This window comes from Lissotriton helveticus, chromosome 6, assembly GCF_964261635.1.
Source record: "Lissotriton helveticus chromosome 6, aLisHel1.1, whole genome shotgun sequence".
Classification (NCBI taxonomy): domain Eukaryota; kingdom Metazoa; phylum Chordata; class Amphibia; order Caudata; family Salamandridae; genus Lissotriton; species Lissotriton helveticus.
In genome coordinates, this window is record NC_136067.1 from 664339063 (window position 1) to 664483241 (window position 144179).

Below are 144179 nucleotides of genomic sequence, written 5' to 3' on the forward strand. Positions count from 1 at the left end.
CTGGCAGCTTGTGTTGATTTATGCAGATCCACATGGTACTTAGATGCTGCACTATCTCTGTTTTTGCTGGCAAAAAGCGTCAGTACCTCGGTTACAAATTAAGAAAGATGATTGTTCTCTGTGATCGTTCTCTCCAGCAAAGACAAGGTGGAGTTTAAAATTATGTGTATTACATGCATGGTCTCTCAGGCCATTTTGGCCTTGCCGCCATTTGAAATAGTAGATAAATAAAATAATGCAGAATTGGAGTAATGGAAATATCCGACTCGACATTTAGAGCAAGAGGGGACACGCTCATTGCTAATGAAGGAAACTCCTTCATGATGCAGGGGTCACCAGAACAGTTTTTCTCTTCTGAGAATATTGAAGAAGGCTGTACTGTACCGGGAGCTTTTGCAAGACTGAAAATTAAGAAACTACGTTAGTAAGTGTATAGTCAAATGACTCTGGGTAACTGGCCAATGAGGTGCTAGATACATTCTTGTTCTTAAAAACATTGAATTCCCCAGCCCCTTGATGGGTTGATGATTAAATTACATTTATCATGTCAAATTTCGGTGTAGCCATTGGAATTACTCTATTATTAATGTGTATGGCCCCATGAAGTAAGGAATGAAAGAGACTTTTCTTTTCAGACTCCAAGACTGATGGACTCAGGGCCGGCTTTAAGGCAGTGCGGCCCACTGGGCGCTGACCTGTGGAGGGGGGCGCTGTGACCTCAGGGGGGCACTGTGTTTAGCAATATCTTATGATGGGAGAGATATGGGGCACTTTTGCAGGGGGTAGAGGGAGAATCCGAAGAGGTGGTCATGCGATGTGGGGGCGACAAAAGTGATTGTCGTACAGGGCGCCATCAGCGCCCTGGCATGGGCTAGCAGGATGACTGTTGTTTACAGTGTGAATTTCACCCCGTGTCTCGAGTACTCCCTGACCGCATTTTCTTCCCTGAATTAGGGAAGGTCATTTTGATTAGCCAATGCCTGCTGAAAATACGAGGCCTGATTTGACACTTTGGGGCATATTATCAAAACCTGCGATAAAATTATCACCTCTTTAGCGCCAGGAAACTGCTGCTAAAACGGCGAAAATGGGCTTGATAATATGCCCTTGTGAATTCCCATAGCAGCCCAGGTTAACACCCGAACCTGGGCTGCTATGGGAATTCACAAGGACATATTTTCAAGCCCATTATCGTCGCTTTAGTGGCAGTTTCCTGGCGCTAAAGCGGCAATAATTTTATCGCAGGTCTTGATAATATGCCCCTTAGTTCTACATTCGTAATTGAAATTCTCAAACTTTCCTCATTTCCCCTCAGGCAGTTAGCTTCGAGGTGCTTCAGCAAGACGTTTCAAGCCATGGGCAAAGTGGGCTCTGACCCAGGGCCCCAGCCTTTCATTGGGCCCCATGCCAGCTCTGTTCTGCAGAGAGTCTTGCCCTGAAGACCTTGAATAGTTCCAAATTGTTTTAAATTACATTTTACTTTAATTTATTTTTAATGCAGGAGTATATTACCGACATTTTGAAGAGAAATGTGTTTAGGTAAAAATGCAACACCCATAAAAAAAGCTTCTTTTAGATCAAAAGAGGAACTCACATATATGAGAAATGGGAGGCTGTCTCAGAGATTATTTGCAGTAATTTTAGTGAGCTGCTGCTGTGTTACAACATTTAAAACACACCTCTCTATCCCTGACTATTAGACCTAAACTCATTTAGAATTTAGAGGAGTGTGCCTGTACACTGTCAGTGACCTGGCCAAAGAGGGCAAGAAAGAGGTGAAACTGTTTCATAAATTGAAAGCTGTTCTGAACAGGGGCCCCCAAGATACGTTTGGCCCAGGGCCCCCAAAATCCTTAAGATGTCCCTGCTGAAGGCTCATAAATAGGCAGTGATCCTGGAAGGATGTCTTAACATAGAAGGAGAAATGTCTCTCTCCGTAGCTGTAGGGATCTGTGTTTATGCTTTGGACGCTGGTCCACAGGATACGGTAATTAGCTTCTTAAATACTCTTGCTAAGTACCTTATTGACAGCAGCCAGGGCCGTCCTTTTATAATGGTCATACTGTTGAATGACCTAATAGAGCAGCTTTATAATAATACACTTCTCTAACAGTAAAACTAAATTGAGGTATTTTACAGTAATTTGCCCTGCAAAATGGAAAACAAATCAGAATGAGTGCTGAAGTAAACAGTGTTTACGCAATAAACCCAAGCAAAGTACAAAATTGTACAAATCAGTTTCAGCCGACCTAATTGGCCTATTGCTGTCTAGTGACCTTCAGTTAAAAAACACCACGAAACAGTAAAAAGGAGACATTAATATGAGGCATTTGTAGCTAGTACAAACAGACTGCTGCCAAGTAAGTTTCACTGTATAAACTACAAAACGTTCTTATAGGCACCTTTGTGATGTCTACATTTCACTAGCATTGTTGTTGATCTTAGCTTCTGCGGTCTTGCTGTTCTATGACTTAATACCTGGCTTTTACTTGACTCCTGTCAGGCCACAAGCCACACCAGACATTTCCATTCTGCCTGTCTTCCACACTGGCCCATATACACCCTCGCAGAAAAGCGAGCCACCCTGCCTGCTCACCTTTACCTGGTCCTCTTATGCGGCCTACCCAAGCACCATGGTCACCATGAATGGAGACTACTGACAGCAGTGGTGGTGATCTCCTGGGCAGTGTTCCATTGTCCACAAGAGTGAACTGATGGGGTCAGCAGGGATGGCCAAAAAGGTCAGAACAGCAATGGTAGTGTAGTATCCAATTACTCTCCTAAATGCAACTTGTGGTTGAAGTATTTATTGAAGATCAGCAGACAACTTCTCTGTAGTACAACAGGGCACAGGGGAGTCCAACAACTGACTTACATACAAATGAATGCACATCTAATTTGTAAGAGAGAATGAACACACAACCAATCATATGACAGAGAAACTATACATTATTGTGGTGTATCATTAACCAATAGAAAGGAAGACCACATGCCAACATGCTGGATGCCACAGGTAGCCCATCTTCCTAACAGCTTGGGCCCTGAGAACGGGCTTTCAGCTTTGCGGCCCGACAGCACAGTAGAGAGTTGGGAGTGCAGAGCAAGGTGGTAGGGAGAGGCACGACCATGCCAGACGATTTTGAGAACTCAGAACTAGGAAAATGTGCCTTTTTCAGAACATGGTAATGGATCCACGTTAAGAGGGAGTCTAAGAGGTTGAGAACATGGTCAGGCATCCACCTTAAGGGGGAGTCTAAGAGGTTGAGCACACCATCCACAGAAATCTGAATCTTAAAAGAGTGCATCATCAGAAGCAGACAAAGGAGGTGTAGACGCAGTATGAGAATCCTCGGGTTGTCTGAGAAAGTTTGAAGGATACTTTCTACTTTCAAATAAAAGGGAGATCTCAAAAGTCTTTGCTTTTTTGGTTTCAACTATTTAAATCCCTTAAAAATCAAGAGGCCACAATCTTAAAAGGGAAAAAAGAATTTGAAGAGGAAGGTAAATAGCAAGCTTTAAAAGCTTGTGAAATTGTAACTTAAAATGTGAAAAAAGATAACCCTTTATCAGAACTCTCCTGTAGAATTAGCCAATCTTGAGGACAGACACTTTGCATTATTACCAGTGGCACTTTGTTGCAGATGTGCTACTGGGTGCAGTGTTTTGTGCCAACATTAGGATGGCCATAATGAAACACTTTGATATAGGCGCAGATTCTGTAGTTTAAGATGCCACTGCATGGGAAGCTTTCATTCTGTGTATCCACTAGTTAATTCTAACTAGTGGTTGCCTGTAGGGGCAACCCCCCCCCCCCCACTCAATTATGGGGACTGGCCGTTATTTATCCTCAGCAGAGATTTCCCAAGAGCAAGAATGGGAAAAACAAACAAATAGGAAAAAAGGAGGAAGAGAATAACTGAAAAACTGTCATAAAGGGACCAAGCGCGGGAGCAGCAGCAATGGGATAAAGGGGTATAGAGTGTCTAACAGTAGATTTGTAAGACTTTCCAGCATTAAGGTGGCCTTTAACAAAACATTTTGCCTTATTCCTCCTATTTTTGCTGAATATGTTTTTGTTGCCTTTAGGACTCTATCCACTTTACCCCTGCTAACCAGTACCAAGGTGCTTGTGCTATTTTTTTTAAACATGGTAAAATTGGCTTATACCCAATTGGCACATTTAATGTACATGTAAGTCCCTAATAAAGTGGTACTCCCTGTACACAGAGCATTTAAATTCAATACTACTGGTAGCTCTGCAAAAGGAACAAATGATGGGCGGACTGCCGAACAGTCACAAAGATCTGGGTTTATTCCATTGTTCTTTTGCTCACCATGTCCCCTTAGTTATGATCCAGCCATATGCAAATTAGTCTTGACCCTGTTCCTCATATGAAGAGTCCAGCGCAAAACTGCCAAGGTAGGTCCTACTTGGACCGGAGACAAGCATCCTTGGACCGGTTTTGGGTCATTTTGCTGAACAATGCAAACATTCACACACAGTCACAAAGATCTAGGTTTAATCCATTGTTCTTATGTTTACCACGCCATCCCAGTTTGGACTCAGCCATATGAAAATCAGTCTTGGCCCTGTTCCACATGGGAACAGTCCAGCCCGAACTGCCATGGCTGTTTCCACAGTGGGGTGCCATGGTGAGAAAAAGAACGATGGATTAAACCCAGATCTTTGTGACTGTGGTGAATGTTTGCATTGTTCAGTATTCTGTCCATCAATTGTTCCTTTTGCTTTTGTCATTCTAAATTGGAAGTGTATGCCCAGATGTGGGTCCCATGCTCATGGTGCCAATGGATTCAAGCTAGCCTGACTGATGAGGGGTGATGCCCCGAAACCGAACCCAGGATGCTTGTTTCTGGTCCAGGGAGGATCTGGCTTGGTAGTCGAACTGGACTGTACCCATGAGGAAAAGGGTTAAGACTGATTTGCATATGTCTGGGTCCAAACTGGGGTTGCTTGGTGAGCAAAAGAACAATGGATTAATCCCAGATCTTTGTGACTGAGGGTGAATGTTTGCATTGTTCAGCATTCCGTCCATCAATCGTTCCTTTTGCTAGTGGATTTGCAGCACTGATTGTGCCACCCACATTCGTAGTCCTTTAAAAATGTCTCAGGCCTGCAGTTACAGCCAGTGTGTGCAGTTTTAATGTGTCATTTATACCTTAAGAAATAAACCTCTTGCCCGGCCTAAAACATTATTTTTCATAGATATAAGTCACACCTCGGGCAGGCCCTAAACAGCCATTGGGCACGGTACAGTTTATTTAAAAAGTTGGACATATACTTCTAACATTTACATATCCTGGTAGTGAAACACTCTTTGTTTTTCACTACTGCAAGGCCTACGGCTCCCAAATAATAATGTTGGGTTGCCTTATTATATTAAATAAGTGATAATTTGAAATTGGGATCAGGTGGGACGAGTTTGGTGTCTAAAGAATTGTAATTTTAAACTGTCTTTAACACCTTGCGTGCGGCGCCGATTTCCCCCCGGTGCTGGACATTCCATAACTGGGTGTGGTCGTGACGGAACCATTCCGTCATCGGCACAGCTCAATCGTGAGGCATGACTGAATGGTTCCGTCACAAGCATCGAAGGGGTTAATGGTAAAGTCTGATTTTAAGTCTGAATTCTGAAAAGTCCACTTTTTGAAAGTTTGCATTTTCTTGTCCCAATCATTTGGAGCCTGCAGTCTGCATCCTGGGTGTTTGGCCTGGCCCTCTCTGCAAGGTCCCTTTCCACACCTATTGCCTTTCACCCTCCACTGTTTGCTGAATTTGTTTTTGTTGGCCCTAGGACTCTGTGCACTTTGACACTTCTAACCAGTGCTAAATTGCCTATTGTCTTTCCTTTAAACATAGTTTAATTGGCTTACACCCAATTGACATGTTTAATTTACTTACAAGTCTCTCGTAGAGTGGTATACCATATACCTAGGGCCTGTGGACCTGCAGCATTATTGTGCCACCCACTTAAGCCTCGCTTCAAAACATGCCCCAGTCCTGCCATTGCACCCTGTATGCAGTATTAAACTACCACTTTGACTTGGCATTAAAAAGCCCCTTACCAAGCTTTATACTCCCCTTGTATTACATGTAAGTCATCCCTTAGGTAGGCCCTAGGAAGTCTATAGAACAGAGTGCAGTGTAAATAAAAATCTGGACATGTACTTTCAAGTTTTACATGTCCTGGTAGTGAAAAACGCCTACCTTAATTTTTCACTACTGTGAGGCCTACCCCTCCCATAGGATAACATTTGGAACTCCTTATTACATTTTATAAGTTGTAATTTCCAAACGGGAGCTGATGGATATATCATGTTTGATGGCTATGACATTGTAATGATAAGCCCTCTTTAATGGTAAAGTCACACTTTTCATTACAATTTTGAAAATGGCACTGTGAGAAAGTTCCTTAGTTTTGGCACCAAACTGCTGCACTGCTTGTAAAAGAGGAATATCAAAGTGAACCGTATCATCCGTTGTAAACCAATTTAATCCGCGGTAAACCATCCAGTGAACTATATTTTCATCCATCTCTGCATGTCTTTATAGAATCACTCCGGAGACAGCAATATTGACCAGAATGCTTTATTTACGCATATTCAAATGCCTTCTGAAGCCCATCCAGGTTTATACATTGGCACGTGCTGTCAATCAAATTTTGATGCGGACATCTATAATACCCCAAAGCATTTCGAACAACTATGTTCTTTGTCAGGGGTTTGCTGTAAAGAAATCAGAAACAGCTCTTTAACTGACCGATCAAATGTGAACTCTCTAAATCTCAAAAGATTTCATCGACACTTGCATTAATCCAAACTTAGCCTCCTTAAATCTCCCCATTGCCATTAATACAAACAAAATATAAAAAAAATAACACCAACCCTTCCAAGTTTACCCACTACATAAAAATAGCAGTTCCCCTTTACCTTAAACGTGCCGAGTCCGGCATACTCGACCTTTCCATGCCACGCTGTTAACTAAAAGATCAAATGCCATTCTCTCTCCCCAATTGGCTCCGCTTATAACTGGCTCTCGCACATGTGCCAAATCCCATTTCTGAATTAAAAAAAGACCCTTGCTCCAAACTCACTTACGTGTGCACATTTACTAAAACAAATTCCTACAGATCCCATAATGCATTTTACCCACTAGCAGAAGCAAAAAAATCCCCCTAACTCATGACCCCATACTTAGAAAACGCTCTCTGCACATGACTGTGAACATAAAAATTTTGTAGGACATAAATCAAAAATTACATGCCGTGACCTACACAATATTAAAAAACATCAACATGCTAATAATACAGAAGAATTGTCCCAAGAAAACAAACGTCATGTTGTTAGTCCAAATACAAGTTCATACGATCAGAGGCTTCCCCCATGTTCTTAGATCTGTTAACAATCAGTATACAATCAGTATCCTCTGTAAAACACTCAAAATTTTAGCTGTTTCACTGTCTCTGAGATTATGCTTTTTAAGTGGTCTAGTAAGTTTTTTATCATCCTTGTAAACCTTTGGGGTGCATGCTCGCATAGGTATGATTAATGAAATTGCAAAGCAAGGGAAGTAATAGCGGCTGCACACCTTACTTTGTGCTCTTTAAGTTTTTGCTGGAATCACCCAAAAAGTTTGCGTGCAAAACAGTGCTGTGTATCATCCCACCACAGCATATCGTAGATACTGCCAAAAAGTGCTTTTATTCGTGCACCAAGCTGCTGCACTGCTTGTACAAGAGGTATATCAAAGTGAACCATGTCATCCGTTGTAAACCAATTTTATCTGCGGTAAACCATCCAGTAAACTATATTTTCATCTATCTCTGCATGTCTTTATAGAATCACTCCAAAGACAGCAATATTGACCAGAATGCTTTATTTACACATATTCAAATGCCTTCTGATGCCCATCCAGGCATATACATTGGCACGTGCTGTCAATCAATTTTCGATGCGGACATATATAATAACCCAATGCATTTCGAACAACTATATTCTTCGTCAGGGGTTTGCTGTTAAGAAATCAGAAACAACTCTTTAACTGACCGATCAAATGTGAACACTCTAAATCTCAAAAGATTTTGACACTTGACTGAATCCAAACTTAACCTCTTTAAATCTACCATACTTTGTGTCACCTCTCAATTGCCATTAATATAAACAAAATATAAAGAAAATAACACCAACCCTCCCTAGTTTACCCACTACATAAAAATAGCAGTTCCCCTTTACCTTAAACGCGCCGAGTCTGGCATACTAGACCTTTCCACGCCACGCTGTTAACTAAAAGGTCTAACACCATTCTCTCTCCCCAAATGGCTCCGCTTATAACCAGCTTAATCCCACTTCTGCTCGTGGGTAAAATGCATTATGGGATCTGTAGGATTTTTTTTTAGTAAATGTGCACGAGTAAGTGAGTTTGGAGCAAGTGTCTTTTTTAAATTTAGAAATGGGATTAGGCACAGGTGCGAGAGCCAGTTATAAAATATTTTTTTTATTAAACCCTCCGCGTGACTCCTCTCTGCGTGTCTCCACGCCCTCCCACCCACGTGTCATGCCGGCCACAACTGCTCTTTGCACTATGCTGACAACCTCCTTCGTTGCACTTCCTGATTCAATGCAAATAGAATTCTCGGCACGGACTTGAGAAGGTAAACTTCAGCGGGTCTGACCTGGTGACTGTATCTGACCTGCGCTCCATAGCGGCTGCCCTGAAAGTTTGACTTTGCCATGGTCCAGTGCAACCGAATAGCCTGAGTTAGTGCTTTTTGGTGCTATACTCACAAACATTCTTTAAAAACTCTGATCTCCAGTTCCACTGATTGGAGTTTTGTTGTATTTGTCTTGTTTTATTTATTCATCCTGCTCTATTTCTCTAACCTGGTGTGGGATCCTTTTTGTTTGGTGTTGTCACTGCATTACTCTTTGAAGTGTTATACAAATGCTTTACACATTGCCTCTAAGTTAAGCCTGACTGGTCTGTGCCAAACTACCAGGGGGATGAGCACAAGTTTATTTAGGATTTGCTTGTGCCTTACTCTGACAAGGATTGTGGATGCTGCTTGACCATGGCTCACACCCTAGTCAACCAACAACCCAATCATTCACACTGGGTCACATGCTTAGGTGTAGCTGGCAGTTGGTCTTTCTGCATTACTCCCAGACAGTAAGACAAAGGGGGAATAGGTGTTGCAGGATGGGCCATCTATGACTTGATAGGGAGGCAGAGCTGCCACCTAGCACACTTGCACATCAGAAAGAGTCAGCACTCTCAAAATAGGTTTCACACTATTCTTTTATGCTCACAGACATGCTGGTGCAAGGGCAGGGAGGCAGGACATTCTAGACACCTTTGTAGGAGGATATCTCTAGAAACGTATTCTACTTTAAAGCTGGCACCAAGGATAAACAGTTGGCCCTCACACCTAACTCTTCAGATCACCTGTGGACCTGTGGACTCTGCCAGGAAGAAGGGCTGCCTAGCTGGGAATTCAGTCCTGCAGACCTACTTGCTGACCCAGGATTACTTTGCTGTCGCAAGGCCTGCTACTTCTGCACCATGACTCCTCTGCTGCTGTGAGCTGCCATGCTGAATCTAGTCTGCCTATTTGGACCCCAATTCCCAGTAATTCTCCAAGGGTCAGTTGGCTGGTCCCCTGATCAAAGCCACATAGATGTAACAGGCTTCTTCAACATTTATACATCTCCCTATAGCACAACACTGCTCACCATCAAATCCAGCTCAGCATGACACAGCTCACCCACAATGCTGACACATCTCAGCACAAGACCTCACAACCACTGATGGCTTCTTTTATGCCTACACAGGCAGACACAGACAGTGCGCAACGTATCCTGTCCACCTGCGCTGATGCATTGCACGTCAACTCTACTCCAGCCCTACCAGGTTCCTCGATGATGATGCAGGACCTCTCATCACAGCTACTTGTCAATTGTCATCGACTTCGCCGCTGCGCAATGCATCTACACACTGGACCTCGCACCGCAGCTCCTTGGAGACGGCTCCTCAACACCATAAAATGCACCTCGATGAAAGGACTTAACATATCTATGATACATTCTTAGTGAAGTGAACTCAGTCCTGTATCCTGCCAGCATTCCATCAAGGCGAGCCTGAACTTGTGACTTGAACCCAGTCTACAGTGACCAGATAACTACGGTTGATACTTTCTGCTTGTTAGGTCTTGATTTTCACAAAATGACTAAAATTGCATATTTCCGGTTCTACTCATTGGATTTTTGTCATTTTGTTGGCAAATCATTTATTACATTTTACTCTATTTTCTATTTTTCTAAATTAGTGTGGGATTGTTCTTGTGTTGTGTTTTCACTTCATTACTGTTTGTGTACTGCATAAATGCTTTACACATTGCCTCTAAGTTAAATCTGACAGCTTTTGTGCCAATCTACCAGAGGGTTCAGCAGGTTAATTTGGGGTTTACTTGTGTTTCACCCTGAACAGAATTGTGGCCTCTGCTTGAGTAGGGTTTGATCCCCCTCAACCAGTAACCCAAGTTCTCACAGAATTATAGAGGCCTGAGGTGGATTCCAGACTGTGAAACCTTGGTTTTCAGAGTACTGCATTTAAAAACAGTGGCTGTGGCTCCTGAGAAGAGTTTTGGGTACTGCCCTTCATTCTATTACAAATGAAGCACTTTGTACATCCATGGGATTTTGATCTCCAAGCAATCTGGCATGTTGCTGTCGATCCAGATACAACTATATCAGACTGAAAGTACAATCAAGTGCCTCTATGACTAGCATACTGAGGAAAACTCCAAGACAATACTAAAATACATAAATAAGTAATTTCTTCTCTTTCCTGAGGCAGCAGCCTGTAATGTTACATTTCTGCGGAAAAAATACACAAGCATGGAAATATTGGGAGAGGGAAAGGCCTGGCAGAACTTTGTCCTGGGTCCTGAGGCAAAAAAACAAAAGGCACAAATGCCTCATCAACCTAAACTCCAAATGGGAGGCTGGCCCTTTCCGGCATCGATATGCATATTGAAAACATTACTTGATCACTTTGGTAGACTTAACTTCACATGCCCCACTACAGACAGCACAAGCATGGCCTCTTATTTGAAATAGGTGGCACTTGTCTGGATAGAGGACTGTATGCCCCCCTACTTGAACCTTTGAGCAAGGAGGACATAATCGAAACCATTGATTGCCTGGCTGGTGGTAAAGCCTGTGCCGTGATGGCCTACTGTTAAATTTTACATGCCGTGAAAATACATTATGACCCCACTTCTACTGACCGTGTATGAAGAAGTTTTGGAAAGTGGAGCCCTGCATGTGTTCACTGGCGAAGCTGTCATCACTCTTTTACTTAAGCCTAGTAGAGACCCAATACCTTGTGTTTCCTACCTACCTTTGTCCCAATTAAACCTCAGCAAGAAAATCCAGGTCAAAATAGATACTAAACTTATGGCTCTCATAGATAAGCGTGTCCTCACAGATCAGTATGGCTTTAAACCTGAGATACCCTCTGCACATTCTGGACGTTGAAAAGGAAGTTGATTCACTAGAATGGTTGTTTGCATTCACCATAATTCAGAGGATGGGCGTTGGCTCCCATGTCTTCTACATTTAACATCTACACACTGCACTTTTGGACAGGTGTGGTATTAGCAAATGCCCTTACGGTAGATTTCATATTAGCAGAGGCACTCAAAATGGGTGACATCTGACTTTACTTTCTTGCCATTTCTATAGAACCCCTTGCAAACCACCCCAAGAAGCTTCATTAAAAAAAAAGTATTGCTTTTCTTGCTGGGAAATTTCACTTTTTTTTGTAGATGATATTATGCTGTAGTCAACAAGCCAGCACCAATCTGCTTGGGCTACCAGACAAGATCCGCCAATCTGGATCTCTTTCAGGCATTAAAATAAATTGGAGCATATCAGAGTTGCTCCCACTTACCCCTGCTGCTAGGCAGCTCCAACTGGGCTTCCTGATGAGTCATTAGTGAACTGATTCATTGCGCTACCTTGGCATCTATATTGATCAAGATAAAGACGCGGTTTTGCTAAACAACTGTAGCCCTGTAATTAAATCAACAGCAGTACGGGTGGGGTGCTGGATTAAGAGATCCCTGCCCTTTGGAAGATAGAAATGCAATTGTTAAAATGGACATACTGCCCAAATTCCTTTACATTTTCATTATTATCCTGTTCCCCTGCATCGAACATTCTTTTCCAAGTTACGCCCATTTATTTCCAGAATAATCTGGGTTGGGGGCCAATCACATGTGTGCTTCTATTGGAGAATGGAAGGTTTCTATCCCAGGGTTTGTAAAATAATATTCTGAGGGCATTGATATCACCCACCCACACATCTACCCCATCAACTCATTGAAGAGGACCAACTAGAATCAGTTGTTGTAAAAACGGCTCTGGCAAGCTCAATGCACACCGCTCTAATATGAACTGATCAATGCACATTATGTGAGTGGTATGTTATGGAAAAAGAAGTCTCACTTCCTGGATTGTATTTCACGGATATGCCAATCTTGGATAACCCTGTAGTCCCTCTGTCATAGGAAAGATTTGTCACGAAGACTCTGTAAGAGAGACCTCTTCCCTAAATCCAATTATTTTTACTTTAGATCAGTTCAATGAGGGTCATCCTGCTACATCACTGATGATACTTGTCTATTTCACACTGAGGCACATGCTGCAGGAGCTACCTATCCAATTTTCTCTAGTGAATCTTTGGAATTCACACCGCTCACCACCAAAATTCGTACACCCTTGAATCGCAGATAGGTATCGAATCTCTATTTGTCCTAAACCTCTGTTGCAACAAACATGTCCCATCCGTTGCTTTGGGGCTAAATACGATGTCAGTCGGAAAGGATTTGAATCGGATTCAGGTCTGCCTAATCCGATTTGGAACCCGTCTTTCCGATCAATTCGGAAAGCTTTCTGAATGACCTATTAAGATGTTTGGACTTTTTGAGTCAGTTCCAACTAGGTTCCTAATGACATTTGGAGGTACCAAGTTGTACGTAGCCGACTTGTACAGGTCACCGGTCCAGGTTTCCGACCGAGTGGTTACAATGTTAGATTCGGACAGGCTTTCTGAATCGGTTGTTCCGAGAAGGATTGACTGTCAGAATCTGACTTTGGGAGCCCGTGCAGGACCCCTAGAGCCAGAGCATTCCGAATGGGGCCCGTGGGGGTACCCAAGGGACCACATTTCAGACCATGCATAGTGTGACAGGCACCATTGAGTGCCCGCCACAGGGTGCATTATTTTCCCCACCCACACCTTTCTTCAAAGGGAGGCTGTATATTCGGTCGGAACACAGGCTTCCATTGAAGTCAATGGGCGTCCAACCGAATTTTATTAGGAACAATTGTAATCGGTCAGCCGGACTCCCCAAATCCGATTTGGAGACTAATTTGGTTGGATTGCTTTCCGACTGACATTGTAATTGACCCCTAAGTAATATATTTTGAGACTTCTGGTTTGCTCAAACTTCAACCATCTTATTAAATCATAGATCCAAATTAATAGATTTTTGACATGTATGTATTACATACCCACTCTCCTATACACAAACTTAATCCTGACTGTGACCCTATGTGCCACAGATGTTTACACACCCAGCTAATTTTAACTGTCTGCACAGAGGTTCTATCAATGATCTCTCAAATCACATCAGTTCTCCTCAATCTGCTCCCTCTGTTGTGCTTCCCCAAAGCATTATTGAATATTGACAGCCCTGAGACTTCTCTTGGCCAAAAGTCAAATAGTATTAACATGGCAGAAGGGTCCACTGCCAAGGAGAGTGATTGCCTAAGAGGCGCTATATTTTATAATGAAACTAAAATGTACACCTCAGTGCTGCCCCGTACATCACGGGCGTCTACTGCTTACTTGTTTTTCTAGTCTGCAATCAGTGCTGGTGCTGAACCACGTCTGCCTGAATTTGATTAAAGTGGAAGTGCTAATAAACTTTCCTCCCAGTTGGGATAAGGCTTGCATGTCTATGGTTTCCCTGCCATGCTCTTGCAACACATATTTAGATGTACGGGCCAATTTCACCACCTTACCTTATTTTGCAGACCTCCTTACCGCTGCAGTCTTAAGATTCACTTGAATGTCTGTATTGCCTTGACTTCAGTAGCCACTGCTCTTGCTGATTGGAACTCAATCACAGTGGCATTAAGTGGTTCATGCCTCAGCATCATTATCATCAGTGTTAGACCTGACATCATTGGCGTGAGTCTCCCTTCCATTTTTGACGGATTGCCTCCTCTGTTTTAATATAGTTTTGCTGGATTTCTGCTTTGGGCACTGTGCCACTGCTAATCAGTGCCACAGTGCAAGTGCTTCCCATGTTAAATTGATTCCATGATTGAGTTATTGATTTATCTGTCAGCCCCTAGTACAGTGCACCATGTATGCCCAGGGCTTGTAAAACAAATGCTGCTGGTGGGCTTGCAGCACTGGTTGTGCCACCCACAGAAGCAGCTTGTAAAGTGTGTCTCAGGCCTGCCATTGCAAGGCCTGTGTGCAGTCTAGCAGTGCCATGTCGACTTGGCCAAGTGCACCCACTTGCCAGTGCCTAAACCTTCCCTTTGCCTTTGTCCTCCTACAAATAGAGCGAGTATTGATCCCCTGGCATCATTTTTTTGCTATAGTTCTGCGAGGCGAAGCGACAGCTCCAGTGGCTACACCCTTCTTCAGTGATGCGACGACTGCGGCTGCGACACGCTTCTCCGTGAGTCGTGCTTCCAGCTCCTTGCTACATGCAGTCCCTCAGAAAGCCCAACACAACTGTAGGCACTTCCAAAGAACTCTTGGGGAGCTGGTGGGTGAAGTCTGTTGTCCCTGAGACTTCAGCAGGAGGCAAGCTCTATCTCAAGCCCTTGGAGATCTTTCACGAGTTGAATGAAAGTAGCACAAAGTCCTTTCTCCTTTCTTTGGCCGTCACGCAACCACTGCAGGCCAATCCTCCAGACAGCACTCAGTTTAGGGATAGTCTCTTCCTCAGTTCCTCTGGTTCCTCTCCTCAGCAAAGGTTTCTTCCTGTGTCCCAAAAGGGATCTGGGCCCCCCTTTTTATACACATTTTCTCTTTGTTCTCTGAAGGCAGAGATGCCTTTGCCTAGTCCAAACCAGTTCTGGTCAGACCTGAGGCACTCTGTTTACATAACTCCTTCTTTCGTTTCACAGGGCAGGGCAGGGACATCAGATGCACCACAGGACATGGAGCCTGTATTGTGGATGGAAGGCACAGCCCTATTCAGGTCCCAGATGCAACTCCTCCCACCCATCTGCATGCAGATCTCTATATTCAGCCCTGTGCTGACCCACCTTGCCTCCTTGGATCTCCCAGACCCTGTCACTCAAACTCCAGACAAGGAATACACAACTTTGCAGGGGCAGGCTTGGATAGTTAGGAATGAAAGTACCTACTTTCTAAAAGTGGTATTTTCAAACACAGACTGATAAAACCAACTTCACTAAAATATGTATTTCATGATTCTGAGTGCGGGCATACTAAACTCAAATTTCTACCTAGTTCCCTGAGTCAGTTAGGATTATAAGATGTAATAATCAAACTGCCCATTCTGGCCTATGGGGAACAGGTGGGCTTGTAATAGTGAAAAACGAAAATGGCTGTAATTCACTATTAGGACATGCAACACACACCAGGGCATGTCCTACCTTTGACCTACAATGCACCCTGCCATTGGGCCTACCATAGGGGTGACTAATATGCAGAAAAGGGAAGGTTTAGGGACTGGCAAGTGGGTGTACTTGCCCAGTCAGCATGGCAGTACCAGACTGCACACAGGCTCTGCAATGGCAGACCTGAGACACCCTTTTACCGGCTGCTTCTGTGAGTGGCACAACCAGTGCTGCAAGCCCACCAGCAGCATTTGGTTTACAAGCCCTGGGCACACTCAGTGCACTGTACCAGGGTCTGACAAGTACACCAAACCAGCCAATCATGAAGTCACTAATCCATACATCAATTTTCAATAGGGAGCACTTGCACTGTGGCACTGGACAGCAGTGGCACAGTGCCCAAAGCATCTATAACCAGCAAAAACACACAAGGCAACAGCAAAAAAATTAAAGGGAGACCCACACCAAGGTGCCAGGTCTAACAGTCATGTATTGAAGTTATTGCAGTACTATGATAACCATTCAAACTAACAATAGACAAGGGGCCTCATTTATGAAAGGCTTGTGTCACGTTTGCACCACGCAATATGGTACATATGCGACACAACCGTCTAAGTCAGATTCATTAAGCCACACAAAGACACTTTGCATGGCTCATTTGGACTCATAAATCTGGAGTAGCTCAACGCAGTGCAAATCTCTGCATTGCACTACTCTGCCCTGAGTAGGCAATCCATGAGCTTTGCAGTCAGTGTTCCGTCGCAACTCCCATGGATTTTGACGCATTCTCAGATTTACAAGGACTTGTAAACCTCCAACTTCTTACGCCTTCCCAGGAGAGACTTAACAAGAAAAAATATCTTCATTCTGCATCGTTTTTTCCTCTTTCTATGTGTGCTGTCTCAGGATTGTTTTTGTGCTGGAAGGTTACCCTTCCTGCACAAAAACAATCCTGCCTACAACACAGGTACCCTTGCACCATGGTGCGAGGGAGCCTGCATTGGTACTAGGCTGTCAAAACAACTCCAGCGCAATTGAAAAGGACAATATTCCACTGTATTGGATAAATACAGCATATTTCTGCCCTTTCCCTGAGATGCAGGTCAGTGCAGCAAGGTGACTTGCTGTGCTGCTCTGTGCCACAAAAGTTATAAATATGCCCCCATGTTTCTGGAAGGCACCAATAGCTCTCTGTTTGCTAACTTGGTTAACTTAAATAGACAGAGAATATCTTAATGCTGGAAGTTTCACTGAAGAACCATTTTGAGCATGTGCATATATATATATATATATATATATATATATATATATATATATATATATATATATAGTGTAACATTCAAACCAAAAAAGTTTCAGAAATAATAAATGATTACTAAACACTACACTTTTACGCAAAATAAAGCACACATATTCCAAACAGGATCAAACATATTGTCCTAGAATAAGGGGTTATTAATGGCTGTTAACGGCTATTGGTAGTGAAATAATGACTCAAAGAAATCTTTTTAGGTTTGTAAGTTGAGTGAGTTATCTAGGTTGAATTAGTCAAGGATTTGACTTAAATGACCAGTGGTAGAGTTTGTCCAGTGAACAAATTCACCTTTCAGTGATTGTTTGCAGTTTCCTGAAGTCGGAACTGGTGCCGAAAAGGTTGCTGTGTCTTTCCAGTCGACAGCAGCTACTTTAAGTCAACTTTTTTAGTGATTCCGTGTAAATGATGAGTCTGCAGTGAACATTTTTCATACTTAAGACCTCATAGAAAAGTATGTAGACAGGTTGTGTGAATGTGTACCTATGTTCTTGAGTTTATTGTTCACTGACACCTGCAAGATACAAAGACTAGGAGCCGAGACCTTTACGTACTCCAGGACTTTTAGGTTGAAGTAGTAGATCAAAGCAGAGCTGGCTTCTGTCCTACACACAGCACAGCTCCTTCACCCAGGAGAAGCCTTTCTGATCAGGATAGTAGTATCCTGGAATGGTGGAGGAGTGGTGGTTTTAGAGCAAAATAGTCTCACTGAAAAGATGGCAAGCTTGTGCTGAAAATTGCACAACTAACTTATCTACACTTTTGGGCCAACTTCTACCAACTCTATCCTGTTTAGATTAAAACAGACATGCATTCTTCACTAACTGGGAAGAAACTGACATGTGCTGATTAAATCAACAAAGAAGAGTGCTTATTTGGAAATACATCCTGAATATAGTTGATCAGAATCATAGTTTAAGACAAATGAATGAATGAAAGAATTACATTCCGTGGCAACATCACAATTTTTTCATCATAATAGCACAGAATTATAGCAGATCTAATGGATTTAGGGACATATGTACCAAACCTTTTTTGAGGTCGTAAATGACCTGATTCACAGAATCGGGTCATTTACGACAGCAAAAAAGATTTTTTAAATGTACACAAGCCACATTATGATTTGGTACTCTTTTACCAAATCGCAATTTGGGTCTGCAAATCGATATTTGGAATGGGCATGTTTACGGCATCCTTTCCTAATACCGATTCGCATAGGTATGTATGAATGTTTTGCAACCAAATTACTGTCGCAAATATTTATTTTTTACTGGCACCTCAAGGGTGGTGGTAACCATTCACAAACGAGAAGGGGGTCACCACGGGACCCATTCCTCTTTGTGAATGTTGCAAGAAATATTTTTTAAGAGTAAGACGTTGGTTCAACAGGCCACTGTCTATTTGTAAAAAATGAAACTTAAACAATTAATTTTTTTCTCTTTAAATATATCCGGCTTTCCTTTAACGAAAGTGGGCTACATTTAAAAATAATAAAGATGCTCACAGACATGGTGGGCTACTGACCTCAGCAGGCCACCATTCATGTGATGGCTACTATTCCTTATGGGTCGGAAACTGTGACCTACCTCATTGATATTCATTATTTTTTTTAAATTCAGTTTTTTAACAGCTTACATCAAATCATAAACAGATCCCAAAGCCTCAGGAGCAGCATTACCACAGCAGTATAAAACAGTATAAGCATTGTTTTCGGTTTACATCACATAAATCGCAGCAAGAACAACCCCCACAGTAACAGACCCCCAACCCCCCACCCCTTGCGCTGTATACAAAATCCCGAACCCCAAGCAACGGAACATCATATTTAAGATGTTTCCGACAGTGAAGTCCAGCCGCCACAGCTGTGGCAACCCATCCATTATTGCTACAAATTCACTGCAGTTCACAGTTTAGGGTGGCTCAGTAAGTAAATCCTTGGGTTGTGAAGCCTCTGATATCTCCTCTGCATAGATACCAAGATGTTCTCTGCAATAGACCATATCTTGGACCCACTTCTTCTCCGTAGTGGTAGTTTTAGCTCCCTAGCATTGTGCCACAGCTCTTTTTGCCAACAATGTCAAGACTGCAACTAGACTCCGATTACAGGGCTTCAAAGCCAACACCCAGCCCAGCAGACAAACGTCAGGCGCACATGCCGCCTCCTCCAGCACTACATCAGTGAGCACTTTTACGACATTGGTCCAGAATGCAAGTATTCCTGCACAATGCCACGCCAAATGCACAAAGTCTGCATCGTCTTGTCCACACCTCGCACAACATGCATGCTCCCGCAACCCAAACCTCCGCAATTGCACTGGCGTATAATGCATAATATAATGGTCTCTTGTAATAATGCTTTCTGGACCTCCAACCAGTCCAGTTATGCCATTATGGGCCGAATTTTCTTAGGAGTGTTCAATCCCGGCAAATTCCAGGACACTGACCGCACTTTACCACTCATTCAAACTGCACTGGAGGAACATAGATGATTGGAAAAACGCCATCACACGTATATAGTATACGAGACTCAGCAACCATGTCAAAATACAGTGCAATCCCCCACCCACAGCAGCAGGCCCATCTTTACAAAAGCCATCCCTTCCCTGTCTCAACCATCCGCAACAGTAAACAATATCAAAGCTATGCATTCGGGGTTCACCCTTCTGGAGGGCGTCAGAGTGCTACTGGCCTCCTAACTAGTAAGAAGTGGCTGATCAATTACGGTACCATGCCTGGAGAACTGAAGCATCGGCTCAGAGCGAGCAACCCAGATAAAACACAGGGAAAGATATCAGAGTTACCCAGCAGTTCCATACAGCAATTGAAGCAGACAACCTCATCTAGCATCTAGAGTACATGTCCCTCAGGAGATAAATGGCACGAGTCTATGCGAGACCGCCTGACCACCTCACTGCTCGTCATCATCCAACGTAGACGGGGGCCCCCGCCACCTCCGCTTCAGTTGTTTGGTATGTTCCAACGACGCTTTTGGATTAGTGAACAGCTTGGAGTCTCCATTATGTCCAATGCGCAGGCGAGCCGGATATAAAATAGCATATAGGACACCCTCTGACTGCAGAAACTTCTTCACTGGGCTGAACTTCCTACTCACCGCCTGCACAGCCACCGTGAAATCAGGGAAGAATGGCTGATGTTCAATGGTGCTCTTGTCTCTTGTCATCCTCAAAATTGAATTCCGGTCCTTATAGCTTAAGAGTCTCATGATTATAGAGCGAGGAGGAGACCATCCTCCGCAGCAGAGACCCATTGTTTTGCCTCCCCCATTCTGGTATTCTGCTTCTCCAGCTGCACTGCCATGTGATCCAGTCAGTGTTTCACTGCTGCTATAGTACCTTCAATAGATTGCAGGCTTTGCTGCATCGCCAATAGTGTCGACTCAAGAGTGGACGGGGCCTATCCCTGAGTGTCTGCCTCACAGTCCGATGCTGCTTTTTGGTGTGTCTTGCTAGACTTTTGTGCCTCAAATGTGAGGCAGGGCTGGGATTTATTTGTTTTGCCTATTTTGTATATAGTGTAATAGCGAGTCCAACCCCTGCAAATGAGCTGTATTGTATGGGCTCGTGCAGGAAGAGGCGTCGTGATCCAGCACCCCGCGAGTGCAGAGAGCAGACTACCCCTCACCCAGATAGCCGCCCGGCACCCTAATCCCAAGCTGGCCCGCACCGCGTGTTGCTACTTTATAGGGGGTAGCCCCCTCCACAGCCTTGTAGCGTGTGATTGCCTGAGTACTATAGTTCATGGGCCACCATACCACAGTTAATGTCCATCTCGGCTTTCCGCTAGCATGTGGTCAGCAATTAGAGTCCCAGTAACTCCCTGGTTATCACTGCACTTTGTCAGGCAAAATTTTGCGGGTGCACACCCCAGGCCATCTCACAAAGCCCCAAATGTCAGCAGCCCCCCAATGCTGAGAGACTTGTCTTCATTTAGGCCGCCAGTCCCAGCTTACACGCTCTTCACTCGCGGCTTGTAGGCTGCAGCCCAGCACCTAGGCATGCATCTGCCGCCACAGGCCTAGACCAGACCGTGCCCTACTCACCGCACCAAGTTCCACATGTCGCTCTTTCACTGAGGGGACGGTGGGCCTTAAAGTTGAAGCAGCTCTCCTTCTGATGGCTGCCTCCAGCTCTTCTGATTCAGCGCACACATCGCGCGTCGTTTGCGGCTGCACTGACCTTCATCTGCGCATTGTCTGGGGTCCTCCTCCAACACAGGACCAGCAAGGGGTCGAGCAGCTGCCGATCTCAGACGAATAACTCCCTCCACACGTCAGCGGGACACAAGGGCACAGCCTCACTCTCTGTCCGCACCGCTCACCAAGCCTGCCGCCGGTCCTTGGTAGCCGCCATGTCGCTCTGAGGACTTCCGGATTCCAGCTCTGATTGCTGCCACAGTCCGCGGTTCTGACAACCCACAGAAAGCAGCCGTCGATCACAGGTGAGGCACTCCCTTCACACTCCAGCTGCCACACAGGGCACGATCTCGCTCTACGACCGCACCGCTCACTGAATGCGCTGCAGTACAATGACATTCGCCATTTTCCCCTTTAGGTGCCGTCCAAGTTCTAGCTCGGATTACTGCCCCGATCGGATGTTCCGACAGTTCCCAGCTCCCCTACCGCACTCCTGAATAATTCAGCAGTCAGATCAGCAGCATTTCAGACTTCGATGCAGCAATTTATGGGCAAATATTAGGCGGATTGTAGATCAGCTGGGCAGAGCCGCAGTATGGTGCAGCCATCTTGCCATGCGCCCTCTAGCGCCCCCTTATTGATATTCATGAGGCAGGTTTTTTGGAACCCTATTAGGAATCGCTATTTCCAACTTCTATATTTTTGGACATTAGGAATTGTGATTTCCTGGTTGCAATTAGCAAAGAATCACAATTAGGAAATTGTAATCACTTGGGGCCAGATGTAGGTAGGCAAATACTGGTCGGTAACGGCCGAAAATACCGAATTTCGGCCATTACTGACCAGTATTGGGCTTTTGTGATGTAGGAGCCCGAAAAAGACCGATTCGGTAAATACGAGTCAGTAATTTACCGAATCGGAATTTACCGATTCAGAATTTACCGAATCGGAAAATACCGATTCGGTAAATAAGAAATGGTAAAAAATGAGTCTTGAGATGTAGGTAACTTCTAAAATACTGAATTTCATGAAATTCAGTATTTAAGAGTCGGTAATTACCATGGATTGAAAGAAGGTGGTAACCAGGTGCAGGCTATAAAAAAGCCCCCAATATGCAACAGTGTGACCAGAATGGCAGCATTCTATGTGATAGCAAGGCGGCTACGGCTACAGGCAGCAGGAGAGAGGGTCTGGAGAAGGGAGGAGCAAGTCTACAGATAGAGGATAACGCTCTTTCAACTCACTGAGCCAGAGATATTGCAAAGATACAGGCTACACCCCCAAACCATCCTGGACTTGATTAGGGACCTTCACCCAGTTTTGGAGCACTCAACTCCAAGGGCGCATGCCATCCCACCCCATATGCAGGTGCTCTGTAGCCTACACCTGCTTGCATCTGGGAGTTACCAGGGGGTGATTGCTGCGGTAGGTGGGGTGTCCCAGAGCTGCCTGTCCTGTTTCTTCAGGAAGTTCTTAGAGGCCATGATGCAGAGGATGCATCATTATCTCTGCTTCCCTAACACACTTGTGGAACTGCTCAAGACCAAGACCGACTTTTATCAAATTGCACAGTTCCCACACGTCATCGGCTGTATTGATGGCACCCACATCCCAATATGCCCACCTGCTGCCACAGAGTACATTTACAGAAACAGGAAGTCAACCCACTCTATTAATGTACAGGTAATCTGTGATGCCAACAACATTATCACAGACATAGTGGCCAAGTTACCAGGAAGTACCCACGACTCCTACATCTTTCAGAACAGTGGGATCTACACACGCCTGACAGCGGGGGAATTTGGAGAAGGATACCTGCTAGGTAAAACACTGTGGCACACCCTGATAGATATTGCAGATATATGTGTTTGTGTGCATGTGATTAATGGCTCTCTCATTTACAAATAGGGGATAGCGCATTTGCTGTCCGCTCGTTCATCAAGACACCCTACCTCACCCCTTCAACCCCGAAGCAGAGATGATACAACGTGGCACACAAATCCACTAGGAACGTTTTGGAGCGCACCTTTGGGCTGTTAAAAAGCATGTTGCGCTGCCTTCACAAAAGCGGAGGGACACGGCAGTACTCACCACTCATCTGCTGTAAGATGATTACAAGTTGCGCAATCTTGCACAACCTTGCTACAAAGAAGGGCACAGAGGTGGAATTGAGCTACTATGAGGACCACGATGATGAACATGCACTGCCTGAACCCAACACAGCAGCAGTTGTGCCAGCAACAGATGGCAGACAGAGACGGGCAGAGATCACATGAAACTACTTTTGAGTAAGTAAAGAGACACAGGCAGGTGGAGTATGTACCCAACGTAGTTTAATCATTGGCACTACGCAGGTACTCAAGGGCACAAATGTGCAACACAAATGTTATCCATGTAATAATGGTAGTCCTGGCTCACTTCCACATTAAAGGTCATGGAGTGTGGGCAGCGTAAGTCATTTACTACCGGTGCCAGATGAAAGTGGCTGGCTGTCCTCACTGCGTGTGTGGGTTGTTGGATCACCATGGCACCTGCTGCTCCTCCGTGTCTCAACAACAGGGGGGCTTGTCATGGTGCTCCTACTGGTGCATTCCTCACTTTCAGGTATGTCCAGAGCAGCAGTATGTGCTGACTGTGCATTAAGCAGCACCTCTACAGCACTCGTCACCCTCGCAAGGCCCCTGGACACCTCATTGCCACTTTGGTGGGTCCGGGCTCAGGGGATCTTTCTCGGCGCCATTTTGGGTTGGGGGACTTCATCCTGCGGCGGCCGCCATCTTAGAGCGGACTCCGCGCGCGCAGGGTGACGTGAGAGCCTATTTAAAGTCGCTCTCATACGCGCAGCGTGACGCGCAGGTTGACGCCCTCGCTGTGCCTGAGTCATGCCGGAGTCCTGCCCGTCTGCGCCCGTCAGCGTCCCGGAGGCGGCGGGGCGGCGGGGGACTTTGACCGGCACGACTCTGGCTGCGATGATCTGCTATTCCTCTGCGTCACTGCGGGACATGCGGGGCTATTCTAGCTCCTGCCGCTCCGTTTTCCCGGGGCGGTTTAGGGGTAGACGTTGCTGCCCGTCCTGCGGCTGGACGCCTGCCTTGTCTTGTGTTTCAGTTTCCCGCCAGGCAATTGCTGATGCGCGGCATCTTTGTATGCTGCTGAACACAAGGTCGGTAGGTCGTCATGCCCTGCACATCCATGACCTTTTGGTCAGGGAAAATCCCCTGTGCCTGTTACTGACGGAAACTTGGCTCGGAGAGGCTTCCCATCCGGACGTCTTCTCTGCTATCCCGCCGGAATATAACATCTTCCGTCAGGACAGAGCGAAGGGTAGGGGAGGGGGAGTAGCGGTCGTGGTGAAAAAGAGCGTCTCCTGCTCTGTGCTTCCCTTGAATCCTATTGGGAATGCCGAGTCGATTGCCTTTATGATCAGATTGTCCCCGGGCCAGGCCCTGAAGGGGCTGCTGGTCTATAGACCACCAGGTCCTGTGGGTTCCTTTTTGGAGGATCTACAGACTGTCGTCTCAGAGTTGGCGTTGTCTACCCAGCACTGCATTGTGGCCGGTGATTTTAATTTCCACCTGGATGTGGCGGATGACCCTGATGCGGCCAAATTGCTGGATGTTACATCTCCGCTTGGTCTTATTCCATGCGTGACAGGGCCTACACATGAGAAGGGGCACACCCTGGATCAGGTGTTTTCATCGGTTCCACTTATGGAGGTTGCTACTCTGCAGATGCTCTGGACTGATCACTGGTTGATTAGTTTTTTGGTGCTGGAACGTGCGCGTCCGGATCACAGAGCGCCTACCTCGCTTAGACCGGCCTCGAGAGCGCTTTATAGAATAACTCCCGTCTTGCTCGAGCAGGCGCTGCTGGAGCACCCTTGTCCTCTCTCGGGTGACTTGGATAGCGACACGGAGACTCTGCAGCGTTGGCTTACCGATCGGCTGGATGATCTTGCCCCCAAGGTTGTCCCCCGGTCCACGGTGGTTCGGTATTCGGCCCCGTGGTTTACGGAGGCGCTCCGTGTGGCTCGTAGGCAGTGCAAGGTGGCCGAGAGGGCCTGGCGCCTGGTGTACGATGGGGAGGCTAAACTTGCCTACAAGGCGGTGTTGAAGACTTACCATCGGGACATTCTCGGTGCCAAGAGGGAGTATCTGGCTAGGAGGATAGAGGCATCTGCGAACTCCTGTAAGGAGATCTTTAATATTGTGAGGGAGTTTACGATCCCCAGCTCCCATCCGCCCCAACCAGCTTCGGCGGATGCCTGGGCATGTGATCTCGCTGGTTTCTTCACAAATAAGATCAAGGCCATTCAGGCCACCTTCGCGGAGGAACCGGACGGAGGTAGCGGTGTGAGGGTGGACTGTGGACTGCCGCAGATTTCGGCGGCAGTGCTGTCCGACTTCCCCACTGTTTCCAGCGAGGCCTCTCATACGCTGTTGGCCAACCTCAAATCTGATTCGCCACTTGACCCCTGCCCTGCCAAATTTTTGGCCGGGATGGCGGCAGTGGTGAACCCTTTGGTCAACTTTATCCTTAATGCCTCCCTGAGGGAGGGACGGGTCCCCAGCTCTTGGAAAAGAGCGATGGTGATCCCCCTCCTAAAAAAACCGGGCCTTGACACCGAAGTTTTGGCGAACTACAGGCCAATCTCGCTGTTACCAGCACTGGCGAAGCTGACGGAAAAACATGCCCATGGGGTGCTTTCTAGTTTTTTGGAAGCCAATAATCTGCTCCATCCATCTCAATCGGGCTTCCGTCCTAATTTTAGTACGGAAACAGCCTTGATAGAGGTGACTGAGATCATCAGGGAGACTCTGGATGTCGGCGGAAGGGCCATGTTGGTCATGTTAGATCTTTCGGCGGCTTTCGACACCGTCCCCCATAAGGCGCTTCTAACCAGGCTTTATGACATCGGCCTGAGGGGGACGGTGCTCAGGTGGTTTACTTCTTTCCTGGAAGGCCGCCGCCAGACGGTCTGGGTTTCCCAGAGCTCCGCCGAGATGCCGCCATTGGGAGTAGGGGTTCCACAGGGTTCTGTGTTGAGCCCCACATTATTTAACATCTTTATGTCCCCTCTGGCGGCCTTGGTGGAGGCGTATGGGGCCCAGATCGTCTCCTATGCCGACGACACGCAACTCCTCTTCACATGCGGGAAAGATCAAGAGTTTGTGGGAGAGAGAATCCGGGACTGCCTGGCGCTGGTCTTCGACTGGTTCCAGCGGAACGGTCTGAGGGCCAACTCAGGCAAGTCCGAGATTTTATTTTTTGGTTGCGTTGCCGATCCGGAGTGGCAGCATTGGTGGCCGTCCGACATGAGTCCTCCCTCACAGTCCTCCGTGGTGGCCAAAAATTTGGGCGTCAAGCTAGACAATCAGCTGTCGCTCCGAACTCACATTCTTGGCCTGGCCGGCACTTGCTACGGACTACTGAAAATGCTCCGCAAATTTTTGCCTTTGTTATCTGAGGAGCACAGGAGGATTACTGTGCAGGCTCTGGTCGGTTCGAGGCTAGATTATGCCAACGCTCTTTTTCTCGGCCTTCCTGACTATCTGGTCCAGCGCCTGCAGGTGGTGCAGAACTCTGCTGCCCGGGCGATCTTTGGCTTAGGGAGACGAGCTCGAGTTTCCGGCCTGCTCCAGACGCTTCATTGGCTCCCCATCAGGAAGAGGATCCAGTTTAAATCCTTGACCCTGATGCATAAAGCTCTGCATGGATCAGGAGCGGGCTATCTGCAGCAGAGACTAACTTTCTATCGTCCAGCTCGTTCCCTCCGTTCGGAAGCTCTTTGTAAAGCGGTGGTTCCACGGGTGAGGAAGGCCCGTGCGGGAGGGCGGTCCTTTGGCTGCAGAGCCCCCCAGCTTTGGAATCTGCTTCCATTTTCTCTTCGGAGTACTGCCAATCTGCTCCAGTTTAGGAGGGGCCTGAAGACCTGGCTTTTTAACTCCTAGTCTGTTTTTAACTTCCCACTGTTTCTGCATTGTTTTGTTGTCTGTTTTTTAGCTGTGTTGTGTTATTTCCTATGAGTTGAGGGTGGAAAGCGTCGGGACACTCCTTGTGAGTAGCTGTACGCTATACAAAAACTGAATAACATAACATAACATTGCTGCTGTGTGTAAGTCCCTCTTGCATGTTGATGCATCGTCTGCATAGAAGGGAAGTGGATGTGGCCAGGCGGTTCACTGCCTTAGTGTGTTGCTGCGCTTGCTGCCTGTCCTTGCGCCTTGGTGACCTGTCCTGGTCCAGTTTTGTGCACAGAAGCTGCAATGATTGTGTCATGTCCCACACCCCTGTGGCCATCTCCTGCTTCCCTGCAGCCATCTCTCTTATGTTTGATACCATCTCTTTGTTCTCATCAACCAGTGCACTGATGCCCTTCCCTATGTTTTCCATTTTTGCATTCAGGTGCCTCATCTGGCTTTGCACAGACTGGATGGCCTTCCCCTGTATTCTTTGAATCTTTACCGTGCTACGCTCCAGCCCACGGAAGACACTGGGACCCTCCGCATGTTGTGCAGCACTGCTATCTCTAGGCCTGTGGCGTCTGATACCTGTGCGGGCACCCTCTGCGCTGCACTGCTGTGTGGCAGTGCTTCCTTCCCCTGCCAAGGTTGCAGTGTCATCCCCCTCCATGTCACCTGCTGATGTTTCCATTTCAACCAGTAGGGCAACTGTATGCCTCCTACTCTTTTGAGCTGCAGGTGTTGTTTGCAGCAGTGACGCAGGCAGTTCAGATGAGGACAGTAGCTGAGGGGATCCTGAACGCTCTGGGGAGGACTGCAGCTGTGGAGACATTTCAAGCTCTTGGGATGGTGGCTGTGTTGTTGGTGCACCAGTGTCCTCTGTGACATTCCCTGCACTGGGAGTGGGATGGGTATGCTCAGACGTGAGCCCCATGCTTTCCACACCACTGGAGTCAAGCTATCCTGGCTGAAGACGGCAGATAGCCAGAAACCAGTCCTAGGATGCTTGATTCCGGTCCAGGAAAGACATGGCTTGGCAGTTCGGGCTGGACTGTTCCCATGAGGCACAGGGTCAAGGCTGATTTCCATATGGCCATGTCCGAACTGGGGTGGTGTGGAGTGCAAAAAAACAATGGATTTGGGCCCATATCTCTGTACTGGGGTGAATGTATGACATTGTTCTGCATTCTGTCCATCAACTGTTGTTTTGCATTTGTCACCCCGAGTGGGATGGGTATGCTCAGACGTGAGTCCCATGCTCTCCACACCACTGGAGTCAAGCTATCCTGGCTGAAGACGGCTGATAGCCAGAAACCGGTCCTAGGATGCTTGATTCCGGTCCAGGAAAGACATGGCTTGGCAGTTCGGGCTGGACTGTTCCCATGAGGCACAGGGTCAAGGCTGATTTGCATATGGCCATGTCTGAACTGGGGTGGTGTGGAGTGCAAAAAAACAATGGATTTAGGCCCAGATCTCTGTACTGGGGTGAATGTATGACATTGTTCTGCATTCTGTCCATCAACTGTTGTTTTGCATTTGTCACCCCGAGTGGGATGGGTATGCTCAGACGTGAGTCCCATGCTCTCTACACCACTGGAGTCAAGATATCCTGGCTGAAGACGGCTGATAGCCAGAAACCGGTCCTAGGATGCTTGATTCCGGTCCAGGAAAGACATGGCTTGGCAGTTCGGGCCGGACTGTTCCCATGAGGCACAGGGTCAAGGCTGATTTTCATATGGCCATGTCTGAACTGGGGTGGTGTGAAGTGCAAAAAAACAATGGATTTAGGCCCAGATCTCTGTACTGGGGTGAATGTATGACATTGTTCTGCATTCTGTCCATCAAATGTTTTTGCATTTGTCACCCCGAGTGGGATGGGTATGCTCAGACGTGAGTCGCATGCTCTCCACACCACTGGAGTCAAGCTATCCTGGCTGAAGACGGCTGATAGCCAGAAACCGGTCCTAGGATGCTTGATTCCGATCCAGGAAAGACATGGCTTGGCAGTTCGGGCTGGACTGTTCCCATGAGGCACAGGGTCAAGGCTGATTTGCATATGGCCATGTCTGAACTGGGGTAGTGTGGAGTGCAAAAAAATGATGGATTTCGGCCCAGATCTCTGTACTGGGGTGAATGTATGACATTGTTCTGCATTCTGTCCATCAACTGTTGTTTTGCATTTGTCACCCTGAGTGGGATGGGTATGCGCAGACGTGAGTCCCATGCTCTCCACACCACTGGAGTCAAGCTATCCTGGCTGAAGACGGCTGACAGCCAGAAACCGGTCCTAGGATGCTTGATTCCGATCCAGGAAAGACATGGCTTGGCAGTTCGGGCTGGACTGTTCCCATGAGGCACAGGGTCAAGGCTGATTTGCATATGGCCATGTCTGAACTGGGGTGGTGTGAAGTGCAAAAAAACGATGGATTTAGGCCCAGATCTCTGTACTGGGGTGAATGTATGACATTGTTCTGCATTCTGTCCATTAACTGTTGTTTTGCATTCCCTGCACTTGTGCCTGCCTCCTGGCTGTCATCCCTCTGTGGTGCAGTACCTTCCTTCTCCGTGGTACGCCTGCGAGATGTCTCGCCAGTGGACATAAAAGCGTACATTAGGTCTGTGCTCCTGCCTCACTGCTTATACAATTAAATTCTTCTCACTGAAACACTGTACATATTGCCTCAGCTTGATTATGACCGATATGTTTTGCATAACTTGTTGCTTGGTGTGCTGTATGACATGGTAGGTCTTTCAATGACTACATCTCCCATAATGCATTGCTCATGTATACTGCTACCTCTACTGGAGTGGGGTTAGCACTGCCACATAGGGGAAAGGGAAGGTGATGGGGTGGGTTTGATTGCTGTGCATGCTTCTTACCTTTTCTGGTGGCAGCTCTGACTGTACTGTCTGCATCTCCTAGTCCACAGACGCTCTCTGGTTCTATGGTGGACTCCACCAGCTCCTCCAGCTCAGTCAGGGGAGGTGCACGGTTCTTCCCTCCTCCAGTTCGGTTTGCTTCTTTGTGGAGCTCTGCAATTTTCTTCTTAGTCAAGCTCCTGAGGTCGTACCACCTCTTTTTCAGGTCATCTATGTCCCGTTGAGTCATTCCTACTGCATTCACCTTGGACTGTATTTCCAGCCAAATCTTTTTTTTGGCAGATTCAGCCACAGCCAGGGACTGCTTTCCAAACAATTTATGGTGTTCTTGCACCACCTCCTCCACGAGTACCTGCAGCTCCATGGTGCTGAATTTTATTTTTCTCTTCCTCTCTGGAAGTTGCTTTTCACTGCTGCTTGCCATTTTCCAAATTTAAAAGCACAAACGTTTTCCTGTGGCCCAGGGACTCAGCTCTGCTCTCACACCCTCTCCAAAACCTTCTAATTGCTTCCAGCTGCCTGGGTGTAGCCACTTCCTGGTTGGGAGGGGGGTGGTTGCACCTGATTGGCTGACTGCTGAGTTTCACTTTTCTTTCCTAGGCGATTCGTTGTTTACCGATTCGGTATTTACAGAATCGGTATTTCCCATTCATTTCTATGGGCCAAAAGGACCATAGGATTGAATGGGAATTACCGATTCGGTAAATACCGATTTGGTAAATACCGAATTGGTAAATTCCGAAAGGCTAATGCAGAATTTTCCAGAATCTGTAAAAATTAACGAATTTTTACCTACATCCCAGGATCTACTTAACCTTATAAGTTGAAAGCTGCAATAGATACTAATTCTCACTTAATTTTAAAGCACATTGTTCTGACAAGTAGAAAAAGCCTACAATTTCATACACATATGTACTATGTGGGTTGCTTGTACCACCTACATCCCGTTCTACCTGTATTTCCAATTGACTCCATCTGGCCGGTCTGCTTCACTCAAAGCAAATCGATTTCTTGCCAGAATCTATCTTGAACAGGCATTTTATCCCAAAGCTAACCCTTTCTTTGTGCTTGGCTTTAAGTTTTATAAACCTCTTTACTTAATGAGTTAGCTGTTTATGACTATCACTGTGAATGCCAATGCATTATGGGCCAGACATACAAAAGGCAGGAATTGTGATTTACTATTTACGATTCTTACTACGTTCCAATTAGGAAATCCCTTTCTTTTTTCAGTTTTTTTTTTGGCTAGGGTTTCGGTTGTAGCCTCTCTGCTGCTGCTTCTCAGAGCTGCCTATCTAGCGGCAGCAAGGTTAGTGGGGTGTTCTCCCCAATTGTACTAGGGAGGGCGGGTGAGGGGTTGGTTTGGGTGGAGCTAAAAAGGGAAAAAACAATCATTGCTCGAGATCCAGTTTGGAAGCAAGGACAAAATACAATCATTACTTTATATAATGATTTAAAACAGAGGGATATATATCATTATGCTATTGGTCTCTTTTTAGAAAATGTTTTTCCTTAATTGTTTAAGTTGGAATGTAGCCGGCCTCAATAGCAAAAATAAACGTAGATTGGTTCAGGAAGAGCTTAATATGTACAAACCCCATCTTGCGTTGCTTACAGAAACTCATATTGGTGTAAAAGATAAAAAATTGCTTGGTCAATTGGGGTATGATCTTATTATTTGTTCAACTTTGGGCGCTTCCATACGGAGGGTCGCAATAATGAATTGTAAACATTTGAATTTAGAAATTACACGGACAATGGCTGATTCAAAGGGTAGATGGGATATTATTCAGGCAGAACTGGAGCATTCTTAATATGTATTCTGTGTGGTTTTCGGCCCTAATATTGATGAACCAATTATGTATGATAGATTAACTATTGAATTATTAAATTGGGAAGGCAAACTACTCATTAAGGGCGATTTTAACTGTGTGATGAATTATCATTTAGATACTACTCGACGCCATGCTCTAACACTGATGTGTAAAGTCAGAGCGGCGATATTAGAACTAAGTTGTATACATAATTTGAAAGATGCTTAGCGTACCATACATCCCAATGCTGCCGAGTTTACATATTATTCAGCACCTCACAAACTATGCTCCCGAATTGATATGGTTTGGGCCGCAGATAGAATCACGAATAACTGTACAATAGAATTATGTCCCAGAGTGACGTCTGATCATAATGCTAAACTGATGGAAATTAATATACCGACTAAAAAACAAGAGTTCAGACAATTCACTTTCCCGAGATATCTCTTTTCAGACACAACTTGTACTGCCCAGCTTAAGCTACACATTACTGAATTTGTACAGACTAATTTAAACTCTGTGGCAGTAATACACGTTTGGGATGCTTGTAAAGCTAGCATTAGGGGCTTCGCACAACAATATGTCTTACGGATAAATTCAGAAAGACAGAAAGAGGTTAAAACATTGACTTCAAAACTTATATCTTTGGAAAACCAGCTAATACAAGCACTGCTGCAAGATACACCTAATGTTGATCAGATAGCGATGGATTTGATTAATTTGAAGCTTGTTACTATAAATAACTTGACAGAGAGACATAGCCAGAAACTGCATCAGTATCATCTTTCGCAGTACGAAAGTGGGGACAAAATAGGAAAATTATTAGCATACAAAGTCGCTGACAAGAAAGCCAAGACTATGATCAAAGTTATTAAAGATGTCAATGCGGTCTGTTACACTCAATCGGAAGATATATTAAATCAATTTGTTAATTACTACACTAGGCTATATACACCTGAGAACTCCCCTTCCAGTGATCATATCTTATCCTACATTAATAAAAATCTGGTCAATCAAAATGACGGTGAAAGGTTCAATCAATTGGAGGATGATATCTCCATTATGGAGATAAGATCAGCAATAGCATCTCTTCCGTCCGGTAAAGCGGCTGGGGAAGATTCAATCCCAATCGAACATTATAAAATATGTATACAGGAACTAGCTCCCCTTTTTTGTTTAGTTATCAATTCCATTAAGGAAACAGGGAAAACTCCAGCTACATGGAACATGGCTAAAATTGTATTTAAAAAAAAACCCAGAAACCAGCCAACGAGCGCGGGTCCTACAGGCTCATTTCTTTGATAAACACCGATGCCAAGGCTTTTGCCAAGATACTGGCCACTCGGTTAACCCCCCATATGTCAGAGCTGGTTAACATCCAACAGCATGAGTTTGTCACAGGGAGAGACACAACGGCCCATGTCAACATGGCTATTACAGCCTTCGATGTAGCTTCTACTGAGCTCGCCCCACTCTGTATGATAATGCTTGATGCGGAAAAAGCGTTCGACCGAGTGGGGTGGGAATATCTGTGGGCTGTTCTTAGGGCATTCGGTTTTCAAAGTAACTACATTGGCTGGATCAGATCCCTGTACGACCAACACACAGCTAAGATGAGTTATGCAGGTATGGACTCTACCAAATTTCAAATAGCAAGAGGAACCCGGCAAGGGTGTCCTCTCTCACCCCTGCTGTTTGCTCTTTCTTTAGAACCATTTTTAAATGCACTCTTGAATCAAGCAAACATTATTCCTTTCAATTTGGCAGACATGTTTTAAAAATAACCGCATATGCGGACGACATAGCCATCTTCACAACTGATGTTGCTAAATCACTACCCTTGATTACTAGCGAATCAGAAGAATTTTTGGAAGGTCTCGGGGTATAAATTGAGTTTAAATAAGACGCAAATTATAGTCAATTATAAAACACTGACCCCAGTCCTTGGCATTTGTAACAGCACCACGTACCTTGGAATAAAAATGTCAGCTTATCTTGGGAATCTAATCGCTCTTAATTACAGTCCACTCCTGAAAGAAGTCGCTTTATCTTTTAAAAAGTGGCACAAGATCCTACTGAGCCTTGCTGGTCGGATTACCCTAATTAAAATGAAAATTGTCCCCAAATTTCTTTACTTATTTAGATGCATCCCCCTTCGACTTTGCAGTGTTTTTTTTTTCAAAAGACTTGATGGGTTATGTAGTAGCTACATATGGGGCTATAAGAAAGCTCGTAGATCAATCCAATCATTGAAACTCTCTACTGAGAAAAGTGGATTGAAGTTCCCTGATTTTAAATTATATTTTTTTGCTACTTTTTTTTCTCGTCTTCGAAGTTTTGTCACCACTAAACTGCCTCAATTTTTTTTTATGAATTCATGTTAGGCTCTGATAGCAACTACTTTTTATTAAGGGTCCATGATCCCAATTTTTTCAAACGGGTTAAATTTAAGACTGCTAGAGAAACTATCGCCATCTGGAATACCATTATGAATTATGGGACATTCTCCTTCTTTCACTCAGACTAACCTCTATGGGATAACCCAGGTCTTCCTGGAATTTTTTCAGATGGTGCAGGGACTTCCTGGGCTAGACGTGGGGTTCGTAAATTAGGAACCCTTTTCGGACATGAGGGCCTCTTAGATTTTACAATATTAAAAACTATATATAAACTGAATGATGGCATGTACTTTAAATACATGCAAATTAGAGACTAACTAGTGCGTAAAATGAAAATTAAAGAAGTTAGCCAATCAGAGATTTTAAATTGTTTATACTCTGACAAAACAAAATCGATTATTAGTGAGGGGTACGCATATCCAATAAATTTAAAAATGAACGACTGTGGCAAACTTGCTATTAAATGGACCAATAGGATGGGTATAAATATAACACCAAACCAAATTTCGGGCTCTTTACATCAAATCAATTATGTGGTCCAGTCCTCTAGCCTAAGATTACAGCACTATAGAACTATTTGCCAACTTTACTATACTCCGCAAAGAATATCTAGCTGGGCAGGCAACAATGATGTTAGCAGCCGCATGAAGTGTCCTAAATGCGATTTACATGCCGTCGATCTAGTGCACATGTTTTCCTCATGCCCCTCTTTGACCAAATTTTGGAAAAAAATAGAAAACATACTTTCCCATAAACAAATAACCTGCCTGAAATCCACTGCACCGCGGATTCTACTCGACTTGCAGAACACATTCAAAGACCTCATTACTGTCGTAATTGCTTGTGCACGACTGGTCATAGCTAGTGCATGGATCTCTCCTAGCCCCCCGCAAATCTCGGAATGGTGGGCTTTAAGCAAGGAGCCAGCACCCTCCTGCCAGCTCAGCAGACCCCAGCCAGGCCGCCGACAACCTCACGAAGTGGATCAGCATCTGCGCGGACGAGCTCGCCCCTCTGAGGACCCCGCCTAGCAGACCCGGCAGCAAGAAGGCCCCATGGTTCACCGACGAACTCAAGAGCTCCAAGAAGAACTGCCGAGCCCTCGAGAAAGTCTGGAAAAGGGAACCGACACCGGACAACAGGACCTCCTTCAAACTCGCCACCCGGAAACACCACCAGCTGATCCGCGCCGCCAAGAAAACAGCATTCAAGGACCGGCTGGACAACAACGCACACAACTGCAAGGAACTCTTCAACATCGTGAAAGAGCTTTCCAACCCCAGCGCAGGAAACAACGACATCACCCCATCGCAAGACCTCTGCAACTCCCTCGCTTCATACTTCCACAACAAGATCACGGACATACACAACAGCTTCAACATCCAACCAACGCACACCATGACCGAACAACCACCCCCCACCACCACCCTCCACGCCTGGACCCCGATCAGCACCGAAGACACCATCCGCACGATGAACTCCATCCACTCCGGATCACCAACCGACCCCTGCCCTCACCACGTCTTCAACCAGGCCGACGCAGTCATCGCACCCCACCTGCGAGACATCATCAACACATCCTTCGACACCGCCACCTTCCCGGAGAGCTGGAAGCACGCCGAACTAAGCGCTCTACTCAAGAAACCAACAGCGGACCCCACCGACCTCAAGAACTACCGCCCCATCTCGCTCCTCCCGTTTCCAGCCAAAGTCATTGAGAAGAACGTCAACAAGCAGATGGCCGCCTTCCTCGAGACGAACGGATCCCTCGACCCCTCACAGTCCGGCTTCCGAGCCAATCACAGCACCGAGACCGCCCTCATCGCCGCCACCGATGACATCCGAGCCCTGATGGACAATGGAGAAACAGCGGCCCTCATCCTCCTTGACCTCTCCGCGGCCTTCGACACGGTCTGCCACCGCACCCTAGTGCAGCGCCTCGACAACGCCGGAGTCCAGGGGAAGGCACTGGAATGGATCATCTCCTTCCTCGACGGAAGAACACAGAGAGTCCGCCTACCACCGTACAAGTCAGAGGCCACCGAAGTCATCTGCGGCGTCCCCCAAGGATCCTCTCTGAGCCCAACCCTCTTCAACGTCTACATGAGCCCCCTCGCGGCCATCGTACGCAAACACAACCTCAGCATTATCTCCTACGCCGACGACACCCAGCTGATCCTCTCCCTGACCAACAACCCCGCCGCCGCCAGAGCCAACCTGCACGAAGGGATGAAAGAGGTAGCCGAGTGGATGACGACCAGCCGCCTGAAACTAAACTCGGACAAGACGGAGGTCCTCATCCTGGGCTCCTCGCCCTCCGCCTGGGACGACTCCTGGTGGCCCCCCGCCCTGGGTACCGCACCCAAACCGACGGACCACGCACGCAACCTGGGCTTCATCCTGGACTCCTCCCTCTCCATGACCAGGCAAGTCAACAACGTCTCCTCGGCGCGCTTCAACATCCTGCGCATGCTACGGAAGATCTTCTGGTGGATCCCCACCGAGACCAGGAAGACCGTCACCCAGGCCCTCGTCACCAGCCGGCTGGACTACGGCAACGCCCTCTACGCCGGGACCACCGCCAAACTCCAGAAGAGACTCCAGCGGATCCAGAACGCCTCAGCCAGACTCATCCTCGACCTCCCACGAACCAGCCACATCTCCGGACATCTGAGAGACCTTCACTGGCTCCCCGTCAACAAAAGAATCACGTTCCGCCTCCTCACCCACGCACACAAAGCCCTACACAACCAAGGCCCGAGCTACCTCAACAGCCGAATCAACTTCCACGCTCCCAAACGCCACCTCCGATCAGCCAACCTCGCCCTCGCCGCTGTCCCCCGCATCCGAAGAGCGACATCAGGAGGAAGGTCCTTCTCCTACCTGGCCGCCAAGACCTGGAACTCCCTCCCGACCGACCTGCGCCTGACCCAAGACCACCTCTCCTTCAGGAAGAAGCTGAAGACCTGGCTATTCGAGCAGTAGCGGCACCCCCCCCCCCAGCGCCTTGAGACCCTTCGGGTAGGTAGCGCGCTCTATAAGTGTCATTGATTGATTGATTGATTGATTGATTGATTGATTGATTGATTGATTGATTGATTGAAGGAGATACAGTCGATGGAACTTTCATTAGCAAAACTAAGGGGACCTCAATCTCTAAGGAAAAGAGAGAACATTTGGAGACCTTTCATGTAATATTATTGTTTGGGTAATGCTGGCTACAATCATTATTTATTTATTTTTGAATTTTGAAAAAATAAATTGCTTTTCAAGTGTTCCTCTGTATCATTAACTACTGTATAAGGTGCTAACGCTTTATGAATTTCTTATGTATTTTTTTCTTATGTATGTTTATCTTGCAATGATAAATAAAAATATTCAAAATAAAAAAAGAGGAAGTTCCTTTTCACTGCTGCTTGATATTTTCCACATTTAAAAGCACAAACGTTTTCCTGTGGCCCAGGGACTCAGCTCTGCTCTCACACCCTCTCCAGAACCTTCTAATTGCTTCCAGCTGCCTGGGTGTAGCCACTTCCTGGTTGGGAGGGGGGTGGTTGCACCTGATTGGCTGACTGCTGAGTTTCACTTTTCTTTCCTAGCCGATTCGTTATTTACCGATTCGGTATTTAAAGAATCGGTATTTCCCATTCATTCCTATGGGCCAAAAGACCCATAGGATTGAATGGGAATTACCGATTCGGTAAATACCGATTTGGTAAATACCGAATCGGTAAATTCCGAAAGGCTAATACAGAATTTTCCCGAATCGGTAAAAATTACCTAATTTTTACCTACATCCCATTTACCCGATTCTAAAATACAGAATCGGTAAAATTCGGTATTTTAGAGTCGGTAAAATGGGATTACCTACATCTGGCCCTAAATTCTGTACATAAGGTCCTTAGTGTGCCTTGGGCATGTGCAGCGTATTACACACAAAAGACCTGAGGTTTCGACTTAACCTTATAAGTTGAAAGCTGCAATAGATACTAATTCTAACTTAATTTTAAAGCACATTGTTCTGACAAGTAGAAAAAGCCTACAATTTCATACACATATGTACTATGTGGGTTGCTTGTACCACCTACATCCCGTTCTACCTGTATTTCAAATTGACTCCATCTGGCCGGTCTGCTTCACTCAAAGCAAATTGATTTCTTGCCAGAATCTATCTTGAACAGGCATTTTATCCCAAAGCTAACCTCTCTTTGTGCTTGGCTTTACGTTTTAAAAACCTCTTTACTTAATGAGTTAGCTGTTAATGACCATCACTGTGAATGCCAATGCATTATGGGCCAGACATACAAAAGGCAGGAATTGTGATTTACTATTTACGATTATTACTAAGTTCCAATTAGGAAATCACAATTCCTAATGTAAGAAAACTTTCAACTATTAAATAATGATTCTGAGTGGATCGCAATTAAACCTATCGCATGAATATTAATAAGTGAGGGCCCATTAGAAATGATGGCCATCACAGGGATGATGGTTGCTGGGGTCAGCCGCCCACCCTGTCTGTGACTGCTTTTCAATGAAGCAATCCTTTTTGTTTTAATTAAATGCAGGCCATTCTCCTTTTCAAACTTTTTTTTAAAAGCAGCCCATTTTCCTTAAAGGAAAATGAGACGTGTTTCGAGAAAGAAAGTAAAATGTTTAACTACTGCCTGCTCTTACAAAATATTTATTTTAACATTCTCAATGGGAAAGAGTCTCATGAGGACCCCTTCCCATTTGTGAATGGATTGCCACCTCCTTCGAGGTTTTGGCAAAATATTAATGTTTTCAACTGCAATTCAGTAACAAAACATTAATAAATCCTTGTGGGGGAGGCCATACCACGCTCCCTGAAAACACTCTATCATCCCTAGAGGACCCAGACCCAACCTCCATAATCACCCCTAACTTACCTCTTTCATCACAGCACAGCGAGCGGATCCAACAGCTCCTTTCCTGCAAAACAGAAGAGGACAATGTTAAAGTTGTCGACGTGTATTCACTGACTGAAGGAGAAGGCCGGTCTTCCCAAGTGAGCAGCCTATTACGGAGGGGAGCGGAGAGTTGAGCGAGGACAAATGGAGTGGAGCAGAGTGGGCGGGGCCGGAAGACACTGGAGAGCAGAGCGTTAGAAGAAGTCATGGTCAGGAGGAGGAGAACGGGACCCGCTCCACCGAGTTCGAGGCTGTTGGAGGCATCGCACAGGGAACCGGCAAAGGCAGCCCACCACCAGCTGCACAGGGACAGGAGGCAGAACGCATGGACGACGGGGCTCCAGAGACCTAGAGCGAAGAGTATGGGTTGCCCTGGGAAGCATGACTCCCCTGCCGCAACTCAGGAGAGTTACGGCTTTCCTGGTACGTGTTCGGGCAGGGTGGGGAGGTGTGCGGGACAGTATAAGAAAAGGGGGGCGTGAAACGTGACACGTGAGGATTGGGAAATCAAAAAGAAAGTTTTGGTGCTCTAATCACGAGGGTGCCAGTCTCTAGAGGTTGCAACCCAACCCATTGAGTGTTTTCATTTAATGTTTTTTTTTAGGCAGAAATTTGTTTACGCCACTTGGGGCAGAGGGCATACCCTAGTGGTAAAGAGGCCCGAGTCTGGGTTCAAAAGAGTGGTCAAGAGGAATGTCTTAAGCAGAGAGAACAAGAGGAGCACAGCTAATCCTGTACTGTTTAAATTGAATTAATTATGGCATGGACAGAGACACTATTGCACATGTTTACTTTCCCTTACACACTATCCCATCACACACTCTCCCTTCCCAAAATCCTAGTACTGAAAGGAGGAGACCTAACACGTAAAGAAGCATATAACCACTGAAAAGGTGGAGGACTTCCTGCTTTACCATCTTCACTAAAAAGAAGTACTCCCCAACACCACTGGGTGAGGTAATGGTCCCTATCCCTTAAAAAAAGGAAAACAACATCTCCTAGACTGACTTACTTATCGTACTCTTCTTGTCTTCCTTCCAGGCGAACCAGGGACAACCCACCATGGAAGCATGAGCCTAAAAGAAAGAGAAGAAGGAGAAGATTACCAGTGAAAGAATAGAGAGACTCAAAGAGTTTACAACAGCCTCAATTATTTTCTGTCCCTCCTGCTTTTTCCTTCAATATAATTTGTTTTGCAGCTGTTTCTCCAGACTTTCCTTCAAATAAACACCAAAATTGAGAAACACATCCTGCCTCCAAGATTCATCTTTCGCCCATCCCTATCAAACCCATTTGTATTTGGCATTTGAAAGGGACTCCCTAAACACTCCCCTTCCAAATACCGAATCGTTATGCATTTGCAATTCTGAGAATCAGCCGGTTTTGTGACCATAAAATAGTTTTCTACATCTTGCCTTATGTTCTTATTAGTAATGTTTTATTTTGTCATAAGGTCATTGGGATGTGAACCTGACCCACCTGAGATTTTTTGCAGCCTCATCCTAAGATTTGATTTCATGTCAGCATCCTCACTACAGAAGAGTGCTCTGACACATGTTAGTCCACGATATGTGGGATTGGATTTTGGCAACCAGACAGCAAATTCCTCTTAGTGCTCCAGGGAGAAGAGAAGCTTACCAAATCTGAGTGGCATTGATATGAAAAGGATCCTGCAAAAGGCATTTAGAAGGATGAAAAAAGAAGGATATGATGTAGAACCTGCCCAGGTAGTTTTTCTCTGTGACCACTCAAGCGGTCCCTCAGTGTACAGCAAACAGTGAGCACCAGTGACCTGTGTTGGCACCAAGGGTCATAAGTGTTGAGAACCCTGACATGGCATGCATTGTTTAGAAACAGCATTATACCTGGGGGGTCATGTTTTTCAACACAGCTAAATCCAAAGGACACAATTTAATTGTAATCACAAACAACTGCTTGCATACCACTACAAATATGCAGTATCCTTGATCACTGCTCCTGTGCTTATCAGCAGGCCTAATAACTTTTCTTAGAATCCTAACGTCACAGTGCATATTTCCAAAAATCTCAAACTATTCTGTGATGAATTTTACATCTTTTTAATATTCTAACTTTTACTGGCAGTTTAAGTGGCAGTTGAAAATAAATCAGACTGGACCTGAGCAAGATACATACTGGGAACGAGAATGGTTAAAGGTTGGCAGTGGGTTCACTTCTCTCTCAATGTGTTGTGTTTAAACGGAGAGACACATGTCATGCCTGTTCCTAGGTCTCGCCGTGTAATAGTCCGTTATCAGTTTTTGAGAGAAGGTGGCAGACTGAGAATCTACAGGACGATGGTGGAGTAGGTCACCGAGCTCCTTGTCGTACTTGCCGCACCTCAATAGGGTTCTTTTATAATTGTGGGAGAAGCAAATCGAGAAGGCCTCCAGGCAAGAACGAACTTCGGGGCATATTATCAAGCAGGGCGATAGGCAATTATCGCCGCTTTAGCGGCCGTTTTCGGCCGCTAAGCAGTTATAATTCTATCGCCCTATTAGCAAGCTGTCGCTAACTGATGTTAGCGACAGCTTTTAGGTGATAGCGAGCAGTTTGGGACCCGCTTTGCATGTCAGCGATGTTTATCGCTAATGACATGCAAAGTGGGCGTACCCAACCAGTTAGCAACTGAAAGCAGTCGCTAACGTCGCTATCGCCTATTAGCAAGGCAGGCGTAGCGATGGAAATATTCGCACTAAGCGCGAATATCTCAAATAGTAACACCTTCCCAGACCAGTTCTTAGCCATGTCATACAATGGGAGGTGGATAACATGGCTAAGAGCATTTCGTCGCTAATGCGTGAATATCGCTGTATTCTCAGCGATATTCACGCATTTCGCCGCTATCGCTGGATACTTCAGCACAATGGAGAAAACGTTGCTAATAGCATGTTTTCTCCGCTAACATATCCAGCGATAGGCAGCGATAAAAAAAATGTGCTAAGCGCATTATGCGATAAATATCGCTATTCCTTGGTAATATGCCCCACCCTTCTTTAGATAAATTGATTTCAGGAGAAACCTCCGGGGGGCATCAAGTGTAGGACAGCAGCACAGAAGGTGTAACGATGATTCTTTCTTATAATTGCAGCCTGCAGGTCCTCGCCTTGCCTGGGTGGGCCCATGAGTTGAAGTTGGCCAGTGGTAGGCCTAACAGGCGCATGAATAAGAGGTCTCTACCGGCTGGTCTGTTTATGGCTTCTGAGAAGTAAAGTTGTAGCTTCACTGATAGTTAGGAATTGTTCTGGGGAGACAGCATGCTGGAGGGCTTTAAGGAGCGAATGTCCAGCAGGTGCCAGTTGGCCTTCCTATATGCTATCCACTCCAATTGCTGTTCCTGGTTTCACTCCATGTTTCTGTACTCCTGTCCTTGGACTCGTTACCCTCATGCTTCATACGTATTGATTACCATATTCTTTCTTACTACTCTGTGTTACTTTGACTTCACATGATCCTGTCCTTCTCTCCTTTTCCATTTTTACCCCTATCTTTTCTCATCCCACTTTTTAAGTCTTTAGAATTTTTCTGTTTCTCTACCCCCACACTATTTTTCGTCTATTTTTACCTACACTTAGGGGCATATTACCAACGATTAGCGATATTTATTGCTAACTAGACTTGGCAACAATTTTTTTATCGCTAAGCATCGCCGGAAATTATCGCTGAGATAACGTGCTATTAGCAACGTTTATCTCCAAAGCGATACATTTTCCGGCGATAGCGTGAATATCGCTGAGAATACAGCGATATTCACGCATTAGCGACAAAATGCTCTTAGCCATGTTATCCACCTTCCATTGAATAACATGGCTAAGAACTGGTCAGAGCAGGCGTTAGTTTTTGGCAATAGCGGGAATATTTCCATTGCTACGCCTGCCTTGCTAATAGGCGATAGCGACGTTAGCGACTGCTTTCAGTCGCTAACAGGTTGGGTACGCCCACTTTGCATGTCATTAGCGAAAAATATCGCTGAAATGCAAAGCGGGACCCAAACCGATCACCTAAAGCTGTCGCTAACTGCTGTTAGCGACAGCTTGCTAACAGAGCAATAGAATTATCGCCGCTTAGCGGCCGAAAACGGCCGCTAAAGCGGCGATAATTACCTATCACCCTGCTTGGTAATATGCCCCTTAATTTCCGTAATTTTCAACCTCCACATCTGGAACCATATGCCCTTTTTCGAATTTTATTTTGTTCTTCTATCACCAGCAGGCGTTAAGTGTCCTCTGTTAACTGTCCTCCGTTAACTGTCCTCCGTGATTTTGATTCAGCCTGTCAAGTGTTTAATTGTTCATTGAAAGAGATATTGTTCTCAACTATTGGCCAGGCTTCTAAAACGCCGTATAGTGCATGTCAATCAAAAGAATTGGGTCCTGGCAAGAAATATGGGTGATATTCAAGTAGGCACCCATCAGATCAGAGGGATCAATCATCAATGCGCATTAGACTCGTCTAGTCTAACATAAATAGTAGATTAGATTCAGGATATAATGGCAACGCCTTTCTTCTGAGTATGGAGTGCAATTTGAGACGTCAATGCTGGGATGACATTGATTCAATTCCGTATTCCAAATTATAACCGAAGGCTTTTTTATCCCGCCTACAGCTAAGAAATCTGAAAAGCGATCAGCTTTGTTAATGCTTTTGCATGGAAATAGTTTGAATTATAACCCACGCTGATTCATTATCACTTAATTCACACAGAGGACACAAGACCTACACCATTAGAATAACCATTAGAATATGCCATACCCTTCTTCTCTAGCATGAACAATTATTATGGAGAGAAAGTTCTGCTTTTTAAATATTCCCATCACTGAAGAGAAACACAAAACCCAGCTTATACATGAGAAACTAAATGTCATCTTTTATCCATTGCTTGAAATAGATATGAGAGTTATAACTCCTGAGAATCTCTGATTAGGGATGCATGAGTAGAGTGGCATTCTAATGAAGTTCTAGGAAAATGTAATTCCCTTTCTTCTTCTTTGAATTACTTATTCACATGTATCTGTCCTCAGAAATGGCTCTACGTTGGCTTAACGGTATGCGCACACATAATGTTGCTCTTTCGTTATCTTCTTATTTGGTAAATGCTGTGATCTTCTACAATAAAATTATTAAAGATAATGCAATTAATTAGTCATGTTTTAATGATGCTATCTTAGCTCGAGAAACTTTGAATAATAGATAATGCAGTCCCCCACGCAGTCCCCTGCAGGTATTCCATTTTAAATGTTGGGTATTTTTTGTTAGCAATACTTTGTAATCATTGTGTGATAAAGTATTTCCCAATGGTTTGCGGTATCAAACATTTTTTGTTATCTGTGGGCATTTGAGGATGAATCTCTTTCTGCTGTGAAATGGACCCTTCTAGTCTAGAAAACAAACAGCCCTTTGTACTCAGGCCCGAATTGCTAACAATCATCAGCGAGGTTCTAGAGTATTGTTTTGTTTAGACGTCTGCTGGGGGTTTCAGATGCATTGAGGCATCGGTCACCAGATGGCCTCTTGTACAAACGTAGATATTTCATTATAAGGCTCAATCCGCACTAAAGACAGAAACACAAAAACATGAAATACTATATAAATCTAGATTACGAACCCAATCTAGCACACCATCTCATAACTGTGAAGTCTGGCAGTGCCAGAAGGGCTGGTCCTACAGGACAACGTTTGGGCTAATCTGTGGCTGTTTGTGGGCCTGTTTTATGGTATCCTGGGGAACTTTTACCCTAAACATTACCTGCAACAAGCTCAAATGCAAGTTGTGTTCCATACCTTGCAAAACACCTATACTGCAAAACTGCCCTTATTTTTAAATGTGGGCGATTTTTTGTGGTCTGGCGTGACAGTGCCGCTGTCTCCAGACAATTATGTGGGACTAACCATGAGAGGGGCTTTGCCTCTGCCCACATGTTGGGAGGGAGGAGTGCAGGATTTGATTGGGCAGACGTGTGTGCTTCTTCTAAAAGACTGAGGGCCAGATGTAGGTAAATGGCATTTACCGATTTGTAAATACCGAATTTTACCGATTCGGTATTTACAAATCGGTAAATGCCATGTAGGTAAATATTCGGTAACAATTACCGAATCGTTAAGATTCGGTAATTATCGAATCTGTATTTACCGATTCGGTAATTGCCATTGATTCCTATGGGCCTTGAGGCCCATAGGAATCAATGGCAATTACCCAATCGGTAAATACCGATTCAGTAAAATTACCGAATTGTCAAGGGGGACAGGGTGTCACTTTGACACCTTGTTGCACCCCTGATTCTGGCTTGTGTGCCATGTGACAGACATACATGCCCTTAGGCACAGGTGTACATGCACAGATGTGCATGTATACAGGAATTCGTTATTTACCATGAAATAGTATTTCATGGTAAATAACGAATTCTTAAGGGCCTGTGGCACTGTTTTCAGTGCCACCTACATCTAGATTTACCGATTCGGTAAATTTACCAAATCGGTAACATTTGGGCCCCCTACATCTCAAAAACCAAATACCAGTCGGTAACGGCCGAAATCGGCCGTTACCGACCGGTATTTGGTTACCTACATCGGGCCCTAGGAGAGATCATCACACCATACTAAGATGAGGTAATTTCTCATTGAATTATATTGATCAAGTTCCTGCCCATAATTTATTTTCACATGTCTTTATTCCACCCACCAATATTATTTCATTTTAATATACAAAGTTTAATAAAGTAGCAATTCTTCTTCCTTTTCCAGGTTTATAGGTTGTGGTTCCCAGGGCGCATTGCCGGAAAGACAGTTCATTGGCAGCAGTTCAATGCCATTGCTTGAGGTCTCTCACAGTTCTTGGCACATGCACAGAGTGGATTCAATATGGCAATTCAAGTCACCCTTCAGGCAAAAATACAAGCTAGTAACAAAGTCAAAGAAAACATATTAGAATACAAAAATAAATGAAAGCAATGTATACCACTTATCTCTACTCTAGTCCCATTACTTTATTTATACTATAGCATTAATAGTTAAGCAGAACGAACAAAAGGTTGGTACAAGCAGCAGCATGTGCTTTCGTATGAGTAAGCATGCAGCGGCCATCTTGGCACTAGTGCGCAGAATCAAGAATTTCCCACCAACGCGACAGATACTTCACAACACGTAGATGTGGCGGACGCATGCGCAGAAAATTTCAGCGTTTTGGTGGCCATTTTAGGACACTCGGGTTACTGTTAGTAAAAGCACATAGGCAAGCTTCCCCTAGATACTAAATATGTTGTATAATGCAAATATTAGTAAACAAAACATGTTGATTAATTAGTTACAAGTTATACATATGAAACCTTGCTCCATCAAAGGCGAGATATTGGTACATAACACTGTGTCATTAATGTTTTCCACCTCTTGTCTCCCATGGCTGCAGCTCAAAGTACACCAGGATAAGGCCTTGTGGAGGGCTATTGCATGCAAGGTGTGTGCTCTGGGTGTTTCCAACCAACGCCGCACCCACTGTCACAAGAGGTGGGATGACATCTGCCGGCTCAGGAAGAACGTGGCGGAGATGATGCTGGGGCTGCTACTGCGGACTGGCAGATTGGCGCGGCGGAGTATGACACCACTAATAGCCTGCATCCTGGCCGAGACATAGCCTGAGCTGGATGCACGTTTGAAGGTGCATCAGCAGCAAGCTAGGGGTGAGTATTCTTGGAAGGGTAAATTTGGCTGTGTGCGTTTGCATGTGTTCACATCCTGTGCCAGTGCTGGGCAATATGATGTTGGTAGTGTGATGCAGGGTCTTGTAAGTGGCCTCTGTGTTGGGTGCAGCTGTCATGCATTTGCACTACCTGTACTTCCTAATGTCCTTTGAGTAATGGGCATTGACATTGCATTGATAGTCCTGGTCTTCAGGTCTCATCAGCATTGGGAAATCCCATGTAAGAACACGGCAGTGTGCAGATTCTGAGTGTGCTTTCATCAATGCATGCATTGCCTGACCTCAGTATCTTAATGTTTAGACATCTGACACCAATGTACAACAGTAGCTGTTCCCCACAGTACAACATGGTGTATGGCATGAGCTTATGGCAAGTGTGGACTGTTATGTTGTCATCTGTATCTGTGTTGTCCCCTTCTGCTCCACCCAGATATGGCAGTGGCAACATGTGGTGGGGTACATCTCAGGGCCCTAAGTGTGCTCAGTGCTATTTATGTGTCTGGTTGAACGCAGCCATAGAAAGGATGTTGAGCTGTGTGGGCATCACAGGGCGGACTTGTGCCCAGTTAGCTTGTTGATAGGCAAAGGATCAAGGCAAAAATTGAGGTTGCATAATGTTTTTGTACAGGGTGGTGTGTAACAGGGAAATATCATCATCTTTAGTGATGCTTTGCTTGCATATGAATGTTCTGTTGAAGCCAACATCTCTCTATCTCATACAGCATCTCCTGTGGGCACGGAAGGACAGGGGATGGACACCAGTGGTGAGGCATCACGCACAACTGCTGCACACAAGCAAAAGTGACACAGATGTGACCAGCTCCTCGGAGGGGGGCCGGAGTCTGCTTGAGGAATCACAGCCAGAGACGCAGACCTCAACGTCATTGGATGCCAGCGGTAATGCATCTATGTTGGTGGGCACAGGGAACGGGGGACTCTGCCTCCTCTTCCACCACACAGAGTACAGTGGCCATTTGACATGTCATATTTTTTCATTTTACCCGCATTCCCCAATATACTGTTCCTGATATCTTAAAATTGCCTGGAAGAGGCTATGATACCAATGGCGTAGCTACCCCTTTCGCCACCCATGGTGGTGTCCATGATTGCCACCCCGTGATGGCTGCATCAAAGAGCGGGGTGAGGGTGCTGGTGGGATTCTTCTATTTGCCGCCCCGCTGCAGCCAATTGAAGGGGTCAAGGGGGTGCTGGCGAGAGTGGGAACAGGACGCTGCCCCCAAAACTTGTGCTGACTGGGGCAGTCCGCACCCCTGCACCCCTTTGTTACGCCACTTTATGGTACAAAATGGTCCCTTGATCTTTGGTGTCCCTTCACCTCTTAATGGGTAGATGCACCCTTGTGTAATGTGATCAATATCTCCGCTCTTGCCAAATGCTTCTGTGTTATTGCATGAGGGTGCACCCCAGCTCCCTCTGTACTTTGTGTGTTGTTCTAGATGATATTCTCTTTTGCAAGATTTTGCTGTGCGTGGGGGAGCCATGAATATGCCCCTTCCAAATAACTTCAGTTTATTCTTTGCTGGGCCTCTGACTTTTGCTAAGGTTATTGTTACCATTCATGTGGTGTGTACATACTGTGAACAGACATTGTGGGTACACCATCCACGGTCGGTAGGGGAGTACCTGCTTGGGTGGTGACGTGGGGAGAGGGAGGGGCAGGGTGGGGCTTAGTAATGTATGGATAATGGATGTCTGCAGGTAAGTAAACATATAAATAAATCAAACAAATTTTATTGCATGCACTGCATTGCATTTGGGGATGCAGTGCATGCAAAGAAATTCGTTTGATTTATTTATATGTTTACTTACCTGCAAACATCCATTATCCATACATTACTAACCCCCACCTTGCCCCTCCCCCTCCCCACATCACCGCCCCGGCAGGTACTCCCCTACAGACCACGGCTGGGGTACACGAGTGAAATTTTGAATTTGTATACAGGCGAGTGAAGGTTTCTGGGATCATGTTATTGTGTATGTAACTGTGTGTGTGTATTTATATGTGACTGGACCTGACTGAGTGTTTCAAGGGCTGCCTAAATATATCCCTTTGGCTGCATACAGATGTGTATATCTGGGAAGGGGTTTCTAACTATGGGCCTGATTATGATTTCAGTTGAAAACTAAACCGCCCAACTCCTTGTTTAATTTGATTCCGATCGACATGCGGTCGGCAGTTCCGCCTGACCGAATATGATGCTCTGAACACCGTTCAGAAGGACTCCCATTGACTTCAATGGGAGCCTGTGTTCCGACCGACAACACATGCTCCTATGGGGAGAATGGGTGTCTGCAGAAAATCTTGCTCCCTGTGGTCGACTCCCCAAGCCTTGTGTACCCCCTTGACCACAAACCGGAGGCCACAAAATGATGGAGGGCCTGCTAGGGGCACCCAAAGTCTGTTTTGACAGCCTTTTTGTGCCGGACAAACCGAGTGGGAAAGGCTATCAGAAACCGACATCTTAATCGGTCCATTGGAAAACCTGTTTTGAGCTGTACGAATTGGCTTAGACCGACTCAGATTCTCCAAATGCTGGTCAGAACGAATTCAGAATGACCAAACGGTTCCCCTTCTGACCGCGAGCATCGTAATTGGTCGCGACTGAGTCGGGATGATGGGTTCCGACAAGGTTTATGAGAATATGACTGTCGGCCCTGTCTGTGTATTTGGGCATGTGTGGGTATGCCTGCATATTTGTGTGAATATGTCAGTGTTTATGTATGTGTTTGTAGAGCTGAAAGTTCGACCTGGCTCGAGTCAGAAGTCTGACTCTGGCTGAGCTCAAGGTCCTCCTGGAACCTCAAGCCCAAAACAAGCTGAGCTTTTACAGAAGATGATGTTGCCTAGTGGCTACAGCTGCTGTCTGGACACAATGGGGAGCCAGATTTAAATCTCCTCCTTGACTCAGCATCCTGTTAACTGCCATGTGCTGATACAGAAATAAAGTAAACTAGTCCGTGTGTTGTGAATCATTTTTATCTCCTTGGGCAAGGTTTGCACTGATATAAGCTCCAAAAATAAGATGTGAAGTCTTGCTGTCACCCACACTGTAATCACACCCTCTAAGCATTAATGACAAAGCATTAATCTTTGACGTCAGAAAAAGATACCCATCTAGTGGCTAGATTGCAAAGTATGACACTGGAGTATCTGGAATCAATCCCAGCTTCATTGCCTGGCCAAACTGTGTGACTCCAGCCAAATACTTGATTTCAATGGGCCCTTCTGAATTCATTATCACATATGAGAACACCTTCAAATACATGAGTGCAGCATGTGTGTTGTACAAAAATCTCTCTTGTGTTTGATTTAACATCCTAAAATATTGCCCCAACCATAATAAGAATCTAGGCCACATGCAGGGTGAACATGACAACTGACTTTCTTTTTACCTCACTGTTGAACTTGGTCCTTTCTGCAAGATCACCCCCCAACTTTTTGCCTTCCCCCCTCCTGTTTCCTGAATTTCGTTCTTGTTGGCACTAGAACTCTGTACACTTTACCACTGCTAACCAGTGCTAAAGAGCTTATGCTCTCTCCCTTAAGATTGTATGACTTAACAACTACTGCCTAAACCACGACTTCCTGAACAACAAAAGCTAAACAACAAACAATACTTACCAACTACTTTTTTTACAACGACTTCCTAAACCACGAAAAAAAGTTGATATTACCCATTACTAATTGACGCCAGTATGCTATTTTAAATAAACGTGTACAAGCTGTGTCCATCAGGGAGCACAATCAAGCAGAGTGAGATGAAAGGCTGTGCTTATCTGCTTACACACCTAACAAGTGACGAACAAAAACACATCAAGCTGTGCCCCTCTGCACAAGCACAATTAAACTTGTAAGGCTGAAATAAAATAGCTGTGGACTTTTGTTCCTACACGCAGTCTGCAGGGTGAGCTCAGAAGTTGACTTCAACTGGCTTATTCCAAGTGTAGTTATTTTAAGTCCAAGTGGGTGACATGAAAGGGGTGGGCAGAACAAGCTTTGCATGACACTGGGATCTGAGCCCAGCTGCAGGCTTCACATGGGATTCGTGACACCTCTGCTTTATTCATCCGTGTGGAAAACATGTTAAAGCTGAGCTGGCTATAGAGCTTTTCTAAGGGAAATCTATCACCATAATTCAAAAATTTGAATAACATTTTAAAGAACAGTCCCACATGACAGTTCAAAGGGCCCTGTCCATTTGACCGCTGCAAGTAGTATGTTTTGAAAACAATAAATTAATTCCTTAAGTTCTTACAGTTCCTGTTTTATGAATTGTTTGAACCAGAAGCTTAAAAACATACTATGATTGTTTTTCAAAAGAAAAAAACTCCGCTTGACGGAAAAAAACCAAAAAACCTGAGCTGGCTGCTGATTAAATCGCGGAGCCAGGGGTCACGGCTTTTGGCCTTCAGACCGAAAACTTCAAAGGCGACGGCCCAAATACTTCAAGATGGATTTCCACAGGCATAGTGTAGTGAAATAAGTTCCTGCTGCACCATAATCCTAAAGAAAGGAAACAGGAACTCCAAAGATTGCAAGGCGTCTTTTAATACATCCATTCAAGTCACAGGTACAGTTGAGAATAATCTCAACCACCATCCGCCATGCCTATATGCTCCACTCACATTTTAAAAATTGCCATCCCACACATGGTGAGATTTGAAGTAGACACGAGCACGGCAGCACTCGTACCAACTACAAATGACAACAATAACAACATAACATACCTCCCCCTTTTATTAACCCCTTGGATGCTGAGGACGGAACCACTCCATCACCAGCCACGAGTGGGCTGTGCTAATGACAGAGTGGTTCCATCATGGCCCGGCCGCCACGCATGCGCGGCATGAATTCCGCGCCTGCGCTGAGCGTTCTATTAGGCGGGTGGGGCCGTGACGGAACCACTCTGTCACAAGCACAGCACGCCTGTGGCTGGTGAAGGAGTGGTTCCATCACCAGCATGGCAGCGCCGCGCGGTCCCCCTCACCCCCAGCGCCGCGGCGGGATTACCCCCACGGCCAAGGGGTTAAACAAGAAAATTAAGAAAGAACATAATCTTTGAATTTAGTAGGTAATTTACAAATTCTTGGATTCCTAGTCGAACATGGTGGAGCAGGTACACATTGTTCTTCAACAGGTAATTCTGTGCACGAGTTGCTCACATGATTTTCATTCACATCCAAAAATACATTAGAGGCAATGCTATCACTAAGAGCCACCTTACCTTTATAAATTGAAACTCTATTTAATTCCAAACACTCCCATCCTCGACCCGTACAGCATTCCTAAACACTTCCACCACTCGCACAGGATCCGACCAGTTATACAAACCCTTATGTATAAGACCACCTTTCTTCAACCGTACTAAGTCTCTAACTTGGACAGAAAAGTTCCTAACAATTCTGGTTTTCAGCAAGTTAGCTTTCATTTTGCTTTTGTAAGCATCCATTTTAGGATGAATTTCTTTGAAATCTATCTCAGCAATTTCTTCTTGTGCTTTGTTCTTGTTTTTTAACCACCATGGAACCAGTTTTGTGCTGTGTTTACGGCCTCTTAATAATACAAATGGTCTATTCAAAGTTGCAGCATTGGGTGATGTTCTGTAAGATGCCAACATGGATTGTAAAGCTTTGTTCCAACACAGTCCACCCTTGACTGCTAACTGGATAGCCTATTTGACAACCCTATTAAAGCTCTCAATTTGACCATTATCTTCTGGATGGAAGAAAGCAATCCTTTTGTGAGTAATACCACATCTAGTCAAATAATTTTCCATCTGTTTGCTAACAAACTGTGGCCCATTGTCTGTAACCAACTCTTGAGGGATGCCTTCCCTACAGAAAATATCATCTAGAAATTGTATAATGGCTTCTGAATTAACTTCTCTGACCATCTTAATCTCAGGCCACATTGGTAAATAATCCATTAGCACCATCCCAAAAGAGTGTTGATGTAGTAAAACACTAAAGGGACCAATTATGTCAATGCCTAATTTGCACCAGGGTGAAGCAGGTAAATCCACCAGTTGTGGGGTAGCGGTTAAAACTTTCGCTTACTTATCACTGTTGGTGCATAAATCACAGAGTCTTAAATGATGCTTAACATAGGAATTAATGCCTGGCCACCAGAAACTATCCTTCAATCGTCTCCTGGTGATAGAGATACCAAAATGCCCTTCATGAGCAACATCAACAAACATTTTCCTGAGACTAAAGGGTGGAATAAATGTATCAACCCTCAGAATTATATCATTCTCTATAGCCAATTCATCACAAACCTTAAAGTAACTAACTAGACTCCCTATGAGCTCTCTTTCTTCTGGCCAACCTTCTAGTATGAATTCTTTCACCCTTTTAAGTTCTTGATCCTTTCCCATCTCTTCGTTCCACAATTGCTCTTGAATAATGGCATTGTCATTAGACAACAAATTCACGTCACACACAACATGTGCAACCTCACATTAATCAGTATCTATGCAATCTGATTCCAGATACTGAAGAGGCAATCTTGACATGCAGTCAGCATGAACATTAGCTTTACCAGGGACATACTCTAGAGTATATTGGAAGTTTTGTAGTCTAGAAGAAAGTCTGGCCAACCTTGATGACAATGTACGCCCACCATCAGGTGACAATATATGAACCAAAGGCTTGTGATCAGACTTATTGGTGATTTTAGTTTCCATAAAAATGGTCTAAAATGTTTCCCCCCTACACACATGCTAGTAGTTCTCTTTCAATTACTGAGTAATGTTGTTCAGATTCTCATAATGTTCTTGAGGCATAAGCTACAATCCATTCTTTACCCCATTCTTCTTGAATTCATACCACACCTAATCCACAATTGCTTGCGTCTACCATTATAACACAATGTTTACCAATGAAGTACTGAGATTTTCGTTCTCAGGGAATACTTACTAATATAACAAAGAACTTGGCACAGAAGCTGTAATATGAAAAATACATCTTTATTATACTTAACATAGTGAGGCCACCTCACACACAAGCCGTAGCAACTGAATGAGGTAGTCTGAGGAACACAGAGGACAGAGGCCTTTTATATGTTTTTAGTGTTACATGACTCAGTACAAAAAGTAAGGGGCAGTCCTAGCTTTTGCAGGCATGCAAAACCCAACATTCCTTCTTACACAAGCTGCACAAACCCATAATAAAAACCCGGCACATCCCGATCGTAAACAGGCCATAAAGAAAGGAGCAGAGACAGGTGTGAGTAAGATAAGACATAGTTGTGTGCAATAAAGGTTTATGATCTCCTGTGCCTTGATGCTTAATCTTGATCAGCTACTGGGAAAGGAACTGGTCGAACAGGTTTGGCTTCGGGCAGTGGACTCAGCTTGCCCAGGTCACAGAGAAGTCAGCTGAAGGTGTACGTGTCCTTAAGACTCGCTTGGCCTTAATCATCAGCCTATGTGAGGGCAACTCTAAAATGGCTGCCATGTACAAAATGGAACCCGAGGGTTCAGGACGGAATCCCTGATTTAATGGTGATCTTCTCACTCAAACGTGATGAAAATACATGCACACCTTACTTTCGCTATTTTCGGTCTGATGTTACCAAAATCGTCATGATTCGATGATTTAAATAACATGGATGCAGAATTTTCAGTACCACACCAATGACAAAAGGTTTGAGACATTGAGCTTTCTGGATCGTCGCCAGTGTAGTGAGATATGGAGCTTTCCAGATCGTCACCAGTGTAGTGAGATAAGTTCCTGCTGCACCATAATCCAAAAGAAAGGAAACAGGAACTCAGAAGATTGCAGAGCGCCTTTAAATACATCCATTCAAGTCACAGGTACAGTTAAGAATAATGTCAACCTTCACCCGCCATGCGTATAAGCTCCACTCACATTTTAAAAGATGCCATCCCACACACAGTGACATTTGAAGTAGACACGAGCACGGCAGCACTCGTGCCAACTTCAAATGACAACAATAGCAACATAACACATAGCCTTTTAATCATGTCTGCCTGGTGGATTTAGAGGAAGGTGTGGCGAGGTTTAAAAGTGAAGGCGGGAGGCCGAGTGAAGTGCATGTTTCTGCACTGTCACGGCAGATTTCTCACACTTCAGGGAGCAATGAAGGTTACTTGCCTTTGTTGTGTTTTCAAGTAAACAGGCCAGCTGCGCAGAGCGAATGAGTCAGCCTTTTCCAAGTAGTAATTGCACAATGTTGGAGGGCTGTTAACTTTTAAACGCAACTGTCTTTGTGTTACTTCAGTGTCCTCCCTTCCTTTCTTTTCATGTAAGGATCTTGAAAACACTAAAAAGACAGTATTTTGCTAATGTTTTCCTGTTTTTACTTCCTATTGACTAAAAGTCGGGCGTGGGTAGTGCTGGGCAGAGATGAGTGACGTAGCACTCCAACACTACCGAATCAAAGTGTAAATGAGGGGTGGGGGGGTGGAGAAAAGTAACATACCTCACATACCTCGCGGATACAAACAAGACGTAAGCCTGTTGTGGACTTCAGAATATGTCTGATTCTTCGTTGTAAAGGACTTTGTTGAAAAGTTGTGGTTCAGGACTTCGTGGTTCACGACTTGGTTGAAGGTGAATCTTCGTTGTTAAGACTTCGTTGCTAAGGTAAGTCGTTGTTTGAACTTCATTATTTAGAATGTTTCACCTCCCTTTCAACATGGTACAATTGGCTAATACATGATTGACATATTTAAATTTCTAGTATATGGTACTATATATGCCCAGGGCCTGTAAATTAAATGCTAATAGTGGGCCGGCAGCACTCATTGTGCCACACACTTAAGTAGCACTTTAAAACATCTCTCAGACCTGTCATTGCAACAAGTAGTGCTACTATGTGCCCGGGCTAGGCCCAAGTAACAAAGCTGCACATTTTCTTAGATTGTCTAAATTTTGCACAGTACAATTTCTGCTGTGACCCTTTGCACATATTTGCATGTGTGACAATGGGGGATTCGTTTCTCTGAAACGACTTCTATTTTCACATCTAGCTTCGCTATCATGATGCCTTGAAAATCATTTACAAGGCCTTTTTATGCACAATCTACAAATGTCATTCTATATTCATCCACTGAGCGACAGGGCTATCTACATATCAATAACATTGCTAATCTATACGTACATCAAAAGGATGCTTTATATTATATATAATAAGTGTTTGAAATGGGGGTCTCTTTTTGGCAATGGTTTGCACCATTGTCCAAGTAGGGACCCTTCTTACTAGTCAGAGTAAGGGGGATACACTTCTAAAATAACCCCTGCTCACCCCCTTGGTAGCTTGGCACAAGCAGACAGCTTATCTCAGAGGCAGTGTGTAAAGCATTCATTTGTGCACTCAAACAGTAATACAGTGAAAACACTGCAAATGGACACCACACCAATTTAGAAAAAAAGTAATCTTTATGTAAACCAAACAAGACCAAAACAACGAAAATCCACACTACAGTAATACAAATAAGACTTTCAAAAGGTAGAAACAGTTCTGTTCAAAGCAAATTGCAGCTGCAACACTTTTAACACAAAGTACCTTGGATGTTTCAAAAGCAAGAACAACCATAGGGAAGGTGGTGCTTTGTTTCTTTACTCCAGGGGAGGTGATGCATTGGTTCCTTAGTGCCATGCAGAGGAGAGATGATGCGTCTGTTCCTTACTCCAGGGGAGATTATGCGTCAGTTCCTTACCTTGCGGGGCGGTGATGCATCAGTTTCTTATTGCAGCCCCAGCATCCTTGTAGACTTTGTTCCCTGGTGTGATACGCGAGGGTCGGGGATTATTTATTTATTTATTTATTGCGGGCCAGCACATGCCATGAAAACTTCCTTTGAAGGCAGGCAGGGCCTAACCCGTGGAGGGCTTTAAAGGTCAGACAGAGGGACGTAAATGTCACCCTCTGCCTCACTGGGAGCCAATGCAACTGAGCCAGACCCCCTGAGGAGGAAGATCTAGTTGGCCACCCGAGGGCTAATTTTGCAGCTGCAGACTGGAGTCTCTGGAGTCTATCCATAAGGTAACTAGGGGACTCCAGCAGCAAGGCGTTGCAGTAGTCTAACCTACTGAGCACGGTGCAACGCACCACCTCTATCCGAGCAGGGGGCGGTAACAGGGGCAGGATTTTTCTCAGGACGCGAATGATGGTCAAGCAGCCAGCTGCCACCTTTGAGACCTGCGCATCCAGGATGAGGTCGCTATTGAACATCACACCCAGATTCCGTACTACCTTCACAGGCTGGTCCAGTGGAGAAAAGTCCTTTGGCCAGAAGTTGCTGGGTAGAAGAGATTGTATTCTGGGCCTTGGGCAGTATAACACCTCGGTCTTCCCTGCGGCACTTGCATTGAATCTTCAGCCGTGGTCCCACGATGAGTTTGTTCTTGCAGCCGCTAGCAGGGTTTGCTTTTGAATCGGTGCAGTGATCTTTGTTTTTTTACTGGGGGCCGGTTTTGCAGCAGTGCTGCAATATCAGCCCCCTAGAACAAAAACAACAGCAGTGCTTGCCACAGGTACCCCCATACCTGCTCACGGGCCGGTTTGTGATCCCAGTCCGGCCTTGGAAATGAATTGGTAAGGGAAGGCTATGTGCACAAATACTGGGAATTGCCATTCAAATTTAGATGCAGAAATGGGGATACGGAAGTCTTTCTCAGTGGTTCAGACTCTGAGAATGCTTTGAGTGGATCCTTAGTATGCAAGCACATTTCACTTAATGGAGCAAGCAACGCTTCAGTTGTGAACTTGTCTTGTTTTCTGAAGGGTTCACTGGCTGCCGTGATTCATCCGGTTATCAATCTGCTCCCGAATTGGAGCTATTTGATGCTGAATGATCAATGTTGTTGTGGAATTGAATCAGGCATTGCATATCTGGTAATGGTTAATTCCATAGTCACATGTAGCACGCAAGTGCTGTTTCCACCTGCCCGCACAGTTATGGAGGCAACAGTATGGCCTATATGCTTTGAATCTCTGAGCAAACTGAAATCCATGCTTTTTGAAAACGATGTGGCCCTAACATCAGCCAGAGAGACCTTTGATCTCCAGGTTGAATGGTCCTTGTCCGAGATACAGATGCTACTCCATACTAACTTCCCACTTCAGTTTGGGAGCTGGTCCGCCATATCTTTAATATGTCTGATACGAAGGGAATAGTGCACTGTAAAAAATATTTTGGCTCTGGACTGATAGCACCTTTCATACACTCCGTATTGGGAAGCATTTTTGGAGGTCTCCCGCTTGTTCTGCTACTTGTGGTGGGTATTTTGAACTTAATTTTATTTCCTCCAAAATGGACTTCTCAGTTCAACCTGGAATGGAGACAGCACTGGCTGTGCATCGATGCTGTGAGTGCATGTTACACTGCTTCAGCACATTCCTTGGTTTCGAGATCTGAATGAGCACTGGTTCTTCTCCCTCAAGCCTGTTTGGCTTCACCGCATCCTACCTGTATTCTGCTGCCTGCTTTACAGCTATGAATGCATATTGGATCTATGCCTTCGATATTGGAGTTGCACCTCAGGTCATTGAAGTACTGCTGGACCCCTTAAAGGCCCATGGGTATTGTTACCCCCAGCGTATTCTATTGCTGATAAATGCATTCTTCGAGCCATCCTGGGATGCTTTGGCTCATAGTGAACTGGATAACGGCTCCATGATATGCTTACAGGATGCAGTCCCTCTCTCAGCGACTGCTGTGGGAACTGGATGAAATCACCTTTGCTCCATAAACATGCTTCGTGGTGCGCCTCTGGGAATGTCATCTGCAGTTGCCTGAGACAGCAATGCTGCTACTACCACTCGAAACAACTAAACAATTGGCTTTTCCATGTGGAGGGTCCAATTTGGCCTGGTTTTTAAGCAAAATGATTAAAAACAATATTTGTTTCTGCTTTTCAAGGCACCACAGTTTTCTGAGTGATTTTTAATTGGTTTTGTTAAAGAGAAGTTTGCTTTTAGATAATATGATTTCAAACAGTGCTTTTAGACCTTTTCAGTTTGCATTTCATTATGGCATCCCGCCTTTTCTAGACAGCTTTTATACATCGACCCTTAGTATGTGGAGTGGGTGTTATGGGCCCGTGTTGGACCTATGTAACGAAGCTGCACATTTTCTTACATTGTCCTAATTTTGCACAATAACATTTCGTCAGTGACCTTTTGCACATAATTGTATATGTGACAATGTTGGAATAGTTTCCCTAAAACAACCTCTGTTTATACATCTAGTTTCGCATAACATTATCATTATGCTTTGAACACCATGCACAAGGCATTTTTTTGCACTATGTACAAATGTTCCATCTTCACCCAAGGGGCAACAGGGCTATCTACATATCCATAACATTGCTAATTTATATATACAACCAAAGGATGCTTTCTAGTAAAAATAATGAGCATCTCAAAAGATTAGCAAAGGAGGCACTTCAGCTGACATCAAGGGTCCCTGCATGCTGAGACTTTACCACTGCCAGTTAAGGGGTTGATTTGTCCCTTGGGGGGATTCTTGTCTTTACACTTGCACGCACTCTAGGTACACGCAAAGTAGGGTTCGCATAGTAGGAATACCCCTGATTACTACCTTGTATCATATATCTGCCTATATACACACTGTTTTAGCACCATGGACTGCATCTACTATTTACTCTTTTGCTGCTTGTAATCACTTTCATCTGCTTCTGTCTACTGATTATCACAGTGAATGTATTCTATACAAGAATAACATTGGTTCAATATATATATGGAAAATGTCCCACTGTGTAGTCTCTGTATATTTCTCTGAGCACAAGTAAGCATGAGTGACTGAGCCAAAGATTCTGATCTGTTACCTGGATCCCTGAGGGGTCAGGGTTGTCATGTTCAGTGGTTGCCAGAAACCATTTGTTCTCTGCTAGTGTTGCAGGACGTATGGTGGCACTGTGAGCTAGCTGGTCTCCATGCCATCATATCCTACGTGGGGGCTTGGATTCAGTCTGGGCACCTCACCCAAAGTTTATGTTGTCCAACAAACACACAGATCCGACGGATTAGTGGGAAGTACATGACAGTGAAGTTTTAAAACTGCCACTTTGAGCTGGCAAAATACACCTTTTGATATGCCTAAGCCTTACTCTTCAATACATATAAGGCATCTCTAAGGTAGGCCCTAAAAAGCCCACAGGGTGGGGTGCATTGTATTTAAAAGTAGGACATCTGTTTTACATGTCCTGGTAGTGAAAAGTCCTACATTTGTTCTTCACTACTGTAAGGCCTAACTCTCCTATTGGATAACATTGGGTTATCTTATTACATTTAATAAGTGCTAGCTCTTGATTTGGAGCAAGTAGAAGGTAGAAATATCATATTTGGACCCAAGTGGATTGTAATTTAAAATGTAGTGGTAAAGTCGGGTTTGAAGTCACAATTCCAAAAATGCCTCTTTTAGAAAGTTAGGGGCAGATTTATGTTAACTGGCGCATCCCCAGGGATGCGCCAGTTAACATGCGCCACAGTGCGCCACAGCTCCGCCACCCATGGTGCGCCGCATTTATGATGCGGCGCACCATGGGGCAAAAACAGCACAGATGCGTGACGCATCTGTGCCGTAAAGGTGACGCATTGCTGGAGTTGCGTCGCAAGTGCGACGTAGCTCCAGCAAGGCTCGGGGGTGCCCCATCTCCACAATGCTGCGTCAAGACCTACGCCTGCTTCAAGCAGGCGCAGGCTTTTGACGCAGCATTGGCCTGAAAGTGACTGAGTGAAATCTTATAGATTTCACTCAGCCACTTTTGCGAGGCGCACCTGCCCCGGAACGCCCACCCTGCGCCGGAACGCCCACAAGCGGCGCAGGGCTTTACAACGTGACGCATCTGCCTAGATGCGTCACGTTGTAAATCGTTCGTAGGGATGCGCCACATTTACGCCGCCTTGCGTGACGCAACAGCGGCGTAAACGTGGCGCAAGTGCCTCATAAATCTGCCCCTTAGTATTTTCTTGCCCTAACCATTAGTTGCCTGCTGCCAGTGTCCTGGGTCGAATTTGTGTCATTATCCCGCTAGATATTACCCCGCATACCATCACCCCATATTTTCTACAATGCAAGTGCAATTACAGCGCAATACCATCACCCCGCAAACCTTTACTCTGCTTATGACTTTACCACGCCTTCCATTACAATGCAAAGGCATGTGTGGTGAAGGCATAAACTGTGTAAAAGTGCTTTACCTAAAAATATATATATATATATATATATATATATATATATTCACTGAAAAAAACATAGGTTTCAGAGACCTTAGAAATTCACTGAAAAAACATAGGGCCTCATTTATGAAAAGTGACGCATCGCTGCGTGAAAACAGCGATGCGTCACTTTTCATTGCGCCATCCTTGCGACACCAATGATGCGTCATATTTACAGTATGACGCATCATGTCGCAAGGAGTTACAGATACGTCAGTATTTCTGACGTATCTGTAGGCACAAAAGTGAAGCATTGCTGGAGTGTGTCACGAAAGTGACGCAACTCCAGCAATGTGTCCTTTCACATGGGGCACTTCCACGATCCTTTCTTGCGTCAAAACGCCCCCTTGCATAAATTATACATGGCGCAGGTATAATGTGGCGCAGGAGTTTACAAAGTGACCCATCTACCTAGATGCGTCACTTTGTAAATATACAAAAGGGGATGATGGACGGAGCGTTTGAGCAAATCAAACACTCACCACCAGTCAGCTGATTTGGGTTTAATCCTTCACCATTCTTTAGCCCACTCAGCCACCCCATTTCAGACATGGCTATATGCAAATCAGTCTGACCCTGTGCCTCATGGGAACAGTCCAGCCCGAACTGCCAAGCCATGTCTTCCACGGACTGGAAACAAGCATCCTGGGACCGGTTTCGGATTCATAATCCTCATCAGCCAGGCTATCTTGAATCCAGTGGCCAAGTGAGCAAGGGACTCACCTCTGAGCATACCCTGCCACACTTAGGGCGAACAAAGCGATACAAAAGGGGATGATGGAGTCAAGCTATCCAGGCTGTTGAAGTCTGATAGCCAGAAACCGGTCCTTGGATGTTTGATTCCGGTCTGGGAAAGACATGGCTTGGTATTTTGTACTGGACTGTTCCCATGAGGCACAGGGTCAGAGCTGATTTGCATATAGCCAGTGTCTAACCCAGGGTGGTGTGGAGTGCAAAAAAACGATAAATTTAGGCCCAGATCCTTGTACTGGGGTGAATGTATGACATTGTTCTACATTCTGTCTATCAACTGTGTTTTTTGCAACTTTGTAAATATGGCGCAACAAGGCGCATTTTTTACGCAACTGATGCGTCACAAAAAGTGACTCACCGGCGGCGTAAAAGTGACGCACGGCCTCATAAATGAGGCCCATAGGTTTCATGGCTGTTATAGTTAGCTGGACATTTCACTAGTACAAAACAATAGAAATTCCTCGTTATAGTTAGTGCTGCTAACTATAACTCGCGCGCCCGCAATGCACTGCTGATGATGTCACATATTACATCATTCACGACGTGGTCAGTGACATCACTGATGACATCACTGATGACCTCTCAAATGACATCACTGATGACATCATCCACATGACAACCTGATACACCTCATCACACACTAGTATAACCTTTGATCACTCACTATAAAATACAGAGTACCATATTTGATCTATGATAAAGTGCTGCAGCGTGACACTGCATGCCCTTTAGCTGCACCGCGCTGCAAACTTACGAAGCACAGGGATGTGACATATTTACATGAATATGTCGCAATTCTGTGCTTCCCTCTGCACTGGCGCACAAACTGCAGCCATGTACTGGCGTAGGCACCCTTGCACCATGGTGCAAGAATGTCTGTGTTGTTGGGAGATTGTTTTTGTGCAGGAAGGGACACCTTCCTGCACAAAAACAATTACTAAAAGCATTTTCCTCCTTCAATGTGTGCTGTGGAATGCAGCAAACGTTGAAAGAGGAAAAAACTAGGAGAAATGAAAACATTTCTCCTCAATGCGCCTCGCTACACCACCTCTAGGGTGGTGCAGCATTCATACATATCTCCAGATTTACGATTTCTCTTAAATCTTGAGATGTGTCTTGTTCAATGGGTGTTGTGTGGGAACATACACAGTAACACCCATGGAACGCCCCTTCAATGCAAAGTGCTGCATTTGAATGGGCCGTATTTTCAAGGAGAGGAAAATCTACGTAGGGTGGCTTTTCCTTTCCTTGTAAATATTGAGGAGTCCCGGGCGCCATCACTACGTCACAAAAAGTGACGTACTGGTGGCGCAGGGGGCTTGTAAATCTGCGTCATAAGTGCTTAGGTATTGACGGAGTGATACAATAAGAACTTAGTGCTGGATGGCTGTTTGACGAAGTGCATGAGACTGACAGGAGATATTCTAGGCTGCATGGGTACTACTTCAGTAGTTAGTGGAGTGTACCAATAGTATGTATGTGCTTAGAGGTTTGTAGAGAATGTACACCAAATATTGTACGTGTACTTGTGTTGGTGCCTAGGTCATTCTATAATAAGACCACTAGCAATTGGAATTATGACAGTCTTGCACACACAGTGCACAGTTAATTTATAAGTGCTTATGTATTGGTGGAGTAATAGGATAAGTAGATAGTGTTATATAAGTGATTAAAGAAGTGCATGGTACAGACTGGACGATTCCTAGACTGCATGGGTACTAACTGGGTATTTAGAAGAGTGTATCAATAGAATGTAGCTAGTTAGAAAACTACATGGACAGTGGACAAACTATTGTAGCTGTACTTGTGTTAGTAGCTAGGCCATTCCATAAGTTTATGACTAGTAACTAGAATAATTAGAGTACTGCAAACAGAGTGTATAGTGAAGTTATAAGTGCTTAGGAATTGGCGGAGTGATAGGCTAAATAGATAGTGCTTAATGACTAATTTGAAAAGTGCATGGGATTGTCAGGGGGATTCCTACACTGCATGGGTACTAACTAGGTATTTACCAGAGTGTCTCAATAGTATGTAGTTGGCTGGAAGTCTGCATGCTTAGTGCACAGAATATAGTAGCTGTACTAGTGAAACTGGCTAGGCTATTCCTTAATTACATGACTAGTAACTAGAATGATTACAGTACTGCAAACAGAGTTTATGCTCAATTTATAAGTGGTTAGGAATTGGTGGAATCATAACATAAGTATATAGTCCTGGATGGGCGATTGAAGAAGTGCATGAGATTGACAGGAAGATTCCTAGGGTGCATGGATACTACTTGGGTATTTAGTGCAGTGTGGCAATAGTATATTTATAGTTGTACGCCTACATACATACATACATTCTGCACAGAATATTGTAGGTATATTTGTCTTAGTAGCCAGGCCGTTCCAAAAGGACATGACTAATACGTGGAATGATTACAGTGCTACAAACAGGGTGTCTGGTGAATTTATAAGTGAATAGATATTGTCAATGTGAATATATAAGTACATAGTGCTGGAAGGGTGATTAGAGAAGTACATGCGGCTAGCAAGAGAATTAAGAGAATTCCTAGGCAGCATGGGTATTTACTAGATTGTACCAATGGTATGTATGTGGTTAGAGGTCTGAATGCATAGTGTATAGAATGTTGTATGTATACTTCTCTTAGTAGGTAGGGCATTCCATAAGTACATATCTAGTAATTGGAAAGATTACAGTGCTGCAAACAGACTGCAAGGTCATTTTGTAAGTGCTTAGGTATTGGTGGAGTAATAGGATAAGTAGATCATGCTGGATGTGTGATTGGAGAAGTGCATGAGACAGACAGGAGGATTCATAGGCTGCACGGGTAGTACTTTACTAAGTACCTGGTTAGAGGTTTATATATATATAGTGCACAGCTGAATGTAGTAGTGCATGGATAGTCTTTCGATTACTTAATCTTACCTTCACAGTACTAGATATCAAAATATTCTCAAATTTTTTTTTTAGTTGTTTTATATAATTTTAATTATAAAAGCTTTCAAACTTTAGAATTAGGATCTGTAAAAGAAAAGAAAAAAACAATTATAATATACAATAAGATTGTTTAAAAAAAACAAATCTGTGTCCAAAATATTGTCAACATAGTCAACTATCTCTGCACATTGCATAAAAACAACATATCATATAATACAAACCTCACAAATATAAAATGCTTCTTTCTAAGAGACTTTTGTCACTGCAATATGAACGAACAGAAACAATAATTCAATCAACAATTCTTTATAATTTTCATATTCTCTAAATGATATCCTTTGAATTTTTGCTGCCAGAATATTCCAGAAAAAATGCCTCATTAATGTAAATATCTTTCCTCTAGGCCAAATGATATTCCAGAAATCCTTCATACTGAAATTGTCCAAAGTAATTGTATTAATACATATTAACATATTCCCAATGGGCCTAATTATGTTCTTAGAACGTTGGGGCATATTACCAACAACTAGCGATAATTATCGCTATGTTGGCTTAGCGGCAATAATTTTATCGCTGTGTAGCGGCGATTTTTATAGCTTAGGATCCTTGCTATTATCAAGGTTTATCTCCTATGCGATAAAAATTGGCCGAAATGCATGAATATCGCTGTAAAGTCAGCGATATTCATGCATTACCGAGCTAATGCTCTTAGCCATGTTATCCACCTCCCATTGGATAACATGGCTAAGAACTGCTCAGGGAAGGTGTTAGCTTTTGGAGATATTCGCGCTTAGCGCGAATCTCTCCAAAAGTTGGTAATAGGAGATAGCGATGTTAGCGACTGTTTCCAGTCGCTAACATCTTGGCACGCCCACTTTGCATGTCATTAGTGATAAATATCTCTGACATGCAAAGTGGGGCCCAAGATGGTCGCTATCTCCTACTAGCTGTCGCTAACTGCTGTTAGCGACAGCTAGGTAATAGGGAGATCATTTTATCTCCGCTTTCTTGGCTTTTAAAGCCAAAAAAGTGGAGATAAATCCCTTGATAATATGCCCCTTTGGGTTTAAAATTAGTAGGTATGAATTTGGTAATTCGTTAGGCAAACAATATCTAAAAACCAAATCACTATCATTATATTATGTCCATCCTTTATTACATTGTAAATAGACATTGTGCACATGTGACTGTACCACTGCTTGTCTCAATACCTAAATCATTGTGCAAGTGTATAGGCAGTGACTGGGTACCTTGAGTGCTAGTAGTTGACAGCAAGGTGAGTTAATAAGTACTTATGTTTTAGCGGGGTGCTTCGGTCAGGAGGATTTTAGGGGTGGACACAGACTCACAGTGTGATTCCAGACAAGCCTGACTATTACCTGGATTTTTGCAGGACTGACTCAGTAGTCTGCAGTGGGTTAGGGGACCACATCACATTTGACTGTACCACTGCTTGTCTCAATGCCTGAGTCACTGTGCAAGTGCATAGACACTGACTCAGTACCTAGAGTGCTAGTAGTTCACAGCAAGGTGAGTTTATAAGTACTTATGTTTTAGCAGAGTGTTTAGATAAGGACATGCTTCTGTCAAGATGATTGTAGGAGTGGACAAAGACTCACAGTGTGATTCCAGACAAACATGACTATTACCTGGATTTTTTCAGGACTGACTCAGTGGTCTTCAGGGGGTTAGGGGACCGCATCCATTGTGCACATTTGACTGTACCACTGCTTGTATCAATGCCTAGTCACTGTGCAAGTGCATAGACAGTGACTGGGCACCTAGAGTGCTAGTAGATGACAGCAAGGTGAGTTTATAAGTACTTTTGTTTTAGCAGAGTGATTTTATAAGGACATGCTTCTGTCAGGAGTATTTTAGGGGTGGACTCAGAATCACAGTGTGATTCCAGACAAGCCTGATTATTACCTGGATTTTTGCAGGACTGACTCAGTAGTCTGCAGTGGGTTAGGGGACCGCATACATTGTTCACATTTGACTGTACCACTGCTTGTCTCAATGCCTGAGTCACTGTGCAAGTGCACAGACAGTGACTGGGGACCTAGAGTGCTAGTAGTTGACAGCAAGGTGAGTTTATAAGTACTTTTGTTTTAGCAGAGTGATTTTATACCGACATGCTTCTGTCAGGAGGATTGTAGGGGTGGACACAGACTCACAGTGTGATTCCAGACAAGCGTGACTTTTACCTGGATTTTTGCAGGACTGACTTAGTAGTCTGCAGTGAGTTAGGGGACCACATACATTGTGCACATTTGACTGTACCACTGCTTGTTTCAATGCCTGAGTCACTGTGCAAGTGCATAGACAGTGACTGGGTACCTAGTGTGCTAGTAGTTCACAGCAAGGTGAGTTTATAAGTACTTACGTTTTAGCAGAGTGATTAGATGAGAACATGCTTCTGTCAAGAGGATTGTAGGAGTGGACACAGACTCACAGTGTGATTCCAGACACGCATGACTATTACCTGGATTTTTGCAGGACTGACTCATTAGTCTGCAGGGACTTAGGGGCCCCCATACATTCTGCACATTTGACTGTACCTCTGCTTGTCTCAAAGCCTGAGTCATTGTGCAAGTGCATAGACAGTGACTGGGTGCCTAGAGTTCTAGTAGTTGACAGCAAGGTGAGTTTATAAAAACGTATGTTTTAGCAGAGTGAATAGATAAGGGCATGCTTCTGTCAACATGATTGTAGGAGTGGACAGAGACTCACAATGTGAATCCAGATAAGCATGACTATTACCTGGATTTTTGCAGGACTAACTCAGTAGTCTGCAAGGGGTTAGGGCACCGCATACGTTGTGCACATTTAACTGTAACACTGCTTGTCTCAATGCCTGAGTCATTTTGCAAGTGCATAGACAGTGACTGGGTACCTAGAGTGCTAGTAGTTGACAGCAGGATAAGTCGATACGCGTTTATGTTTTAGCAGAGTGATTAGATAAGGATATGCATCTCTCAGAATGATTGTAGGAGTGGAAACAGACGCACAGTGTAATTCCTGACTTGCGTGACTATTACCTGGATTTTTGCAGGACTGACTCAGTAGTCTGCAGTGGGTTAGGGAACCGCATACATTGTGCACATTTGACTGTACCACTGCTTGTTTCAATGCCTGAGTCACTGTGCAAGTGCCTAGACAGTCACTGGGTACCTAGAGTGCTAGTAGTTGACAGCAAGGTGAGTTTATAAGTGCTTATGTTTTAGCAGATTGATTAGATAAGGACATGTTTCTGCCAGGATGATGGCAGGAGTGGACACAGACTCACAGTGTGATTCCAGATAGGCATCATTATTTCTTGGATTTTTGCACGACTGACTCAGTAGTCTGCAGTGGGTTAGAGGACAGCATACATTGTGCACATTTGACTGTACCACTGCTTGTCTCAATGCCTCAGTCCCTGTGCAAGTGCATAGACAGTGAGCGGGTAGCTAGAGTGCTAGTAGTTCACAGCACGGTGAGTTTAAAGTACTTTTGTTTTAGCAGAGTGATTTTATACCGACATGCTTCTGTCAGGAGGATTGTAGGGGTAGACACAGACTCACAGTGTGATTCCAGACAAGCGTGACTTTTACCTGGATTTTTGCAGGACTGACTTCGTAGTCTGCAGTGAGTTAGGGGACCACATACATTGTGCACATTTGACTGTACCACTGCTTGTTTCAATGCCTGAGTCACTGTGCAAGTGCATAGACAGTGACTGGGTACCTAGTGTGCTAGTAGTTCACAGCAAGGTGAGTTTATAAGTACTTACGTTTTAGCAGAGTGATTAGATGAGAACATGCTTCTGTCAAGAGGATTGTAGGAGTGGACACAGACTCACAGTGTGATTCCAGACACGCATGACTATTACCTGGATTTTTGCAGGACTGACTCATTAGTCTGCAGGGACTTAGGGGCCCCCATACATTCTGCACATTTGACTGTACCTCTGCTTGTCTCAAAGCCTGAGTCATTGTGCAAGTGCATAGACAGTGACTGGGTGCCTAGAGTTCTAGTAGTTGACAGCAAGGTGAGTTTATAAAAACGTATGTTTTAGCAGAGTGAATAGATAAGGGCATGCTTCTGTCAACATGATTGTAGGAGTGGACAGAGACTCACAATGTGAATCCAGATAAGCATGACTATTACCTGGATTTTTGCAGGACTAACTCAGTAGTCTGCAAGGGGTTAGGGCACCGCATACGTTGTGCACATTTAACTGTAACACTGCTTGTCTCAATGCCTGAGTCATTTTGCAAGTGCATAGACAGTGACTGGGTACCTAGAGTGCTAGTAGTTGACAGCAGGATAAGTCGATACGCGTTTATGTTTTAGCAGAGTGATTAGATAAGGATATGCATCTCTCAGAATGATTGTAGGAGTGGAAACAGACGCACAGTGTAATTCCTGACTTGCGTGACTATTACCTGGATTTTTGCAGGACTGACTCAGTAGTCTGCAGTGGGTTAGGGAACCGCATACATTGTGCACATTTGACTGTACCACTGCTTGTTTCAATGCCTGAGTCACTGTGCAAGTGCCTAGACAGTCACTGGGTACCTAGAGTGCTAGTAGTTGACAGAAAGGTGAGTTTATAAGTGCTTATGTTTTAGCAGATTGATTAGATAAGGACATGTTTCTGCCAGGATGATGGCAGGAGTGGACACAGACTCACAGTGTGATTCCAGATAGGCATCATTATTTCTTGGATTTTTGCACGACTGACTCAGTAGTCTGCAGTGGGTTAGAGGACGGCATACATTGTGCACATTTGACTGTACCACTGCTTGTCTCAATGCCTCAGTCCCTGTGCAAGTGCATAGACAGTGAGCGGGTAGCTAGAGTGCTAGTAGTTCACAGCACGGTGAGTTTAAAGTACTTATGTTCTAGCAGAGTGATTAGATGAGGACATGCTTCTGTTAAGGTGATTGTAGGAGTGGACATAGACTCACAGTGTGATTCCAGACAAGCATCACTGTTACCTAGATTTTTGCAGGACTGACTTAGTAGTCTGCAGTGAGTTAGGGAACCGCATACATTGTGCACATTTGACTCTACCACTGCTTGTCGCAATGCCTGAGTCACTGTTCAAGTGCATAGACAGTGACCGGGTACCTAGTGTGCTAGTAGTTCACAGCAAGGTGAGTTTATAAGTACTTATATTTTAGCAGAGGGAATAGATAGGGGCATGCTTCTGTCGGGATGATTGTAGGAGTGGACACAGACTCACATTGTGATTCCAGACAAGCATGACTATTAACTGGATTTTTGCAGGACTAACTCATTAGTCTGCAGGGACTCAGGGCCCCCCATACATTGTGCACATTTGACTGTACGACTGCTTGTCTCAAAGCCTGGGTCATTGTGCAAGTGCATAGACAGTGACTGGGTACCTAGAGTTCTAGTAGTTGACAGAAAGGTGAGTTTATAAAAACGTATGTTTTAGCAGAGTGATTAGATAAGGGCATGCTTCTGTCAACATGATTGCAGGAGTGGACAGAGACTCACAATGTGATTCCAGATAAGCATGACTATTACCTGGATTTTTGCAGGACTGACTTAGTAGTCTGCAGTGAGTTAGGGGACCGCATAGATTTTGCACACTTGACTGTACCACTGCTTGTCTCAATGCCTGAGTCATTGTGCAAGTGTATAGACAGTGACTGGGTACCTAGAGTGCTAGTAGTTGACAGCAAGGTGAGTTTATAAGTACTTATGTTTTAGCAGAGTGATTTTATAAGGACATGCTTCTGTCAGGAGGATTTTAGGGGTGGACACAGACTCACAGTGTGATTCCAGACAAGCCTGACTATTACCTGGATTTTTGCAGGACTGACTCAGTAGTCTGCAGTGGGTTGGGGGACCGCATACATTGTTCACATTTGACTGTACCACTGCTTGTCTCAATGCCTGAGTCACGGTGCAAGTGCAGAGACAGTGACTCGGTACCTAGAGTGCTAGTAGTTCACAGCAAGGTGAGTTTATAAGTACTTACGTTTTAGCAGAGTGATTAGATGAGGACATGCTTCTGTCAAGAGGATTGTAGGAGTGGACACAGACTCACAGTGTGATTCCAGACAAGCATGACTATTACCTGGATTTTTGCAGGAATGACTCAGTGGTCGGCAGGGGGTTAGGGGACCGCATACATTGTGCACATTTGACTGTGCCACTGCTTGTATCAATGCCTGAGTCACTGTGCAAGTGCACAGACAGTGACAGGGCACCTAGAGTGCTAGTAGTTGACAGCAAGGTGAGTTTATAAGTACTTTTGTTTTAGCAGAGTGATTTTATACCGACATGCTTCTGTCAGGAGGATTGTAGGGGTAGACACAGACTCACAGTGTGATTCCAGACAAGCGTGACTTTTACCTGGATTTTTGCAGGACTGACTTAGTAGTCTGCAGTGAGTTAGGGGACCACATACATTGTGCACATTTGACTGTACCACTGCTTGTTTCAATGCCTGAGTCACTGTGCAAGTGCATAGACAGTGACTGGGTACCTAGTGTGCTAGTAGTTCACAGCAAGGTGAGTTTATAAGTACTTACGTTTTAGCAGAGTGATTAGATGAGAACATGCTTCTGTCAAGAGGATTGTAGGAGTGGACACAGACTCACAGTGTCATTCCAGACACGCATGACTATTACCTGGATTTTTGCAGGACTGACTCATTAGTCTGCAGAGACTTAGGGGCCCCCATACATTCTGCACATTTGACTTTACCTCTGCTTGTCTCAAAGCCTGAGTCATTGTGCAAGTGCATAGACAGTGACTGGGTGCCTAGAGTTCTAGTAGTTGACAGCAAGGTGAGTTTATAAAAACGTATGTTTTAGCAGAGTGAATAGATAAGGGCATGCTTCTGTCAACATGATTGTAGGAGTGGACAGAGACTCACAATGTGAATCCAGATAAGCATGATTATTACCTGGATTTTTGCAGGACTAACTCAGTAGTCTGCAGTGGGTTAGGGGGCGGCATACATTGTGCACATTTGACTGTACCACTGCTTGTTTCAATGCCTGAGTCACTGTGCAAGTGCCTAGACAGTCACTGGGTTCCTAGAGTGCTAGTAGTTGACAGCAAGGTGAGTTTATAAGTGCTTATGTTTTAGCAGATTGATTAGATAAGGACATGTTTCTGCCAGGATGATGGAAGGAGTGGACACAGACTCACAGTGTGATTCCAGATAGGCATCATTATTTCTTGGATTTTTGCACGACTGACTCAGTAGTCTGCAGTGGGTTAGAGGACGGCATACATTGTGCACATTTGACTGTACCACTGCTTGTCTCAATGCCTCAGTCCCTGTGCAAGTGCATAGACAGTGAGCGGGTAGCTAGAGTGCTAGTAGTTCACAGCACGGTGAGTTTAAAGTACTTATGTTCTAGCAGAGTGATTAGATGAGGACATGCTTCTGTTAAGGTGATTGTAGGAGTGGACATATACTCACAGTGTGATTCCAGACAAGCATCACTGTTACCTAGATTTTTGCAGGACTGACTTAGTAGTCTGCAGTGAGTTAGGGAACCGCATACATTGTGCACATTTGACTCTACCACTGCTTGTCGCAATGCCTGAGTCACTGTTCAAGTGCATAGACAGTGACCGGGTACCTAGTGTGCTAGTAGTTCACAGCAAGGTGAGTTTATAAGTACTTATATTTTAGCAGAGGGAATAGATAGGGGCATGCTTCTGTCGGGATGATTGTAGGAGTGGACACAGACTCACATTGTGATTCCAGACAAGCATGACTATTAACTGGATTTTTGCAGGACTAACTCATTAGTCTGCAGGGACTCAGGGGCCCCCATACATTGTGCACATTTGACTGTACGACTGCTTGTCTCAAAGCCTGGGTCATTGTGCAAGTGCATAGACAGTGACTGGGTACCTAGAGTTCTAGTAGTTGACAGAAAGGTGAGTTTATAAAAACGTATGTTTTAGCAGAGTGATTAGATAAGGGCATGCTTCTGTCAACATGATTGCAGGAGTGGACAGAGACTCACAATGTGATTCCAGATAAGCATGACTATTACCTGGATTTTTGCAGGACTGACTTAGTAGTCTGCAGTGAGTTAGGGGACCGCATAGATTGTGCACACTTGACTGTACCACTGCTTGTCTCAATGCCTGAGTCATTGTGCAAGTGTATAGACAGTGACTGGGTACCTAGAGTGCTAGTAGTTGACAGCAAGGTGAGTTTATAAGTACTTATGTTTTAGCAGAGTGATTTTATAAGGACATGCTTCTGTCAGGAGGATTTTAGGGGTGGACACAGACTCACAGTGTGATTCCAGACAAGCCTGACTATTACCTGGATTTTTGCAGGACTGACTCAGTAGTCTGCAGTGGGTTGGGGGACCGCATACATTGTTCACATTTGACTGTACCACTGCTTGTCTCAATGCCTGAGTCACGGTGCAAGTGCAGAGACAGTGACTCGGTACCTAGAGTGCTAGTAGTTCACAGCAAGGTGAGTTTATAAGTACTTACGTTTTAGCAGAGTGATTAGATGAGGACATGCTTCTGTCAAGAGGATTGTAGGAGTGGACACAGACTCACAGTGTGATTCCAGACAAGCATGACTATTACCTGGATTTTTGCAGGAATGACTCAGTGGTCGGCAGGGGGTTAGGGGACCGCATACATTGTGCACATTTGACTGTGCCACTGCTTGTATCAATGCCTGAGTCACTGTGCAAGTGCACAGACAGTGACAGGGCACCTAGAGTGCTAGTAGTTGACAGCAAGGTGAGTTTATAAGTACTTTTGTTTTAGCAGAGTGATTTTATACCGACATGCTTCTGTCAGGAGGATTGTAGGGGTAGACACAGACTCACAGTGTGATTCCAGACAAGCGTGACTTTTACCTGGATTTTTGCAGGACTGACTTAGTAGTCTGCAGTGAGTTAGGGGACCACATACATTGTGCACATTTGACTGTACCACTGCTTGTTTCAATGCCTGAGTCACTGTGCAAGTGCATAGACAGTGACTGGGTACCTAGTGTGCTAGTAGTTCACAGCAAGGTGAGTTTATAAGTACTTACGTTTTAGCAGAGTGATTAGATGAGAACATGCTTCTGTCAAGAGGATTGTAGGAGTGGACACAGACTCACAGTGTCATTCCAGACACGCATGACTATTACCTGGATTTTTGCAGGACTGACTCATTAGTCTGCAGAGACTTAGGGGCCCCCATACATTCTGCACATTTGACTGTACCTCTGCTTGTCTCAAAGCCTGAGTCATTGTGCAAGTGCATAGACAGTGACTGGGTGCCTAGAGTTCTAGTAGTTGACAGCAAGGTGAGTTTATAAAAACGTATGTTTTAGCAGAGTGAATAGATAAGGGCATGCTTCTGTCAACATGATTGTAGGAGTGGACAGAGACTCACAATGTGAATCCAGATAAGCATGATTATTACCTGGATTTTTGCAGGACTAACTCAGTAGTCTGCAGTGGGTTAGGGGGCGGCATACATTGTGCACATTTGACTGTACCACTGCTTGTTTCAATGCCTGAGTCACTGTGCAAGTGCCTAGACAGTCACTGGGTCCCTAGAGTGCTAGTAGTTGACAGCAAGGTGAGTTTATAAGTGCTTATGTTTTAGCAGATTGATTAGATAAGGACATGTTTCTGCCAGGATGATGGAAGGAGTGGACACAGACTCACAGTGTGATTCCAGATAGGCATCATTATTTCTTGGATTTTTGCACGACTGACTCAGTAGTCTGCAGTGGGTTAGAGGACGGCATACATTGTGCACATTTGACTGTACCACTGCTTGTCTCAATGCCTCAGTCCCTGTGCAAGTGCATAGACAGTGAGCGGGTAGCTAGAGTGCTAGTAGTTCACAGCACGGTGAGTTTAAAGTACTTATGTTCTAGCAGAGTGATTAGATGAGGACATGCTTCTGTTAAGGTGATTGTAGGAGTGGACATATACTCACAGTGTGATTCCAGACAAGCATCACTGTTACCTAGATTTTTGCAGGACTGACTTAGTAGTCTGCAGTGAGTTAGGGAACCGCATACATTGTGCACATTTGACTCTACCACTGCTTGTCGCAATGCCTGAGTCACTGTTCAAGTGCATAGACAGTGACCGGGTACCTAGTGTGCTAGTAGTTCACAGCAAGGTGAGTTTATAAGTACTTATATTTTAGCAGAGGGAATAGATAGGGGCATGCTTCTGTCGGGATGATTGTAGGAGTGGACACAGACTCACATTGTGATTCCAGACAAGCATGACTATTAACTGGATTTTTGCAGGACTAACTCATTAGTCTGCAGGGACTCAGGGGCCCCCATACATTGTGCACATTTGACTGTACGACTGCTTGTCTCAAAGCCTGGGTCATTGTGCAAGTGCATAGACAGTGACTGGGTACCTAGAGTTCTAGTAGTTGACAGAAAGGTGAGTTTATAAAAACGTATGTTTTAGCAGAGTGATTAGATAAGGGCATGCTTCTGTCAACATGATTGCAGGAGTGGACAGAGACTCACAATGTGATTCCAGATAAGCATGACTATTACCTGGATTTTTGCAGGACTGACTTAGTAGTCTGCAGTGAGTTAGGGGACCGCATAGATTGTGCACACTTGACTGTACCACTGCTTGTCTCAATGCCTGAGTCATTGTGCAAGTGTATAGACAGTGACTGGGTACCTAGAGTGCTAGTAGTTGACAGCAAGGTGAGTTTATAAGTACTTATGTTTTAGCAGAGTGATTTTATAAGGACATGCTTCTGTCAGGAGGATTTTAGGGGTGGACACAGACTCACAGTGTGATTCCAGACAAGCCTGACTATTAACTGGATTTTTGCAGGACTGACTCAGTAGTCTGCAGTGGGTTGGGGGACCGCATACATTGTTCACATTTGACTGTACCACTGCTTGTCTCAATGCCTGAGTCACGGTGCAAGTGCAGAGACAGTGACTCGGTACCTAGACTGCTAGTAGTTCACAGCAAGGTGAGTTTATAAGTACTTACGTTTTAGCAGAGTGATTAGATGAGGACATGCTTCTGTCAAGATTATTGTAGGAGTGGACACAGACTCACAGTGTGATTCCAGACAAGCATGACTATTACCTGGATTTTTGCAGGAATGACTCAGTGGTCGGCCGGGGGTTAGGGGACCGCATACATTGTGTACATTTGACTGTGCCACTGCTTGTATCAATGCCTGAGTCACTGTGCAAGTGCACAGACAGTGACAGGGCACCTAGAGTGCTAGTAGTTGACAGCAAGGTGAGTTTATAAGTACTTTTGTTTTAGCAGAGTGATTTTATACCGACATGCTTCTGTCAGGAGGATTGTAGGGGTAGACACAGACTCACAGTGTGATTCCAGACAAGCGTGACTTTTACCTGGATTTTTGCAGGACTGACTTAGTAGTCTGCAGTGAGTTAGGGGACCACATACATTGTGCACATTTGAGTGTACCACTGCTTGTTTCAATGCCTGAGTCACTGTGCAAGTGCATAGACAGTGACTGGGTACCTAGTGTGCTAGTAGTTCACAGCAAGGTGAGTTTATAAGTACTTACGTTTTAGCAGAGTGATTAGATGAGAACATGCTTCTGTCAAGAGGATTGTAGGAGTGGACACAGACTCACAGTGTGATTCCAGACACGCATGACTATTACCTGGATTTTTGCAGGACTGACTCATTAGTCTGCAGAGACTTAGGGGCCCCCATACATTCTGCACATTTGACTGTACCTCTGCTAGTCTCAAAGCCTGAGTCATTGTGCAAGTGCATAGACAGTGATTGGGTGCCTAGAGTTCTAGTAGTTGACAGCAAGGTGAGTTTATAAAAACGTATGTTTTAGCAGAGTGAATAGATAAGGGCATGCTTCTGTCAACATGATTGTAGGAGTGGACAGAGACTCACAATGTGAATCCAGATAAGCATGATTATTACCTGGATTTTTGCAGGACTAACTCAGTAGTCTGCAAGGGGTTAGGGCACCGCATACGTTGTGCACATTTAACTGTAACACTGCTTGTCTCAATGCCTGAGTCATTTTGCAAGTGCATAGACAGTGACTGGGTACCTAGAGTGCTAGTAGTTGACAGCAGGATAAGTCGATACACGTTTATGTTTTAGCAGAGTGATTAGATAAGGATATGCATCTCTCAGAATGATTGTAGGAGTGGAAACAGACGCACAGTGTAATTCCTGACTTGCGTGACTATTACCTGGATTTTTGCAGGACTGACTCAGTAATCTGCAGTGGGTTAGGGAACCGCATACATTGTGCACATTTGACTGTACCACTCCTTGTCTCAATGCCTGAGTCATTGTGCAAGTGCATAGACAGTGACTGGGTACCTAGAGTGCTAGTAGTTGACAGGAATGTGAGTTTATAAGTTCTTATGTTTTAGCAGAGTGATTAAATAAGGACAAGCTTATGTCAGGATGATTGTAGGAGTGGACACAGACTCACAGTGTGATTCCAGACAAGCATGACTATTAACTGGATTTTTGCAGGACTGACTCAGTAGTCTGCAGTGGGTTAGGGGGCGGCATACATTGTGCACATTTGACTGTACCACTGCTTGTTTCAATGCCTGAGTCACTGTGCAAGTGCCTAGACAGTCACTGGGTACCTAGAGTGCTAGTAGTTGACAGCAAGGTGAGTTTATAAGTGCTTATGTTTTAGCAGATTGATTAGATAAGGACATGTTTCTGCCAGGATGATGGAAGGAGTGGACACAGACTCACAGTGTGATTCCAGATAGGCATCACTATTTCTTGGATTTTTGCACGACTGACTCAGTAGTCTGCAGTGGGTTAGAGGATGGCATACATTGTGCACATTTGACTGTACCGCTGCTTGTCTCAATGCCTCAGTCCCTGTGCAAGTGCATAGACAGTGAGCGGGTAGCTAGAGTGCTAGTAGTTCACAGCACGGTGAGTTTAAAGTACTTATGTTCTAGAAGAGTGATTAGATGAGGACATGCTTCTGTTAAGGTGATTGTAGGAATGGACATAGACTCACAGTGTGATTCCAGACAAGCATCACTGTTACCTAGATTTTTGCAGGACTGACTTAATAGTCTGCAGTGAGTTAGGGAACCGCATACATTGTGCACATTTGACTCTACCACTGCTTGTCGCAATGCCTGAGTCACTGTTCAAGTGCATAGACAGTGACCGGGTACCTAGTGTGCTAGTAGTTCACAGCAAGGTGAGTTTATAAGTACTTATATTTTAGCAGAGGGAATAGATAGGGGCATGCTTCTGTCGGGATGATTGTAGGAGTGGACACAGACTCACATTGTGATTCCAGACAAGCATGACTATTAACTGGATTTTTGCAGGACTAACTCATTAGTCTGCAGGGACTCAGGGGCCCCCATACATTGTGCACATTTGACTGTACGACTGCTTGTCTCAAAGCCTGGGTCATTGTGCAAGTGCATAGACAGTGACTGGGTACCTAGAGTTCTAGTAGTTGACAGAAAGGTGAGTTTATAAAAACGTATGTTTTAGCAGAGTGATTAGATAAGGGCATGCTTCTGTCAACATGATTGCAGGAGTGGACAGAGACTCACAATGTGATTCCAGATAAGCATGACTATTACCTGGATCTTTTCAGGACTGACTTAGTAGTCTGCAGTGAGTTAGGGGACCGCATAGATTGTGCACACTTGACTGTACCACTGCTTGTCTCAATGCCTGAGTCATTGTGCAAGTGTATAGACAGTGACTGGGTACCTAGAGTGCTAGTAGTTGACAGCAATGTGAGATTATAAGTACTTATGTTTTAGCAGAGTGATTTTATAAGGACATGCTTCTGTCAGGAGGATTTTAGGGGTGGACACAGACTCACAGTGTGATTCCAGGCAAGCCTGACTATTACCTGGATTTTTGCAGGACTGACTCAGTAGTCTGCAGTGGGTTGGGGGACCGCATACATTGTTCACATTTGACTGTACCACTGCTTGTCTCAATGCCTGAGTCACGGTGCAAGTGCAGAGACAGTGACTCGGTACCTAGAGTGCTAGTAGTTCACAGCAAGGTGAGTTAATAAGTGCTTACGTTTTAGCAGAGTGATTAGATGAGGACATGCTTCTGTCAAGAGGATTGTAGGAGTGGACACAGACTCACAGTGTGATTCCAGACTAGCATCACTATTACCTGGAATTTTTGCAGGTCTGACTCAGTAGTCTGCAGGGGTTTAGGGGACCTCATACATTGTGCACATTTGACTGTATCACTGCTTGCCTCAATGTCTGAATCATTGTTCAAGTGCATAGACAGTGACTGGGTACCTAGAGTGCTAATAGTTGACATCAAGGTGAGTTTATAAGTACTTATATTTTAGCAGAGGGAATAGATAGGGGCATGCTTCTGTCGGGATGATTGTACGAGTGGACACCGACTCACATTGTGATTCCAGACAAGTATGACTATTACCTGGATTTTTGCAGGACTAACTCATTAGTCTGCAGTGACTTAGGGGCCCCCATACATTGTGCACATTTGACTGTACCACTGCTTGTCTCAAAGCCTGAGTCATTGTGCAAGTGCATAGACAGTGACTGGGTGCCTAGAGTTCTAGTAGTTGACAGCAAGGTGAGTTTATGAAAAGTTATGTTTTAGCAGAGTGATTAGATAAGGGCATGCTTCTGTCAACATGATTGTAGGAGTGGACAGAGACTCACAATGTGATTACAGATAAGCATGACTATTACCTGAATTTTTGCAGGACTAACTCAGTAGTCTGCAGGGGGTTAGGGCACCGCATACATTGTGCACATTTAACTGTAACTCTGCTTGTGCCAATGCCTAAGTCATTTTGAAAGTGCATAGACAGTGACTGGGTACCTAGAGTGCTAGTAGTTGACAGCAGGATAAGTTCATACACGCTTATGTTTCAGCAGAGTGATTAGATAAGGATATGCATCTGTCAGAATGATTGTAGGAGTGGAAACAGACTCACAGTGTAATTCCTGACTTGCGTGACTATTACCTGGATTTTTGCAGGACTGATTCAGTAGTCTGCAGTGGGTTAGGGAACCGCATACATTGTGCACATTTGACTGTACCACTCCTTGTCTCAATGCCTGAGTCATTGTGCAAGTGCATAGACAGTGACTGGGTACCTAGAGTGCTAGTAGTTGACAGCAAGGTGAGTCTATAAGTACCTATGTTTTAGCAGAGTGATTAGATAAGGACATGCTTATGTCAGGATGATTGTAGGAGTGGACACAGACTCACAGTGTGATTCCAGACAAGCATGACTATTAACTGGATTTTTGCAGGACTGACTCAGTAGTCTGCAGTGGGTTAGGGGGCTGCATACATTGTGCACATTTGACTGTGCCACTGCTTGTCTCAATGCCTGAGTCACTGTGCAAGTGCATCGACAGTGACTGGGTACCTAGTGTGCTAGTAGTTCACAGCAAGGTGAGTTTATAAGTACTTATATTTTAGCAGAGGGAATAGATAGGGGCATGCTTCTGTCGGGATGATTGTAGGAGTGGACACAGACTCACAGTGTGATTCTGGACAAGCATGACTATTACCTGGATTTTTGCAGGACTAACTCATTAGTCTGCAGGGACTATGGGGCCCCCATACATTGTGCACATTTGACTGTACCACTGCTTGTCTCAAAGCCTGGGTCATTGTGCAAGTGCATAGACAGTGACTGGGTACCTAGAGTTCTAAGAGTTGACAGCAAGGTGAGTTTATAAAAACCTATGTTTTAGCAGAGTGATTAGATAAGGGCATGCTTCTGTCAACATGATTGTAGGAGTGGACAGAGACTCACAATGTGATTCCAGATAAGCATGACTATTACCTGGATTTTTGCAGGACTAACTCAGTAGTTTGCAGGGGGTTTGGGCACAGCATACATTGTGCACATTTAACTGTAACACTGCTTGTCTCAATGCCTAAGTCATTGTGCAAGTGCATAGACAGTGACTGGATACCTAGGGTGCTAATAGTTGACAGCAGGAAAGTTCATAAGGGCTAATGTTTCAGCAGAGTGATTATATAACAATATGCTTCTGTCAGAATGATTGTAGGAGTGGAAACAGACTCACAGTGTAATTCCTGACTTGCGTGACTATTACCTGGAATTTTTGCAGGACTGACTCAGTAGTCTGCAGTGGGCTAGGGGACCACATACATTGTGCACATTTGACTGTACCACTCCTTGTCTCAATGCCTGAGTCCCTGTGCAAGTGCATAGACAGTGACTGGGTAACTAGAGTGCTAGTATTTGACAGCAAGGTGAGTTTATAAGTACTAACGTATTAGCAGTGTGATTAGATAAGGGCATGCTTCTGCCAGGATGATTGTAGAAGTGGACACAGACTCACAGTGTGATTCCAGACAAGCATCACTATTTCTTGGATTTTTGCAGGACTGACTCAGTAGCCTGCAGGGGGTTAGGGGACCACATACATTGTGCACATTTGAGTATACCAAACACAGTGCATAGAGAATTTATAAGTACTTAGGTATGACTACACTGAATGAATAAATGTATGGTGCTCGATGGGTGATTGGAGGAGTGTCTCAATAGAAACAAGACAATACCTGCTTAGCAAGCAAATTCTTTATAGTATAAAACTACTGCATAAATCTCTACTGCTACATTACCTTTCTACAACTACTTTTAATATTATACGTAGCCAAATACAAAGGAGAAACCATTCACATTTCTCTACTATAGGTCTCACCATAACACTGAAAAACATAAATGAGTATCTCTCTTCAGAACACTATCCACACCACATAACTTCACAATGCAAGCTTCAAATTGAAACCAAACACCAAAAATGATGTTGCATATTTTAACTATACCTCTTTAGACATTTATAAAAACTACTCTCATCACTAATACCTTAACTCGACATATACATTTCCAATTTTAAAACACCTAAAAGTATGCACTATACTACTAATGTACATATCCTCACATTAGAACAATCAGTCATAATGAGCAATCCCTATTCCAAAACACACATAATACTATGCAAAGTGTATATTGAACAACATTTAAACACATTACAGGAAAAGTGAAATAAATATTTCTTCAATACAAGAAATGTGACTAACTTCAAATGTTATGAATTATATTTCATGTTTAAAAACAAAGGCACCACATAGTACACCTCACAAATTAATAACTCACCTTTCAAATTGATTTGTAGATTATGAAGTATCTGAATCACACACCAGATTTTCTTATGCACACAATGAATATAATGCACTGCTCTTTGCAAAACCAAAAAATTGCAAAGTTTCCCTCTCATTCTGCACACATATACATGTAAATATCAAATAACATTGCTTCCCAGATTCATTTAAGTTCTGAGACACATTACTATTGGTTACACATAGCAACCCTTGCCAAGTGACCTCTAACTGAACCAAAATTGCTTCTGGAATTTTCTGGAGTTGCGCCTGGTCCGTGCACTGTAAGTGATGGAACCGTGGATCCAGACGAGACTTCATAAGTATATTACACACAATGTTTCCATTTATTTTTCATAACACACTACTTCTAACCATACAAGAGACTTGGAAAAACTCACTGCAATTACATATTACTTTAATATTCATAAGAATTACACATTTTAATGCCACACATAACTTCCAACCCTACCCCCATTCTGCTTAATGCCTCTTTCCATAGTAACAGTTCATGGAACACACAACTGAACACACAGGTCACAAGTTCAGCACACAATGTTGCAAATTCAAACAGCAAGTGTGCTTGACTTTTCAAAAATCATCTTATCCTATCTAATGTACCTTTCAAACAGTTTTTAATAGCCAATAAGAAACATGCTTCTTAAACACAGAAACATGCACCCTATTTTTCACTCTATCATGTTCTCAAACATCCAATCACTTCTCTTCTTTTTTTAAAACTGCATCTTGTTGACCATTTTAGAGACCTCTTATTTTACCAACTGCCTATTTCACCTCCAGACATCTTTTGAGTGCACACAGACTTTCCTTCAAGATGCTTAGAGTGTGGATTGTGGGACACAGTTATATTTTCTGGTGCAAAAGGTATGCTGAAAGCAGAGGTATTGACAAAGACCTAGCTTTGCAAAATGTAGACATTAAATGGACTGGACAGAGAGGATTAAAGTGGCATCAATTGATGCCATTGGTTAAATTCTTTTTGCATATCCAACACCCTGACCTCATAATTGTGCACTGTGGTGGCAATGACCTAGGCACATTGACTGGGGTAGGTCTGGAAATGCTAATGACGGACACCTTTGCAAAATGGATGTTACTTTTCCCCCAAACTGCCTTTGTCTACTCTAACATATGCAAAGACAGAAATGGAACTGGTCCAATCAATTTTGTCCACAGATTGAGAAAGCTAGGAAAAATGTCAAGATTATAGTATGGGGTCCATATACAACAACATACACAACAACAATCTGCATTTTAATATAGATGGTATCTACAGGAGAGATGGTGTACATTTCACAGATGAGAGAAACATAGTGTTTCTCAACAACTTTACACTCTGCATAGGCACTCTCATGTAGGCACCAAAATCTCTCAATAAACACAAGGGCACTTTTTAGAGCCAACCAAGATCCAAACATATAACCTAGATTTATAATAAAAACACCTTACATTTTTGTTTCATTTTTCGACCCCTTTTTTTTAATTTCCCAGGAACTCCTCAACAGATTTACAATATTTAACAAAAAGAGTTCTTTCTGAAACAAGGGCTACCTTTTTGCCAAATTTGGTGTAATTCCGTTCAGCAGTTCGGGCTGTAGCCATGTCTAAAGTTTCCTATAGATGTCATGAGTGATGTAATATGTGATGTCATCACCAGTGCATTGCGGGTGTGCGAGCTATAGTTAGCTCAACTAACTATAACAGGCGAATTTCCCTGGTTTTATATGAATCAAATGCTCAACTAACTATAACGTCCCTGAAACCTCAGTTTTTTTTGTGAATTTCCAAGCTTTTTTAAATGCTAATTTCATGTTTTAATGTTTATAAAACCTATATTTTTTCTATTATATTTTTCAATATTTTGGAACTCTATTATACTTATTTTTTTAACTTTAAAAATGATGTAATGTTTTACATCTTCCTCAAAAAATATGTATTTCTTTTTTGTTGTTGAGAAAACTGCACTCCTATACCAGTAGCGTACCAAGCTCCATCAGCACTCTCTACCTGCGTCATCTCTCTCTTTGCGTGTGTCATCTCAATCTCTGTCTGCATCATCTCTCTCTTTGCATGTGTCATCTCTCTCTGCCTGCGCTATCTCACCGTCTGCCTGCTTCATGTCTCTCACCGCCTGCATCATCTCTCTCTTTGTGTGTGTCATCTCACTCTCTGCCTGCATCATCTCTCTCTTTGCGTGTGTCATCTTACTCTCTGCCTGTGCCATCTCTCTCTGTGTGTGTGTCATCTCAGAGAGAGAGAGATGCCACAGGCACAGGGAACATCTCTCTTATTCCATGTGTTATCTCACTCTGTGCCTGCATCATCTCTCTCTTTGTGTGTGTCATCTCTCTCTGCCTACGGTATCTCACCCTCTGCCTGCATCATGTCTCTCACCGCCTGCATCATCTCTCTCTTTGTGTGTGTTATCTCACTCTCTGCCAGCATCATCTCTCTCTTTGCGTGTGTCATCTCACTCTTTGCCTGCACCATCTCTCTCTTTGTGTGTGTCATCTCACAAAGAGAGAGATGCCACAGGCACAGGGAACATCTCTCTCTTTGGTGTGTCATCTTACTCTGTGCCTGCATCATCTCTCTCTTTGCGTGTGTCATCTCACTCTCTACCTGCGTCATCTCTCTCTTTGCGTGTGTCATCTCACTCTCTGCCTGCACCATCTCTCTCTTTGCATGTGTCATCTCTCTCTGCCTGCGCTATCTCACCCTCTCCCTGCATCATGTCTCTCACCGCCTGCATCATCTCTCTCTTTGTGTGCGTTATCTCACTCTCTGCCTGCATCATCTCTCTCTTTGCGTGTGTCATGTCACTCTCTGCCTGCACCATCTCTCTCTTTGAGTGTGTCATCTCTCTCTTTGCGTGTGAGATAGTACAGGCAGGGAGTGAGATGACACACGCAAAGAGAGACATGGTGCAGGCACGGAGTGAGATGTCACACGCAAAGAGAGAGATGACACAAGCAAAGAGAGAGATGGTGCAGGCAGAGAGAATATACAAAGGCATCTACCATGTCATTTCAGTCTATAAACACTGAATGGGTTTGCTTAATTTGAGCCGCACATCACAATTTTATGCCAGTTGTGAGAAAAGCATCCGTTAGTAGCAAAAAGCAACTATGGCTGGGGTGCTCCCAAGGTGTATAACACCTACCCACCAAGGTGTCAATCAATCCCAGGGTTCAAAGAGCCCGGAATATACATAAGCACACAATGCACCTGAGCACACCAATATTGTTCTATTCAAATTCAATAATGCAGTTAATATTCCAGAAAGTTCAGTGACATCTCAGCACCCTGTAAAATTCTAATAAATAAAAAGAAAAAAAATCTCAAAGTGCAAAATCAAATGATTCAGACAGATCTTCTTAGGTTAAGGTCTGTTTTTAATTTCCACAGTTCACCAGAAGAAAACAGCAGCCGACGCGCGTTTCCCCCACAGGGCTTTCTCAAGGCTGCAAGGAAAGTATTTGTCCATTTCCGTCAGGTGTTGACTGGTTTGTATCCAGTTGTTACTTTTTTCAACATACATCGAACATGCAAAATCCCTTGTGACTTCAAAAGAAAATCAACCTAATTTTTATACAAATTGTAAACCAATTATGGTTATTGTATGTATATAAAAGACACCCTAGTGAATCAAGTGTCCCAGAGACCATCTATCTATGCTGGTGGAAAAACCAGAGAAATAAATGCTCAGCCAAACAATATTTAATTAGCATAATGAATTGCCAATAAAAGTGACATAACCAGAATTCGAATTGGAGTGAAGATTATTTGAATTAAGGTGACTTTATGTACAGATTTTGGTTTAGACATTTTGAACCATATCCATCACCAGGTGCAAGAAAAACATGCACCCACGAGATATAATATCTCACCTCGTCATCAATTTCTTCAAAAGTGTAAAATTATGAATGTTCTATAGTTGCACTTGTCTGTATTAAATGGATGATATCCCGGATGTATGACCAAACATTCGCCAATTGGTACTGTAAATGTCCAGTCCTGTTTTTGTTCTGCAAGAATGGTACCGTCATTAGTGAAAGAAACGTGACTTTTAAATTGCAGTCAAAAAGCCAACTAAGCATCCTAGTCCATTGTTTAAGCAATACATTGTAGTATGCACTCGGAGAGTACCATTAAGTAAACCTCATATAATAGCTGTGTCATTGCCTGACAACACGAACTTGTAAGCGAGCACATCATCTAAGTTAATTTTAGATGTGTTTCTAAAAAACATTTTCAATTAAGTCCTTTTTATGAATGTAAGCCTTACCATCAATATGATAGTTATGGCCCAAGTGTGAAAGAAGCTTTTTTTTATATGGATCCTCTTCCAATTTAGACATCGATCATAATATCCAGGTCCATCCTTTATGGAATGGTGCTGACCATTTGAATCCTGATAAATCCAAATGTAGACTTTCATCGATGCAGTAGGATTTTAGCAACAAAAAAAAAAGGGAAGAAAATTGGATAAAACTGTATAAGAAGAATATACTTGCCACCGCATTGCTAATAAATATGTATATCAACATCAGTTTTCAATATTAGGCCATTCTAAGCAAGATGTGAAAAGAGCGCTAGCTCCTCCTTGTTATTCGATAGCATTTTAAGTTTATCTAAAAGCATGTAGTTTAAGACCGACAGCTTCTGAATGAAAAAAGAAAAAAGAATATAAACATTGGAGTCACCACTTAATGTTGCCCAATCAGATCGGCGATACTTTGAGAGTCATTTATATCACAGACAGACAGAATTAACCGTCCCCTCCGTTATACGTCAAAACCGTTTGTCTGTTTAATCGACAAACGTGAGTGTTAGACCACGTACATTAGCAAAATATAAAGTTTAGAGTCCGAAAACCCCTCAGGTTAATACCCTTTAAAATGATAGTTACATATTGAGCCTCACCTCTTCTCCTTCTGCAAGCGCTAACCACGGGGTCCACTCGTATTCCTTTCTCGTGTGCAATGCCGGCTTTGGCATTCCGCTTCTAATAGGCAACATCCGGGACCAATGGTGTCAAGGACATAGGCAAAGGACTAGCCGGCTGAGACCGTATTTTGGTTGCTATTCCCGAGGTCGCCATTGCTAAGCATAGTACGACTGAACTAACATCCAAATCAAAAAGTCCTTAGCCTTTTATTCAAGAACAATTAGTTATTGGTATTTTGTGGTAAATAAGCAATCCAATTAATTGTTATCCAATTTGGATCTCAATATATTATTTATGCGAACGATGTATATGGTCCAGTTTTTTTACGGATAATTTTTCTAAATAGAATTCAATCTTCTTTGTATTTTCATAGAATGTTTAAAACATAAAGGTATTTTATAAGCATTGTGTTAGCACTATAGTCTCCATCAACATAGGGCATGCTAATTAGAAAATATAAACGTTCCACCAACATAAAAGACAGACACCAGCAGTCTTGTGTCCACCATTACAGTTTAAAAAATGTATAAAACATTATTCTTAAATAGTATCAATGAGAGAGAAAATCACATATAGGCATTTAGAGAAGCACCTATGTATCACGCTATGAAGGATGATTGATCAGTTAGCCCATGATTCTTTACATAACTGATCACCATTGAATAGCAGTTTATATTGAATCATTCCTTATCATGGTGCACCACAGAAAAATAAGAGCCCAATCACATTCTTTACATATATGTATTTATATTGGCATTGTGTGGCTCTCCTGATTAGATAGGGTCAACATTATCTTAGTTATCATAATCTGCAGTTCAAAGAAATTTATGAAGATCCTTGACAATGTTGATCCCACACTCGACTGCACGTAGCTTAATTATCCATAGGCTTTCTGTCTTGCGTAAGCAAGATAGTTTGTCACCACCTCTAGGGCCCATGTCTACGTTCTCAATACCATGAAAACCAAGCTTGTGTAGATCATTTGCACTGTGGGTTTTGTTAAAGTGTACTGCCAATGGGTATTGTGTGTTATTGTTCCTAATGGCACGTATGTGCTCCTGTATTCTATCCTTTAGGGATCTGATGGTACTCCCTATGTATATTTTTCCACATATACATATAATACAATACACCACATATTTTGTATTACAGTTTATGAAACTGTTAATACTATATGTCCTTTCTGTGTTGTATCTGAACTCCATGTTTTTGTGTAGCCCAAAACAGCAAATGCTACAAGTACCACAACAGTAAAAATCCTTTTCACCGTCTCTCTGCACCATCTTTACATATTAAAGAAAAACGTGCAAATATAATTCTTTCTTTCACCCAGACACTCTCTGTGATCCTGGTCAAAATAGTCTGACACTTATACTAGAGAAGTAGGTGCATTCTGTTAGTTAGGCCCTTCTGGGCATGTGAGAAGTAGAGTATGTTAAACATAGTTTGTCTCTAGACAAGCTACTAGGACAGTTAACAGAAAGGTAGGAGAGAGCACATGGAAAAGAAAATGGCTGCCAGAAATACAAAATGGCTTCCAGCTCATGCCAACAAATCTGTCTAATATTCAACACATGGGCTAAGTTCTCTGTCTTAAAGAAATGACTGTGATCAATGGTTTTAGTAAAATGAGCACTTTTAAAGTTTTTCACCAGGATTTGACATGTAATCTACCATGTCTGTGTCTGCTTGCACTATGTGTGCCTGTGCTCATACTATCTCACTGTCTCTACTGGCAAAAAACAGACCATATATATATACAAGCAAGACATAACATTCCCTTTTCATTTCAACAGCACACCCTGGATCTTTATTGCACAGCTTAGAGCCTATTTGGGAACTAAGAGGCCTGACAGACATGCTGCCTAAGATTCTCTACTAGTACATATCCTAAAGCCTAACTGACTTCAAGAATACATGTATTCCCAAATTTTTAAACACATCAACTAAGCAAATTATTCACCCAGATACATTTAAAATCAAGCTTGACTCTCAGTGTGATCTTAGACACATGACCAGGATGTTACATGTAATCTACCACGTCTGCCTCTGCCTCCACTATGTGTGTCTGTGCTCATACTATCTCACTGTCTCTACTGGCAAAAAACAGACCATATATATATAAGCAAGACATAACATTCCTTATTCATTTCAACAGCACCCCCTGGATCTGTATTGCACAGCTTAGAGCCTATTTGGGAACAAAGAGGCCTGACACACATGCTGCCTAAGATTCTCTGCTAGTACATATCCTAAAGCCTAACTGACTTCAAGAATACATGTATTCCCATATTTGTAAACACATCAACTAAGCAAATTCTCCCACATTCATTTAAACTCAAGCTTGACTCACAGTGTGATCTTAGAAACATGACCAGGATGTTACATGTAATCTACCATGTCTGTCTCTGCATGCACTATGTGTGTCTGTGCTCATACTATCTCACTGTCTCTACTGGCAAAAAACAGACCATATATATATATATATATATAAGCAAGACATAACATTCCTTATATATTTCAACAGCACACCCTGGACCTTTATTACACAGCTTAGAGCCTAGTTGTGAACTAAGAGGCCTGACAGACATGCTGCCTAAGATTCTCTACTAGTACATATCCTAAAGCCTAACTGACTTCAAGAATACATGTATTCCCATATTTTTAAACACATCAACTAAGCAAATTATTCACCCAGATTCATTTAAAATTAAGCTTGATTCACAGTGTGATCTTAGACACATGACCAGGATGTTACATGTAATCTAGCATGTCTGTGTCTGCTTGCACTATGTGTGCCTGTGGTCATACTATCTTACTGTCCCTACTGGCATAAAACAGACCATATATATATATATATATATATATATATATATATATATATATACACAAGCAAGACATAACATTCCCTTTTCATTTCAACAGCACACCCTGGATCTTTATTTCACAGCTTAGAGCCTATTTGGGAACTAAGAGGCCTGACAGACATGCTGCCTAAGATTCTCTACTAGTACATATCCTAAAGCCTAACTGACTTCAAGAATATATGTATTCCCATATTTTTAAACACATCAACTAAGCAAATTATTCACCCAGATTCATTTAAAATGAAGCTTGACTCACAGTGTGATCTTAGACACATGACCAGGATGTTACATGTAATCTACCATGTCTGTCTCTGCCTCCACTATGACTGTCTGTGCTCATAATATCTCACTGTCTCTACTGGCAAAAAACAGACCATATATATATAAGCAAGACATAACATTCCTTATTCATTTCAACAGCACACCCTGGATCTTTATTGCATAGCTTAGAGCCTATTTGGGAACTAAGAGGCCTGACAGACATGCTGCCTAAGATTCTCTACTAGTACATATCCTAAAGCCTAATTGACTTCAAGAATACATGTATTCCCATATGTTTAAACACATCAACTAAGCAAATTATTCACCCAGATTGATTTAAAATCAAGCTCGACTCACAGTGTGATCTTAGACACATGACCAGGATGTTACATGTAATCTACCATGTCAGTCTCTGCCTCCACTATGTGTGTCTGTGCTCATACTATCTCACTATCTCTACTGGCAAAAAACAGACCATATATATATACAAGCAAGACATAACATTCATTATTCATTTCAACAGCACACCCTGGATCTTTATTACACAGCTTAGAGCCTATTTGTGAACTAAGAGGCCTGACAGACACGCTGCCTAAGATTCTCTAATAGTACATATCCTAAAGCCTAACTGACTTCAAGAATACATGTATTCCCATATTTTTAAACACATCAACTAAGTAAATTTTTCAGCCAGATACATTTAAAATCAAGCTTGACTCGCAGTGTGATCTTAGACACATGACCAGGATGTTATATGTAATCTATCATGTCTGTCTCTGCTTGCACTATGTGTGTCTGTGCTCATACTATCTCACTGTGTCTACTGGCAAAAACAGACCATATATATATAAGCAAGACATAACATTCCTTATATATTTCAACAGCACACCCTGGACCTTTATTACACAGCTTAGAGCCTATTTGTGAACTAAGAGGCCTGACAGACATGCTGCCTAAGATTCTCTACTAGTACATATCCTAAAGCCTAACTGACTTCAAGAATACATGTATTCCCATATTTTTAAACACATCAACTAAGCAAATTATTCACCCAGATACATTTAAAATCAAGCTTGACTCACAGTGTGATCTTAGACACATGACCAGGATGTTACATGTAATCTACCATGTCTGTCTCTGCCTCCACTATGTGTGTCTGTGCTCATACTATCTCACTGTCAAAACTGTCAAAAAACAGACCATATATATATAAGCAAGACATAACATTCCTTATTCATTTCAACAGCACACCCTGGATCTGTATTGCACAGCTTAGAGCCTATTTGGGAACTAAGAGGCCTGACACACATGCTGCCTACGATTCTCTACTAGTACATATCCTAAAGCCTAACTGACTTCAAGAATACATGTATTCCCATATTTGTAAACACATCAACTAAGCAAATTCTCCCAGATTCATTTAAAATCAAGCTTGAATCACAGTGTGATCTTAGACACATGACCAGGATGTTACATGTAATCTACCATGTCTGTCTCTACATGCACTATATGTGTCTGCGCTCATACTATCTCACTGTCTCTACTGCCAAAAAACAGACCATATATATACAAGCAAGACATAACATTCCTTATATATTTCAACAGCACACCCTGGACCTTTATTACACAGCTTAGAGCCTATTTGTGAACTAAGAGGCCTGACAGACATGCTGCCTAAGATTCTCTACTAGTACATATCCTAAAGCCTAACTGACTTCAAGAATACATGTATTCCCATATTTTTAAACACATCAACTAAGTAAATTATTCACCCAGATACATTTAAAATCAAGCTTGACTCGCAGTGTGATCTTAGACACATAAACAGGATGTTATATGTAATCTATCATGTCTGTCTCTGCTTGCACTATGTGTGTCTGTGCTCATACTATCTCACTGTCTCTACTGGCAAAAAACACAGACCATATATATATAAGCAAGACATAACATTCCTTATATATTTCAACAGCACACCCTGGACCTTTATTACACCGCTTAGAGCCTATTTGTGAACTAAGAGGCCTGACAGACACGCTGCCTAAGATTCTCTAATAGTACATATCCTAAAGCCTAACTGACTTCAAGAATACATGTATTCCCATATTTTTAAACACATCAACTAAGTAAATTATTCACCCAGATACATTTTAAATCAAGCTTGACTCGCAGTGTGATCTTAGACACATGACCAGGATGTTATATGTAATCTATCATGTCTGTCTCTGCTTGCACTATGTGTGTCTGTGCTCACACTATCTCACTGTGTCTACTGGCAAAAACAGACCATATATATATATAAGCAAGACATAACATTCCTTATATATTTCAGCAGCACACCCTGGACCTTTATTACACAGCTTAGAGCCTATTTGTGAACTAAGAGGCCTGACAGACATGCTGCCTAAGATTCTCTACTAGTACATATCCTAAAGCCTAACTGACTTCAAGAATACATGTATTCCCATATTTTTAAACACATCAACTAAGCAAATTATTCACCCAGATACATTTAAAATCAAGCTTGACTCACAGTGTGATCTTAGACACATGACCAGGATGTTACATGTAATCTACCATGTCTGTCTCTGCCTCCACTATGTGTGTCTGTGCTCATACTATCTCACTGTCAAAACTGTCAAAAAACAGACCATATATATATAAGCAAGACATAACATTCCTTATTCATTTCAACAGCACACCCTGGATCTGTATTGCACAGCTTAGAGCCTATTTGGGAACTAAGAGGCCTGACACACATGCTGCCTACGATTCTCTACTAGTACATATCCTAAAGCCTAACTGACTTCAAGAATACATGTATTCCCATATTTGTAAACACATCAACTAAGCAAATTCTCCCAGATTCATTTAAAATCAAGCTTGACTCACAGTGTGATCTTAGACACATGACCAGGATGTTACATGTAATCTACCATGTCTGTCTCTACATGCACTATGTGTGTCTGTGCTCATACTATCTCACTGTCTCTACTGCCAAAAAACAGACCATATATATACAAGCAAGACATAACATTCCTTATATATTTCAACAGCACACCCTGGACCTTTATTACACAGCTTAGAGCCTATTTGTGAACTAAGAGGCCTGACAGACATGCTGCCTAAGATTCTCTACTAGTACATATCCTAAAGCCTAACTGACTTCAAGAATACATGTATTCCCATATTTTTAAACACATGAACTAAGCAAATTATTCACCCAGATTCATTTAAAATTAAGCTTGACTCACAGTGTGATCTTAGACACATGACCAGGATGTTACATGTAATCTAGCATGTCTGTGTCTGCTTGCACTATGTGTGCCTGTGCTCATACTATCTCACTGTCCCTACTGGCATAAAACAGCCATATATATATACAAGCAAGACATAACATTCCCTTTTCATTTCAACAGCACACCCTGGATCTTTATTGCTCAGCTTAGAGCCTATTTGGGAACTAAGAGGCCTGACAGACATGTTGCCTAAGATTCTCTACTAGTACATATCCTAAAGCCTAACTGACTTCAAAAATACATGTATTCCCATATTTTTAAACACATCAACTAAGCAAATTATTTACCCAGATACATTTAAAATCAAGCTTGACTCACAGTGTGATCTTAGACACATGACCAGGATGTTACATGTAATCTACCATGTCTGTCTCTGCCTCCACTATGTGTGTCTGTGCTCATACTATCTCACTGTCACTACTGTCAAAAAACAGACCATATATATATAAGCAAGACATAACATTCCTTATTCATTTCAACAGCACACCCTGGATCTTTATTGCACAGCTTAGAGCCTATTTGGGAACTAAGAGGCCTGACACACATGCTGCCTACGATTCTCTACTAGTACATATCCTAAAGCCTAACTGACTTCAAGAATACATGTATTCCCATATTTGTAAACACATCAACTAAGCAAATTCTCCCAGATTCATTTAAAATCAAGCTTGACTCACAGTGTGATCTTAGACACATGACCAGGATGTTACATGTAATCTACCATGTCTGTCTCTACATGCACTATGTGTGTCTGTGCTCATACTATCTCACTGTCTCTACTGGCAAAAAACAGACCATATATATACAAGCAAGACATAACATTCCTTATATATTTCAACAGCACACCCTGGACCTTTATTACACAGCTTAGAGCCTATTTGTGAACTAAGAGGCCTGACAGACATGCTGCCTAAGATTCTCTACTAGTACATATCCTAAAGCCTAACTGACTTCAAGAATACATGTATTCCCATATTTTTAAACACATGAACTAAGCAAATTATTCACCCAGATTCATTTAAAATTAAGCTTGACTCACAGTGTGATCTTAGACACATGACCAGGATGTTACATGTAATCTAGCATGTCTGTGTCTGCTTGCACTATGTGTGCCTGTGCTCATACTATCTCACTGTCCCTACTGGCATAAAACAGCCATATATATATACAAGCAAGACATAACATTCCCTTTTCATTTCAACAGCATACCCTGGATCTTTATTGCTCAGCTTAGAGCCTATTTGGGAACTAAGAGGCCTGACAGACATGTTGCCTAAGATTCTCTACTAGTACATATCCTAAAGCCTAACTGACTTCAAGAATACATGTATTCCCATATGTTTAAACACATCAACTAAGCACATTATTCACCCAGATTCATTTAAAATCAAGCTTGACTCACAGTGTGATCTTAGACACATGACCAGGATGTTAAATGTAATCTACCATGTCAGTCTCTGCCTCCACTATGTGTGTCTGTGCTCATACTATCTCACTGTCTCTACTGGCAAAAAACAGACCATATATATATATATACAAGAAAGACATAACATTCCTTATTCATTTCAACAGCACACCCTGGATCTTTATTACACAGCTTAAAGCCTATTTGTGAACTAAGAGGCCTGACAGACATGCTGCCTAAGATTCTCCAATAGTAAATATCCTAAAGCCTAACTGACTTCAAGAATACATGTATTCCCATATTTTTAAACACATTAACTAAGTCAATTATTCACCCAGATACATTTAAAATCAAGCTTGACTCACAGTGTGATCTTAGACACATGACCAGGATGTTATATGTAATCTATCATGTCTGTCTCTGCTTGCACTATGTGTGTCTGTGCTCATACTATCTCACTGTCTCTACTGGCAAAAAACAGACCATATATATATAAGCAAGACATAACATGTGATTACATGTGTGACTTGATTCCTGTAAAGCGCTCTGATACCCTAACGGGTCAAGTTCGCGCTCTATAAAACTCTAACTAAATAAATAAATAAATAAACATTCCTTTTTCATTTCAACAGCACACCCTGGATCTTTATTGCACAGCTTAGAGCCTATTTGGGAACTAAGAGGCCTGACAGACATGTGATCCTAGTCAAAAATGTTAAAGCCATACATTTTTAGAAAAAAATGTAGCATAGTAAATCGTTTAAGACACAGAGCACAGCCCATATATATGACCACTACATTACAATGCAGAAACCTGACTCATTTCCAAAATACATTTCCAATATGCACCATTCGTTTTTTGCCAGCATTACATACAAACATGAGACACAATGCATAAAGAAACAGTACCCTATAAGCAAACAGATGCAAACTGTGAGGAGACATTATACAAAAATGTGCAAATATTATTCTTTAATTTACACAGACACTCAGTGTGATCCTAGTTAAAAATGTTAAAAACAATCATGTTACCTTAAAACATGTACCACAATAAATCATTTAAAAGATAGAGCACAGCCCATATATATATTTTTTTAAAACATCTTTTTATTGAAAGAAAAACAATTCCACCATAATACACATCCTTAGAGCAGTGAAAGAGCAGAATTAGCTTACAATGTCAAAAGCACAGCATTCCAAGCATTGACGATTATTGGGATGATCCACCTCCAGTCCAGTGTGCCCTCTAGCCCAACTTCGGTCTTCAGACCACCTCCCCCCCTCTTACCAGCCTCCCCCCGGACCCCCCTCCACCCCCTACCCCCCCTTCAGAATTGCAGACTGCAGCTGAGCCCAGAACCATAGTCTCCCCAGAAAGAGGGAACACAAACTTGTTCCGGGCGATGTCTTCCAGGCAGGACCCCGCTACTCATCCTCCGAGGCATCCATCCACTCTCTCTATATCCATATATTAGGAGTTAAGAGGGAAGTACAGGACTAGGTCGCCCTCCACTCAGTCAATCAATAATCACACAAAAACCTAGTCCTAAGGGCAATTAATCTTATAGATCTGTGAACATCTGCGGATTGCCAAAAGATCATTCCAATCACACCTCTGATTCTAGAGATTATTACCATGTTCCAGTCTATTGCCAAATTAAAAGTAGCCAATCTCTGATAAACATGTAACCATACAACACAGTACAAACATTCACTAGAAGGACAACATTTGAAAAAAAGTGTGAATAGCTAGATGACACCTCACGGGCGCACCACCAATGGGACCCCTGGTTGGTACTCACCAGGATGGCCCTGATCTCATCATCGGTGTCACCTAGCTTAACGTAAACGTGTCTGAAACCCAAAGGAAAAGGAGACAGTGAATGGTGCAGTGTACGCAAAACTTATATGTGACAAGGACTAACAACGTTCAACATATAACACAAAAAATACTGTGCAGCTGTGAGCTGAGTGCGAATCGATAGGTAGTATTCGCATCTCTCCTTTTTATGTATATATGTTTACTGTTGGCAACAAGAGAATGCGAGTAAAAGGTTTCTGTATCTTGTATGCACAGTATTTTTTGTGTTATATGTTGAACGTTGTTAGTCCTTGTCACATATAAGTTTTGCGTACACTGCACCATTCACTGTCTCCTTTTCCTTTGGGTTTCGGACACGTTTACGTTAAGCTAGGTGACACCGATGATGAGAACAGGGCCATCCTGGTGAGTACCAACCAGGGGTCCCATTGGTGGTGCGCCCGTGAGGTGTCATCTAGCTATTCACACTTTTTTTCAAATGTTGTCCTTCTAGTGAATGTTTGTACTGTGTTGTATGGTTAAATGTTTATCAGAGATTGGCTACTTTTAATTTGGCAATAGACTGGAACATGGTAATAATCTCTAGAATCAGAGGTGTGATTGGAATGATCTTTTGGCAATCCGCAGATGTTCACAGATCTATAAGATTAATTGCCCTTAGGACTAGGTTTTTGTGTGATTATTGATCCATCCACCCTCCCCTATACCTTCTCCAGGCCTGCCAGATCTTTTCCCATTTTCTGGGGCAGCCCCTACTGTTATAGATGACCTTTTCTGCCCTCTGGCACCAATCCAAGTCCCGCTCCCATTCCTCTATTGTTGGAAGCAGGTCACTTCCCTAAAGACGTACAATATTTCTCTTGGTCACCATGCTCGTAAAGGCCAACCACACCTTGTCTCCCCTGGGCCATGTTATCTGACCCGTGGCTCCCAATAGGTGCCACTTGGCCTCCAGCGGTACCTCCGCCCCAACCACCTCCTCCATTATGTCCTTTAACCTTACCCAGTAGGAACGAATTTTGGGGCAGTCCCAGAGGATGTGGAAGAATGTTCCCTCGTACCCGCACCCTCTCAGGCAGAAGTGTGATGTTGCGTATCCCAATTTAAATTGCACCGTGGGTGGGGTGTAAGACATATGTAGTATACGGAGCTGTACTAAACGGAATCTCGCCCGAATCGCCACCTCCCTGGGGCACTGTAAGGCCTCGCTCCAATCGTCATCCTCTAGTAAGCCCAGATCGGATTCCCATTTTTCCCGCAGTGGCCCGAGTATATCCGGGAGATTATTGATCAGTTTCTTGTAGGTGAGTGATATGGCCTTGTCAATCATTGGGTCCAGAAGCAGCCTGTCTTCGAGCGGGGCGTACTCAGGTAGCTGGTCCCCCTGTGTCATATGTGAATTTATGGCATGTGTGAATTGTTGGTAGTGGAGGAATTCGCCCTTTCCCATCTGGAATTCAGACTGCAAAGTCGTGAACTCCACTACTTTCCTTCTCTTCCAGACATCACCCAAGAGATCTATACCGATGAGGCTCCATGCATGCAGGTCGCAGAGTTTAACTACCTCCCTCAGGAAGTCCCCCTTCCATAGGGGCGTCTGAGCCGTGAGCTTCCTCTCCCAGCCGAGCAACCTCGTTGCTCGCTTCCATATCTGGACCACCACCGCGGTCTGGGGGGGCAAGGGCAGAGTCAGCCGTCTTCCAGAGTAAAGGGCCGCCAGATAGGTACCCACACCCATGGCCGCACGATCCACCCTGTATGCCGGTTCCTCTTGCGGGGCAAAGACCCAACCGTTAACGATAGCGAGCTGGGTCGCCCAGTAGTAGAGACGAATGTCAGGAACCGCCAGTCCTCCCTCATAGGGACCGCGCTGTAGCTTACCAAGGGCAATACGCGGGCATCCACCGCTCCACAGAAGGGAGCGTTGTTCCGCCTCCACCATTTTGAAAACCTGGTCCGGGACCGGAAAGGGGGAGCTCCGCAGCACGTACAACAGTCGCGGCAGGGCCATCATTTTGAAGAGTACCGCCCTCCCCATAAGGGAGACCGGGAGGGTGCGCCAGTGTTGCACGTCACCGTGCAGACGGTCAATTTGTGGCTGTATATTAAGCCGGAAGAACTCCAAGGCCGTCGACGTAATCCATATCCCTAGGTAGCGGAATGCCTCCTGCCACACCAGACCTTCACATCCCACTACCACGGGCGGTTGGGGTCCCGCCAAAACATAGCCAAGGGATTTACTCCAGTTGATCTTGTATCCGGAATATTCCCCAAAAGTATGTAATATGCTCATTAGACGCCGAATTGAGTCCTCCGGCTTCCGGGTGTACAGCAGGATGTCGTCGGCGTAGAGCGAAATGCGCTCTTCCCAACCGCCATCCATTGCTATCCCCCACACCCCTGGGTCCGACCTCACCCAGTGCGCCAACAGCTCAAGTGCCAGGGCAAAGAGGGTCGGGGACAGGGGGCACCCCTGTCTCGTGCCACGCCCCAATCGGAACTCCCGAGACGTGGCCCCGTTCACTCGGACTCGCGCCAGTGGCTCCACATACAGCAGTTTCACCCATGTGCAGAAGTTAGTTCCAAAACCCAATTTCTCCAGTACAGCATAGACATAGCACCATTCAACACTGTCAAAGGCCATATGGGCGTCAAGGGAGAGCAAGGACGCCGGAACTCCCGCGGGCGCGGCAACTGTCTGTAGGACCCCGAACAGCCGGCACAGATTAAGTCTCGTGCCCCGATGGGGCATGAAACCCGACTGGTCCGGGTGGACCAACGATTGGATCACCGCCCCCAGACGCGTAGCAAGGATCTTTCCGAGGACCTTCGTCTCATAGTTGAGAAGGGAGATAGGCCTGTAGGAGCTACAGACGCCTCGCGGTTTCCCAGCTTTGTGGATCACCACGATCGTGGCCAATCGCAGATCCCTCAGGAGGTGACCCACGTCTCGCGCCTCAAGGAGCATACTGCATAAATGTGATGCAACGTGGCTGGCCACACAGCCGAAAGCCTCCGCCGGAAACTCGTTGGGTCCCGGGGCCTTCCCAGTCTGTAAATCCCCCATGGCCTCTTCTACTTCCTTGACTGTGATTTCAGCTTCCAGCACTTCTCTATCCGCCGCCTCCAGGACCGGCAGTTGCAAGGGGCAAGGAAGTCGCGACAGTCCTGGCCATCACGAGACGTATGGGAGCGGTAGACTTCCTCATAATAGCACGCAAAGTCCTCCGCTATGGCCCTACTTGTGGTGCTTACCGATCCATCCGGGCGTTCTCTATGTGGTACCCAACTAGAATCCCGGTCTCTCCTTTCCAACCAGGCGATCATTCGGTTCGCCTTGTCACCCACGTCATATACTCTGCGCTGGGTGGCTAGCGCGTGCGCCCGCGCCTGTTCCATCTGGAGATCTCTCACCTCCTTGCTAAGTAGGCGCACCTGCCTTGGTCTCACTCCGGGGTGAGCCCCGTCTCATTGTTCAGAGCCATAATCTCTTCCTCCAAACGTTCCACCTGTGCATATTTATCCTTGCGCCTCCGCCCTACTTCCGCTTGTACAAAGTCTCTTGCCACTGTTTTATATGCCTCCCACACTATCCCGGCGGATTCCAAGGAGCCTACAGTATCCGCAAAATATTGATCCACCCTCTCCCTGAAGCGCTCTTGGAAGTCCTCATCTTTAAAGAGAAAAGAGTCAAGCCGAGGGGGGACGCTCCAGTCTCAGGCGGGACCTAATAATTGAACCCCCACCGGTGCATGATCTGAGATTCCTCGAGCATGCAGGTGTCCATCTCGAAACAGGTGCATGCTGTCTGCACGCGTGAAGATATAGTCGATCCTAGAGGAGGACCCATGAGCAGCCGACAGGTGCGTGTATTGTCTGAGGTACAGATTGTGCGTTCTCCATAGATCTAGGAGACCCAGTGCTTGTGGTAAGTCCCTGAGGTGGCGAGTTTCCCCTCCACCCAGCTCCGGCGACGACCTATCCAGGTCCCTGGCCATCACATTGTTCATGTCCCCTCCCAGTACTAACGTCCCCGGGGGAAACTCCAGCAGCAACCTCCCTACATCTGGCAGAGTGGACGTGTGCAACCTTGGTGGTATGTATAGTGAGCAGAAGTTCAGAGGGCGGCCCTCCCATTGCGCAGATATCACCACATAGTGACCCTGGGGATCAAACCAGCTTCGTCACAGAACCAAAGGCAGAGTATTTTTTACAAGTATACCCACACCCCTTGAACCAGTCGTGAAACCTGAATGTGCATGGAGGGTGTACCCGAATCTGTCCAGGGCCCTACAGTGATTCCCCAACAGATGTGTCTCCTGTAGGAGGACGACATCAGGAGCGTGCCTACGGAGGTACTGCAGAACGACCGTTTGTTTAATTTTATTCTGCAGGCCATTCACATTCCAGGATAAAATGCATATGTGTTGCGTCTTATATGCGTGCGTGCCTGCCATGTCCCCTGCCAGTGCTGAACGTGGAAGAACCATCCCTTCCCTCCATCCGCCCCTCCCCGCCCCATAGATGTGTCGATGGAATCAGAACCATGATAAACTGCAGGAACCACAAGTAAGCAACTGAACCAAGCCCCCCGTTCTCCCCCCATAACAGCCCCCCACCCTGCTACCCTGCCACTCCGGCCAACCGCGCCAGACATCCCCAATCAGCAGAGCGCCTGTAGCCCTTAAAAACGATAACCTTTGGGGTGAGTGGTGCAGCCAATCCCACCCTCCGGGGCTCTCCCCCCTAAACCCCATATGAAGTACCAATAGTTAAACCACAAACATCCCAGCCAGAACCGGATGCCCACGAGGAATAAGGAACCTCCCCCGACCAAAAAATAGTGCCCATCCATCAGGGCAAGGGCGAACAGCCATCACCAGTACGCTGTTGGTCCATGCAAGCCCGATACATACATGACCCCCGCTCAAAACAGTCTCACCACCACCCCCGCATGAGGGAGCCAAACGAGGAATGTTCACAGTCACGGCAATCATTTACAGTTTCGTCATACATTACATGTCCATAGGAGCTCGCCAACCATAGTTGAGACAGTCCGACTCCTCACTCCAGATCCGGAGACGCTGAGAGGCTGCGGGTCCGCCTCCTCGCCCCCGGGGATGGATCCTCCCGATGCTGCCGGAGGCTCACCGGCACCTCCACGGAGGACCGGGGGGCCGAACTCCTCCAACTGCCCTCCCTCTCCGGGCCCCTCTGGGCCCCTCCGGCGTCGCCCGTGCTCCTCCAGCCAGGCATGTGCCTCCTCCGGGGTGGTGAAAAAGAAGGATTTGCCCTCCGCCAGCACTTTGAGGCGCGCCGGGAAGAACATCATGTAGCGAAGGTCGCACTCTCTCAGTTTTCTCTTGACTGCGTCAAAGGATCGACGCTCCTGCTGGACCTTGAGCGTAAAGTCCGGGAAGAAACGTATCGTAGCGTCCTCCACCCGCAAGTCCCCGTGCCGCCGTGCCGCCTGCAGGATTGCGTCTCGGTCGCGGTAGTTGAGCACTCGCGCAATAATGGTCCGCGGCGGGAGCCCCGCACGCGGAGGCGGGACCGGCGCCCTGTGCGCCCGTTCTATGACGAAGAATTTAGATAGTCTCTTGGGTTTTAGAGTGTTCAGGATAAGGTCCTCTAGGAACAGCTCTGCACTGGCCCCTTCAATTTATTCCGGCACGCCTACCACGCGTAGGTTGTTCCTCCGGGCCCTCCCTTCCTGGTCCTCCAGCCGAGCCGCCACCTGTTGATGCTGGTGTGTGAGCCGCTGGACCTGTTGTTGCAGTGACTTGACGGTCCCCTGTAAGTCTGTGATAGCAGCCTCGTTATGTGTAGCCTTCTCCGACGTCTTATTCAGGTCAGCCCTCTGGAGCGTCAACTCAATGGACATCTTGTATATGTTGGACTCCAGCGTGGTGCCCAGGGATTGAATGGCCTGCGTAAGGGAGGAGAGGGACGGCTCCCGGGGCTCCTCAGATGGTCCAGGGTGGGGCAGATCGTCGCCGGAAGGGCCCGCCGTGTAGTTATCCATCGTGTTGGACTGCTGCACCGTCATGTTCTTCTTACCCCGCATGGTCGCTGAGGACGGTAGGTGGCCACCCTCAAGACACCCCACCAGGCCGGCACCCAGGCAGGGCCAAAACGGTCAGTCTCTGCAGCCGGTATGGGCCCTCCGCCCGCGGAGCAGGCCCCCCCGCCAATCAGGATGAGGCCACAGATCAAGAGGGGTCCGGCTGGTGCAGTGACCCCCAGCAGAGGGAGCCCCGTTGTCCAGCGAGCCCCACCAGCAGCCCGAGAGGATCTCAAGACTCTGCCCAGTCTGCCTGCACGCGGCCAACCGCACACTAGGGGCCCAGCTGCCAGTGTCCAGCGCCGCGCCCAGCCCTCGGCGCCACAGGACCCACCGCTCACAATTGCACAACACGGCAAGCAGGGTTGTCGCCCGCTCCTCACCGGTGCCCAGCAGTCGTGCCTCACAGTTGCGCAGGCGCGCAGGGGCCAGCCGGGCCCGCCCCACTGGTGCAGCTCCTCGCCACCCGGGGCCAGCAGGGCAGGGGGCCACCCGCCGATGTCCACACAGGGCCGCTGATTTTCGGCGCGAATCGAGGGCCCAGTCCTCACTCTCCGGGGGCTCCCAATGTGTCCAGGCCTACAGGCAGCCCCGGCCGACCTCACACGCGCCAGCCGCCCCCACCGCAGCGGAGCGCAACAGAGATCAGAGCGGGTGTGCTGAGAATCCCGCAGGTGTCTCCTCGGGGGGTGCCGGCTACGGGGCCCCTCCCACCGGGGGGCTCAGGCAGGTCGCGTCTTGGTCCCGCAGTCGTCGCCGCCCGGGCCCAGTCCAAACTCAGAGCCGGGCGGCAGAAGGCGCCGCGGTCCGCGATGTTAGGGTCCCCGGTGTCAGGTGTCAATCCCAGCCGCCTGCTGGTGTTTTCGCCCCACGCATCCTTCCACTCGAGGCCGCTGGCTCCGTGAGGCAAAGGCCGCAGTCCGCCTCAAAACTCCAGCTGCCGGATCTTCACCACCCGGACTCGGTTTAGCGCCAGGGAGGGGACAGCGGGCGTCGGAAGATAAGGGCTCCCCGATTCCATGTCATGAATGATCTAATATGTGACATCATCAGCAGTGGATTGCGGGTGCGCGAAATATAGTTAGTACAACTAACTATATAGGAGCAATTTCATTGGTTTTGTATGAGTAAAATGTCCAGCTAACTATAACACCACTAACACTTATAGTTTTTTGAGTGAATTTCAAAGGTTTTTTAAAAACTAATTCCTAACTATATAACTCCTGAAACCTATGGTTTTTTGAGTGAATTTCAAAGGTTTTTTAAAAACTAATTCCTAACTATATAACTCCTGAAACCTATGTTTTTTTCAGTGAATTTCAAAGGTTTTTCAAATGCTGATTCCTAACTATATAAGGCCTGAAACCTATGGTTTTTTCAGTGAATTTCAAAGGTTTTTTAAATGCTAATTCCTAAATATATAAGGCCTGAAACCTATGGTTTTTTCAGTGAATTTCAAAGGTTTTTTAAATGCTAATTCCTAACTATATAAGGCCTGAAACCTATGTTTTTTTCAGTGTTTTTTAAAAAAAATTGATTGGTTAACTGGCTTATTAAGTGTATCTTAGTGAATACATATATTAGCGAGTAATGTTTAAATATTTAAATATATGCATGAGTGTTGTAATATGTGACGTCATCAGCAGTGCATTGCAGACGTGCAAGTTATAGTGAGTCCAACTAACTATAACGTGGGAATTTCAATAGTTTTATGTGAGTAGAATTTCCAGCTAACTGTAACTGGTGTGAAACCTATGGTTTTTTCAGTGAATTTCAAAGGTTTTTTAAATGCTAATTCCTAACTATAACTGGTGTGTAACCTATGGTTTTTTCAGTGAATATATATATATATATATAAAATTTCTATGGCAAAATGAAACCCCTCATTTTGTTCCTTTTCAAATTAAATGTATTAAGTGTTACCACTTTATTCCAATCAAGATGACTTCAAGTGTGCCATACTTTTGCCAAGTTTGGTGGAAAACCATTCAGCCGTTCGGACTAAAAGTGAGTCCAACCGCCCTATGGAAATTAACATAGGGAAAACACGTTTTGGGACCCCCCTTTTATCTCGGCCCCTGCTTGACGAATCCCCCCCAAACTTTCAGGGAAGGAGCGCCGCGAGGCAAAGTTAAGGAAAATTTGAGGAGGATTCCTCAACCGGCACCAAAGTTATTCCCAATAGAATGTTGCAATTTCCCTATGGAAAACAATCCTAACTATATATACCTACGTAATATATATATATATATATATATATATATATATATATATATATATATATATATATATATATACCCAATTCACTGTTTTCTTGTCAGCAAACAACGATTCCCGCCTTGCTTTGACAAAAACCTCAGACACGGACCTTCATATAAGTGCAAATTTATTTAGTTCCCTGCGAATTAAATCGCATAACGTTTCTGCTCCATGGAGCCTTGATCACATGACAACGTTTAAAATCACAGTGCTCATATTTAAAGTGACCGTGTTAGGGTCCCCGGTGTCAGGTGTCAATCCCAGCCGCCTGCTGGTGTTTTCGCCCCACGCATCCTTCCACTCGAGGCCGCTGGCTCCGTGAGGCAAAGGCCGCAGTCCGCCTCAAAACTCCAGCTGCCGGATCTTCACCACCCGGACTCGGTTTAGCGCCAGGGAGGGGACAGCGGGCGTCGGAAGATAAGGGCTCCCCGATTCCATGTCATGAATGATCTAATATGTGACATCATCAGCAGTGGATTGCGGGTGCGCGAAATATAGTTAGTACAACTAACTATATAGGAGCAATTTCATTGGTTTTGTATGAGTAAAATGTCCAGCTAACTATAACACCACTAACACTTATAGTTTTTTGAGTGAATTTCAAAGGTTTTTTAAAAACTAATTCCTAACTATATAACTCCTGAAACCTATGGTTTTTTGAGTGAATTTCAAAGGTTTTTTAAAAACTAATTCCTAACTATATAACTCCTGAAACCTATGTTTTTTTCAGTGAATTTCAAAGGTTTTTCAAATGCTGATTCCTAACTATATAAGGCCTGAAACCTATGGTTTTTTCAGTGAATTTCAAAGGTTTTTTAAATGCTAATTCCTAAATATATAAGGCCTGAAACCTATGGTTTTTTCAGTGAATTTCAAAGGTTTTTTAAATGCTAATTCCTAACTATATAAGGCCTGAAACCTATGTTTTTTTCAGTGTTTTTTAAAAAAAATTGATTGGTTAACTGGCTTATTAAGTGTATCTTAGTGAATACATATATTAGCGAGTAATGTTTAAATATTTAAATATATGCATGAGTGTTGTAATATGTGACGTCATCAGCAGTGCATTGCAGACGTGCAAGTTATAGTGAGTCCAACTAACTATAACGTGGGAATTTCAATAGTTTTATGTGAGTAGAATTTCCAGCTAACTGTAACTGGTGTGAAACCTATGGTTTTTTCAGTGAATTTCAAAGGTTTTTTAAATGCTAATTCCTAACTATAACTGGTGTGTAACCTATGGTTTTTTCAGTGAATATATATATATATATATAAAATTTCTATGGCAAAATGAAACCCCTCATTTTGTTCCTTTTCAAATTAAATGTATTAAGTGTTACCACTTTATTCCAATCAAGATGACTTCAAGTGTGCCATACTTTTGCCAAGTTTGGTGGAAAACCATTCAGCCGTTCGGACTAAAAGTGAGTCCAACCGCCCTATGGAAATTAACATAGGGAAAACACGTTTTGGGACCCCCCTTTTATCTCGGCCCCTGCTTGACGAATCCCCCCCAAACTTTCAGGGAAGGAGCGCCGCGAGGCAAAGTTAAGGAAAATTTGAGGAGGATTCCTCAACCGGCACCAAAGTTATTCCCAATAGAATGTTGCAATTTCCCTATGGAAAACAATCCTAACTATATATACCTACGTAATATATATATATATATATATATATATATATATATATATATATATATATATATATATATATATATACCCAATTCACTGTTTTCTTGTCAGCAAACAACGATTCCCGCCTTGCTTTGACAAAAACCTCAGACACGGACCTTCATATAAGTGCAAATTTATTTAGTTCCCTGCGAATTAAATCGCATAACGTTTCTGCTCCATGGAGCCTTGATCACATGACAACGTTTAAAATCACAGTGCTCATATTTAAAGTGACCGTGTTTAATTGATTAAGACCCCGTGATTTGCTGCAACATGAACATAGAAGAAAGATTTGTGAGGTCGGTTGCCTGACCATCTAATACTCTCGGCTTTTAAAGTTCATACACGATAAATATACACAATGTGCAAAAATCGCAAATAAATCAATGCTCATGTTGAAAATGAACAATTGTTGTAATTGAGCTGTGCCAACCTAATCTAGTCGTGCTGGGATTGTGTGTTATTCATCACATTATCCTGGTCCTCCACCACTAAGCATGTCATATCTCTTGGCTTTAAAAGTTCATACACGATAAATATACACATTGTGCAAAAATCGCAAATAAATCAATGCTCATGTTGATAATGAACAGTTGTTGTAATTGAGCAGTGGCAACCTAATATAATCGTGCTGCGATTGTGTGTTCATTCATCACATTATCCTGGTCCTCCACCACTGAGCATGTCACATCACCACTGATAGCAGCAACTTATTTCACATAAAATTGATTTAAATAGCTTCGACATATTAATACATATAGGGCCCGATGTAGGTGGCCATTACCGGTCGGTAACGGCCGAATTCGGCCGTTACCGACCGGTAAATGGGTCATTGAGATGTAGGGGACCTTTTTTACAGAATCAGTAATTTTACCGATTCGGTAAATCTCACATGTAGGTGGCACTGCAAACAGTGCCACAGGCCTTTAGGAGTCGGTATTTTACCACCCAATCCAATTGGGTGGTAAAATACCGAATCCAGGTGTGCATGCACATCTGTGCATGCACACCTGTGCCATGTGACACACAGACATGCCCTTAGGGCATGTATGTGTGCCACATGGCACACATGCCTGTAATTGGGGTGCCAGAGGGTGTCAAAGTGACACCCTCTGCACCCTTGCAAAATTCGGTATTTACCAATTTGGTAAATACCGATTCGGTAATGCCCATTGATTCCTATGGGCTTCAATGCCCATAGGAATCAATGGGCATTACCGATTCGGTATTTACCGAATCGGTAAATACCGATTCGGTAATTATAAAAATAAAATTACCTACATCTGCCCTCCTCTTTTTTATCACTTCTTAAATACCGATTCGGTATGATTCGGTATTTAAGAAGTGCTAAAAAAGATTTACCTACATCGGGCCCATAGTTTGCTAATCAACATAATGAAATTATGCATCCATTTGTGTATAATATTGTTTGTTGCAATCACAGCGTAAATGCCTCTTTTGATTGGCTGCTATTATTTATGATAAGCTACAACCTGGTATCATGTAAAGTGCTAGCGTGATGATAGTGCAAATTGGCAATGTTAAGGTATTATAGACTTAAAATATCTGGATGCCTCACTGCATCCCTATTGCACTCAGTCACAGTATATAAAATGCTCAGACAATGCTACAGTGTAAAACACAATGTAAACATAATACACACAGGCTAATGTGGCTGCCCATAAAGTGCAAATGTGTTGTCAGTGCAAATTAGCAATGTAAACATGCTCTTGAATTAAAATATCTGGGTGCCTCACTGCATCCCCATTGCACTCCACCGCAGTATGTAATATGTTAAAACAATGTTGATACAGTATAAGATCGCAATGTACATATAATACACATAGGCGTATGTGGCTGTCCAACCCCATATATATTGTGGTTCCTGTGGTTCATGGGTTAAATACCAGTGAATGTTGGCTGCTCTAATTAAGTCCTTCTACACAGTACTTAGGTAAAGTGAAAAGATGCATCTATGTGCAAATATACAATATAAGCTTAATGCCAGTCCCCACTAATATCTTGAAATCTATTGGCATACAACGTTCTCCTAATAAGGACAGTTATGTAATGCTTCAGGGTCTGTAAAAGTGAATTAATAGTGTCCTTAACTCTTAATATATGTGTCCTAACAAGTGAAAAAAGAATAAAGTGAATAGTCAATATATAAAAAGTTACGAACATGTTAAAAAAAGTTACATCTAAACAAATTTCATCATCAGTACTTCATTCGTTTTAAAGAATCACATTGTAGTGATTAACAGGTTTTCAAACAATTCCTATTCTCCCTGATGTACATATTCAACTCGTCACTGAAAAAGTATCACAGATGCACTTACTGAACTGATAACCCCCAGCCGGGGATATCCTAAACATTGAAGAGATTGGCTATAAGAGTGATTCATAATTTGATCCAAGCATAAATACCTAAAACCATAAATTATTGTCATTAAGGTAATGTCAGCTGGCTACCTTACTACGATAAAATCCATTCTATCATCTGTGATACTATAACCTAAAGGCAAACACGTGTACATATCTTCAGTCACGTTAAGCCCCCCTGGGTGCTTGGGATCAAGATGTAGTATGTATCTGGTTTCAAGCTTTCTGAGTTTGGCTTCCCTGTCCCCTCCTCGTCTACTGGCACTGACTGCATCGATTATATAGTATTTTAGGCCTCTGTTGTCTCCTTGGTGCAAGTCTCTAAAATGCCTATCCACCGATAGGTATTGTCCTGGTTGGCTATCGCTCTCAAATGTTGAAGTATGCTTTAATGGACCGCCAATTTTGTGCTTCCCACATACCTCAACATACATGGACATTGCAGTATGTAGATAGCAAATTCTGTCTTGCAAGTCAGTATTTGGTAATGCAATGTTTGTTGTTACTGAACCCATCCTTATATGTTTTCGTATTGATACCATGTACACATGACTTGCAGGTCTTGCACCTAAAGAAGCCACTATTGGTCTGCAGCCACGATGTTTTTTCAATTATTTCCGGACTGGTGTCCACCAGCCGGTCTTTCAACGAAGGGGCCTTACTAAAAGTAAGAGAAGCTCTAAGAGGTAGGGTTGAACCAATGATAGGATCATTTAGGATAGTGGGCCAATTACGATTAATAATCTTGTAGATTGCTTTATGCTGCCTGCTATACCCAGTTATGATCCTAAAGGTGTTGTTTGCTGTCTTAGTTTGAGCAGGACTAGTCATGACAGTTGTACTTTCTGTTCGGATATCATTTTTGTATCTGTCCAATAAGTCTTGTCTGTTGTGCCTCATAGATTTAATACAGGCACTTTCAATTGCCTGTCCCAAGTTTCCCCTCTTTAGAAATATGCACCTGCTGGCATATTGCGCTGCCTCCAGATCTTGAGTGTTGCTGCAGACCCTCCTAATGCGCAGCCTTTCACAGTAGGGAATGCTGGCATTTAGGTGTGCAGGATGCACACTCCCAGCATGCAAAATGGTGTTCCCTGTGGTGCTCTTGAGGTACAACCTGATTTCCATTTTATTATACTTAATATACACCTCAGTGTCTAAGAAGGTGACAGAGGTTTGACTCATGGTTACTGTAAAAGTCAAATTGTACTCATTGTTGTTAATGTCTGCAATGAACTCACTAGCCTGCTCCTTGCTGCCTCTCCATACCACAAATAAATCATCAATAAAACTAAACCATGCTATCACATTGCTTTCAAAGACCTCTTGGTGTTTAGCTTTGAGGAACAGTTCCTCCCAAGCCCCCATGTGAAGACAGGCGAAACTTGGAGAGAAACTGGCCCCCATTGCCACTCCTTGTAGCTGTCGGTATAAAAGGTTATTGTACATAAATACATTATTTTTCAGACAGAATTCAAGCATCTGTAGAAGCATAGTTTTGTGTTCCAAGAAGTGATCAGAAGGTTGTGAAAGATAGTTTTCGACTGCAGCTAGTACATCTGCATGCACGATACTAGTGTAGAGAGCAGTCCAGTCAAGTGCCATCATTCAATACCCTTCTGCCCATTCAATTTGCTGGATTTTGAGCAAAACATCGCCTGTGTCCTGTACAAAAGATGCAAGATTACGAACAAAGCTTTGGAGAAAATAGTCTATATAGATAGATGTATTTTCCAGCAAACCCCCCCTGGCTGAGATGATCGGTCTACCAGGGGGGTTCTTCAAATCCTTGTGCACTTTTGGAATAAAATAAATCAAGGGTGTCACTGGGTTTTCAACTTTAAGATATTTAAATTCATCTTCAGTAATCATTTTTTGCTTTTCCATTTGATCAGTTTGTGATGGTACTAAGATTTAATAGTTGTTAATGTTACTGTGTTGATTCTTTCATAACATTGATGATCATTCAATTGGAGGTAAGCATCTTTGTCATAATTGGTTCTTGTTATGAGGACGATGTTACCTCCTTTTTTACTTCCCTGAATGATAATTTCCTTTTCTTTAGTCATTCGGGATACTAATGCTTCATACTAATGTGTTTGTTTGTCATAAATCCTCTTCTGAGTACAAACCTTTCTTTGAAGGTCTTTTAGTTGTTTGACCATATTTTCGTGGAAAATGTCAATAGCATCTCGTGGCATCAGAGGGTTGAAGACTGATAGGGGTTTAAAGGGAGTTTTTGATGTCAGTAAATTTACAGGTGTAGTGATCAATCTTCCCTCACCAACCAGTTCCTCACATTGATTGTATCCTGCACCTTCTGTTTCCCATAATTCAACTAATTTCCCTGGGATGGGGGTCCCTGGTACGATGGTTATACTGGTTTTAGTCGACTGATGAGCAGTGTTGATTTTGTTTGGTTTTCATGCATAATATTTGCAGAGTTTGAGTTTTCTCACTGCTTTATATAGGTCACATCTCGTGGTTGTATAGTTGAAATTGCATGAAGGAGCAAAAGAAAGACCAAGTTTGAGGATCTTTTCTTCTTCATCAGAGAGCTGAATAGGAGTTAGATTCACAATTGTACGGTTGGTGTCATTGCTTGCAGTTATTCCTTGGCTGCCCATTGGCCCCTGCCTCTCCTCTTTTTTTGAAATGTTGTTCCTCTTCCTCGCCCTGTACCTTTGCCTTCGCTTGTAGTTGCCCATTGTCTTTGTAATTTCTTTGTATTTGCGGCCTGAGCAATTTCATCCTTTCCTGGCATAAAAAACGGATCTCCTCTCCAGGTGAGGGTTTTGCCAATTGACCTAATGCATCTTCATTGCGAAGCTCGGATTCAGATTCAGTCCCGGCTCCCGAGCTGACCTCTGATACCGTGGAATCAGTTTGATCTTTAGATTTCCTGTTTAATTTGGGCTTGGAATGACTTGTAGCAGACGGTCCTCGTAGGGCATCATATTTTTTTGAAAACGTAAACATTTGACCTAACTCGTAATCATTGCGATCACGCTGAAACTTGTATGTTTTCCTCTCCATGATTTTTGCTTCCTCTTTCTTGAGCCGTATATTCATTTCATTGGTGAGTTTTGTTTTTTCATCCTTTTCCCCCATTGTCTCCAACTGCTCATATAATGTTGCTATCTCTGTAAGTAATTGCGCTCGGTCGATGTCAGCATATTTTATAAGTGTTAGGACTAACCGACGAGAAGCTTCTAAATTACTCTCTGCCCACTATCTCATTAACTCCGGATTCAGATTTTCGTAACTGGGAGAAGTTAAAATACGTAAGCCCCTTGGAATGCGATTGACGTCTATGTACCTTTGGAGGGACTTGGACTCCCATTATTTGGCTTGTTCACTTTTTAATTTATTTTCTAGTAATTTGAATATATCTTTTAAAGTACTGTTGTTGTTACTGGTATCTTCATTTAATCTTCCCCGTATGTTGCTAGGAATAGGTAAGCTGTCAGAAAACATTGTTAATGCTGCTGCCTCCCAATCCTTAACGTTGTCAGCCGACATTTCTGCAATAAGGTATACTGAGGGGCGACTTATCCTCAATTGATATGATAAACAACCAGAAGAGCGCCCATGTGCACTCAACTCTCTAACCCAAAAACCTGCTTACTACTGAGCCACCGTGTCAAGGTTTGTCTCCCGATGTTATATATATATATATTCCTTCAAACGCAATTAGAACAAAAGCGTGGTGCACACTTTCTCATATAATTCAAATCACTTTATTCTGCTCCCCTTGGCAGACAAACGCGTTTCGGCCATGCTGGCCTTTGTCAATGTCGATGTAAACATTATTTTCTTGCAAATATATACACATCACTTCCCATCATTTTCTCATCAGTTGAGACAGAAAGAGGACTGAGTATCAGTGTCTCTCCCGATTTCTGTGAGTTCCATGGCGGCCATTTTATACTGCACATGTGAACACTCTCCTCTATAATCTAACATCATGATGTTTATAGTATTATCCTACCATCATGCATTTATTACTGTGTTCAAAGAATACATAAAAGATTTTTTTCTTATATTTTAGTAAATTTTGCCCTGTGTGGGCCAATATTGTGCTATTCGTTTCTACATACTTTACTATGGATAAAGTGTCTTCACTCATTACGGCCCTTTAGTATCTAGCCCTGGATGGGCGCTTACAGTCTCAACATTCTGATAAATATCAGCTTGACATTGTTCTCATATATGGGATTCTGGCGCAATTAAAAACGGTCAATTAATTCAGCAAATAAAAGGATTATATCATATTCTCAATTTCTGCGGAGTAGGGCATGCTTATTCAATGCAACTTCTAAATATTCAACAATTCATATAGCTCACCGAGGTGCTCTTTTCACTGGTTCTTCCCCATGAGATATATATTGTGTCAAAGGCAACAAAATCTCAACTAAAATTACTAATGAATTGACCTCTTCTTTCCTAGGTATCAATTCATTAAGGTTATTGACTGCAAATTTCACACCATCATATAGCACAATCATTCTCCTCTTAAATTACTCAATTTCCCAATTGTTTCCACTTGTTCATTTTAGATACTTTTCTTCTCATATTTTTCTACCTCTTATATTTCAGGGTTTTCCTCCTTCTCTCTCTTTTCCCAATTCCTAACCCACATGTATCCACGTTTCTTCTTCACAGTTAAGGCCATTTGGTGCTAAGGTGCGGAGTTCCATTATATACTTTGATTCCAACTGTCTGAGTGTTCTTATGCGATCACCTCCTCTTGTTAGAGGTGAGACCCGATCCAGGCAGAAGAATTTCAGTAGATTGCAGTTGCTTTTATGCATCTCAGCAAAATGCCTGGCACAGGGTAGCTGCTATCCTTCTTAATTATCGGAACGCATGTGCTCGAAGATCCTTTTCTTTGTCTGATGTATTGTGCTTCCCATGTAGCGTAGGTTCCATGGGCACATTAGACAATAAACTGTGAAATCTGAGTTGCAGTTGAGAAGCCTGCTGACCTCCTTGGTTTGTTTACTCCCTGGAACAGTATAGGTTTTTACTGTGCTACAGTTTTTGCACGCCTTACATTTTAGACATGGATATGATCCCTTTACCTCATAGAGACTCGGGTCTCTTTTAGTAAAATGGCTATGCACTAGCATATCCCTAAGTGAAACATTTTTCCTATCGGTTGCTTGGCAGTTTGGTAATTTTCTGACCTATAGTCATGTCTGGCTGGAGTATACTCCAATGATTCTTTAGAATCTGGTGGATATGTCCTGAGTCTGACGAGAAAGTTAAAATTAGTCTGGTTGTATCATCACTTTCCATTTTCACAGGTTTGTTCAAAAGATCTTCCCTTTTTCGCTCTTCTGCCCTCGCTACTGCCATCTCCAAGACCTGCTGTGGATATCCTCTTTGTTTGAAGTGATCCACATCATCCTTTGTGGCTTTTCTATAGTGTTGGTTAGTGGTGTTATTTCTTTTTAATCTAGGACACTCTTTATATGGAATGCTGTTCAGTAGGCAGCATGGGTGTTGACTAAAGAAATGCAGAGTTGCATTACCCGCTGTTGGTTTACGAAATAGTCTAGTTTTTAAAGTGCCACCATCAGCATATACTAGTAAGTCTAGATATGGTACTTCTTGTGTACTGATGGTACTGGTGAAATGAAGATTCACATCATTCTTCATTAGGTTAGTGATATATTCTTCTAGCTCTTGTCTACTACCTGTCCAGGTGAAGAATATATCGTTAATGAAGAATATATATATTTGATATGATATTTTTCATGTTTGCCAGTAACGTGATACGGAGGCCACGGACTTTACTGGCTACTGCTTCTGCAGAATTTTCTTTGCTCCGAGGGATCGGGAGTTCCGTGGCCCGCCACTTCAATCCTGGACACCTGATGGCGGCGAAACGTGGGCAGGGATGTATTTACACTCCTGCCTCTGCCTACCAAGGTACCCGGTGCGAGCGGCTGAAGCGGTATTTGGGTTTTAGAGAAGACGCTGGGAGATCATCACAAGACGGAATTTGGCGATCTTTACATCATTGTGTGACCAGCAACCCGCTATTTCACTGGAACAGTGTTTCCCCCCTGCAGCACCTACCTGAACCTCCGGTGCAGCCTGGTACCTGTAGTTCCCACAAACTATGGGATGGTGAGCAAGTATTAAGGAAAGGGGGCAGAGTGGGTTCCCATCTATAAGCTAGACCTACATATTTATGTGGTTTAAGGGCCACCTGAACATTAAGGCATCCGAAGAAGGCCCGCTGCGGCCGAAATGCATTATGCCGTTTGGAATCCATTAAAGCGTCTTCAACTCATCCCCTGTGTGGCCGCTGCTCTTTCCTTGGGAGTAGTTGTTTCTGATATATATATATATATATATTACCGCTCCACCTCGCACCAGCCAAGTGCACTCACGGGTGGATGCCGTTCATGCTGGGGTGCTCCCGCATAACCAATGCGCTTCACACTCCTACCGGACAAAACTCCTCCCAAGGATCACAGCACTCACGAGTGCAGGTTCAAAGCTTTATTAAACGAACCTTTGGCACAGACGTGTTTCGGCTAAACTGCCTTTGTCAATGTTGACAAAGGCAGTTTAGCTGAAACGCGTCTGTGCCGAAGGTTTGTTTAATAAAGCTTTGAGCCTGCCCTCGTGAGTGCTGTGATCCATCGTTGGGGGAGGTTTGCCCGGTAGGAGTGTGAAGCGCACATTTATATTTATAGATATATATATATATTCACTGAAAAAACCATAGATTTCAGACACGTTATAGTTAGGAATTAGCATTTAAAAAACCTTTCAAATACACTGAAAAAAACATACGTTTCCCACATGTTATAGTTACCTGGAAATTTCACTCATACAAAACCATTGAAATTCCCCCGTTTTAGTTAGTTCAGCTAACTATAACTCGCGCGCCCGCAATGCACTGTTGATGACGTCACATATTACATCACTCATGACATGGTCAGTGGCATTACTCATGACATCACTGATGACATCTCAAATGACATCACTGATGACATCACTGATGACATCATCCTGTGAAAGAATGGCAGACCTCCTCTCACCCTAATTTCAGCACGTGTAAACTGCAAAACGTGCCATCTACATAGTCGGAGCCACATCTTCCTTCCATAGACTACGAAACAACAAAAAACTATATAAACCACACCTACTGTGCATTTAGTTTCGTTTTCCCGAGTTATTTCTAAATCGCCAATCTCTGTTGCTTTCAGTCTATTTTCCCCTTGTGATCATATGCTGTGAGAATATATACATATTATTATTCTCACCGTCATGATCTCAGAGGAGTTTATGACCCGTCGCCAAGAAGATTGAATTTTTTCACCTCCCGGAGAAAAGAAGTTCAGTAAATAATTACCGCTCAAAACTATTTCATTATGGCTGTTCTGTTAAGTACATAACTTTATTTTCCTTTTCTTTTTACTGTAACAATGGTATCAATCGTTATATTATAATAGATTTTCCTATTGCTACAGAAGAGGAATGGGAGATTTTTCAGCGCCATCTGTAATATAATTATTACATTTTTATAAAAACTTGATCAGATATTTTTAAATATATTAAAACATAGCTATCATGCATACTTTCTTACTTTAAATATTTAATAAACCCTACATTTCTGATTGTTATTTTCTAATTTCTATTCTTATTTGCGATTCCTAGTCACCTTCTCCCTAAAGAATATATAGGACGTTTACTATATATTATAAATGTAACATTCTATATATTCTTTGGTGAGTATGTGATTTATTAGCGGAACAGTCTGCAACTTGTAAACACTACGACAGCATGTTTCTGAATTGTACAGAATTCAAATTTAAAAAATAATAATGCCTGCATTTCTATGTAATATGAAACAATTTACATTTTACTGTTTTACTTGTTCTCTTGATCTAAGATAATGTAGTGCGGGAAGTGTTTGTTGTAGCACTTCTATTCTACTTTATCTAAAAGTAACTGATGCCCTCTAACAGCAACAAGAATGTGGGGCTACACTTTTACAAACTGTAGCACAAAAATGAACTATATAGCTACACTTAACTGATATTATATGAAATTCCATTTTTAATTGTCACCCCTTTCATATACACTGCAACAGTTTCTGAAGAAAGTTTATTTGTATTTGCTTAATAAAAACTGTTTTAAACTTAGACTGAATTTTTTGCTGTGCAACCACACCTCCCCATCATGAAAGTAAACACCACATTATAAGTAAATAGCACTCCTAATAAGTATGTCTCCTACAAACTTGATAAAAGAAAACAGCGCAAAACACTGTCATTTTTCCGCCGTGAAATATACACTACACAGCAATTATATAAATGGCCCTTGAAACATATATAAAAAATTGTTTACCTCATAATTCCTCTCCACCACCTTATGGGCACTGTACACAGTTAATAGTTTTCCTAACTTACCCTCTACTACTTTTTTTCCCCATACTCTTTTGGAAAATGCATCACAATATCACTGACAACAGTGAACCGTTCCCACCCAATAAGGAGCAAACTTGTGTTCGGGACACTTTAGCTAATGAAATGTCCATGTTCTCCAAAGACGAGCAAGGAATGACTGCCAAGCCTTCTACTTTTAATACTTTACAGCCAATGAACATTAAACTTCGTAAAGTCCCGCTTGGAGCACGTTACCCTAATACTCCCCGAACAGGAAGGAATCCTTAATAAAACTTTTCCACAAACTTCTTCTACGACTAACGGTTCCTATGAAAAAAATAAACATAAATCTCCAGCACAGTAAGTATTTCAATTACCAACATATTGTGGTGAACTTCTAACCTATCTACTCACACAAGTGATTCATGAACTGTTACTATGGTAACAGACAGAAAGGTAGTGGCTCTACAAAAAAACGTTATATTTCCCTTGGATCCTCTACAAGACAGACACTAGACCAAAATACCACATTTGAAACACCTTTGAACAGTTTAGATATACAATGCCTTCATTACAATGCATTAAAAATAAGTCGCAATATTTACAATCCCGTTGTGCAACTTTTGTGTCAGTGATGCAATAGGCACTTCCATATAGACACCACTTGAACGCAGCACTATAGCAGAACTGAAATGTAGTAGGCACACTGCACACGTAAAATTGTAGTGTTACTTTCATTTGTGAAAGGAGACAGTGGGTAGTGTGCAGCAGCTTCACTGTGTAAAATGTTTAATTACCTTCGAGCAGTGACAACAGATAGGTTACAACAGCCTGACAAAAAGATCTACAAGCTTATTACGCCACTTTTCTGTCACTTTTAACATGGGAAAAGTGACGCAAGGAGCTTGTAAATCAACGTCTGACTTTTCAAGAAAAAATCTCTACTCCAGACTCTGCGATACAGTTTTAATGTTGTTTTCTCTCTCTTTATCTCTCTCACTCTCTGTGACATCATTTCTCTTTCTCTTTTAAACTTATAGAAAATGCTGTCTGCTTTGACATGTAGAAGCACAGTTGAATACAAGTTGTGAACTCCGGTGGCCGCAGTGTTTATACAAGGTAAGCACAGTGTCTGTGGCAGGAAATCTCATGGATCACAAAGAAAATATGCGAAAGGTAAAATGAAAGTAACAGGTACAATAAAAATAACGGAGGAAAACTACTAAAATGGCGGTGGACGGAGTATGTAATCAACGTTTTCGCGCCTCGACACCACATTTCAAATAAATATAAATACAATATGTTTTTTAATATATTACAAAAGTATAGCAGCGGATGACACACATGGCTCGGAAAAAGAAAGCGGCAAATTTAATACCTGAAATGAGGAGAGGTTTGCTTGCCGAACTTGAAGAAAAAGAAAAAAACATGGGCTTGGAAACGAGGCTGTGCATGCGTAGAGAGTACAACTTTGTGCACAAAAAAAAGGAAAGCTTTACATACTATCATAGAAATATAGCTCTTTTTTTGACCAGTGAAGTTAGTTCTAAAAAAATAACTTTTTTTTTTTTTAGCCCCAATGGCCCCACGATCGCACGTGGCTCCCCGCGTCCTTCGTGAGCCCGAATTGCCATATCAGAGACATCACCTTATAAGCTGCTCTCTCTTTCAAAAAACAATCTGCTTTCTTGAAAGAGAGAACAGATTAACTTGCTCTCTTTTTCAAATAGGAAAGCGGTTTCCTGTGGTAAAGAGAAAGCGGCGACGGTACCTCCCTACCATACCAAACAGCAGTATCCCGGAAGTACGCACCCCGAGACACTGCAGGAACCGACCCTGGTAGATGGTGGACCCCAGGGCCACCAAGGGTTCCAGGAGGGGGGCACCGTGACCCCCTCCCAACATTAAAAAACCCCGGGGAGTGCAGGTACTTTGTGCTTAAAGGTCATTTTACATATTACTGCCCCAGGAAGGTGGCGGTCCCCGTGACGTGTACGGGGAGAGAGAGAGGGAGAGCTGAAAATACACTTTCAAAAAGCCTCGTCGGGGGACTGAGGATCGTAACCCCCCCCTATACTTCAAAATAAAACCACAGAGGGTTGGCGTTCCCCGGTGCTCGGGGCACCTTAAAAGCCCCCCACTATGAAATAAATTGCCCCCGAAATTTGCCCCCGGGACCTAATGAATAGAACGTACTTCTATTTTTTATTTCCCTTTTCCACCGCATACGTATACCATACGCGTACCCCCCGATTTTTTATTTAAAAAAATAAATAAAAATTGAGCCTAAAGATCCATCTACGACCCCCTGAGCAAGCCTAGAGGGTCAGGATGTTTCTACCCTACCCCCTTTCCTTATTTCTCAACTTTGTTTTACTGTTTTCTTGTGAGTCGCTTCTAGCGACGAACAAGATGGCTGCCAACACTTCCTGGTTTTGGAGTGTTCACGCACAGTTGACAGCCAATCAGCAAGCAGTTCGTGCTCGTAATTGTACGGATTTCCGTACGACTGCTGTACTCCTTCTCTAGATATCGCTATGATTTTACTTGTGATTTTCTAAGGAACTACTGAATGGATTTACACCATTTAACACAAAGCACAATCTGCGAACCGAACTCTACCTCTCTGCCAAATTTAGTGTAATTCCGCTCAGCCGTTCGGGCTGTAGCCCTGGCTAAAGGTCCCTATGGAAAATTGCATGGGGAAAACACGTTTTGGGACCCCCTTTTTTCTTGGCCCCCACTTGCCGAATCACCCCCAAACTTTCAGGGAAGGAGCGGAACTGAGCAGGCCATTTTCTTGGAGAAATTCGCGAAGATTCGTCCACCGACGCCAAAGTTATTCCAAATAGAATGTTGTGGATTTCCTATGGAAAGTAGGTCCTAACTATAACTACCTACTGGCGACCGCCAGTAGGTAATATATATATATATATATATATATATATATATATATATATATATATATACTATGATACTATCGCTGTAGTTTGTCATTGTAAATTTTTCATGAAAGAGCTGTCTTAATGCTTCATTAATATACATCTCCCTTCCCCATAGTACGATATTACCCCCTTTATCAGATGGTCTTAAAACAATGCTTGTGTCATCTGACAACAAGAGAATGAACTCCCTCTGGTCTCTTGTGAGATTCTCTTGAAGGCCTTAAGGGTTTTTATCCATGTGGTCATTGCACGGCCTGTAAAGCAAGCGTAATGGTCAAAGAAGTTCACGTACCAGGCAGGGAGGAACCGAAAAAGATCAAACAGTTCCTGACATGCAATACTACTTATGTCGTTTATGTCCTTGAATGCCCCTGCAAACAAAAGTATGTGGGCAGCACCACATGCATGGCCAAGAAAAGAGTACAGGAACATCTCAGAGCCATCAAACATGCAGATAATCGATACCTCATTGCGAGACATTTCCAAGAACACCACCAATCTAATAACTCTCTCCTTAGATATTTTGTGGTGGAACAAGTCAACATTGGAAGAAGGGGCGGGAACCGTGAGCTAGAATTGCGATGGATAATGGAACTCGAAACCAAGTTCCCTGGGGGGGCACAACCTAGATGAGAAACTTGCGACTCATTTACATATGGATTAGATCTGTTTCATTCCTGTTAGATCTTTCACTGTCACAATTGCCAAACATGTACCATCAGAATAAGTCGATTATGATCTATTTGAGTATTTTTCTTAGAACCTGTGTTAACTTAGAAACTGTTGAAGTTCTCTTAGAATTGTACAACAATTTTATCAAGGAGATTTTTAACTGTATATTTGTATATGTTTTTTATAGGAGAAACGAAAGAGAGATTCACTTCTGTCACGTTCACTTCACGTTCCTTGGACCTTCCTGTCATCTGGATGAAAGACACTGGCACCTGTATGAAAGTAGATATTCACTTCACTACATGAACATTAATTTGCACCGTATTCTGTGTTCGAGAGGCATGATACATGATGATTCTTATTTACTAATAGGAGGTAACAGAAAATTGGGCGTATTTTCTAGGGGCACTAGACCGACAATCACCTAGATTTCTTCATTGGTAAGAGGTCACCAGATACTCTCTGGCGACAGTGCAAGTCTCCTTTTCTTACCCTTTATTGGGTAATCATACTAACATAGTTGTCCTGTTTGCTGTACTGGCAATTGAGGACGTTGGCACAATGATTGTAAATGGCACTAGTCCGACATACACCCGGAGACTTTCTACCCTCTATACACTGAGCACAGGGCTTTTCAGTACTCTACTAGCCAAACGTAATATTGTTCGCTCTGATCGTATGGGCACCTGCCCACAAGTAATTGATAGCACAGCTCAACATAAGCGTAACATATCGCCATTATTTAGAGTCATAATCTATCCCGCCACGTATTGTTAGGCAGAACATTATATGGTTTGCCAGCAAGTAACTCCGTTCCAATATGGCGGAAGCAGTTAGATGAAAGGTCACATGACTTGTATTCTAGGTACTCTAATTACCTCCTTTGTGTCTATGGTTTTGTATGACATGCCTGTTGAATCAGTTTGTTTTCACGTGTGATCAAGACATAAGATTGTCGAAACACGTAGCGTGTAACTGGAAATAAACTTCCTTTACTGCAAAGATTTCCTGAGTGCGCCTGTTGCTTTGAAGCAAAACCTTGGATGTCTATATATATATATATATATATGTGTGTGTGTGTGTGTGTGTGTGTATACTTTTTTTTATTATATATATATATATATATATAGTTTAATTATTTTAAAATACCCACTAAAACCCATAAATGTCCATTTGTATGCCACAAACTAAACTTCCCCATAATTTTTAAATTACCCATACCACCCCAATACCCATACTCACCTAATTTTAAATTACCCTTGGCACCCTTAAACCACCCTTTACCCTAAAATTACCCTGAGCACCCCGAAACCCAAACCCACCCTGATCCTTAAAAATACCCCTGCACCCCAAAACACTAACCCAACCTGACCCATAAAAATACCCCTGCACCCCTAAACCCAAACAAACCCTGAAAACTAAAAATACCCCTGCACCCTAAATCCTAAACCCACCTTGTACCCTAAAAATACCCTTTCACCCCAAAACCTAAATGCACCCTGAACCCTGAAAATATCCTCTGCACCCCAAAACCCTAAAAATACCCCAGTACCCCAAAACCTAAACAGACCCTAAACCCTAAAAATACTCGAGCACCCCAAAACCCAAACATACACTTACACTGAAAATTACCCCTGAACCCCTAAAACAAATACCCCTAAACCCAAAACCCCTATACTTACCATATACCTACATATAAAAAACATATGCTTTTACCATTTATGCATTTACAAAGAGTTTCGCTGTAAATGCGTGTGTGGTAAAAGCATATAAAATGTGATGGCATGCGTTGTAATGGCATTGCGGAGTATTGGTAGTTGCGTTGTCATGGTATGTGGGGTGATGGTATACGGGTAAAAGGTTTGTTGTAATGGTGGTTTACCCCTGAGTCAAATGACTGTGAATAGCTTAGCTGTTGAGATTTTTGTATTCCGCCCTGGCAGTGAGACAAAAGGGGACCAGGTGTTTGCAGTATGGGCCAACCTTCCTGGTTTGCTGGGGCGGAAAGGAACCTGACATTAGTCTTTTGTCACCCCAGATGTCCTGGAGCCATGGCAGGGGAAGGGAGGAACTTTCCAGAACCAAATGTGGGGGTAGCCTAGATGGTTCCACCACTTCAAAAGCTAGCACCAGGTATACATATTGGACCCTTTGAGCAGCTCTTCAGTACGCTCCTAGACCTGCGGACATTACAGAATAAGGACTGCCCTCCCAACAAAAGACTGTCCTGTTCCTGCTAGAGACCTGCCCTGCTCCTTGAAGACTGCTTTATCTCTAAGAAGGAAGACTGGACCTGCTTCTTTTATCCCAGGCTAATCTGAGGGACTCCAAGGGTCAGTTCACTGACCTCCTGTCTAAGCAACAGGGATACAACAAGCTCCAGAGGCCTTCCTACAACTCCCCACCAGACCTGCTGCAGTGGACCTGCCTGGGCCTTCCTGAGCTCGGCTGGACTCTGTTGGAGAGAGTTTTCTGATACCCAAGAGGTACCTCCCCAGCTCCTGGTTCCGTGGCTGACATCAGAGACTACTCCTCAATGCCTAACTGTGGGTTACATCTGAACCGATACAGCACAGTGCCACTCAGCGAAGGACCTTGCATCGGAGCCCCTCATAACACCTGATCAGCTGCCTGATCAAAACCAAAACAGCGTGACGCAAATCAAGGTAGGCCATCGCATCACCAGCTTCTAATTGGCGGCCTCATCATAACTGATCCAGTGTGACGCAGGCCTTGCACCAAGAACATAAGGTACAATTCTCAATGGGACTAGCCTGGCCCTGTGTGTGACCTACACTCTATCGCAGTCGGCCTGAACTTGTGATTTTGTCCTGCTCCTATGCAACTGGATAGCAACAATTAGTGCTATGTGGTTCTAACACCTATTTTTACCTAACACTTTGAAATTACATATCACTGATTGGATTTTTGTTGTTCAGATATCATTCTTTTTATGATACCCAAATTGATGTGGTATTTTTCTTGTATTGTGTTTTCACTTTGTTACTGTTTGTGTGCTGCGTAAATACTATACACTTTGACTGCTTTTGTGCCAAACTACCAGAGAGTTAGGCACAGGTTAATTTAGTGACTTTGGTAGTTAACCTTGAGAAGGATTGCGGTTATTGCCTGAGTGGGGCTTGCACCGCCCTCAACCAAAAACCTACTAACTAATAGCATTGTTGTCAGGCACATAGAATGTTTCTCAGAACATGTTTAAAAACTCTTCCTTTTAATAAATGCCTCTCAATACAGAGATATAATCTAATGTACTTTTGTGACACGCCTCATTGCGTTACATACACTTTTTGAACTTATAATAGACTATCATATTTTATTTGATATTTTTTTAATAATTTACATATCATATATTTTAAAGGACTGGATCGACGCCTGCACAGACTCTTAGAACAAGAGCTGACCCTGTTAATGTGTTGGCATGCCCACCTCTTTGTGTTTGCAGCTGCGATAATGGGCTTGATAATATGTCCTTGAGAATTCCAATAGAAGCCCAAGTTCACACCAGAACATGGACTTCTATTGGAATTCTCAACGGCATATTATCAAGTCCATCATCGCCGCTTTAACTGCAGTTTTCTGCTGCTAAACCGGCGATATTTTTTAACGCTGTTCTTGATTATATGCCCCTTTATCTTCCTGTGTCTAAAAAAGAAAAAATATGACCTTGTGCAATTTAATCTTAGGCTCATGTGAAGTGCTGTAAAGCACAACATCCCCCAGCTGGAAGACCATCTCAGGAGCCCTTCCACTGTTCTTTTCTTTCACATCAATTATGGACACCTAGACTTTTTTGTGGTGTTAGAACGTCTGAGGTTTATCCTGGTACATACGTCATCACTATGGCATCACTATAACATGCTCAGCTCCTGCTTATCATCCACTTCAATGTAACGCATTTTGTTCATAATTGGTTATACAGTGTACATCTTATCTTTATTCCATATTAATAACCATAACTGGCACAATCCTGCAATGCATCCTCCTTACAGCCATAACATCTCGTTAATGCTTGGTACAAATCACGTATACTGCTGTGACAGCTCTTCTGTTGAATACTTGGTACAATGGGTTGCAGCTTCAAAGCTTTCCTTGCTACCGAAGGTCCGTCGCTTGAGGCCCCTTGGCCATGGCTAGGCTGCAAGGGATGTGTCCTCCAAGCACTGACCATATCTTATTCCTTTGTTTGTCCTCAACTGTCCCTGCCGAGAGGCATCCCAAGGACCTTGTTAGGGCAATTGTCCTTTTATGTCCTTGTGTGAAGATATTTATTGTTAAACCTTGTGACTCCTGGCCACTTTAGCGGTGGTTTACTGACCTACGGCAGCTCCCCCCAAAGCTAAGAGAAACACAGCAGCTTGAGTGCCCTTACATTGTTCTGGAAGAACGTGTTGATCCCTACTCTAGGTGAACCTGGGCGTCTGCATGATAACCTGGCATCCTCAGATTTATGGGGGACTGGTTCACGAATTCCCAAGGCATGCCCTTACGGAAGTTGCTCCTTGTCCTGCTCGTATTTTGCCTGGATCTCTTAACTGCTCCCTGGCTCAATGCTCTGCGCCACTCGTATCGCGTTATGATTTCAGATCAATTATATCTGCTGGGAGCACCAATTGTGATATGGTTGTCAGATCTGCCTGGATGCCCTCCAACAGGGCTTTTTTCCCATCACAGCGAGATTATTGTTCCGATAAAGTACCACCATGGCGGGGTTCCTGTGTGCCCGTTGTGCACCCCGTACCGCTGAACCCAGCAGGCCACCATTCCTGTGAGTGCCCTCCCTTCCTAATGGGTCACTAAATGCAACCTGCCTCATCAATATTGATGAGGCAGTTCCTCTGCGACCTTTTTGGGATTCACAAACCATGTCTCAACACTGTTGTGCATCAGTTTTGTGACTCACAATTAGCAAGTTGCAGACACTGAAGGTCGTACATCTGGCCCCTTAACACCTATATAAGAATGTGCAATTATATTTCCTGTGATTTGTGGTAGTGAGTGCCATCAAAACAGCGGAAGCCTACAGTATAGGCAGTGGTTTTAAATAGTCATTTGTTGCGTTTTAGCACTATACGGCTGTTATATCTAAGCTGGCACTAAAGTGGTCCTGTCACCTTGCTCTGATGACTTTTCCTAACTCTGCATGCTTATACCCTGGTCTTTGTCTCTATTACGCAAACGTTAAAAAGTCGACTGGTCCTCTGAGTTCTCTATATGTATTTGATTTTCTTTATTTCCTTCCTTCAGGGCAGAGCATGAATACAGCACCGAGGCCTAGGCCAAAATGAGGGACTCCATTAGTGAATCCGAAAACCAAAATGGCCTTTATTTAAACCCTAGTTTAGTTACAAGTTCTGAAGCTACGTGGTAGATGTGATTTGTAGGGTAAGGGGGGCTACCTACATTCAGGCCACCAGAACATAAAAGCAGACCCACAACATCCACATCACTACCTCCCCAGGCCAGCCCTTTGGGTGCCGCCTGATTGCCCTCCACCAAGCTGTAGCTGCTACCAGACACCCACCTTGTACCCTCAGTTTGTAAATGACCATATAAAGTATCTTACAAATGGATCTCCAATATTTAATAAACCCCTGGTCTAGCTATAAACTACCAACTACCGCGTGAGGTAATCTGTTTAACGGTGGTGACAACAGAAGCTTGAACCTGCTTTCTGGGCCTCAGGTAGATGGGTCACTTTGTAAACGCCTGCGCCACATTATACCTGCGCCAGGTATAATGTATGAAAAGGGGGGCGTTTTGACGCAGGAAAGGGTCGAAGAAGTAACGCAGTGAAAACTATGTGATTTCACTGCGCCACTTCTAGGACACAAATGCGTCAATTTCTTACACCTGCCTCACAGCAGGCGTAAGACTGACGCAGGCCCTTTGAGTTGTGTCACTTTTGCGCCATACAGATACGTCGACGTATCTGTAACTCCTTGCGCAATGATGCATCGCTGTTTTCACGCAGTGATGCGTCACTTTTCATAAATGAGGCCCCATGTTCGTGCCAAGCTGTGGCGACGGGAAGATGAAATTAATAGGTATAGAGTTACAGTTGTTAGCTAGCCACTGCGATGCTAGCCCATGTTTAGACCTTAGATTTATGCTCTTACGCTAGACCGTAAAAGCTTAAGGGGCAGATTTACAAGCCCCTTGCGCCACTTTTGCGTCATTTGGGAAACGTGACGTAAAAGTAGCGCAAGGGTCTTGTAAATATGCCCCTAAGTCCTGCTATTCTTGTGTGCTTTCCAGCCTTTATGGTCCTCATGACTGCACTGGGATGCGTCACTGAGCTGCATAAAATGCGCTGCGACCGGTGGACTTACCCCAGGGAAGCATTGATGAGAACTTTCGCTGTCTGGTGCAAAACCATGAATTCAGTTTACTGTTGAGAAGTGAAAAGCACTTGGAGGGCACTTCACCTTTTTCCGGGCAATATCTCTTCCCTCCAACAGGAATTAGGCCACAATGGCAGGCCGAACTCCCATTTTTAAATTTAACTTGGTTTCTTTATTTAGAGACTTGCTGTAGGCAACGAAAGACTTCACTGCAATGTTTCATACCTTCTTTCACAACACGCCAGCCTAAACCTGTTTTGGAAAGCGGCTCATTTGAAAACAGACTACCACCCTGCTTTCTTGTTCAGCTGGCCTATTGCTTGAGCTGATGCAACACAAAATGTTGATAGTAACTACGTTTCAGCTGTTGATAAATGTATTTTTCATTGTAAATCCTCAAACATAGGTGTGTCTTACTCCTCAGACACCTTTGCCCTGGTATTTCTACAACTCTCCATCTCCCAAACACCCAGCTCAATAACCTGCCAAGCCCCATACCTTACAAACGCTACCATTTTGTGCTTATAAAATATTCTGCATGAAGATAAACTATCATGCTGTAATATTATTGCCAAAAGGAGGTTCTTAATGGATGTCCTTTTCCTTGTAACATTTCTGTACATGATGCCTGTTAGAAATGTGGTTTCTGGTTGGCTAGGGTATGCACGTACGCCAGGCAGAACCCACCACTCTATTCAGGGCAACAAACTTACACACCAAAGGTAACCTGTGCTCAGCCTCTGGTAGCTTGTCACAAAGCAGTGAGGTTTATCCCCAGAGGCAAAGTGTAAAGTGTTTGTGCAATGCAATCATACATTAGCACAATAAATCGACAACAAAAGTGACTCCACACGGGGTTACATGAAAAAAAAATATATATATAAAGAATATATATATATACATATATATATTTATATACATATAGACTATAACCGTCATAAATCATAAATACTGTGCATATTATGTAATCACTGGCATAGTACTGGTTATCCTGGTAAAGCAAAGCAAAATGACCCATATCATTCTTTCAGGGCATGAAATGCAACAGTTAGGTTAGGAGCAAAATGCATGAATCACCACAGGTCATCATAGAAACATTAGTAACCATAAAGGAACATTAGCAGGATTATGGTAATCACAATTGCCCAGTTACAATGAATGTGTTTGCGCCTAAAGTGTTGGCTGCAGGAGCTCCTGCACGCCAACTATATGTATGGTGGTACTGCAAGGTTTGTGCAAAAGAACAAGTTCCTAGCATCAATCCTCTACCGCACTCAGGGGCCTCCGTAAAGTGATCACAGATCCCGTGGCCTCAAGGCAGGTCCCATAGGGGGCACGCACTATGGTGCCTGGCTGAGAGACATAGCCTTCTCCCGTGTGCAGATTTTCCCCAGGCAGCTGCCAGAAAGATCTGAGGTACCCCCGCCTGCCAGCGGGAGACAGTTGCGTAATTCCCCGAGAGCCCTCTACCAAGGCAGGGAGGAAACTTCATTTGGAGAAGGGGGTCCCACTGTACCTTTGTTTTTGGGCTGCTGGGACCCGGGACCCATTTCCTTTGCATTTTCCCCCACAGGACAATGGAGCAGTCCACAGGTCCTCCCAGGGCAGGGCAACAGCAGAAGAGCAGTCCAGTTGAGTTCTTTGAGCAGTGCAGCAGTTCTTCTGACAGAGTTTCAGTCCCAGTTCCAAAAGTGCTCTGAAAACATTGGGGCAGAGCCCCTTTACTTCTTCTCAAAATGTGTTTGATCTAAGAGCACTTTCAAAGAACCCTTAGAAGTGCACAACACCCCCTTTCAACCCCTGCCCTGGCTCCAGGTATCAGTACGGGGTAAATCAGCCCTTTATGTGAGGACATGACACTACCTATACAAATGTAAAGTGTGAACACCCCTCTCTCTCCCAGCCCAATAAGACCATCAGTATGCAGATGTAACCCTGTGACACCCAACACTTCCTGTGGGATGGCTGTCTGGATAGTATGCACAAAGTGTAGCTGTCAACTAGACCCAGAGTGGATTGGAGTCAGCAGGGCACGAGTTGGGGGGTACACGCTGGTGGACGGCGTCCACCCACTTTTTTAACAGGGTGAGCGCCGTCCACCCAGCCAAGAAATTGGGCCCCACTGAATAATGTGCTGAACTCTTCCTGGTGTAATTTCCAAACACCCAGACACTTTCAGCAGCACTTGCACATTGTCTGCTTTCCATCTGCAACAAGCAACAACGTGCAGGTGGGGATGGGGCTGTTTTATTTAAGACTCCTGCTGGGCCCATAACAAAGGCCGAATGTGAGGGGTCATCAGGTCTCCTTTGGATCAGTCTCTTGGATGGGAGCAGTCAGGAGCCCCACACCTGATGCAGATGAAGGGGAGGGAAAAGAAAGGCTCACACCTTGTTAGCACTTCGCACATACTTAAGAGAGGCAGCTTTTCACTTTGTTCAGTCTCTGTTTAGGAGATATGCATTCACTGTAAGAATATCAGATGTGTTGGTCTTTCCCAGTATTTACACACAGCACATTTCATTTATTTAGAGCTTACATCCCCTGAGGAGGTGTTGAAATAATTTAACTGCATACGCGCTAGCGGTTTTCCCGCTGCGCGCTGCGATTTTGAAAATCCCGCGTTACGTGACAAGGTCAGCTCGTCATCCGCGTAGCGCAGGTTACGCCCATGATGAGCTGACCTTGTCATTAGCGCCGAAGGGGTTAAGTACCACTATTTTTTCTTGTATAGCCCTACTCATTCCAATTCAGGGTATCAGAATGCTTTACATCAACATGTGCATATTACATGTACAATAAATTATATGTTTGTAAATTAATGTATTACATATGTTGCAGAAAACTGGGGGTTTGCAAGGTGTAAAAGTCACATATCATCTTCCATGGCTCACTGTCCTATTATCCAAACAATGCGCTCTAACCTACACATGATTGCCCTGCTACACATATATATGAGGGCTTTAGATCTGATGCCACTTCCTGTAAAGTATCAGAATCAGATGTCTTACCTTTTCATACTATTTGGGACACCTTTAAGGCAACAGCAAGAGACTAAATCATTAATTATGTCACCAAGAAAAGACATGCTGCCCAGAAAAAATCCACTGACCTCTTCGCAAAAATGAAGAAATTGGAACACTCCTACTTCACTTCTAAATCAAAAGACTGTTTAGCTGAACTCATTGACTCCAAGTTTAAATTCAATAAAAAATCTACAAAAAATGCCTCATTATGGCCCAGATGTAGGTAATAGCAATTTACCGAATGGTAAATACCGAATTTTACCGATTCGGTATTTACAATTCGGTATTTGCTATGTAGGTAAATAATTCGGTAAAAATTCCGAATCTGTAAGATTCGGTAATTACCGATTCGGTAATTACCGAATCGGTATCTGCCATTGATTCCTATGGGCCTTGAAGCCCATAGGATTCAATAGCAAATACCGATTCGGTAATTACCGAATCGGTAAAATTACCGATTTTACAAGGGGGACAGGGTGTCACTTTGACACCCTGTTGCACCCCTGTTACGGGCTTATGTGCCATGTGACACATATACATGCCCTTAGGGCATGTCTGTGTGCCACATGGCACAGGTGTACATGCACAGATGTGCATGTACACTGGAATTCGTTATTTACCATGGAATAGTATTCCATGGTAAATAACGATTCGGTAAGGGCCTGTGGCACTGATTACAGTGCCACCTACATATTGATTTACAGAATCGGTATATTTACCGATTCGGTATTTTACCGAATCTGTAAATTTACCGAATCGGTAAATATACCGATTCTGTAAGTAATATGCCCCTACATGTCAATTCCCAAATACCGGTCGGTAACGGCCGAAATCAGCTGTTACCGACCGGTAATTGGCGAGCTACATCTGGCCCTATATCTTTTAAAATTCAGTGCACAATTTTATGGAGGGCAGAATAAATCAGTCAAACTTCTAGCAAACACAACAGATTTAACATTGAATCAATTCTAGACTCCCAACAGATTCTTAAATATAAAGATTTCAAGATCATGGAGGAATTTAATCATTTTTACAAATCATTATACCAACCAGATACCTCTGCCTTACACACTCGAATCACAGAATATTTCTCCACTATTCCGAAATCTTTTGACACACATCTAAACTTTGATTCATTAGAAGTGGACATTTCAAAAGACGAATTGCACAAAGCATTACATATACTTAAGCAAGACAAAGCTCCGGGTCCAGGTGGATTCACTGTAGAATTTGTATACACTTCTCTCAGTTACTCCTCCCTAAAATGTCAAATCTTATATCTTCTTTTTTACGAACTGGAGAAGTCTCTGGATTTTTCTTGAAGCCTTGATTTGCCTCATTCCCAAGGATGGTAAAGATGTGCGCTATTGTTAGAATTATAGACCTATCGCCCTGGTCAACATAGACTACAACATTTTCTCCAGGGCCTTGGACTTGAGAATGGACTCCTACCTACCAGAACGCCTGGGCAGGGAACAATCAGGTATTGTTAAGGGTTGCTCCATTACAGATAATACCAGGGCATTCTTTGCCATTCTATTTCAGTCTTCCCATACCTCCGAGTCTTTAGCGGCAATTGCATTGGATGCAGAGAAAGCATTCGATAGAGTCCATTGGCCTTTCCTTTTTCAGTCTCTGAGATGGTTTGGATTCGGTCTAAAAATTATTTCTTTGATTTCTCTCCTGTATTCAAATCCTAAAGCAGTGTTTTTTGTCAATGGTACTACTTCTTCTTATTTCACCTTGGACAGAGGGGTGAAGCAAGGTTGCCCCTTGCCCCCTTTTCTTTTCAAACTAGCCTTAGAACACTTCCTTTCAAAAATACATCAAAATCAGGGAATACGCAGTTTTAATTCTAATACATTACAATTGAAACCTGCTGCATACGCTGACAATATCTTATTATTTATTTCAAAAACTCAATCTTCCATCACAGCCTTTCTACAAGAAGTGAATAAATATTCTTTTGTCTCTGGATATAAACTAAATGACAATAAATGCATGCTCCTGGCCCTGACCAAGTTTACGTTCAAAGAAGATTTGATCAATTCTAACTGTACTTGGAATCCCAATCATATAAAGTGTTTTGGTTTACATTTTTCCCTGTCAATTAATTGACTTCCGAATCCGACAAGTACACTTTTGCCTTATTGTGTGATTTCTGCTTCATAATCTGTTGTAAAGCGCTCTGATACCCCTGGGACTGGCTAGCGCTATATAAAACTCCTTAAATAAAATAAACATAAATAAATAAAAAATGAATCCCTTCAGTTCCACGAATAAAGAGAAATGTTTGTCAAACCTGTCTGATTTGATGGGCAAGTGGCACCCTCTCTATTTGTCATGTTGGGGACGTTTAGATACCATTAAAATTATGCTCTCTCCTATTATTCTTTACATTATTTCTAACATCCCAATAGCTATACCCTCTAAATGTTTCAAGATAATGAAGTCCATACTCTCTTCTTTTCATTGGGGCAATAAAATAGTTTGCATGTCTTTATTAAAATGTATGCATCCCAAAGCAGAGGGAGGAGTTAATTTTCCTGATTTTTCCAACTATCACAAAGCGTTTTTGTTGTGCCCAGCTTCCAATTGGATATTGGATTCCCTGCAGGTTCCACCTCTTTGGATATCACTTGAACAATCTTATTTGTCTCCCTTTTCTGTTCAAGAATACTTGTTGTTCACACGCAAACCTCAGCATACATCGACTCCCATTCTTAAACACTCAAGCTGATTATTAGAATCGGTTCTATCATTTATTTCTAATAATCTCAAAACATTTTTAAAGTCCATTTTATGGCATAATAAATTTATTTTGATCAAGAGTTAGCCTTTCTACTGGAAAACGTGGAGACAAAAGGGCTTAATCTGGGTAAATCAATTATTTGAAAATATCAAAGTAATGTCCTTCCCTCAAGCCAGCCTTCGATTTAACTTTCCTCCGTCATTCCGAAATGAATACCAATCATTATATGTTGCCTTATGCCATGCCTCTAACCAGGTTCCATCATCTCCTCCTCATATATCCCAGAATATTCATCATTTTTGTAATCTTCTTCACGCAAATCCTAGAGCTTTCACCATTTACTCTTATCTACGCAAGTCCAATAACTCTAGAGATAAGACTAATATAGAATTAGCTTGGGAACAAGACTTTGAAAAAGATTGGTCAGTTCTCACTTGGACTAAAATCTGGTCTAAGTTCTGGGAAACTTCCAGAGCAGCCAACACTATTTGAACACTTTTTTTTATATATATAATAGGCTCTTCCTCTCTCCTAAAACCCTACATAAAATGAACAATGATTTATCAGATGCTTGTTGGTCCTGCTCGTTAGCACGTGCCAGTTTAAAACACTTACTCTTCACTTGTCCCTACGTTCATGATTTTTGGGAGAAAGTTTGGAAACGAATCGTAATTGTTGATTATGAAGTTCCTTTTTCCTACGTTGACATCTTCTTGGGTTCCGTGTCAGATGATTGGGAAAATTGCTCCTCAAGCATAAGAATTCTTGACTTGCTCATAGCATTTGCATTTCAATAAATCACCAAAATTTGGAAGTATCTATCCAAATTGTCTTTCCAAGCTTGGTGGTTTGCAGTCTGCTTTAATAGATTAGATACAGTGTTTGTGTACCCTGCTTCTCTCCCTATGAAGCGATTATTATTATGGTCCCCAGTCACCAAATACATAGATAGCAATGCAAAACGTCACAAAATGCAAACTCCTGCAGAACAAGAAGTTTTGAAGCCTCCTTGACATTCCATATTACATGACTGTTAGTAGTTTTATTTGTCTAACAAACATATATAGTTATAGATCAGCACGGCTTACCAAATTTTAAATATTTTCTTTTGTAAGCCTCGCCTTCTTCTCGGATGTTATAATTGCTTGCTATGTATGACAGTCATTTTACTTTGCACTTTACACTTTAATAAAACTACCACACAAGACAGATTTTAGATTGAAATGCTTGCAGTAGAAATATTGCCATATTGTTTTAGCAAAGCCCGCTTCTTAAGTTTAAAGTGTTTCCCCATTGAACAGAATTATCAGTAGGCCTCTCAAGGTCTGTGAGTTAGGTGCCTTGCAATCACACTGCTGAAGGTTGAAATATTCCTACACGAGTCCGAAGCGTGGCCTTATTTCTCTTGAAAATACCCTAAGTAGTCAGTATTGTAATGCCAAATCATCACGTGCTCCAGTGCACCGCTCCCATGATTCTGAGTGAGTGGTCGTTTTAACGTAATCAGCTGTCCTGTTGCAATTGATCCTTATACATTGTATTTTCTGCCATGGTTTCAAGACCACATCAACAGACTGGCTGTTTTTGTAAGGCTTTAAAAGGGGGGCTAAAACAAATACATTTGCCCTTTGTAAAGCACGATTTTACCTTTCAAAAAGGAACACTGAGTTTCCCACCACTAGATAACAGGGCAGCAGAGCCACGGTAAAACGGTCTATGGATTTACTGCCTGGCAAATTCCTTGCATGAATTTAGGACTACTAAATTAACTTAGATGTCATTAATTGGAGCCCTTCATCCTATACCTACTCTGGTGGGATCAGAACCCACAAACTTTGCATGCCTTCACAGCCACTCTAGAAGTCCAACACCTTACCATTGCGCTCAGAGCCGCCCGTGACAACTCTGAGCTGCACTGAAGAAGGCGGAACAGTGAAATTATACTTTCCAAAAACAGACGTGAACCCCTGAGCCTCAGATCTTGTGCTCTCCAGAATATTACTAGCACAGGAATAGTCTCAGCTCAGTATGGAGCAGAAATAATAGAGGAAATAAGGCTCCCCACTACCCTATCCATGGTGGTGGGAGCCTTCCTGAATCAGACTTGTGCTCACCTCAACATTAGCATTGCAACTGTCCGAGGCTTCTCCTCCATGATGTCATCCACGGGTAGGGGGGCACTGCCACCTGCATCAACCCTACGTGCGGTGCGAGGCCTGACAAAGCCAGCCATCCAAGCAAGAGCCAGCTTCTGCAGGTCAGGTCATCCTGCACCCTGGCTGGGCTGCTCCCCCTAAGCACTGCAGTATTGGCTTCAGGTGCCTAATGGAAACCGGTACTTCTAGCCCTGTTGTACTCTTTGCCAACGAAGGTCCCAGGAATCCGCTGCCTTCTCCTGGGATACACTTATATCACTGCTCTGTGGTTTTCACAGTGCCCACTAAGAAGGGACTCATTCTACAAACACCCTGTATTCTGGTCTATTGCAAAATTTCCTGTAATGACAAACACAAAGGATTGATCAACCATGGTGAAGTTCTCTTCAGAATGAAACGCGTTGGCTGGACTGAGTTGAGATGTCTAAAAAATAACAATAAAACTATTTTGGATACTACATTATGGCTCCCATCTCATAATGGACTGAAAAGAAGAAACAATTTTGTGTTTGTTCAATGAGGATGAACATTTGATTTGTTAAACTCTCAGAAAACTTTGATCCCATACGCCATTCCCTTTTGTATATAGATTTGTACTTGCTGGCTTGTGTCTTGGGTACTCTCTTCAGATGATTTGTGCTGGCAGTCTTCCCTTGTTGTCTTTAGTAAAATATTTTTGGTTGATATAAATTCGTATCAGTTATAACCTCAAACCTTGCAGGCAGGCATTCACAGAAGTGTTTTGTGACCTATCATGAAACAATATCTTGTACCTTGCTTGCCGTCCACACTTTGACCTGTCCACAGTATTTGTTCTCCTAACTGTATCATTCCTGTTGAGCCTTTTCATCTATGTTTTGTTTTTTCCCCTGTGTCTACCCCACTGTTTTTTCCTTTGCATCTTTCGTATTGACTTTCCCTACATGTTTATTTCCGGGTGTTTCCTCTGTGTTTATTTTCTCATTGTTTTCTCCATTGGCCTCTATCCATTGTTTTTCCAAAGTTATGTTTTCACATTAAAAAAAGCTTTGGGCTTCAGTCCAATAGCAAGCACAAATACAGGCGTTCATAAATGCTGTTTCCTTGCATTAGCACATTAAAGCTACACCTGTTGACATTGCCAATGCTTAATAGCTATCTGTTTTACTCGGGGGTATACTTTAAATTGGAGCCTGGGCCTATTTTCTGTCCAAATTCGGCCCTGTCTGTGTCCTCTCGGGAACGATGTCCATTTCCTCATGCAGTGACCATGATAAGAGTATTGCATCTTCACAAGATAAATGTGCTCACAGAATCAGAGACTTCACAGTGTACAATCCGAAGTACATTATCCACAGTCTGCTGCGCAAAAGACCACGGATGGCTGAAAAGGCAGCATAGCACCTGACAGCCTGTATAACCTTTTAAACATACAAAACCTGTGCAGTAACACCCAGGAATCCATTAATAGTTGCCAGCATTCCTAATTCCAAGTGAATAAAGCATGATTATACAAGGCACTGTTGTAGTGATTACACCAGACAAGGTAAGTGTTAGAGCATGTACTTTATTGACTGTTCATCTTCACTGCTTCCAGGAACTGACCACCTCCTGGATTCAAACAGTAACATTCTATTGCCATGATAGTGACATCATAGGACTATGAGTATGTAAGAACAACAAGCTTATAAGAAACTACTACAACATCTCTTCTCTTTCCATAAATAAACAAAAGAGGAAGTATAGAAGTAAGGAAAAGAAAGAAAAAATATACAAATGTAAATGCATTGCAAAGGTAGAAAGAACTAAAGAAAATATGTACATATAGGCAGATATTACAGCACCACATAAACAGAATAATTAAAGATTAAATTAAAGATTTAAACATTTTGGCGGAACACTTGTACTGCCAATCCTCCTCCGAGGAACATATCTCAAAGAAGACTTTCCAACCTGAGAAGACTGAAGCATATTCTCATGTACATTAGCCCTTTTTGGAACAGAGTCAGATTGGACGGTGTTGGTTGTCTCAAGACCCAATTATAGAACCACCTTCATTGCAATCTTATATATCCTAGAAAGATTCCACCAATTTTTCACATTGACTCTAACAGCAAAACGAGAAGTGGCATCCACCTTAACAGGAGGACCAAACTTAGAAAGCCCCTTAACCGCTACCGCGCTACCGCGTTTTCCCGCTGTGCGCTGATTTTTGAAAATCGCGCTGTTTATGACAAAGCCAGCTCGTCAGCCGCGTAGCGCAGGTAACGCCCATGACGAGCTGGCTTTGTCATTAGCGTCGAAGGGGTTAAGAACATTTAGAAGAGACTTGATCTTGATCCAATCCCCCACAGAAGCTGAGGATTTACAATTAGATACATCATTGCGGGAAACAACATGCTGTGTCGGGACCGTGGGAAAGTATTGTACGTCTCTGCCTCCCTGTGTCTCCAGGCACTTTGACACTAAACCCCACTTTTTCATCCAAGCAGGACACGTGTGAAATGAAGCTTCTCTACCTCTGAGTAAAGCGAAAGGACTAGAACCTGTGATGGAACTAGGGGTAGTATGGTGTGCCCACAACATACACTGGACACTTTCTTTAATGTCAATGCAAGAGGAAACAGCCCACTGAACACACTCAACAAGAATACGGTTGTTGCACTCAATAAAACCACTGGCCTGTGGGTGATACAAAGCCACACGCCAGTGGGTGATGCCAGACTGAGACAGAAAAAGAGACATCTCCTTAGAAGTAAATTGTACTCCATTGTCAGAGAAGATCTCTGTTGGGAAACCTTCTCGGGCAAAAAACTCTGGAGAAACCTGATAACCTCATGTGAGTTGGGATCTGTCATGACATGAACCTCCCACCAATTGCTGAAATAATCAGCACATTGAAAGGTCCCACAAAGGCGATAGCCAACCTCATCCAGAGACCCTCAGATGCTTCAACTTGTTGTACAGGAGGTGACAACATTTTTACAACCTTATCACTGGTGGAACATGTTATACACATCTCCACCACATCATTTATTTGACGGTCCATGGAAGGCCACCAGTAAACACTGCAAATCCTTTTCTTAGTGTTCGTCTGTCCAAGCTGTCCCTCACGACCATAGTCAATGATGCGACCTCTAAGAGATTCTGGAGGAACAAATTTATCTCCACGCATGATTATATCTCCACCCTCCAATGGAAGCTCATCCGATACTTTGGCAAAAGCATGTAAATCATTGTCCAGATGCTTTTACTGAGGCCAACCAGAAATGATGAACTCTTTCACCCTTTTAAGCAGAGGATCTAACTCCATAGCACAAAACCAATCACGTTCAGTGAAACAAATCACTCCACACACATCGACCACAGCAATCAAACTGTCTTCATCAGCATCACTGTCATGTTCAAATTTACCTAATGATAGAGGAGACCTAGAAAGATAATCAGATTTTTGGGTTGCACCCACGAGGAATATATGCCACCCCAAAATCGTATTACAATAATTTAGAGCTTAACCTAGCAATTCTGGGCGTGTGGTCTTTGACAATCTTACCCTCAAAAATAGGGATAAGTGGCTCGTAGTCAGTAAGAAGAGTAAACGCTTTTACCCACAAAAAACATTTTAATCATTCAACATCCCAACAGCATGCAAGCAATTCTCGTTCTATGACAGAGTCATTTTTCTCACTCTGGCGTAATGCTCATGAAGCCCAACCCTCAGTGAACTACTTACCATGTTTGACCTGGGAGATCATACCACCAAGACCATCAAGGCTCACATCAACAGACACCGTACATGAAAAAGGGGATCAAACGGGGTGAGAATATTGCATGAGAGGCTAACTCTTTTTTGATCTGCACAAATTCTTCCTGGCATAAGTCATCCCAGAGAAATACAGCTTTTTTCTTAAAAAGCTCCCTCATTTGAACAGTCTTTGCAGCAAAGTTAGAAATGAACTTCATGTAAAATTCACACAACCACAAGAAAGAAGATACCTGTTCCTTTGAATTAGGACAAGGAGCATTAGCAATGGCATCAATGAGACCTTCCCTTGGCACAATACCATCTCCAGAAATGCGACGTCCCAGGTATTCAATAGAATTAACACCATAGACACACTTGAGCTTGTTAGCAACAATTCTGTAACCTTCCAATCTTCCCAAAACATCAGCAAGATTTCTGTCATGCAACTCCTTGTTCTTCCCAGCCACCAGAATATCATCTTGGAAGACAACAGTATCTGAAACACCCTTCAACACCTTCTCCATCACACGCTGGAAAACCAGGGCTGCCAAGGCTAACCCGAAAACTGTTATAAAACAGGGGTTGACCCAATTATAGTCAAAGGACCTGGGTATCAAGCGTTATAGTCAACAGTTGGTCCTAGACACTAATTAACCATACAAATGAATTTGAAATTAGTCTGCTACAAGTAGTTTCCTTAGGTCACCTTTTGATTAAATCACTATGATCAACACAGAACAATGCATGAAATATATAACAGCCCCAACATTTATCAATTGGTATAAGAGAACCACACCTGAAACCAATAAGTCTACATAAAGTCCATGAGACTTTCTTATTTAATATACAATTTCACAATCACAATTTATAAAATACAGTTATATACAAAAGGTTTCAATATCAATACCGTGCACAGAAAAGAGTGAGAATAAGTGCTCATGTGATTGATCAAAGGGATCAATAAAGAAGAGTGAGAAATGATTTATATACAAGAAAGGTGGGCCTGCCCTGACTCAACGGCTTGCAAAAAAATGTAACTCTTTTTTGCTGGCGTATGAATGAAAAAGTCCTCCCATATTTCTTATTTTGCACCAATTGGCAAATGAAAAAAGGGGGGGAGGGAGAGGAAAGGGGAAGTTGCAGGTGCAGGCTCCAAGGGAAATATGTCGACGTTTCGACCCAGAACGAAATTGGCGGGTAATTGGATTCCTCAAATAAGGGTCTTCATCAGGACGGGGCGGGGAAGGGGCGAAGGGTTTCTCAATGTGCACAACAATAATTTGACCAGAAGGTCAGTGGGTATCCTTGTATGGTGTGCCACCAGATTATCTGACTCCGGAAAAACAATTCTTTGAGCATTGCTCACCGAGGCAGTACGGAGATATCGACTGCGCGTGGAGGAGACAAGAATTGTTTTTCCGGAGTCGGATAATCGACTTGAGCAAACAATAAAACCAATGAAGTTGAATATGAGACGACTCATGGTGATAGAATCAGCAAAGTGAGAAATCTTTTGGGTGCGGATTAACGACGCACTGGTGGCACACCATACAAGGATACCCACCGACCTTCTGGTCAAATTATTGTCGTGCACATTGAGAAACCCTTCGCCCCTTCCCCGCCCCGTCCTGATGAAGACCCTTATTTGAGGAATCCAATTACCCGCCAATTTCGTTCTGGGTCGAAACGTCGACATATTTCCCTTGGAGCCTGCACCTGAAACTTCCCCTTTCCTCTCCCTCCCCCCCTTTTTTCCTTTGCCAATTGGTGCAAAATAAGAAATATGGGAGGACTTTTTCATTCATAAGCCAGCGAAAAAGAGTTACATTTTTTTGCAAGCCGTTGAGTCAGGGCTGGCTCACCTTTCTTGTATATAAATCATTTCTCACTCTTCTTTATTGATCCCTTTGATCAATCACTTGAGCACATATTCTCACTCTTTTCTGTGCACGGTATTGATATTGAAACCTTTTGTATATAACTGTATTTTATAAATTGTGATTGTGAAATTGTTTATTAAATAAGAAAGTCTCATGGACTTTATGTAGACTTATTGGTTTCAGGTGTGGTTCTCTTATACCAATTGATAAATGTTGGGGCTGTTATATATTTCATGCATTGTTCTGTGTTGATCATAGTGATTTAATCAAAAGGTGACCTAAGGAAACTACTTGTAGCAGACTAATTTCAAATTCATTTGTATGGTTAATTAGTGTCTAGGACCAACTGTTGACTATAAGGCTAACCCGAAAGGCATCCTCCTAAATTGAAAAGTACCCACCGGTGATACGAAAGCTGTTAAATGCTTGCAAGAAGGGTCGAGCTCTACCTGGTAGTATGTTGGAGCTAAATAAATGTTTGAGAAATACTTAGCACCTGCAAATTTCGAAAGTATGTCATCAATACGGGGAAGAGGTTGTGAGTCAATCCACGGGCCTCATTTATGAGGCTATGCATCACTTTTACGCCGCTGGTGCATCACTTTTGGTGATGCACCAGTGGCGTAAAAAATGCGCCTTGTTGCGCCATATTTAAAAAGTGACGCATCTAGGTAGATGCGTCCCTTTGTAAACCCCTGCGCCACATTATACCTGCGCCAAGTATAATGTATGCAATGGGGGCGTATTGACGCAAGAAAGGGTCGTAGAAGTGACGCAGTGAAATCTGTGTGATGTCACTGCGCCACTTCTAGGATACAAATGTGTCAATTTCTTACGCCTGCCTCACAGCAGGCGTAAGACTGACGCAGGCCCTTTCACATGGGGCTTGCCCCATGTGAAAGGATACATTGCTGGAGTTGCGTCACTTTTGTGACACACTCCAGCAATGCTCCACTTTTGCGCCATACAGATACATCAGAAATACTGACGTATCTGTAACTCCTTGCACAATGATGCGCCATACTGTAAATATGACGCATCATTGATGGTGCAAGGAGGGCGCAGTGAAAAGTGACGCACCGCTGTTTTCACGCAGCGATGCATCACTTTTCATAAATGAGGCCCCAGATCTTTCTACTGAGACTGCGCAAATCAATATATACCCTGAGATTACCATTTCTTTTCCTTGCAACGACCAAGGGACTTAACCAAAGAGAAGATTCTATGGGTTCAATAACACCACTCACACATTTTCTTGAGTTCTAAAGAAAGATCATCTCTGATGCTGAAGGGCACATTACGTAGCTTATGTTTAATCCGAAGATCCCCTCCTTGACCTTAATAAAGTGTTTGAATCCTCTAACACAACCAAGTTTATCCCCAAAGACTTTGGGAAACTTCATAGACCAAGAAACTATATTTTCACATTCAGGTTGTTCACCCACCACAGAAACCTGTTCAGAAATGCCAGGCCTAAGTGTCATTCCGAATAACCTCTGGTGGTACCAACCCAGTATGTTGAGACACTTTTTGGCCACATAAATCTTCCGTTGGATGTGCCTGTCTTTAAAAACCAGGAAAGTCTCAAAGAAACATGTCAAATCAATTTTGTTCCCTTCATAACAGACGGGACTTCTGTCAGGAGGCTTTAGAGGTCTGTTACCCCAAGTACTCTCAAATAGCTCATGCATAATCATACTCATCTGCACCCCAGAATCCGGCATTAGTCACAGACACTTCCCATCAACCAATACATCTACAATGGGATCAACACAATGTTCGGACTCATCCTTAATAACCACTACAATATCAGTAAGAGAACTAACAACTTCACTCATAGAATCGTTCTTAGTTTCTTCACAATACACAACATTTATACTCCCCCAAAAACCACACATTTTGGCAAAGTGACCTTGTTTCCCACATTTCTGACAAGAAGCATTCTTAGTCGGACATATTTTTGAATTGGGAAAATGTGAAGGAAACCCACAATTAGGGGCCTATTAGGATTACGGTTTTTTCGCATCCTCCGGGCCGGCGGAAGACGCCGCCGGCCCAGAGGATGCGGAAAAACCGCAGCGGACCCACCAGAGACCCACCGCCACATTAGGATGGCTGGTGGGTCCTGTTTTCTGTCCGCAGCAATTCCGACGCGGTTGGCTTACAACCGCGGCGGAAAAGCTCTAATATGGTGGAGGTGTCTCTCAGACACCGTCCACCATATTAGGAAATGCTCGAGAAGATTCTTTTCCGCGGCTGATTTTCCGCCGTGGAAAAGCATGTTGAACTTCACTGCGAGGGCCCGTTGTGGGCCCCCTAGGTGAAGAGGGGGTGGGGGGTGCACATGGGGGGTACCTATGGTACCCCCCTGCATTTGTATGCAGAGATCGGCAGGCACCGCGCGGTGCCTGCCGCTTTCTGCATACAAAAGCAAAGTATGCATTTTTTACATTGCGGCGGGTGCAGCTTGAAGCTGCACCCGCCGCAATGTTAAGGATAGAGGATGTGACCGCCACCCTGGCGGTCACATCCTAATCTTCACGGGGGGAACGCCGCTGCCCATGCGGACGTTCCCCCCTACTCTATGGTGGCGAACGGACTCAGGTCCGTCCGCCATCATAATCGGCCCCTAAGTACATACATTCTTTGACCAAGATTTTTTCTCAACCTTGTTAGACACAAATATGTTCCTTCTTTGTTTTGTTTGCAGTTTAGCTTTGTCTAGCTGATATTTTTTTCACTAAAATCCTTTTGATCTTTAGCTATGGCTATAATATTCTTCTCTGCTTTAAGCTCCTTAGATGCTTTCGGAGAAAGTTCAATACTCTTGACAATGGTAATAGTCTGATCTAAGGAAGGGTTCTTTAAAGTAAGTAATTTCTCCTGAACTTTTTTCTCCCAACAATGTACAACAATTTGGTCTCGTGTTAACTGGGATGTAAAATGTTCAAATTCACATTCAGAAGCGAGAATACGCAAAGAGGCAACATAGGACACAATGTTCTCGTCACACTCTTGTTTTCTTGTACAAAATTGTGCCTAGCAATAACTATGCTGCTCTTTACATCAAACTGTTTCTCTAGCATACCCACAGCACGACACCGCAAGTGATCGTGAATGACCCGGTCCTGACTCCCAGACTGACTCCTAACGGCCAGCGAGAGCAGAAGGAGCAGGAACAGGAGGCGAGACGATAAGGCGGGTCACGAGAGGCGGACTCCCGGCATGATCAGCGCGGGCAGGTGAGTCAGCTTGTGGTCCCTGCCCACGGCTGTCTGTGGTCCCGCACTGCCTCTTTCC